The sequence below is a fragment of the Hippopotamus amphibius genome, chromosome 5, assembly GCF_030028045.1.
Source record: "Hippopotamus amphibius kiboko isolate mHipAmp2 chromosome 5, mHipAmp2.hap2, whole genome shotgun sequence".
In the NCBI taxonomy this organism is placed as follows: Eukaryota; Metazoa; Chordata; class Mammalia; order Artiodactyla; family Hippopotamidae; genus Hippopotamus; species Hippopotamus amphibius.
The window spans coordinates 113498455-113642633 of NC_080190.1; the positions used below are offsets into that span (position 1 = coordinate 113498455).

The 144179-nt window shown below is 39.5% G+C and overlaps 1 protein-coding gene across 2 annotated transcripts; it reads left to right on the forward strand.

The window, feature by feature from the left end:
* Positions 1 to 11523: 11523 nt before the first annotated feature.
* On the forward strand, positions 11524 to 61888 carry TRPA1 (transient receptor potential cation channel subfamily A member 1). 2 transcript variants are annotated; one of them, XR_009053894.1, is made up of 28 exons: positions 11524 to 11853; positions 18065 to 18224; positions 20351 to 20526; positions 25614 to 25721; positions 28647 to 28755; positions 28941 to 29086; positions 29553 to 29689; positions 32858 to 32906; positions 34833 to 34932; positions 35512 to 35612; positions 36609 to 36778; positions 36865 to 37029; positions 38852 to 38966; positions 39921 to 40087; positions 42724 to 42817; positions 45809 to 45868; positions 46391 to 46489; positions 48280 to 48350; positions 48899 to 49061; positions 49832 to 49921; positions 50189 to 50358; positions 51115 to 51244; positions 51676 to 51858; positions 55033 to 55101; positions 58705 to 58818; positions 59580 to 59653; positions 60291 to 60391; positions 61034 to 61220. XR_009053894.1 is itself a non-coding variant. In XM_057736316.1 (27 exons), the coding sequence occupies exons 1-27, from the start codon at positions 11746 to 11748 to the stop codon at positions 61230 to 61232; spliced, it is 3354 nt and encodes a 1117-aa protein (XP_057592299.1). In that variant the 5' UTR covers positions 11524 to 11745; the 3' UTR covers positions 61233 to 61888. The 2 variants fall into 2 exon arrangements, 1 of the variants encoding a protein (XP_057592299.1); XM_057736316.1 differs by lacking the exon at positions 59580 to 59653 and having other exon boundaries at positions 61034 to 61888.
* The last annotated feature ends 82291 nt before the right edge of the window (positions 61889 to 144179 follow it).

Genomic DNA, 144179 nt, shown 5'->3' on the forward strand with positions numbered 1-144179 from the left:
ATCTCCCAAAACACATGGAGTGTAAAGCCCTACAATATGAACAACCCCATTACCAAAGCATCCATGGTCCTTCACACTCTCCTTTCCTTCTCTTCTCTCATGAGAACCCATGTGCTTGCAATGCCTTCGTTCCACCATCTTCTCTCACTTCTGTGATTTGCACTTGCACCTCCTTCTGTCTACAATGATCTTGTTCCCATGCATCTTCCTTCCTCACCCCAATTTTCTCCTCATTAGCTGCCACTCATCAAAGAAGAAGGGCTTTGCTCCTTCAGAGAGCCTGCCCTGAGCAACCTCCCACCCATAGCTGTGGTCCCACGGCACCTGTGAAGGGACTATTAACAAGAGCATTTCTTCTTTCTCTTAGGCACTACATCTCCCAGACTCCCTTCAGTTATCATGGTCACGTGGCCATAATGGGCCTGGCCCAAAACAGTGCCCCTAGAGTTGCTCCATGCTTTCTCTTCTTGCATGGTTCTGTGCAAATAAACAAGGCAACAAGGGAAGGTGCTAGATGAAGATGGCAAAGTCACCGTACAGCAGGATCCCTGGGTATGAACCACGACTTGAAGAGAAGTTTCTAGCTGATTAGGAATACCTGTTTTGGACTTTGCATGATTGAGGTTCCAACTCTTATTCCTGCAGTTTGCCTATGTTAACACATTCTGTACACTCTACACAAATATCTACTTCTCTTTCTTTCTCATTAAACTGGCAGCGCTTGGGGAGACCTTAATGTACTACCTAGTATATATTTACTGCTCAATAAATGTTTCTGAATTAAAAATTGAATGCATGAATAAAAATGCATTAGGGACAGAAAACAGAGAACACATTAGATGGGGTGTCTCCAAACAAGTTGTCATACTTGATGTCCAAAGCTAGCTTAACTTAAAAGACTTTACAGCTTTCACAAAGTATCGTGTTAATTATTCTCTTTGGAAATTTATTTTTCCTCAAATCATATCTCTGCTAGACTCAAACATATGCTTATGATATGAGGCATTTGTCATATTTTATTTTGGATAAATTTCTCTTGGATAACAGTTTTGTTCCTGATTTACTGGTATATAACACATTTTAATAGGTAAATGACAATGCTGCAATCCTTTATATACTTTTCTTGGTGATCTGTTTTTTATTCAGTAGAAGGATGGCAATTGCTTTCCCACAGAAGCTAGATAATTTTCCTAAGGCTACCACTTTTAACTAGTTTGATTTGTGATATTACATTATAAGAGGCCGTGGTAGATGAGGTAAACTTATAAGCAATAATTAAATTAGATAACTCCTTTTCAGTAGCCAGTAATCAAATTTCAAAGCTCACATTATGAAAACTTTGTGTTCGCTCATCATTTATATAAGGTAATCTAATAAAAAGGCGTAATATTGACTTCTAGAATGAACCACCCCTTGTATAATTATATGGGATTATAAAAGTGGGTGCAACCTACTGACTGTGTGAGAAAAGGAACAGCTCTCTACCTGGATATCTATGCCTGGATAACATCAGAAACAGGATGCCAATTTCCGTGAATAAAGGTAAGCATAATGTTTATTCGCTATCTGTACCTTTCATATTTTAAAGGATAACACATACATTTCGGATGTTAGGTGAGTCAAGGTTTTCTGATACAAGAAATTAAAAAAATAATAATAATATATCTGAAAGGCTAGTTTGTGTTTCAACTCTAAGAAATGTAAGTTCTCGTTTTATATTTGAAGTTACTTAATTTCAGTCTGGCCTAGTTCTTATCATGAATTGGATGAAATAAAAACTTTATTTTTATATATAATTCTATTTGAATTGTTTGAGCTATGGTTGTCCAGAATTCAGTGAGAGTTTTAAGATTTAGGAACCTAAAAAGTTTTTCTCTTCACAGACTAGGGTAAACTAACGTATACTTGAAACAATAAAACAAGAATATTTCTATATACTGAAGAGAGACTTTGAACTATAGATATTATTTGTACTAACTATTTAGGATAAATTCAATAAAACATTTTCATATATTAATTTAAAATACCTTTGTGCTCAAACGGTTTCATATATAATAAAGTTATTCAGGTGAATAGCAAAGGTGTTTTCTTTGGTACTTTTACTGCCCCAGTATAAATTAATTAAATGTACAGCAGGTAAATCTGCACCATAGAGGCTTTTTAGAATCAGCAGGGAGCTTCTGTCGTACTTTCAAATCCCATAAAGTAATACTGCTACTATGAGAAATCTACCATTATCTCATTCATGTGCAGATATCATGGAAACATACTTTAAATTTTGATTGCTGCTTCAGGTTAAATAGTTAGAAATAAAAATTCACAGCATAAAGATTAATTCCATCATCTGACTACATTATGGAATAAAATTTTTAAGAACTGAATACAAATAGAATAAATTTATATATCTTACTTTATTCTAAACTTTGAAATACTATTTGCCATGACACAATGGACTCTTAGCAAGGTTTTCTATGTCTAGGGAGCCAACTTAATTAGCTTTTTAAATATCTCACATTTGAAATAATCTTATCAGATTTGCCTTTTTATTAATTGCTCCAATAATCTCTCTAGTCTACAGTTGCCAAGGGCCCTGGAAGGAGTGCTGGTTTGGGTAATTCGTGTCTATCAGTTCTTTTGAGAGGCAGACAGGGCAGAATCTGCTTAGGCTTCTCTGTATCAAAGTACACTGAGTTTCTCTGATTCCTTGTATTAAAGAACATTTCATAGGTAATATGTGTATGTGTGTGTGTCTCTGTGCCTGTGTGCATGTATGTGTGTAACTTACCTATTTATCTATATTAAGCAGAATTTTCCATCTGGGACTCCCTTATCACCAAACTAACAACATGGCCTAGGGAGTAGTAGAATCTCATGAACATTAATTTCTTCTCTTCCACCCAGACCCAGCTCTTTTCTAATGTAACTTAATCAAGATGTGCTATACAAAAAAATTTCTCTTTTCCACAAAAGTTGGCAGAAACATGATAGAATTTTTTTAAATTACAGAGAAAATAAGAGAAAGCAATAGATTAAGACAGTTGTCTAAGCACACGTCTACCTTCTTTCCCATCTGAAAACCTATGAAATAACAAAAATGTGTTTTTAATAAAGAATAAATCCAAACCAAGGTAGGAAAACAAACAAACAAACAAACAAACAAAATGTGTCCAACAGTTTAGACATCTTAAAGAATTCTAGAAAGATGGGAGGCCAAAGGTATGTCATGAAATTTTGTAGAGCTGGTAGAAAATTCAGTGATCATATCAATGGTCATGGACTTGGAAGAGTGGGAGCCTTCAAATAAGTAGAGAAATTTCTCTTTCTTGATGAGAAAAGAGATAAAAGGAAAGAGAAAAATAGCTTTCATGACATTAAGTCCCAGATCACTCTGCGTCTTACCCTAGTACTACATTATCACAGGCCTTTTCAGTTCTATGAGCCAATAAATTCAACTGTTGGTTTCAGTTTTGGTTGTGTCTTTCTGCTATATGCCATAAAAAGATACCTAACCTTGTAGATATAAATGATGACATTGAATAAAACGGAAGACAGTTTCCCAGAGCCAAAGAAAAGCATTAGATTAGAAGTAACCACAGAGTTCAGAACAAGGCAAACAATAGAAATCCCTCACTGAGTTGCATATAGGTGAAATTTCATAACACCTAGAATAAGATAAAAACCATAAAAGATTCTGGAGAGAAAATAAAATAAATTACCAAGAAAGGATTGAGAAACAGATTGATAAAAGACAATTTATCTGTAAAAATGGAAGATGAAAGGGAAAAATAAAGTCTTCAGATTTCTCAGGGAAAATGACTTTGAAAGAGTTTTGTATCTATTTCAACTATCATCCAATAGGAAGTCAAAATAAGGACAGTTTTGGAGAAGCAAAAGAGCCTAGAATTTTTTACCACCAATTTCTTTTCAACAAATTCTTCTTCCCTAGAAGAATTACTTATATATGGAATCCAGAAAAATTCATATGAATCTAAGGAAAAGAATGATAAAGATTGTGAGAAACAGTGATATAAAATATAACAACAATACAATTCACAATTGTCTATTTTTATAAAGTTTAATTTTAAAAAATCTGAAACTAAAACACTCGATATATTAATATGGATGATAGGGACAATTGGGAAGAAAGAAATGTAAGCATGCTAAGCTTATTAAATTGTAAATGGGAAGATACAGACAATCATTAACTTTTGAGATTGACAGAAATCTGAAGTACAGAACAACAATAAGATATTTTGATGATTTCCCATCAGAAACAATGGAGGTCAGAAGACAGTGTAATAACATTCCAAGTACTTTAAAATAACTGTTGAATAAAAGTTCTGCATCCAGCAAAAGTATCCCTTAATATTTTTTTTTCAAGCAGAACTGCCTTACAAGAAATTCTAAAGGAAGTTCTTCAGACTGAAAGGAAATGATACCAGACAATAACTCAAATCTACAGGAAGAAATGATGAGCACTGGATATGGTAAATATTATAACACTGTATTTTGAAGTGTCTAACATACATAAATATAGTGTATATCTATAAATGTATTATATGTGACAATAATACTATAAAGGTGGGAGAGGAAATGGAGGTATATTGGAGCAAAGTTGTTATAGTTTACTGGAATTAAATAAGTATTAACCTGAAGTAGAAAGTTGAAGATGAACACCGTAATCACTACACACACAAAATAACTCATTAAAAAATCTAACAATGAATTAAAATCGTTTGCTAAAAGGATTGTTGAACACAAAAGAAGTCAGTAAAGGAGGAATAGAATGGGAAAAAAAGATATGAGACATAGAAAACAAATATCAAAATGGTAATGCCATAGAAACAATTATATTAAATGTCAATGACTAAACATTGTAATTAAAAGGCAGAGACTGTGGAGTTGGATAAAAGAGAAAGATTCAACTCTATGCTATGTATAAGAAATACTTTAAATATATATATAGATTAAAAGTAAAATGATGGAAGAAGATCTACTATGTAAACAATAAACACAGGTGATCTGGACTAGCTATCGCAAACAAAATAGACTTTAACACAAGAAATAGTACTAAAGACAAAGAAAGAAATTTCATAATAACCAAAGGGAAAATACAACATAATAGCAATAATTACAAATATGCATACATTTAAGAGCACACAGCTACCCAAAATGAAGTAAATCCTCAACAAAACTGAGAGAATAAATTGACAATTTAACAGTTATAATTGGAGATTTTAATGCTCTTCTCTCAGCAACTGATAGAAGAATAGAGAGAAAATCACTAAGAATATAGAAGACTTGAACAATGCTATTAACCAAATGGACTTTAAAATATCCAGAAACTTTACCAAATGATAGTGGAATACACATTCTTTTGAAGTGTACATGAAACAATTTCCAGGGAAGACCACGTGCCATCCATAAAACAAGTCTCAGTAAGTATACATTTGAATTTAGATCCATTAAAATCATACAAAGTATGTTCTCTGATCACAACCAGATTGTCAAATCAACAGAAAGAAATCTGGGGAAACCCCAAGTACTTGGAAATCAAACACACACTTCCAAAACAGAACTTGTAATTAATGAAGAAACCACAAATGTAAGCACAACAAATCAAAGTTTATGGGATGCAGCTAATACAATGCTTAGATTGGCTTTAAATAGTCTTTAAATGCTTTAAATGCTTATATTAGAAAGACCTAAAATCAATAACCTCAAGGTTACATATCGAGGAGGTAGAGAAAGAAGGGCAAATCAAATCCAAAGTGATTAGAAAGATAAAGAGAAAAAAATGTTGAAAACAGTGAAACCCAAAGTAGTAAACCAATAGAGAAAAACCAATAGAATCAAAAGTTGGTTTTTTGAAAAGATCAAGAAAAATGAGAAACTATTTGCTAGACAAAACAGATGACACAAATTACCAAAATCAGGAAGGAAAGAGGGGATGTTATTATGGACCCTGAAAGAATCAAAAGGATTGTGAGATTATATGAACAATTTTACGGCAAGAAATAGGAAACTTAGACGGACAAATTTCTCTAAAGACACAATTCACCAAAGTTTACTCAAGCAAAAAATATTTTAAAAATCTATAAAAGATGATAGAAGTGAATTGGTAATTAAATATGTTCCCAGGAAGAAAAGAAAAAGCCCAGACAGATCTGAAGAGCTGTAGTGGTGAATTCTATCAAACATGAAATAAATAATACCAATATTATACAAACCACTTAGAAAAATAGAAGGGCACATTACTGAACTCCTTCAGAGGGGCCACTATTATACTGATATCAAAGCCACACAGAGACATCACAAAATAAAAAAACTATACACTGTTATTATTTGTAAACATAAACACAAAACCATATGTTTTGTGTTTAAACATAAACACAAAAATCTTTAACAAAATATTAACAAATTAAATCCAGCAACATATAGAAAGTTGATTTGATATTAAAAAATCAACCAATATAAAATAATAGAATAAATGAAGAAAAGCACACAATCACCTCAGTAGTTATAGAGAAAGCTTCGGACAAAATTTAACACTCAATAATGATTTTAAAAAAACTATTAATCAAGTAAGCGTAGAGGAGATGTTCCTCAACCTGATAATATGCACCTGTGAAAATCCTGCTATTAATATCGTAGTCTATGGTGAAAGAAAATATTTTCCCCCTAAGATTGGGAACAAGGCAAGGATGTCCACTCTCTGGACTTCTATTCAACAATGTCCTGGAGCTTCTAACCAATGCATTAAAATGGAAAAATAGAAGTTAAAGGTATACAGTTGGGAAAGGGAGAAGCAAACTGTTTTTATAGCACAAGGCATGATCTTATATGTATAATTTTCTAAGGAATCTAGAAAAAAAAAACTATTAAAGTTAATGACCAAGATTAACAAGTTTGTGGGAACAGGAGCAATATGAAAAATCAATTGTATTTCTATATATTAACAACAATCTGAAAATGAAATTAAGAAAACAATTCCATTCAAAATATCTTAAAACTAATAAAATACTTAGGAATACATTAAACAAGAAAGGTATATGACCTGTACATGGAAAACTGTAAAACAGGGCTGACGGAAATCAAGAAAGAGCTATATAAATGCAGAAAAATACTGCATTTATAGATTAGAAGACAATATTAAGATGGCACATCTCACCAAAATGACCTATAAACTCAGTGCAATTCCTGTCAAAATTCTACCAAACTTTTCCATGTAAATTGACAAGATGATCCTAAAATTTATAGTGCAAAGGACTTAGAATAGCCAAAACAATTTAGAAAAAAAAGAACAAAATTTGGAGGACTTACACAATCTGAGTTCAAAATTGACCATGAAGCTACAAAATCAAAACTGTATGATAGTGGCTTAAACACAAATATGAAGGTGAGTCAAAAACTATCCACACTCCAGTTATATTAAAACTTCAGTTAAAACTACAGCCAGAGTGCGGATAATTTTTGACTCACCCATGCATATCTATCAGTGGAATAGAATAGGGAGTCCAGAAACAAACCCATATATTTATGGTCAATTGACTTTTGACAATGGTTCCAAGGCAAATCTATGACGAAAATATAGGTTTTTTTCAATAAATGGTAATAATTGGATATCTGTATGAAATAAAAAGAAACTTAGAACTCTACCTCACACCATACACAAAAATTAATTCAGAATGAATCTTTGTAAAAGCTACAACCATAAACCTCTACAAGAAAATATTGAAGAGAATCTTTTTTAATTTTAGCAGGGAAAAATTTCTACATATGACACACACAGCACAGTCCATAAAATGGACAAATTAGATTTTTATCAAAATTTTAAAATTCTGCTCTTCGATAGCATTAAGAAAATAAAAAGCTACAAAGTTTAAGACAATATTTGCAAACAACTTATCTGATAAAAGCCTTGTATCCAGAATAAAGAACTCTTACAGTTCAATAATGACAAACAATTCAATTATAAAAGAGGCAAAGAATTTAATAAACATTTCATTAAAAAGGCATATAAATGGTTAATAAGGAATGAAAATATAGACAATAACATTAACCAGTAGGGAAATGCTAATTAAAACCACAATGAGATAGCACCAAATACCCACTAGAACGCCTACGATCAAAAAGATCGCTGACAGTAACTTTTCGTAAGAATATGAGGAAACTGGAATTCTCATACGGCGCTTACGGGCATGTAAAACAGCACAGCCACTTTGGAAAACAGTCTGGCAGTTTCATACAAAGCTAAACACATGTCTACCATATGACTCAGCAATTCACTACAAAGTATTTAACCAAGAGAAATGAAAATACGTGTCCACAGAAAGATGTGTATAAAAAAGTTCATAGTAGCATGATTTACAATAGACAAATAAGAAATTTGGGATTGGTTGAATCCAGGGATGCTGAATGCCTGGATATTCAGGGCTGTGAATTTATATAACAGAATACTACTGAACAATAAGAAGAAAGAAAATACTGATACACACTCCAACATGGATTATCCTGAAGTGCATTATGCGAAGCAAAGGAAGCCAGATACGAAAGACCATATGACTCCATCTGAAATTTCTAGGAAAGGCCAAACTATAAAGACAGAAAACAGATCAAAGGTTGCTTAGGGCTGAGGGTAGGAGAGGGGTTGACTGCCTTTGGGCACGAGGAAATTTTTTGAATGATGGAAGTATTATAAAACTGGATTTGGAAATAGTTGTAAAAGTGTATAAATGTACGAACAATCATCAAGCTGCACACTTAGCTTGAGTGAATTTTATGAAAAATTTTTACAAAGACGCAATACAATTTTTTTGTTCCTTGGTGGGTTAATTGGACCCCTTTTCATTATATTATTGAGTTAAGCCACTTAAGGTAAGGTAACCAAACAGTTTTACCTTCAGTTATAGGTTCTACTAATAATATATTTGGATTAATAATATTTTTTTTAAAAAATTCGAATTAATTTGTGAACAGATACACAGAAAAGATTTTTAAATGAAAGAAAACATGACTAAAGATAAATTTTGATAATCTAGATTTTTTGTAAAAAGTTACTGAGCTGATATATGTATACAACTATATTTTCCCTGAGAATTTAAGTAAAATCCTCTTTATTATTATTTTTCATTTTCTTAAAGTCCTGTGAAATATCAAAAAGGAATTTGATAACAAAAATTACCTCCTGGAAATTTATATAAAAGTTTATTTTCTCTAATGATTATCCCTATTTTGAAATTAAAATTGGTATAAAAATACTGCATTTCATTACTAAACATCAATAATTAAACTTCAAAGGGAATGGGATCTTGATTATAAATGGCTAGATACCATCTTGTTCCTGTCTACATCATGCACATTAAAACCAGCATTTGTAGAAACTTTTTTTTTAAACGGAAGCCTCGCCTGAGAAAAGGATGCTTTTAATAGGTAGGAAATAATTTAACAATTAATAAGAAACACTTATGGGAATGAGAGGTCTTGGGAGGACACTGCCTGAAAAGTGCCTGAAATGGACACATCCAGCCAAAGATAAAAGGAAAAATTAAATAATACTTCCATCCCTGTTTTCATAAGCAGAAAGCAGGCGGAAAATAAAATCAGATCTCTAACACCAGCTATCTTTATTGTTCAGTGTTAAAACACTAGAGGACAATCTAAAAGAATACGTGATTTGGGGGATAAAAATGGGGCACAGAAGCAAGAACGCAGAAGGTATCATTCTGGAGAGATGCTGAGCCAGCAGCAAAAGCCAGTGACTATTACAAAGAGGGGGTGTTGCCCTCCTGTCAGCCTTCTGCCAGCATCCCCACTCATGCTGGAGTTCCCTGGGCCCCCCTTCCTCTCTAAGGCCAGCACAGCCAACTGATGCTTACCACCATGACAAGCCCTCTGCCCAGCTTCCAAAATGACCCCTGAAACACCTTCCTCTTAATTTTCTTTTTGTCTTAGTGACCCTTTCCATCTAGGAGTCAGGAGAAAAGCAATTGATCAATGTAACTGACATTCACAAATAAAGTCTTAATATTCCTATGAGCCATTTCCTTTTAAAAATGATGGCTTGATGTATATAAAATGCCAGGCAGACAGCAGTGACTCAGGGTAATTCTCCTTCCCTGTTTTTCTCATTCTTTTCTTTATTGGTTTTCCCAAATACATTACCACCTTCAACTGAATGGTAGTAAGGTATGGAGCTGATCTCAGTTCTCCCTTAATACAGATGCTGATGGGAAAACTGTGCAGGTGGTGAAGTTGAATGCTGTATCCTTCACCAGTCTTTCAAAAGTCCGCATTCATGCATTCACGGGTCAATGACCAGTGATAACTTCTTCAGTGTTACCCTCCCAAGGAATTCCATTCAAAGGGTGGAAGTGACAGCAACCTGCCATCACGTTTGGAAGATTTGGGGGGAAGCTTGCCATAGTTTTACAATATCATTATGCTACTTTACCTGCTCTTAAGTTCAGCCCAGTGTAGCCCATAGGGCAGGCAGTCTACAACCTTTATTCAGTGCCTGTTCTCTGCCAGGTCCTGGATCCACGGCGTTCCTGTGTCAGATGCTGGGGATTACAGGTGACTATGACAAGCCAAAGCCTTAAAAGAGCACACAGTCTGTCAAAAGATTATCAACGCTAAATTCGAGCCTGTGCAAAGTAGTCAGCTTTGGAAGGATGGTTTTTGCTTTCTAGTCTTGTGGCAGAAACATAGTGGCAACAGTTTCAGAGGCTCTGTTATCTGTAAGGTAGATGTGAAACTAACCTCTCTCACCTTCTCCTCCACAATTACACCAATGCTGTTGATTAATAAACTCAGCACTGGCCCATGAAGATAAGTCTTTCAAACACAGCGTAGGGTAAACAAGCAGACACCAGTCATTATGACTTTTTGTTTAATCTAACAGTCATTTTATTAGCCATACTGAAACACCAATTCCTGAGGGTATTAGTATTGTTACACACAGGAAATGGGTCCAGAGGTTCAAAGGGACTTCATCTAATAATCTCTCAACCCAGTGCTAAGATTTAATCACTCTCCCTGTTCTTTTGGAAAGATAAGTTTTTCTAAAAACCTTATCTCCAAATCCAAGAGCCTTCTACAATGATGCAGACACGGGAAACTGAGGCACAGTGGCTTTTAGCTGGAAAAAAAATTTTTTTTAATAAAAATCTTCCTAGTGTACCCAGTCATTCTCTGTCATTCTCTCCCTTGCCCCCCTGCCTTTCTCTATGATTGCGGAGCAGGACGAGGACTTTTAGGATTTTATTACAAAAGATTGTAGATTCGCTGGACCCACCGTGATCTGACCCCTCGACTCAGGGGTCTCAGAGGTGCGCTGCTGCAGCCTGGACCGGCAAGTCGCGCTTTCTGCCTAAAGCAGCGAGCCCGGGACACACGTGGCCCGGCCGCCCCCTGGCCGCGCGTGGACACGATGGCCGCGTCCCCACCCCTCTCTGCGCCCCTCCCGCTTCCTGCCCTACAAGTAGCCTAAGCTGGACAACTCCTGCGAGAAGTTCTCCCGCCCTCACGCAAATCAAGCGTCCTTCCTCCCGGGGACCGCCGGGTGCGGAAGAGCTCGGAGCTCGGGCGCGTAGCGGGATCGGCCCCGGCCTCGGACCCCCGCGGCGCGCGTGCCCCTACCGCCCCGCCGCGCCCCGCGCCCGCTCACCACCCCCGCGCTCTCTCGCCCCAGGTGCCCGCGCCCGTGGGGAGCAGCTGCCGCAGGTGGTGTCAGGGGTGGGGTCAATGAGGCGCAGCCTGAGGAAGATGCTGCGTCCGGGGGAGAAGAAGGAGCCCCGGGAAGTTGTCTACCGGGGCGTGGAGGACCACATGGACGACTCCGAGGACTTTAAGGTACCCGCGCCGTCGCGGTCGGGCGCGCTCAGAAATCCGGTCGGGGGTCGGCTCTTCCTAACTTTGCCTTCCTCGACTGGAGGTTTCCCAGCCGGCAGCCCCGGGATGGGAGGACCGGGCAAGGTGAGAGCTGCCTGCTTCGGGCTGTGTGTGCTGTCCAAGACGGGACCTTCTCAAGATGTGGGGAGCCCGAGGAACCGCGTTATTAAAAGGCGCCCCTCCGGTGCCTCCTTTGTCCTTTCTGTTTGCTTGTTCACCCAGGTCTTGCTCGTGATGGGCAGCTGCTGTCTGGGGACACCTACCCCAAAAGTATCCTTGGCATTCGGCAGCATCAGGCAACCGCCTAAAATTAGGACAATTTTGGAGCGTGTGCTGTTCCGCTTGGGCTTTTTACAGATTTTATTTAGAACCAAACAGCTAGATGGCTGTATCTGGTTGTCAGATAGCTAGCTATTCAAGAGGTGTTTTGGGGTTCGGAAGCATGCTTACCTCATGGAGTGAAACAGAGAAACCAGCACCTACCAGTGAAGTGTTGCAGGGGAAGGCGGGATCCGCGGAATCCTACCGGGGATGGGAGAGTCGGAAGGGACTTTGCGGCGGAGACCCTGCGAAGCTGCTGGATTGGCGGTCTTTCGGAGGTCCCAAGGGCTAGGTTGGGGCTTCTGTTTCTTTTGCGGTTCCGGGTCGCTAGGACCAAAAGGCGGCACCAGCTCCCCCTGCAGCCCTGATGGCGCGATCTGAGGGCGGAGGTTGTTAGAGGCTCAGAAAACTCGCCACTAGATTTACACACGTTGTCAGCAGGAGGAAGGATCTCTTTTTAAATGTTAAAATAGGATTAAAAGTTCTCTCCAACCCCTACCACAAATCTCCTTAAACGGTGGAACCATGTTAACGTTTCCTTATGTATTTTCCAGGAGGGGAAAAATACGCATACGTTGCTACATCTTTTTTATTTACAACGTATGAAGTCAAAGAAATTTGCACTTTGATTTACTCATGGAATATATTTCAGAACACTTTTAAAATCAGGATCTGGAGATGTACCTCACTCTTTTTAGTAGCTTTATAATATTCCCTTGTATGGATGTGTCATGCTTTATTTTACCAGTCCTGCGCGTGGGTACTTAAGTGGTGCTTGTTTTGTTTTGTTTTGCTATTACACATGTGATTGTCTGTGAGTGTAGGTGTGGCTTCCTCTGTCTGTCTATAGTACCTTAGTGAGTATGTTAACATCCTAGTAGGATCAAGAGTTATGAACAGCTTTAATTTTGGTAGAAATGGCCAGATTGCCCTCTAAATAGGTTATAGTAATCGACAGTGTTTTTAATTGTGTCAGGCATGTGCAGTAAATCACATAAAACAACAAACCAGGCCTCCCAAAGTGAGTCTGTTTGCACATCCAGATTAAACACTGACCTTTTTTTCTCCTCAATATATTAGTATATTAGTATGTTAATATTAGTATATTAACTATGGTCTTTGGGCTTAATAAAAAGAACTGAGGTTATAAGTGAATATCAAGCAGTAGGATAGCGTCTTTGGAATTCATATTAAGGGACAGGAAGAAATTTTTAAATTTTGAAAATCACACCAGAAATACTTTCTTTTCTTACTGATGCTGTTTTTGTTTTCTGGAGATATTAGTGAAAGAATTCTGCAACACAAAGTCTCAAACTTATGTTTCTTCATGTTTTTGTTTGCCTTTATTTAATTTTCTTGACTAAGTGCTGTAGAGGCATTTATGTTATTTAAGGCTTTTAGAAACTACAGTCAAGATTGTAGATTGAGGGATTTATATATTTTATTTTATCACCTAACTCCAGATCATCCAGTAGAAATCTCAGCGGTGAGACTAATTACAAATCAATACATATAACAGTCTGGAGAGTTCTTAACTCTAAGGATTTCCTCATTAAGAAGATATGGTGTATAATATTTTCTCCAGCACACACACAATATCTCAGGAATACTGACAAAATCAATGCGTGGCAGAAAGCTTACAAGATTAGAAATGTGGAAAATGAACCATCTGACTGATGCCTTTAACCTTTTCCAATGACTTTCTTTCAAGGGATTTAATACTTTAGCATTTGGTCTTTCATTTGCTATAATTTCTTATAGCTATAATCTCTCTTTTGTTAAAATCTCTCGTTGCAATATGTAGGTAGTTTCCCTCCTTTTTGCCCCATTACTGCTTATATATATTTCATTAAAGCAACCTAAAACAGGTGTATTTAATATCTCCAATTTAAAGGACTCAGAATTAGCTTCTTTAAACGCAATCTAGTCTATGTTCTGTATCTAGCCATATAGTTCAGAATCCGAAAGAATCTGAAGTGACCCTGTGAGAGTAGAAAACTCTATTGACTGAATATATAACTTGTCTAAATGACATCTTTGACTTACTTTCAGAACTTTCTTTAAAGAAATCTTTTTAAAGCCTAGCTTAAACATGTCATGAACTGAATTCAGACTGCTGAGCACATCTGATGAGCTTGTATAAAATATTTAGATGCTCTGTTGTCATTGTGAACTCAGCAGTGCCGCGCGAGCCTCTGAACCCAGTCCTTGCTGTCAGTAGTGTGCAATTGGGTTTGTGTTGATAGCAGATCACTGAGCAGACCTGTAAATTGCTCTTTCTGGCACTGTGCGGTACACAATAGAGTCCCTTTTTTATCTCTGGAAGAACATATCAAATTCAAGTACTACAGTACTTCCAAATGAATTTAGGTAAACACTTTCTTTGGGTGAGACATTAAGAAAGAGCCTCTTTCTGTGAGAAGCTCATTTTTAATTTATTACTGAATATACGTAAATTTGGAAATGGTTGGTTACTCACTGTTGTAGCCTGTATTCACTGAAGCTGTATGTAGCTTATATACAGTTTTGTGGTTGAAAAGTGACGCATCTCTATTTAAGGGACTATCATTGCAGAGTGACTTCTTAGGTACTGTTCTGTGATAATAGAGCAAAATCCAGTGTTTAAAACTTTAAGAGATTTATGTTTTATTTCAACTTGATATTTACTGAATGAATTCTAATATGCTCACTTCTTTATTAGCTATTTTAAAACACATTAAGTACTTTAAGACTTCGTTTTATTTCATGATAGCTTTTGATTTTAATAGCAAGAAACATCCTGATTATCTTTAAAATAAGAAGTTAGGGTTTTGGACACATATTTTGTCATGTATCAAATGTGACCAGTGCCAGTCAAAGGCACAGCTAAAGCAAGAACCTGGATCATTTGTTTGGGGAGGTTTTTACATTCTCAGAAAGAAGTCATTTTTCAGTGGGTTCTATGAAAAGCTACTGTCTTGTGTAACATTTGCTTTTGGTCCATGTGATGAGATATTTGCCAAGAAATAGCTTTGGAAAAAATTCAGACAAATGTATTATTTGGTCACATTTTTATAAAGCTGGAAGGAACACTGAGAAATAATTTTAATGTATATATTACCAGAGGACTGGAATGAAGTTCCATTAATTTTTCCCAGTGATTTTTAAATAAGTAGTTCAGGGAAGGTCTAGTGTGTATAGGTCGATATGGCCTCACCTGCTGCTCTGTAAGAGCTCTGGGTCCCCCTTCCTTCCCTCCTTCCTTCCTTCCCTCCCTCCCTCTCTCCCTCCCTTCCAGCCTTCCTTCCTTCCTTCCATCTCTCTTTCTGGAAAACTTATTTACGTACATGAGAGTATCATGTAAAATAAGTATACAAATGTCTAGTGTACATTTAGCATAGACAGATTGAGGAAAACACTAGAGAGGGTTTTTCAAACTTTTTTGGTCTCAGGACGCCTTTAAACTTAAACAATCTTGAGGATTCCAAGGACTCCTTGTTTATGTGGTCAGAGTTACCAGTATTTACGATATTAGAAATTAAAGTGGGGAAACATTTTAAAACATGGGACTACATGACACACATTCCAGTGACTGTCAGTGCTGTGATGTCACCACACATCTTGTGGCCTCTGGAAAACTCCGCTCTGCACCAGTGAGTGAATAAGAGGCTGGGGTACAGGATGGCATGAACTGCTCTCATGAAGGCCTGGAGGAGGCAGGAGGGTTGAAGGGGGCTGTAGGTAGATGGGAAGCAAGGAAGGAGATGAGGATGCACTTCATCCAGGTGGAAGCCCTGGAGAAGCTCAGGCTAAGCTGATGGGAACCAGGCAGCACAGCCTGGTGCCGGGAGAGCCAGACACTGGTGTGCAATCCAGGGACAGACCGAGTTTGGCCTCAGTTTGAGACCAAAGTCTGCAAATCAGCTTTGGCTTTGTCTTTGGCAACCAAATATCAAAATACCTCATTCGATGCCATTTTTGGCATCTCTGAACTGGCATGTGAGCAATGATACCATCATATCTAAACAATGTGAATTGGTGATAAAATAAGGTTTGTTATTTATATTTACTGCTAATACCTAAATATTCACTTTCAAATATAGGCAGGACTTCTATAAGCAACTTTGAATAAGAATTGCATCAGTCAATTGAAGTATAATTAAATGTGACTATAATTAATGATTTTGAAAATTCTTAATTTTCTATGTAAAACAGGTATTGAAAATTTTCAAGTAGTTGAATAAGGAACTAGATTGTCAGTTAAGGTACATATTAAGAGAGGATGCATTATTAATCTTAGGAAAAACAGAACACACTTTTTGATTCAAAACATTTATAAAAGTGTAATAATAATGCAAGGTAAGATAATAGAAGCAAGTTTTTGACATGAAGGCTTTTATATTTTTTTTCCTATAGTAACATTGATAACATTAAATAAAATGGTGTTTAAAGATTTATTTGATTTTTGGTGGGTTATTCTATTATGTGATGAGCTTTTCAATAAGAAGTCCTATTTGGGAAGGTTTTGTATCTAGTAAGAATGAGTCAAAAGCAGAAGGTCAATACTTCAGAATTTCACAGGGAAGAAACATAATGTCACCCATGATAAATCACCTTCATTGCAGATATGATAAAGAATATAACAAATATGAAGAAAAAAACCTTAGAGAAAAATAAGACATTCTAGGCTCTTGCTCCTCCCTGGACATCTATTTGGAATTACACTTTTATAGGCCAGTGACAACAGCCAGCTATGCCCAAAACTTACGGAGCCTCTGCTCTGCGAAGTCCATCCTTATGCTCTGCAACCTTATTCTAACACACAGTTCGTTCTAGGATGGGGTTTTGCCCTCAGCTTCAGTTTCTACTCTATGTTGGGTTTTTGACGTTCATCAGTCAGCCAAAATATGTATTCTGTGCGCCTCCTGTTCAAATTATGACTTTGCCCCTTACTGTGTGCCTTTGGGCAAACAATGTAACCTCTCAGTGTCCTGATCTCTGGTGCTAAGTGCACAGTAATGCTATCCCTTCCTGCATGTAGAGGACAATGGAAGTGAACCTGACCAGACTTGGCCGGTTGCAGGTTCCCAGTGGTCAAAAGAGGAAGGATTATTCCTTCCCAGAGGAGACTGGGTGGCTGTGCTAGATTACCGACCAAGTGACTTACATGATAATTCTTTAATATGATTCTAGCTCTGTTATCATATGGGATTGGAACTGACTGTCAGCAGGAAGGCCAAAGAGAGGACAATAATTTAGCTTCCTGCACTCAATCCTTGCATTCATGAAAATCTTTTTATCTAACCAGAATCCCTCATGCTGTAGTTTCAGTACATTTTGTATCTGGTAAAGAAAAAACGCCTGTTCATTTTCACTCTACTGAGTTTTTCTCAGCACCCATCCCTTACACTTCCTTCCAAACTCCTCTCGAGGCCTTTATTTCTACAACATATACAGGTATAGGGTCAGACAAATCGAATTATTTATTTAATGTACTTATCAATGTGTAAACATTTGCTGTCACTTTCTATATGTCTAAGCATTTTGTGTTCTCCAGAAAAATATAATTTACTTTATCATAAGCATGAGAACTAGTTTTGGATGATCTTTTTTGTTTTTTAAATTTTTATTTTACATTGGGATATAGTTGATTTACAATATTGTGTGCGTTTCAGGTGTACAGCAAAGTGATACAGTTATACATGTGCATGTATCTGTCCTTTTTCAAATTCTTTTCCCTTCAGGTTATTAAAATGTATTGCACAGAGTTCCCTGTGCTATACAGTAGGTTGGGTGATCATCTTTTAAAGATTAACTTATATTAAGTTTTACATATGCTTACTTAAGGTAACAATTTTGTATATACTTCTAGGTGGTTTTCGAGGGAAGTACATGTGGTTTACAAAACTCTGCGAAGAAAGAAAAGAAATTAAAAAAATATGATGATGTGAACGCCTCCCCTTTGCACCGTGCTGCAGAGGAAGGTCAAGTGGGGCTGATGGAGGTGATCATCAATGAATCCTCTTGTGAAGGTAACAGAATGTTACCATGAGTACTCATAAATCCATCATCCCATTAGACTCATTTGCAAGAGCAGAATGAAGTGATTCTGAAGGGCAGATTAGTTTCAGATTTTAAAGGGCCTGAATATCTCACTCAGGAGTACGCTTTTCCCTCTGGACCAGTGTCTCTCACTCTTTTCCACTGAAATACTGCAGAGGACAGAGCAGAGATATGGGACAGCCCACTGCAAGTGCAGATTTTCTTTGCATTTTGTTGATAGGTCATAAAAATTCATGTATATTTCACATATTCTTGTGTACCATTTCCAGTGAGGTCATCGTATGCTTAAATTACTTACCATGGAATAAAGTTGAGACTCCAAGAAGATGTAACATCCTCCCCAGCCTTGTACCCCCCCAGCCTTGTTTGAGAAACTCAACTGTAGTTGATAAGGAAGGGGAATGCCACAGAGATCCAAGCAGTGAGGTGGTGTGATAAGACCTTTATTATTTTAGGTAATTCTGTCAATATTATGGAAGATGGATTAGAAGTAAAAGCTCAGTTAAAGAGCTGTTTTAGTAGTAAAGAGCAGATGAGTGTCCACTGGGGTTTTGAGATTAGAATAAGGAGAAAGGATGAGGTTCAGGAGCTATTTTGCTTGAGTGGACAGTGCTTGATAAAGATTGAATGTGAGGAGTAAGTGGCAAGGAGTTGGACTGACTTTGAGATTCTTAATTTAGGAATTAGGTTAATAGTCTAGCCATCCAGAAAAAGAAGGCATATAAGAAAACAGAAGAAAAGTAAAAAACGAAAGTGTGAGGGTGTGAGGAGATAATTTAGGCTTTGATCATACTGAGTTTAAAAGGCCCAGGGGACACCCACTTGGAAATATCCAGTAGACTCATAGCCTAATATCTTGTATCTAGTAGACCAGAAATACAGAAGGAAAGGAGTCACACCACACGGCCATTGTTGCATAGAAAGTAGATAAGACTGTGAAAATGCATGAAAATCCTTTAGGAGACCATAAAATTGCCAGCAAGGGTGCTTAAAGGTAGAACATAACCTTCAGGATCAGAGGGCAGAAGAATGATGGTGAAGACAGTGATGGATAAGAGATGGAGGAACACAACCTAAGGGAGGAGTAAGTTATGTATCAATAGATGGTCCCTAAGTCATATTTATGAATGAGCACTTTTCTCCCTTCTTCAGACATAAAAATATGCTACCACCAATGACAATGGTTGATAAGGTGGACAGTCATGTCTATTTTAGAATAGATATTAAAAAAAAACCTTCAGTATCAAAGGGCATGCAGTGATCACAGGCTAAATAGTACAATATATTGTATTGTAGAAATATGTAGAAACCACATGTGGCATCAACGGGCCCAAGCTCTAATTCCAGTCTTGTGTTTATTAGTGCTGTGTCTTTTTTCTCATTAACATTTTTTGAACCATTGCCTATGGGCCAGACACCCCACTAAGATCGTTAAGGACATGATTTGATATTCTCCTCTCAAGAACATTGCAAGGAATACATATCTTTTTCCCTCCTTTCCTTCTTCCCTCCCTGCTTCCCTCCCTCCTGCCCTCCCTTCCTTCTTTCCATCCTTCCTTTCTTCTACCAAATTTAAATATGAGAAAACTGAGGTTCAAAGAGGTAAGTCAACTTATGGAGCTCCTTACTAGCTGTGTAATGTTGGCAGGATTTTGAACCTTTCTAGGCCTCACTTTCTGAAAAATGATCATGGTCCCTTGTGGGTGGTTGGAGGATTGAATGAAATATTGGTTGCGTGGAACTTAGTACAGTGCCTGGCATAGAGGTATTGCTCTTTTATAAGCTCAATGCTTTATAACCAGTCCCAAATTCACACCACAGGTAAAAACGTGTAGTGTTAGGAAGACCTGTTTCTTAGGGAGCCTGTAGATCAACAGCTAACACATTTGACAAAGTCAGTGCTGTACGTATGTGCATTTCCAAAGGGGTCCATTAGATGGTTTTGAGAACTGAAGCTATGTTTTTTTATTTTTCCTAAAGAAGGTGAAGCCTGCTACAATGGCACTTGGCACTGAGCTTTGCAGTGAAAGGTGTGCAGTAGGCATTGCGTACAGTCCAAGCAAAATCTAGCCCACATTTTGGTGTCTTTTTCTAGTACTGAACGTGATGGATGATTATGGAAATACTCCTCTGCACTGGGCCGCCAAGAAAAACCAGGTGGAAAGTGTTAAGTTTCTTCTTCGCAAAGGTGCCAACCCAAACCTCCGAAACTGCACCATGATGGCCCCGCTGCACGTGGCTGTGCAGGGCTTATACAATGACGTGGTGAAGGTAAGGCTGCCGGTGGCTCCCCAGGTGCCGACCATTGTAGCGTGGGCCGGGACCCACGTCCAGCTGTGTCTGCCTGGTCCAGAAGGCCGACCTCAGCCGCCAGGGCCAATGGGATGTCATGATTTTAACCCTGGCTTTTCTTCGGACCAACTGATGCTGATAGTGATGATGGTGGTGACGGCGAGAGAATAATAATAGCAGTCTTACCTTGATTGACCAGTTCTTGTTTATCAGCTACCAGTGTTTCTCTGTGTTGAAGAACTTCCTGTGTTTTATTTTGTTAAATCCTCATTTAAGAAAGAATCTATCGGACTTCCTAGGTGGCGTAGTGGGTAAGAATCCACCTGCCAATGCAGGGGACACGGGTTCGAGCCTTGCCCTGGGAAGATACCACATGCCACGGAGCAACTAAGCCCGTGCGCCACAACTATTGAGCCCGCACTCTAGAGTCCGTGAGCCACAACTAATGAGACCATGTGCTGTAACTACTGAAGCCCACGCACCTATAGCCCATGCTCTGCAATAAGAGAGGCCACCACAATGAGAAGCCTGTGCACCACAAGGAGGAGTAGCCCCCACTCACCTCAACTAGAGAAAGCCAGTGTGCAACAACGAAGACCCAACACAGCCAATAAAATAAATAAATAAATAAATTTATTAAAAAAAAAAGAATCTATCAAGTAAGACTATTATCATCCTCATTTCATAGCTGAGGAGACTGAGGTAGAGAGAGAATTAAATAACTTGCCTAATTAGCACGTAAGAGTTGGGTGGTGAAAGCAAGAATTAGGAATTTTGTTCTCATCTTTATGTTTTGCATGTGAAGGCTTCACTGCTTTTACCTGGCTGATTTCATGGTTAAAAAGAAGGTGATGAGTGCCTCGGTGAAGACAGAAAGCATCATTATGGTTTACTGTTTTTGTGAGAGCGAATGGCATGCCTTAGCGGATGGCATGTCTTAGCAGAAGACATCATAATACTATTTGGAAATTTCTTATTATTTTTTCAAGAGAGTAGACTGGGTCAAATAGAGGAAACCTTGGTAAATGCTTAAAGGGTATGGTTTAGGTCATGACTTTTAAACTACATAGAGTCTCACAGGCACACTAGATAACACACATGCTGACTTAAAGAGGAATGCAATTTACAAACAAATCATGTTCCAGAAATTCATTTCTGAGGCAGGCAGTTTGGACCTTACAGTAAGTTTTCCTGTAGAAACAGTGCTGTGAATGCTGACTTGGATGTTGTGCTCAGCCACCTGTCTTAGTCAGTCTGGGCTGCTCTCACAGAGAAGTAGAGGCTGGGCAGCTTAAACAACAGGTACTTTTCCCAGTTGTAGAAGCTGCACTGTCCAAGATCAAGGCACTGGCAGATGTGGTGTCTTCTGAGGGCCTGATTCCTGGTGCATAGATGGCCTCTGTCTCTCTGTGTCCTCATGTCATGGGAGGGGCAAGAGAGTTTTATGGGGTTTCTTTTACAAGGACACTAATCCCATTTGTGAGTGGTCTGCTCTCCCGACCTTATCACCTCCCAAATACCTGCCTCTCTTAGTATCACATTGGGGATTAGGATTTCAAGATAAGAATTTTGAGGGACAAAATGTTTGGTTTATCACGCCACACCCTACTTTGCTTATAAATCACCAATGAGGTCTCAGGGGTGTCCATGAACTCCATGCTGTCTTAGTCCAGACACCTTCCTCTAAGCCCCTTGAGTCCTTGGCTCCTTTAAGCCAGGCATAGAGGGTGAGAGGGGAGCCCCCTTTCCACTCTCCCCTCGTGCCTTCTATGTAGCTTTGCCATAATTCTTAGCACAGGGTATGGTAATCAAATGTTCACATGCTTTTCTCCCCCTCTGTCTGGTTATCCTGGAAGGAAGGACCGTGTGTGACTAATCTAACATCTCCAGTCCTCAGCACTGCCGGTAATGATGACTTTTGAATGAATAAATGACTAACTAGGCGTTTGGGCTGAAGGAGAAGGGGGAACCTTAGGTATTAGTGACTAAGAAGATGTGTGAGGGCAGCCCCTTGCAGAGATGATTGGAAAGGCCTTTGTCGATAGGCTGTCTGCCAAGACCAGCTCGGTGACTTGAGGTGAGTGATGGGTGCCGCAAGCTTAAAGAAAACACTGACACAGATTGAAGGGAAAGATGGGACCGGGGGACTCAAGACCTCTAGGATCAAGAGCCTTGCTGATTGATCCCACGTTGCTTTTATTGAGTTCTTGGCATAGCCTAAGGGTCTAACACTCCCAGTTTAGTCCCACAAACAAGGTTATCTTTGAAATAAACAAACAAAGGCCTCACATGACTGGGGCAATGATCTTTGTTTGCCTCCTGGGTCCGATCTGAGCAGGGTGTGGATCTGAGCTGGGCGTGGATTTGAGCTGGGCGTGGATTTGAGCTGGGCGTGGAGAGCAAAGCAGCCCTGGGGGCAGGAGACCTCTCTCAGAAGGATTAAGGGTCTGTGCCCCACCCCTGTTGGCCCCTCTGCGACTGTGCCTGTCTTAGGTTGTTCCTCCCCTGAGGAATCTCTGGCTAACCAGCCATCCTCCAGGGCCAAACAGGGTGATATGAGGTGTGCAAGTGAGAAAGGGGCTGCACCCCCAGAGAGGGTCAATATTCTGTTTCCACAGTAGCCTATGCCCCCATGGCCTCCACGCCCAGCACCCTTAGTTCCTCCAATGCTCAAGCAGGACATTCTGCATCCAGTCACTCGGCCCACATACTTTAATTACTTTTAGTAACATTTACAAGGTTTCAGAAAGACTTCTGAATGTCTTCCCACAGCTGTCTGTTCTTGCCAATATCTACATTATTCACGAGCTAGATGCTACTTCTGTTATTGTCTGTGTTGGGCCACTGGTGACTGCAGGACCCCCCAGAGATGCCACATGTTTCCCCAACGAACTCTTGTGTTTCTTCTGAAGGCTCTTTTCAGAAACAAATGGCCATTGACTTAATTAATCTTGGCTCTGAAAGTGTGATTTGGGAATTCAAAGGCAGGTAACAGTTGAAAGGCTATTGTTAATTAGAAATCAGAAATCTTCAGGCTAACAAATACAGAAAGATAGACATCACATTGAAATAGAGAAGAAAGTCTCGAAATAAACCCATAACTGATTTATAATCTAGATGGTGGGTATAATAGGTTTTCCTGGGTGACACCAGAACAAGAAAAAAAAAATGGGGTTATAAGGGAATTGAAATTAGTCGTCTCTCCTTTGCTTGGGCTTACCAACCATCACTTCATTGAAAAGTGTCTTCAAACCCTTCTGCTTCACCAGAGAAGAAAGAGGAGGAATTCAGGAGTGTCTCTCTGTGTGCTTGCAAACAGCAGTCCTCGGGGCCTGCCTCTCCCTGTTACACCCAGGGGTCAGGCGTGTCCCCCCACCAGCTCTTGCCAATTTTAATCTCCAGTGTCCAACCTTCCCCCATACCTTCCACCAGCGCCTTGTGGTTGTAAAGTAAAAAATTATTACCCATGTGTGACCTCGAGTTCTTACACAAATACCAGTGGTGTACATAGCGTTCCCTGGGGCACACTGGACGGGGGGTCTGGGGCTGGCCTTTCTTCTCAATAGCCTGCAGGCCTTATTTCTTGGGGCTTAAGTTCAAAGTATCCAGTTCGAGCCTCCCATGAGACTTCATGGATTCTCATCACAGGGGCCTCCAGAGGCCACACCTGCCAGCTTCCAGACTTGCCTGGTCATGACTGAACTTGAACTGGGTGCACAGTTTAGGTGCTCTCTCTGGGACCCCTGCCACATACAATGTAACAGCTTTAGGAAAGATTGTGCTAACAGCGGTGAGCAGAAACACCCTAAGAGATGCTCCAAATCTATGATCCATGATTCTAAGAGGGCAAAGAGATAAAAAACTCTCCTTGTAGAGTTGGGTGGATTATTTCACATGTGAATAATCTTTTTAAGAACAGAATGCGATGCCTCAGGTCCATTAACTGAACTGTGTTCTCATTTCCTTCATTGATAATCTCCCTGTGTGTTCTTATGGCCTAAAATTTCCGTGTAATTTTCCTTTATGAGCAGAGCTAATTAGTAAGACTGATTCATTTGCTGACACATTAGGAAACATTCTATTAACAAAGGGCTCTGTGTGCCTTTTTTTTTTGTAAGTCAAGGTTTTTAGGAAACAGCTTGTTTAATAAATTATTTCCTAAACAATTTAATTGCAAGCACATGCTATAATTTTATCAGAGACTTGCTGCAAAAGAAAAGGCCGCTAGTAGGCCAATTCAGGATTTCTTTTTTGAGAGAGACATTTATGTAAGATAATATTTGTTAGATTTAACATAAAATGAAGACAGGTTCAAGATCTATAGATTCTTGGCCAATAATCAGCCAGAAGTCTACCAGGTGAGGGGATAACAGGTCTTCAATTAAATTCCATCAGAAAAATTACTTAACTATTTTATCAGGAATGCTCATTTTTTACATCAGAGGAAAAGTTTCTTTTCCAGACTAAGTGTGAACTGATTGAGTTAAGCTATACCTGTGTTACATGAGACTCTTCTTATTTCTACTGGAGAGAATGGAGTTTTAATGGACATTTCCCCAAATACTTGCAATCTGGGTAAAAGAAAAATGACTAGTTGGGAAAAGGAAACCATCCCCTCTTTGCCTCTCCCTCCCTCCCTCTTCTCTCTCTCTCTCTTTCTCTCCTTTCTTTACATCCCTCTTTCTTCACCACCTGCACATTCCAAATGGCTCCACCAGTTTATTTTTTGGTAGATATTAGTTAATATATGTCACTTAATACAAGCGAGAAGTTTTCAGTGAGCAATGTTAACTAGTATCTACAATTCTTAGTCTATAGCCAGTTCTGCAACTCCATGTTGCCTTAATTAATGTTATAGAAAGCACCATTATTTCATCTATTTGTAAAATCTACATAGTACCCACTGTGTACAAGGTTTCATGCCAGACTCCGTGGGAGAGTGATGGAAAAGATGAATAAGGACGTGGCCCCTGGTATCTGACAGCTTAAAATCCAGTGGAAGACAAATACCTTATTTGCAAACCTGCACGTTAACTTGTTAACAACGATTCCCCTCTTTTATGTAGGTCTTGATTGAACACAGCAGTACCGATGTGAATCTGGAAGGAGAAAATGGAAGCACAGCTCTCATAATTGCATGTTTCACAGATAATAGTGAAGCAGTGCAGCTTTTGGTTTGTATTTTAATCACATTTTTTCTATTTTCTTTATCCTTTAGTACAACACGATTTTTGTTATTTACAGCAGCTTTCAGTTTCTCTTCGTAGTAAAATACAAAATGTAGAAAATATGTCAGAGAAAAATAGTTCTGTGTGTTTGGGTATATGGTCACACCCCTTCAGTCTTAAGAGATCGCTTATTGAAGACGAATAGGAAAGCATTACAGAAAATGTGAGAAGATCAAAGTGAAAAGAAAACATCAATATGAAAATTTAAGGTGAAGCTGGTGTTCAGGCTAGAATACAAAATGTAAAGTATAATGGCCTGTATGTTCGTAAAGGTAGATCATACTTTCAACTCTGAGCTTCTGAATAGCCAAAGGAAAGATGAATATAGTCATTTGCAAGCTTATTGTTGGGTCCTGAAATAAAAGCTAAGAGAAACACAGCCATATCTGCCCCCAAGATGGGAAGAAATTGCTGACATGGGTTCTCAGAAAGGGAGCCTTGAATGATATGATGACTGAGGTCCTTAGCCACAGCCCTAAAAGCAGAGCCTGCCTTCTCTCCGGTGAGACTTCCTGGGGCGGTCCAGTCAGACTCTGGAGATACCCATCACCGTGGCCAAGTCCTGCTCCACACAGTGCCCTTTCTGAGTGTGGGACTAGAGTCCCATCAAAATAGCTTTCTTTTAAATATGCCTCAATCACTCATACCTTATTCAGCCCAGGTTCTATATTTTTAGCACGTGACTTTCCCGCTCCACCATCCCAGAGATTAAATAAAAAGAAATAAAAGAATTTCAGGATATCTGTGGGATATTTCAATTTACAAATATGTCCTAACATATTTACTAGGTATACTTGGAGAAAAGTACGTACTCATAAGCTGTCATGATTGGACCAAAAAGAGAATAAAAAATAAAATAACTAATACTCAAATAAAGAATTTAGAGAAAGGGCCCCAAATAAACCAAAAGAAAATTGGAATAAAGGAATAGTAAAGTTGAAAACAGAAAATAATAATTTTGGAATTATTTGATAAATCGAGTTATTTTCTTTGAAAAAGATAATAAAATAAACGTCGTATTGGGAGGTCTAACCACAATGGCAAAAGCTAAAGCACAAATCAACAAGTTTAGAAATAGCAAAGGGATTTATCTGAATACGATGGGGAATTTTAAAACAGCAAAAGATCAGTATGTAATCCTATCCTAAAAATTTGAAAATGCTTTTTTAAGGGATAAATAGCTGAAAGTAATTAACGTGTGAAAATTGACTAAAAAAATTAAAGATCTGTAGGGAACCATTAAATGTATTTTTTAAAAACAGCATTGTTAAAGTCTAGAACCAGCTAATATTACATGCTTTTATAGATTTTACAAGTTCTTTCAAACTTTCAAGGAAAAACTTTCCATTTCAAATAACCTACCTGTAGCATAAGAAAAGAGTGAAACCATGCAGGTTAATTTTATGAAGCAGACGTAATAATAATTCCAAAACTTGAGAGCTTCCCCCCCAAAAAATGTAGATAAATTTCACATATAAATAAACATAGATGCAAAGTCTTAAAAACACTAGCAATTAATTCATTGAAATCATTAAAACTAACATGTAATATCATGTTGACCTCATCCAGGGAATGTATGGAGAGTTCAGTATTAGATAGATTATAACCCATCGATTGACCCAGGTCAACAAAGCATATGATTATATCGAGCTATTTATCTTTAAATGGATATAAAATTATCTGTAAAGTATCCTTACAGATCTATAAGGAAAAGACAGCACTCCATAGAAGATTGGCAAGGGACACATAAAGTTTATTTAATTTCTCTAGTAATCAAAGAGAAACATGTTAAAGCAGTGACATATTTTTTTTAATCTCTTAAATTGGAAGGATGGAAAATCGTTATTGATTTACAGTATTAGAGAAATTTTAATGAGTCGGGGAATTTCATTCACTGTTGGTGCAAATACATTTTGACTTACCAATTCCAATTCTTGGAATACATCTCAGGGAGATAATGAAAGGTATCACTGATATAACAGCAGTGTTATGTATTTCAGAGAAAACTGAGAAAAAATTGAAATTCAATAATAAGGATTCATTATATAAAGTTTTGTTTACCCCCAAATGGAATATGAACTTGATAAAATCATGTAATTTAAGAATATTCAGTAAAATACTTTTTAAAACAGCGAGATGACATAGTATACACATGAACATTACTTTTGCAAAGAAGACGAAAAAAAATATTGTCTTCTAAAGTGTAGAACAATGCTGTCCCTAGAAAGTGAGATTATGGGTGGAATTGGCTTCTTCACACTTTTTTGCTTTTTCAAAACCTTTTGTTTTGTAATAATAAAAGGTACTTAAAACAAAACTGAAATCCAGTGATCTATAGAAAATGATTGTTGAAAATGGTTGATTTAGAAGTCAAGGTAATATACTATTCAGTTCCTTTTAACAACTTTTTAGTAGAGAACATTCATTAGTGGAAATGTCTGATTTTCATAATTTAGCACGAGTGCTGGTCTAATCATTTGTTAATTGCACAAATGAAAGGAAAATAATCTGGGAAATATTATCACTTTGTTTGTATAATGAATTGAGAATGGTTGTAGGAGGAATCATGATAATGTCTTTAAAAATCTCTATGATTTCAATGAAAAATGTGTTCACTTTAGTTTGGTGGAGGATCAAGTTGATATTTGTATCATTAGAAAATATGAAGTGTCTGTAGTTCAGAATCTTAGCCTAGTTCCCAAATTACCTTCTTGCCTAGCTTTCATATCATACAAAACTTTTCTGTGTTGTTTTACATAGGCACAGAGTAGTGAAAAGGTCTGGGAGAGGCACATAAATTCTTGCCCATCCTTGTGATCTGGGGTTTCACTTGTGTTATTTGACTTCTTTTGTTTTTTTCTTTTCTTCCAGTTAAATAAAGGGGCTAAGCCATGTAAAGCAAATAAGTGGGGATGCTTCCCTATTCACCAGGCTGCATTTTCAGGTGCCAAAAAATGCATGGAAATAATATTAAAGTTTGGTGAGTAAAGGTTTTCCTCCATTATGTACTATAAAGAAGCCTATTCTAGTTGATGCTATTAATTTGAGAAATAGTTAATATAACTTATACCTGGGCTTTTATCTAAGTCTAAAAGTCCTTTTTTAAAAAATCCTTTTATTTATTTGTAATATTTGTTATCTTGAATTTTTAATTTTCTCCTAAAGGTGAGGAACATGGGTATAGCAGACTGTCTCACATTAACTTTTTGAACAAAGGGAAAGCTAGCCCTCTCCACATGGCAGTTCAAAGTGGTGACTTGGAAATGATTAAAATGTGCCTGGACAATGGTGCACAGTTGAACCTGATGGAGGTAATTTTTCATATTCCACCTGATACTTTTATTGCAGAATTGTCGTGAATTATTTGCCAAAGTGCTTTACAGCTCTTTTACAGTTAATTTAGTTAGATATTATTTCCTTCTATTCATGTAGAAGCTGAATAAGAGACTCTCCCAAATTTTAAACTATCAAAAGAATTTTGAGAGCTACCAAAAACAACTGCAAACACAAATACAGATATAGTATAGACAGTGACCCTGATGATAGGAGAAGTACTGTCAGAGCTGTCAAACACTGTCAGATTGCAAGGAAATAAAATTGCCAGCTATGATCTTTATACTGATGCTTTCCAGTAGGTTAAACTGATCACTATTCACCATCTCAGATTCCATATTCCTTGATTTTGTTGGCCTGGGGAGAAAAAAACAATTGAATTTAGGTTTTATCCTTAAATTGGGATGCAGCATTGATTGATTCTGATATTGAAATTCTTTACAGAAAGGGAAATGCACAGCCCTTCATTTTGCTGCCACCCAGGGAGCCACTGAGATTGTGAAACTGATGATATCTTCCTATGCGGGCAGCAGCGATATCGTTAATGAGGTGGATGGAAATCATGAGACACTGCTTCACAGGCAAGTTCCCCACCTGCCCTTCTGCATACAGATTTTTGGTCTTCATGTGTTTAATTATACGCTGCAAGACAAAGTTAGCACTTATGGTAGCAGAGATTCTATAGTTCATAAGAAAAGAGCAGAGATAACAAAGATCCTGTGGTTTAACTGGAATCTCTGTGTTCCTCTGGAATCGAAGTAGAAAGTTAAATAGATTTTCATAGGCTAAAATCTCCAGTGGAATCTTCTGCATCAATTCTTAGTCCAGTGGCTGTAGGCTCAAGATTCATTTCCTATGTGCTGAGGAGGTCAACATACATGGCTTTTCAAGCCCTTTCTAATCTGTTTCAGTTCCTCATGTGTGTCTTATCTCTTTCTCAGTGGAGATAATGGAGCAGATATATATGGAGGGTCCACTTTTCCCACCCTATTTCCCTTTCCACCTAGCCCCACAGTTACACATAAAAGCTCTCAAAACATATATGTAGTTTTAGGGGATGATAGCCAAGCTCCAAAGAAGATAAATATTTCTGTTGACTTTATTTTTTTTTTTCTTATAGGAACATTAGCTTTTAATTTGTTTAAAACCTGTTATCAAACATTCCATTTTTAACATTAGTCTTCCAACACTATTACAAATTCCCTAACAGGCCATTTGAATTCATGTGTGTTAATAACCCTGTCATGTAGGCGAAGCAGTTCTAAGCAAGCCACACAAAAAGCACATGTAACACATAGCATAAAACTGATCTACTCTGCAGTGAATTTTATTGACTTCAAAGGGGACATTCCTCTATGAAAAATAAAAAACTCAGGGTGCACAAGCGTGCATTGAGACAAACCAGTGTTGAGGCCTGCTTAGACCAAACCAGAGCAGACACCAGTTCATACAACAGCCTACATGAAGGTGTTTTTATTCAATACAAACAGACAGCAACAGTGGCAACAGAATGAGACCATACATGCACTGGAATATCTTGTGAGTTCTAGATAGGCTCTGACGAACCTATCATTCTTTTCTTTCCAGCCAGGTAAACAACAGAACTCATCCACTAATGTAGAAACTTTAAAGCTCTTAATTCAGTTGGAATCTGCTAGGTCAGGAAGCAGGCAGTGTAGACTGTCAGTTCAATTCCTTGGGAAGACAAGGACTGAAAGCTCCCTAAATGAGTGAAAGAGGTAACTGAGATGAGCCTTTGCTGTCTCTCTGTCTCTGTTTCTATCTCTGTCTCTCTCTGTCTCTCTCTCTTTCACACACACACACACACACACACACACATACACACAGCTGGAAACCTGGAATGGTAGAAAAAGGCTGAGATATTCTCAATAGGTGACTGGACCAAGAAACCTACAATATCCCACGGCGGGAAAACAAAAACTCTAGCTACCAACATAAGATCTGGTTGTAAACTGGGGAGATGGGGGGTGGTGAATGTACACATTGGCAAAATCACCAGGCACAATGAACTATGCATGAATAGAAGGGAACTCTGAGGAACTTCCACGTAGGATGAGTTTGCAAACAAAATTTCGTCACATAAAGGAAAACTTATAAAATTATGACAATGAAATCGACAAAAGGCTAATTTACTTCCAAAGAGATAGAATAATAGGGCAATTTACAAATAATTTTAAAATAAGGATGTTTAAAACTTTCAGAAATTTAAAGGAAGAAATGGTCAGTTATGTAAAAGTAAGTATACTAAGATAATGGGTTATGGAAAACAAATTGGCATTTATGAATCAAAGATTGGTGTTGTGAAAAATATCCAGCTGGAAACCCAAGAAATGCAAAAAATAAATATTGAAATAAAACAAAAATTCAGTAGATGGATTAACTTCTAGACCAGAGATTTCTCAAACTACTGGACATTAGAATCATGTGAGGAGTTTATAAAATCCCAATGTCAGTTCATATCCCATATTACATCAGAATTCCTGATGGGTGTCAGGAAGTTTTAAAAACTCTTTGTGATTCTAATGTTTAGCCAATTTAGAAACCTAGGGATGTGGGTATAGTTAAAACATGTACATTTAGAACAGAGCTTTAGTATACAAATGTGCATAAGAAGGAATTATTTTAAGAAGGACCCATCTCCCTGACCAAAAAATATACTTAGCCTGGTGACTAGCTGAACACATTCAACTTGGATTGGCTGAAGATTTCTTGGAACCAGTTCAGTCCAATTCTGATAAATCTAATACTGATCTGTGATCTTAGAATGTCCTTCTAATAGCCAGTGACATATGGAGTTTATCTTGAACTTCAAAGGAAGGTTTACTCTTTGGGCTACAATTCCTTTTGTTACTGTAGTGCAAAGATCTCAGAGGTCTGCAGGCCACACTTTGGGTACCAAAGCTCTAGACTGGGAAGATACAGAACGAATCGAATGATGCCTTAATGTTATTATTTATTTCCTAAAATTACTAAATACGTCTAATATCATTTATAATGCAACCTCTTGTGAATTTGGGGTGAAAATAGGCAAGCTGATTCTAAGATTTATACACAGAAGGTTAAGAATAGCTGAGATAATCTTGAGTAGGAACAAAGAAGTAAGATTTGCATTAGGAAACATAGACTTTTAAATCATTAATATTAACGTTTGTTATGGTGATGCTTTAATATGGATTAAAATTTTTTATTTGCTTTCTTAATTAACATTCTTATGGCTTGTTATGAGATGATACCAAATGACCTCAATTCTATCCATCATTTTTTTGACTTCATAAAACTTTAGGAAAGTTAACACTGCCTTGTTAACTTTAGCCAAAGAGGGGGCATTTTGAACCCTGCAGATAAATTTTAGGTGCACCTTGCATGCAACTGTTGTTATCTCTCATGATCACCATGGTAATAGCCAGTTTTTTTGTCTTTTATTTTAAACTCTTAGGACAGATTTTAGTATTCACTTCAAAACATCTTAATGATGATTTTACAAGGAGAAAATAGGTTTACAGAAAGATGAAGAAAATCTTGTGATGTATTTGATCTTTCTCTATCACTCTTACTTTGAAAAGTTACCCTAATCAGAATCCAGTTACAGATTTTGAAAGGTTGTTAATTCTCTAATGTTTTATCATGTTGTTAAATGATCCTTTAAATTCACTTTCTGAGTATGGTAGCTTTATTGTGTATACTTATATCAATAGTTCCTTAATATGCATATAATTCTCTTTTTGCAGAGCCTCCTTATTTGATCACCATGACCTAGCAGACTACTTAATTTCAGTGGTAACTATTCCATTGACAGGTTTATTTTTTATTACCATTTTCGGTTGAAAAAAATCATATAATTACATACTATAAATCTTCAAAAATAAACCAAATTTTGATTTCTTGCCTGTCAGAAAAAAAGTTTACAAAAAGATGATTGATATATTTGCAAAAAATTTTGAAAATTTTTTCTCTTTCTTTAATTGTGTATTTCTGAGATGATGGATGTTCACTTAACTTCTTGTGATAATCATTACATGATATCTGTAAGTCAAATTTTTATGCTGTACACCTTAAACTTATACAGTGCTGTATGTCAATTATATCTCAATAAAACTGCAAGAAAAAAAAGATGCTTGATACATTCACAAATAGAGTACGTTGTGTATGAATACATAATGGCCAAACCTCATTGCCAGGAAGCTGGAAGTACCAGAGTGTACTTTTGACACCCATATCAATGCTTTTAGTGTGGGGAGTTGGTAGGTCCACAGCAAGGAAAGCTCTCCTGTGTACTGGTCCTGGGAGAGCATCAGGCTTGGTGACTCTGTCAATCCTTCGGCCCAGGTGTCTTTCAGGTTGAGGTGGGATGGGAAGCACATGTGACCTTCACCTTCCATGGTAATCTTCTACCCCAGCTACCTCAGTGTCAGCTTTCCAACAATGAAAAAGTGAAGAATTAAAAATATTGTCCAAGCTTTATTACAAGTGAAAGCACAAGATCTTTTCCATTCTAAAAAGTGGGATCAGTCAGCTTTTGAGTTCAATTTTTGTAAGCCGTTTATACAGATGAGTCTATGATGTATTTATTTAAGCCCCACCATATCAGTAATGAATGTAGTCCTGCTTGTAGTATTTACCATGTGTTTGTTGTCAACAGCAACTATTGAAGTTGTGATATTTACATGGAAGAATCCTGGGAGGACTCATTATATACCATAGTTTTGTCATGCACGGTTTCCGGCAAATGCAGCCATCTCTTCACCTGCCAAGACTGTGGCAGAACCTCACTGGTCGCTATCGTGCTTTCATGGGGATACTGCTGCCACAGTTATCTGTGTTCAGTGGCTTCCAAAAGAACACGGTCATAGCCCCAGTTGGAGTTTAAGCTATTTTTATTACCCTGTGCAAAACATAGAATTCTTTCCATGAACTTTTAAAAAGCTTTTGTTTCTTGTCACATCAAATGTTACAGCCATGACATGTAATGGTAAATATTGACTTATTCATTAAAATATATATATATATGAGATATGATTTTGAAATGCATATTTTCTCAAATATTTGACTAAAATTTTACTTGAGGATTTGAATGATTTCAATCCAGTTATTTCAGTTCATCTATTTCAGATGAAGTTGAGTTTTTAAAAAGTGAACAACTTTTTTTCTTGAGTTATAATTGACGTATAGCATTAGGTTAGTTTCAGGTGTACAGCATAATGATAAAATGTTTGTATATATTGAAAAGTAACCACCACCGCAAGTCCAGCTACCATCTGTCACCATAGAAAATTACAAAATTTGTTTCTCCTTGTGATGAAAGCTCCCAGGATCCATTTTCTTTGCAATAAAAGTGAATAATTTCTTATGAATGCTTTTAAAATCACAGATGCAATAAGCAGAATTTTTTTTATTATGGACATTTAACAATCTTTTCTTACAGTGGATTTTATGATTTCGGCAGGAAGATAGGTCTATTGCCAGATGTCAGTCAAAAGACTAATGTGAGAAGAATTTTTGTTGTTGAAGTTATAAAAGAATGCCTTCATTTTCCCTATGATTCATACAACATAGGAATTATAGGGAAATGTCAAGCAGTCTTCTGCATGAGTGCTAGCTATATTTTGGACACGCTATCCTGATAAATGAATATTATTTACAGATTGCAGTGTAAGCTGATTTGTCTGTTCATGAGCTGTTGTTGAATGACTTGTTTTATTTTAGGGAGCAGATATTGATATCACTGATTCTGAAGGACGTTCTCCGCTTATATTAGCAACTGCTTCTGCATCCTGGAATACTGTAAATTTGCTCCTCTCTAAAGGTACTAAGAGGCACTGAGCCAAGCCTTTAAAACTACTACTCAGTTTGGTTAAACATTTAGTATCCATTTATTGTGTGCCAGGCTCTGGGCCAGGTGCTGAGAACACAAAGATAAATGGGATACTTCCCATGTCTAGAATAATTTTCAGTCCAGTTGGGAGCAATGCTTGAAAAGATAATTTAAGAACAATAGTAGATAACCTTTATAAGGGAATTATTACATCCCAGGCATTTTGATAAACACTTTATCTACATTCTCTCAGTGAATCAATCCTACCCTATGTAGGTACTATAACTGTTCCCATTTTAGATATTAACCCGGTACGATAACAAAGGAAAGATATCTTCCCTTCTTCTCTCTTGATCACATATTTTCTACTTGCTTGTACACACACACACACACTGTAAGGTAAATACCTTTTAAACCACATTTAGTTTTCTTACCTAAATAAAGTTTTCTGAAACTGAAACGTTGGCCAAGTTTTAAGTCAAAAATCTTTTATTTTCTTACACTGAAAATCCATCAAAGGCCATGCTTTAAACAAATGAGTAGAAGTTTTATTTATATTGTGCTTTTTAGGTGCCCGTGTAGACATAAAAGATAATCTTGGACGTAATTTTTTGCATTTGACTGTGCAACAACCTTATGGATTAAGAAATTTGCAACCTGAGTTTTTGCAGGTAATACATATGTGTGGATTTCCATCAACATATATGAGTTGGGTTCAACAGAGAGTAAAGGGGTTTATTTATTTATTGTGATTTTTATTACTTTGAAAGCTGATTCTGGAATTTAAATTTTATTTTTAAATAAAGATGTCACATTTGAGTACTTATTTACAACATAGTAATGATGATTATGGTAATGGTAATAAATTACATTGGGATTGTTTTCCAAGTTATAGAGGGTTTCCATATATCCTCATCAATAATAAATTGACTTTCCGTCACTCTTTGACCATTAACGAATTGCATATCAATGGAAAAGCCAAGTACATGAGTGAATTGGCAACACTTCCTCATCAGTGAAGAAAAACTACTCAACATGCTTGTTGACAGGTTGCAAACATTATCTCCAAATTTATATTCACCAATATACTGATTGAGTGACTATTAGGTGCATTTTGAGTGCATCATATTTTTGCAATAAATAGATTTTAATATAATCAATATCTTAAAGAATCAAAAATATATATTTGAATATTTAAAAAAATAAAATGTTTCTGAATCAATTTAAGCTGCTCATTTGCCATTTGCTTTTTATTTAATATACATATAAGAGATGAAGTGACCCTAATTGTAACGTCTCATCCCTTTTGCCTAACAGAGCACATTAGCATTAAGCTATTGTGTTTTTGGGGGGGTGGTGAAGGGAGAGATGAGAGGGGTGGTTCATGGTCAAATACATTTGGAAAATGTGGGTTTAAAATGTTAAATACATTTCCTACTCTTAGGATTTCTCAGGACCTTTAATAAAGACTGTACTTTATAGGGAGACAGAGCATGCATCGTCATCCACATTTATTGTACTCTAGTACCCTTGAGGTTATTTATATTTTTGCCCTTGAAGTGTACATATTGGCCCTTGTTGGAAAATAGCATCCTACAGAATAGGTTGAAAAACACTATGTTAGCATCATAGCAGAGTTATACTCAGAATATCAATTTTTCCCATAGATGCAGCATATTAAAGAGCTGGTAATGGATGAAGACAATGATGGGTGCACTCCTCTACATTATGCATGTAGACAGGGGGTCCCTGTCTCTGTAAATAACCTACTTGACTTTAATGTGTCCATTCATTCCAAAAGCAAAGATAAGAAATCACCCCTGCATTTTGCAGCCAGGTAAGGGTCAGTTTAAGTGACATACAAGTGTCTTCTTTCTGTTTAATATTTACTTTGAAAATATCCAGTATATTTTTTTTTTCAAGTTACGGGCGTATCAATACCTGTCAGAGGCTCCTGCAAGACATAAGTGACACGAGGCTTTTGAATGAAGGTGACCTTCATGGAATGACTCCTCTCCACCTGGCTGCAAAAAATGGGCATGATAAAGTAGTTCAGCTCCTTCTGAAAAAAGGTGCATTATTTCTCAGGTGAGGATGAATGATTGGAATATCTAAATATTCTTTTTTAATTGTTAGGCACTTTCAGGCTGTTTCTTTCTATTTTAGTTTAGATTATGATATCTAACTTTCAATCTCACTAAGTACGTTTACCCATCTTACTTAATCTCCAAGGCATATGTGGCTTCTCAAATATTGAAAGGGACATCAGCATTATTCCCAATTGACAAATGAAAACATTGAGGTTTATAGAACTGAAGGCTTTGTTCAAGGTCACATAATAAGTGGCTTTGTGTAGCGTAGTTTCCAGAATCTTCAAAATACGGCTCCTCATGTTTTCCTTCATCCTGCTACCACCCATTTATGCGTATACAAAACTGTGTCTGGTGCACACACTGTACAAACCAAAGACTTGTCTTCTCATTCAATCTGACGAATGCTGGACATAAAAAGCTCCCTTTAAGCTACAGCGTGAGACATAAAAATTTCCTGAATTTCATTATACTTAAAGGAAATCTAACACAAGGAACAAAACCGGATTAAAATAATTAAGCATCATAAAAAGGTGGCATCGTTAAATGACATCTTTGTAAAAAGAAAAGGAAAACCCAGAAGAGTTTTATAGAGGTATGATGAGCTAATTTCTAATTCCACCAAGGTGGTAGCAAAGAGCTCATTAGGCTAATGTTCAAAAACACATTTCTTTATCAAAGTACCAATCCCAGCAAAGTAGTGATGCAGCTGAGAAATGAAAGTGCTACGCAGTTCCTTCCTGCTTCCAAGGGAACATGAGGCAGCAGACTTGCAAAGGGGACCCCAGGTGAACCCAGGAGACAAGAGTGGTTGCTTAGTTGTGTCAGAACTGAAATAGCCAGGTGGCTTGTGCACCTAAAACAGTTGCTCGCTGGCCCTGAAATTAAATTGTGTCAGGATCTCACACTTTTTTTCCTGTGTCTAATTTGGAAAAAAGCAAGCCTTCATTGTATTCACATCTTGAATTTCTGAGAGAAAGGACAGACATTTCCCAAAGGGATTGAGTAAGTATCTTTGAGAGCACAAGAGGAAAGATCTCTTTAGACTCGAACTCTTAGAAAAATATGTGGCACTAAGCTGAGCGTCTTCTAGCCATGTTCTGTGAGGTGATATTATTCTTGTCCTCATTATTATTAGTCATAACTAGTGGCCACAAAAACTAATACCACATCATGGAAATATTTTGATACAATATTCAATGAAAGACTAAAGCAAGATTTAAAATAGTGTGTATAAGTATACTACAGCCTTGAAAAAAATATGTATGACACAGAATGCTAACTCTAGTTTCACCCACCCCAAATATTTGATAATGTTTATATACTTTATTTATTTTCCTTCCAATTTTATTGAGATATAATTGACACTGTGTAAGTTTAAGGTGTGCAGCATTTACCTGATTTTACATGCATCTGAAAGGATTACCTCAGTACGTTTAGTGAACATCCTAATCGCAGACAGATACAAAAAAAAAAAAGGAAAAAAAATTTTTCCTTGCGATCAGAACTGGTAAGATTTAATCTGTTAACAACTTCATAACATACAGCAGTGTTAACTATATTTATCATGTTGTACAGTACATCCCTAGTACTTATTTACCTTATAACTAGGAGTTTGTACCTTTTAACTACCTTCATCCAATTAGGCTTGCAATTAGGTCATTAACAAATACGTAATACATATTTAGTTGCTAGAACACAGATATCTTAGATATGCTTTGTTTTTCTTGATCATCAGACCCAGCTTCAAATGGGTGGCATCCCTTCCCAACTTTTAAATGTAAAGTAAATGCACACGTTTTTTCTTACCTCTTTAACAGTGACCACAATGGCTGGACTGCTTTGCATCATGCTTCCTTGGGTGGGTACACGCAGACCATGAAGGTCATTCTTGACACTAACATGAAGTGCACAGATCGGCTGGATGAAGAAGGGGTATGTACTGTGTTCCTCATACCTACCCCAAATCTTGCCATAGAAGAAACTTCTAGCCTTGCAAGGGAGCTATGTTTTAGCCACCCTCTTCCTTTCCTTGCCCCATTCATAGCCTTTTATTGGGTTCTTACTGTGCAGACCCTTGGCGAGTCAAAGGGGGACAGAATAATGAGATAATACCAAGGGGTGGGTGCATGTAGAGCACACCTGGTGAGTCTTGCAGAGGCCTGCCCATGACCGATGTGGGTGGATGATAAAATTTCACCACTCCCTGGTGAACCGAGGGAAGTGGAGAGGCCAGGGGTAAGTGTTCCCTAAAATTAAGTGTATTTGATTTGAAAGACTGGCCTTTATTCCACTATGCTGTTCTTCCTCCTTTTTTGGAGAGTATTGAAATGTACATTCTTTCATGAAATCACAGAGCTAGAGGATTGTCATTGCTTTTTAAAATGTCTTTATGTGGCAGAACTAAAGACTGGCAACCTTATATCAATCTCTGATTTAAAGATAATTTTTACAAGCCTGTGCAAACCTAAAATCTGGAAATCACTGCTATACTAGATGATAAATTTCCCAGAAGTATTTTCTTCTGTGTTCAACATCCATATCCTGCACACTCGTCCTTGGTCCTTGTGGAATCATCCCCCTGCAAAAAAGAAGCAAAACAAACCGCTTGGAATTCACATATGCACACAGACACTCCCAGCCTCACCCTTCACACACACACACACACACACACACACACACACACACACACACACACACACACAGTACTATGAACTCATTATTTTGAAGCTTGATTCTGAAGGCCAGTTTTAAATTTTATTTATTTGGTATTAAATAGTTTTCTTCATAATTTTTTAAAGCAATTCAACAATGAAACTAAGCAATAAAACAGCCAAAGCCTGAGTAGCCATTGTCACTGGATTTTCTGTGTTCTGTTTTCTCTGAAAGAACACTGCGCTTCACTTTGCGGCAAGGGAGGGCCACGCCAAAGCTGTTGCACTGCTCTTGAGGCACGATGCCGACATCATCCTGAACAAGCAGCAGGCCTCCTTCCTGCACATTGCAATCCACAATAAGAGAAAGGAGGTGGTCCTCACGACCATCAGGAACAAAAGGTATGATGCCATCCTGTCCACCATCGTTTAGTGTCCTCTGGCATCAGGGATTATTCACAATATGAGAGGAAGCAGGAGAAGAAGGATAAAACTCAGCTGTCAGTTAATATTTTTATTTAGTTATTTTTCCTTTCTTCTATTGAGGTATAGTTGATGTACAATTTTATATAAGTTTCAGGTGTACAACATAGTGATTCATAATTTTTAAAGTTTATATTCCATTTATAGTTATTATAATATTGGCTATATTCCCTGTGTTGTATAATATATCCTTGTAGCTTATTTATTTGATACATAGTAGTTTGTACATCTTAATCCCCTATGCTTGTCTTGCCCCTCCCCTCTTTCCTCTCCCCACTAGCAACCACTAGTTTATTCTCTATATCTGTGAGTCTCTTTCTTTTTTGTTATAGTCATTGTTTGTTTTATTTTTTAGATTCCACATATAATTGGTATTATTCAGTATTTGTCTTTCTGTCTGATATTTCATTTAGCATAATACCTTCCAAGTCCATCCATGTTGTTGCACATGGCAAAATTCATTCTTTTTATGGCTGAGTAGTACTCCATTGTGTGAGTGTGTGTGTTTGTGTGTGTATATACACACACATATAGATATACATGTGTGTATATATATACATATATATATATATGCCACATTTTTTTATCCGTTAATCTGGTGACGGACACTTAGGTTGCTTCTGTATCTTAGCAACTGTAAATAATACTGCTGTGAACATTGGGGTGCATGTATCTTTTTGAGTTAGTGTTTCTGTTTTCTTCTGATATATACCCAGGAGTGGAATTTCTGTGTCATATGGTAGTTCTATTTTTAGTTTTTTAAGGAACCTCCACACTGCTTTCCATAGTGGCTGCACCAATTTACATTCCCACCAACAATGTACAAAGGTTCCCTTTTCTCCATATCCTTGCCAACATTTGTAATTTGTGTTCTTTTTAATGGTAGTCATTCTGACAGGTGTGAGGTGATATCTTATTTGGTTTTAACTTGCATTTCTCTGATGATTAGCGATGTTGAGCATCTTTTCATGTGCCTGTTGGCCATCTGTATGTCTTCTTTGGAAAAATGTGTTTTCAGGTCTCCTGCCCACTTTTAATCAGGTTGCTTTTTTATAAGTTGAGTTATATGAGCTGTTATATATTTTGGATATTAACCCCTTATCAGTCATATTATTTGCAAATATTTTCTCCCATTCAGTAGATTGTTTTTTTGTTTTGTCAGTGGTTTCTTTTGCTGTGCAAACACTTTTAACTGTAATTAGGTCCCATTTGTTTATTTTTGCTTTTATTTCCTTTGCTTTAGGAGACAGATCCAAAAAGTCAATCAACATTTTAAAATGTCAGTTGTTTACATAAAAATTTTAATAAACTCTTTGGGTAACAACAGATATGTTGCTTAACCTCTCTGATCTTCAGTTTCCATTTCCAAATCATGGGAGCATAGACCACTTTCACAGCACTCTTGTGAAGATCACAGGGTTCAGGCGTGTGTGTGTCTGGCCCCATGGTCCATATCAGGCAAACTATGTCCTGCCCCACCTGAACCTGCCTGATGCTCTCCTGCCAACGGAAACCCCACAGCTGGATGTTGGTAAAAATATTCTCCATGGTAAATCTGTGTTGTTACCAGTGCCATCAAAGGGAATTTCCTTTAACGCATGATCTTTATCTTTTAGGAACCATAGTCTAAAGAGTTTTAACGAGGAAACTGGAGGGTAGTAAGTCCCATGTCTCAAACATAAACCGTTCTATATAATCACAGATAGATATACACAAGGGCCCAGTGTCATCCAGTAGTGGAGACAGAGGTGAATAATCTCATATTTAAGGCAGACCACGCCTGTGTTCTGGAGCAAGGGCAGTTCCCAGATCCCTCTGCTGATCCTACCTTTGAAACACTATTCAATGCAAGTGAGCAACCCAAAGTTTTCTGTTGATTATACAGATATCCTAGATGGAGTTTACCGATAAGGTTAACAGAAAACCTGTCTGGGTAGTTTTTAGAACTAGCCTCCTATTACAGAGATAAGATCTTGAAGATAAATGGGCTCTTTTTACTTCCTATTGTAGACTTATTTCATTCTTGGTATCTTAAACATCTTATCCTGTCCAACTGGATGGCAATAAAGAAAGGGGCAAATCTGTAATGTTCTGACAGAACCAGTGTTTATTAATGTACTTGATACATGTTATTTTGTAGTTTAATTAGTTTAATTCAATACATGATATACACCTGGATTAAATATAAAGTGTCATGTGCTATGTTGCTGTTGTATGTATGTGAATGTGGGTACCTCTCTATCTGGCATGACCAGCTCTGAAAGTACATACCATTTCATGACTTCGGGAGGAAAGCAAGGCAGAAACTTGCCTTTTTGAGAAGGCATCTGGATAAAGAGACAGAACAGTAACAACCATCCTGGAATTTGCCCACATTTCTAATTTCCGTTGATGGACAAGGACTCTATTGGATTAATCTTGGTTCACATATTGATTCTGCTGGAACCAATTCAGTTTCTCCTAAAGATAATAATCTTGAACGTCAACTGGTAGCTTTGTTGTTGTACACAACAGAAGGATTCAGAACTGTGTTTGTTTTATTATCTTTTTTACAGATGGGAAGAATGTTTTAAGGTTTTTAGTCATTATTCTCCAAGCAATAGATGTCCAATCGTGGAAATGGTAGAATACCTCCCTGAATGCATGAAAGTAAGCTTTCAAAACAAAACTCCTTCTGGGTATATGCTTGGCATATAATAAAATGTGAGGATTTATTGTTGTAATCACAACCTAAACATAGTAATTTCCATATGTGAAGTTAAGTTTCTAGTGTTATATTGGCTATAAGGGAATCTAGCCAAGTATTTGAGAAGGACCTACTTGGATTAAAAAATTCTATTAGTGGTTATGTGCAATATAGGAAAATACGTTAAACAGATTTTTTATTCAAACAACCCAAGTCTAGAGCAGAGACTAGTGGTGGTTGCTGGCTGAAGAAAGCCTCTTAGATGTGGGGTTTTCTTGGCATACGTTTTATTGTGTCAAATTTGCATTCATTAGTTGTGAACATCTAAAACCAGGATGTTTTCCTTAAAGATCCAGGTATTTAGCTTTCTCTAAAAATCAGAAGATATGATGATTGAGCCTACCTCTTCACGAGGCAGGAATCACGGGCTGAGTAGCAGTGGCTTCCTTCCGTTGGGGCTGCTCTCTTGCATTTGACAGACTCCACTTCTTCCTTTTGGATACTCAGCCCTCATGCCTAGTGTTGGTTACCATATTCCCATTCTTGTGCAATTGCTTTCCTTATAGGAGAGGGAGATTTCTCTATGTACACCCCACCCAGTCTCTGAAGATGAAAGCCAGCACAAGGAGAACGAACATTTCAAGAACAAAGGGAAAGAGCTCTTAGGCTGGCACAGTTCATTCATTTATACTATTTGCCTGGCCTCTGTGGGCCTCTGAATGTGTGACTCTATGCTAAATTAAACCCACACCAAGCACATGACTTGAAACCAACTACAAGTCAAAATTCACATGAACTCTTGGGCATGTGAGTATTGAAGGATGCAAATAAAAGACCTCCTGGGAAAGTTGGGATTTGAGGATCGGGATAGATATAGAATAATCAAGAAAACAGGAATGACTTCAGACGTTACTTAGAGGGAAGAATATATTCAAATACTGGAAGAGGCAGTGACACTGGGGACAGAGGGCTAGATTTGGAGCCTGGTGTCCCTGGGATTTAGTCCTGGCTCTGCCTCTTGCTCTGCTATTTTAGGTGGGTCACTTCACCTCTCTGAGCTTTCTGAACTTCATTTTTCATTTTCTTTATCTCTAAAACTGTAATGCTCATACTGATTTTGCAAAGTGATTACAAAAATTAGAGATAAAAACAATGAAAAGAAAAGAAAAAAAATAGAGATAAAATGTAAAAGCTGTTCAGGATAGTGGTCGCCGCATATGATACGTCCAACTATTTTTATAGTGTTTATGTGGTTATTAGTACTACTACTGCTACTAACACCTAGAATGTGCTAAGTGCTTCGTGTGCATTTTTTCTTTGGGATGTCTAATGGCAGTTGGAGCCAGGCCAGTTCATAGATTAGCATTTTAGGTGCATAAATCTCATCAAGGGCACATAAATATTCAGGATTGAAAATGATCTCAGACTTCCTCACTCAGTCATTCCAGTTTTTGGAAACTGTCCTAATGAATAATCAGACATATAGACGGATTTATACGCAACGATGTTTCCTGCAACGTTAAGAATAATAGTAAAAAAATACATTAGAAATATTCACATATGGAAAACATATAAATTATACCAAAATGTTGATAAGAATTATCACAGTTGTGAATATGATTTGGTTTTTCTTTTCTTCGTGTTACTATGTATTTCCCAGTTAGTTTTCTATAATGACTTGGTATTATTTTAGTATTATAAATATTTTTTTAACTAGGGGAAATTAAAAGTCTTTTAGTTTAGCATCACATCACACATCTGAATAACATACACAATCCCTCCCCCACTACCCTCCCCTCCCCCGGGAGCCCAGCCTTCACTTTGGCTGTGCTGGTTATTACAAAGCTCTCAAACTGTTAACAGCCAGGCTTGCCTCTGGTTCTGCCTTGCACAGCACTACTGACTGGCCTTGTCCTTCTTTTTCATGATGTCTATTATGACCCCCAGTACTGCTACCTGGTCACCAACAGAGACTACTCCCTTGAAATTTCTAAGTTGCCCTGGTGCTTGAGAACAGCCAGGATAGAGGTGCTCTCCTCTTGGGGCCCGGGTCCCTGTGTCTCCCCTTCAATGTGCTAACCCTAACCCTTGTGTCACGCAGGTGGGGTCAACCAGATGCCCCAGGAACAAGGGACACACTAACTGGGGTCACCTAGGGCCTTGTGTCCACATCTGGTTCCGGGAGGATTAGTTTGACTGGACAGAATTTCCTTCTCAGGATCGTGATTTGGGGGCCACCCTAAAGGTCCCAGCACACAGATTTGGGGTGACTCAAATTGTCTGTGTAGTAGACAGGGACCCCACAAAACATTTGTCCCCATACTTCCTAGGGGCGGATCTAATCCTTAACTTCTATTTTCTCCCTTAATTGAGCATCTAGAGGGCCTTGAACTGTTTCTCATTATAGTATCCGTGCCCGCCATCCTGTCCACACCACTCCGGATGCGCGCTTTGTCAGTGTTGCTTAGTAAGCTAGGTTAAGAAGCAAACACAGTGCTCCAGGCTCGAGCGATACAGAAGAGCGGACCTAGACCATGGGAAGACCCCAGTGCTCGGCTGAAAGGTCTCGATTAGGGACAGTAAGTTATTACTAGAAGATGCTGAGCAAAGGTATCCTCAATCATCTGTATATTTTCTAGAAACCCAGATAAACGTCTAGTCTTAGGCAAAACCAATGGAATATTTCTTACATAAATTTTAATAAAAGCAATTTCATTCTCAAGTGCATGATATTTTTCTGAATCACTTGGTATTTCTGAGGCAGCAGTGGTACATGTAACACTTTGTGTTTTTAGACTTTGTTCCTGAGTGACTTAGATTATAGTTTATCTTTGAGGTGCAAGAAGCAAAAGAAGGGGAAGGGAATATCTTGGGTATTATTTTAGAAATGGGATCAATTCCATCTCATACCAAGTCTCCTGCCCAATATCTTAGCTGGTTTTTCTCTCTTAAAGGTACTTTTAGATTTCTGCATGATGCCTTCCACAGAAGACAAGTCCTCCCAAGACTACCACGTAAGTTTATTTTATTACAACTTAAAGTTTATTCCATTATAATTGTTTAAGGAATATTAAAAATAATGTTACTAGAGTTCCAGAATCTTCAAGGATGGTAATTGTCTTCATTTCTCACATTCTATCATCTACTTACAAGATAATTTTTTTTCCTTAGACCTCCAGTTTTCTCCCGGTATTTTAATTGTTTCTAAAAACATTATTTAGGAGTGTTTCTAGTCTTTATATTTTCTTGGGTACTATTGCCTGAAGAATGAAATTCTAAAAGAGCTAGGTGGTCTTTCAAGAAGTCATCTTCTTCCATGACTATGAGTTAGAAAACAATCAAATAGCCTGCTAGGACATTTATTTTTTGAAACTAATACAGAATAACTTAATTTACTTTTCTTCAGGTGAAATGACTCAACTTTATTTGAATCACTTAATTTTCAGCAGAATTATAGTCTTACATATTTGATGTGTTAAGAACTACCTTGGGGGCCTATGCTAGACTGTAATTTTTAAAAATTGTATCTTCTACAGATCGAGTATAATTTCAGATATCTTCAGTGTCCACTAGAATTCACCAAAAAAGTAGCACCTGTACAGGATGTTACATACGAGCCTCTTTTAACCCTCAATGTAAGTCCGGTGTTTTCCTTATCTGCATAGTTTCTACACTGGCTCTGTAATGCTTTGGTATGATAGTTCCAGGAAGGAGCCTGGAGAGAATTCCAGATTTATAGTTTGATGTCTGCGTCTGCCATGTGGCCTAACTCTTGATTTTTTACTAAAGAAAGCAGTCATTTTCTACAATTGCTAAAATTTGGTGCCCTTAAAATTCCATACTCTTGATCACTTTAGTTCTAATGGTCACGTTAAACCTGCCCCAACCCAGAATCCAATAAACCATGGACAACATAGGCTGACCGTCTGCGTCTGCGTCCACCTCTATCCACTCCAGTATAGACATACATATTAAGAGTTTGCAACAGTCTTAACCACAGGAAAATGCAGGGGGTGATATTTTACAGTCATAGATTTCAAATTCAGCCAACCACTGGGCTCCAGGGTAAACTCTGACCTCTCAGAATCTCTTAGATTCTTCTGGAAGAGTGAACCCAATCTGAAAGCAGGCCCCAAATGCACAGTTTGGACCTAAATTTCCCAAGAGATTGACTCCAAACCGGCTCTTATTCTAAAGAGTGCTTTTACGTTTCTAGCAGATGAAGCAATGAAAGCCATGCAGGTGACCTACTTCAGTGTAAACCAGGGGTCTCAAACTCAAACAGCTGCAGGGGAAACAGGTACAAGATGAGTGGGCTCCTGGTCTGAAAGGACAACAGCTACTCGTTTCAACAAATTTTTGCCATGTGGAATGGCAGCCCAGGCTTGTGTAAATATCAGCAACACGTAAACGTGTGTGCACACAAAAGAAAACATATTTGAAGGTTGGATTGACACATTGTGCTAAAGTGAGCAAGGATCTAGATCTGTTCTCTCTAATACAGTAATGAAGCCACATGTGACTACTTAAAGTAAAATTAATTAAAATTAACGCAGTAGCCACACTTCAAGCGCACAGGAGCCGGTGTGGTTTGTAGCTCTCGTGCTGAACAGCACAGATATAGACATTTCCATCACTGCAGGAAGTTCTATTGGACAGCACTGGTCTTAGACCAATTAGGAACTTTCAGTTTAAGTGAGTTCATCTCCCTACGTGGAAGCCTCTGGTATAGATCATGGTACCAGCCATCACCTAAAGTGGAATCTAGAAGGCTTACTGAGGACTCAGAGTGTGGAAGGAAGCAGAGGCATGTGGATTTTATGCACATAAGGCTGGCGGTGGCAACTGACTCTCACATTTATTCCAGGAAAAGCACTTCAGCATTTGTATAAAATGGTTCTCTCTAGCGTATGTGTATTTTTTTTTTGAAGAAATATGTTTTTTTAATATAAATTTGTTTATTTATTGATTGATTGTATTGGGTCTTTGTTGCTGTGTGGGCTTTCTCTAGTTGCGGAGAGCAGGGGCTACTCTTCATTATGGTGCAAGGGCTTCTCATTGCGGTGCCTTCTCTTGTTGCAGAGCATGGGCTCTAGGTGCACGGCTTCTGTGGCGCAGAGCTCAGTAGTTGTGGCTTGCGGGCTCTAGAGCACAGGCTCAGTAGTTGTGGCACATGGGCTTAGTTACTTCACAGCATGTGGGATCTTCCCGGACCAGGGATCGAATCCATGTACCCTGCATTGGCAGGCAGATTCTTAACCACTGTGCCACCAGGGAAGGCTCAGAAATATATTCTTGACATAAAATATGCAAGTGTTGTTTTGATATATCAAAATAAAATTATAAAACCAGCAAACAAAAAGCTGAGTTTATACTCAAGAGTTTAATGTGATTGTATTTTTATTGATCTTTCCTTATTTCTCAGACAATGGTACAACATAACCGCATAGAGCTTCTCAACCACCCTGTGTGTAAAGAATATTTACTTATGAAATGGTAGGTATTAAGTAGTGTTTCTTTTTAATGATACCCTCATTAAATTTATTAAAAGTCTAAATAATTATCTTTAATGGTATCTTAATATTTTATATTTTATTACTTTAATGTTTTACACCTTTAAAAAGAAATATGTCAAAGCAGATGGTATTAAAAATGTTGATATTATTTATCTTTGGCATTAAATGAAATATTTGGGGGGGGATCATTATATAAAACATGAAGAAGCATTCCTGGGCCCTGCAGTTTAGCAGACAATGAAGTAACAAGTGTGTTCCTGGGAAGAGCATTCAGCCTGGAGTCGGAAGATATGAGCTGAAGTTCCTTCCATTAACTGGTGAGAGATTTTAAGGAAGTCATGATTTCCTAGGAAGCTGTGATTCCTTTTCTGAAAATGAAAAAGGTGAATTCCAAGATCTTCTTAGTTCTAAAGTTCAGTGAATTTATCAAATACATTTCCAGGAGAGACTATAACTCCTCTTTGTGCAGGTATCTTAAGTAAATATTTGTGGTTGAAATTACTCAGTTATGGTTTGCTTGTTTTGTAGGTTGGCTTATGGGTTTAGAGCCCATGTTATGAACCTAGGATCTTACTGTCTGGGTCTGCTGCCTATGACCTTTCTTGTTGTCAGTATCAGACCAGGTATGGCTTTCAACTCAACTGGAATCATCAATGAAACTAGTGACCATTCAGAAATATTAGACACCAAGGTATTTTCAATTGGTTTTTATATTTCAACTTTTTAAAATCAAGGATTCTCAACAGTGTGGGTTTTTTTCTTTAGAAATACTAACCTTATAGTAAATCTGAAATTTCAAGACTTTGGTTAATACAAATAGCCTGTAGAATTTATGTATGTGGCAATTCCTCCTAAAATCCTTTGTAGAATGAAAGGGAATATAAATAAATAGGTGAATAAATGAGCTCATAAACCAGCTTAAAAGGAATTGACATGTATGAGAGGCTAGCTTGGATGCTGAGGGATAAAGCTTTACAATAGGTAAACAAGAAAGCAGGTTTCTGGCTGCCAGGGGTCCTGGGGAGAGGGGAGTGATGCTCAGTGGGGACAGGGTTTCCCTTTGGGGGTGATGAAACACTTATGGAACTAGATAACAGTGATAATTGCATAACACTGTGAATGTACTTAATGCCACAGAATTGTACACTTTAAAATGTAAAATTTTTTAAATGGCAAATTTTACGTTACCCGTATTTTACCACAGTTAAAAAAATGATATAGATCTACAGGTTCATATTCCTTTAGAATTCAATTGGCAACCTCTCTTAATGAAGACATGAAATGAGTATGTTGTGTTTATATTGGCATCACAGTGATTTTCTGTTTAAAGCAAAAGCGGACAGTAAATAGAAATGAAACCAAAGAAAAACAAACATTTAATAGTGAAAATTTTGAAGAAAAGTGTCATTTTATTTTATATCCTTCATACCTGTTTGTCTTTCACCTTTATTTTTGTTTCAGAATTCCTATAGTATAAATATCTGTATGATTTTAGTTTTGTTATCAAGTATATTTGGATATTTCAAGGAAGTGGCCCAAATTTTCCAGCAGGTACGTGATACATTTTATTACATCTTTAAAGTTGCAGATATTTTAGTGTGCAGAACATAAATTAATTGCTAAACTATCATTGAAACAATATGTGTCAGAATAAAATCACGTAACTCGATGACTGTATAGATCAGAAATACTAAGCGTAAACTTCTCTCCAGCTGCAATGCCAGAAAATGCTGTTATTGCTTACATATATATAATCATTCATAAGATGGCATGTCTCTGTCTCGACAAGTGGTAACTCTTCATTCTTTTCAACCCCAGAAAAGGAATTACTTTTTGGATGGTAACAATGCAGTTGAGTGGATTATCTACACAACAAGCATCATTTTTGTGTCACCCTTGTTCATCAGGATACCGGCTTATGTGCAGTGGCAATGTGGAGCAATTGCTATATACCTCTATTGGATGAACTTCTTATTGTATCTTCAGAGGTAAAACCAGCTTGAATGACTTCTACATCCTTTAGGCAGCTTTAATATCGAAACAAGAACTATTATAAGTATCATAAGTTTATCACTGGCTTATTTCTTTTCCAATTGTTTTAGACTGTGAGGATATCTTTTATATACTGTTAAGGAAAAGGGGAGGGAGGTTTGGAGCTCAGAGTGTAGACCAGGGTTTCTCACCTTGGCGCTACTGAAATATGGGGCCAGATAATTCTTTGTTGTGGGGGGTCTGTCCCGTGCATTGTAGAATGTTTAGCAGCATCCCTGGCCTCTACCCTCCTAGATACCAGTAGCAACACCCTTTCCCCCACGTGACAGCAAAAAATGTCTCCACGGATATTACCAAACATCCTCTGGGCCACAGAATCACCCTGGATCAGGAACCACTGGTCTAGACAGATGTCGATTAAATGTGGGGAGGAAAGGGGAGTAAAAGTATTGGTTATTCTTGTTTTACTTGGTAGTTGGGTAAGCATTTATTTCAGATAAAACAATCAAAATGAAGTGATAGGCATGGGGAATAATAATCACATGAGAAAACAAAAGAAATAAAGCAGTTTGACAGTTCGGAAATAAAGACCTGACTGTTCACGAATTCTCGTGTCTCTTTTTGAAAGTAACTGGCCTCAGTGATCTCATCTGTGAAACCTAGTACCTGGTGCCTGATGACTATTGACACTGAATGAAATACAGTTTGAGCAGGAAAATGAATAAATATTGTAATTTTTAAAATGTCCCTAGATTTGAAAATTGTGGAATTTTTATTGTGATGTTGGAGGTAATCATGAAAACGCTGTTGAAATCTACAGTTGTGTTTATCTTCCTGCTTGTGGCTTTTGGACTCAGCTTTTACGTCCTCCTGAGTATACAGGTGAGGTATTTGCATGAGCCATTGATTTTGTTGCTGTGCATATCGGGAATACATATTTATACTTAAATTTTCAAGGTGTAGGAAATTCATAATAACCTAACAATATCTGAATTTTTTAATCTGATATAATAGCATTCACATGATTTTTATTACAGGAAAAAGTATAGTCTTAGTCAATGACTTTATTTCCATTGTCAAAGAGTTTATGTCTAGTGCATGATGATTTGTTATATGGGCAGAAAAGAGCTTTTCGATGACTTTACCACCAGTTTATTAGTAGCTCTTATCGCTGTATTTTAGTAGCTGTATTCTTATGACTTAAAAAAAAAAAAAGGATTTTAAATGTGGTTTTTACCATTTCACTCTCCAGGAAACATTTTTTTCATTATACGCATTTTGCATTTCATTTTCACCTTACCATCTTTTCTCAGGATGCTTTCAGCTCTCCATGGCTTTCTATAATGCAGACCTTCAGCATGATGCTTGGAGACATTAGTTATCACGATGCCTTCCTAGAACCGTATCTGAGAAGTGAATTGGCGTATCCAGTTCTGTCCTTTGCACTCCTCATTGTGTTCACCATGTTCGTTCCAATTGTCCTTATGAATTTACTTGTAAGTAATTTATCCTTGTATTTTCTGTTGGTTGATCATTTGGGGCGTTTAACAATGATAATGTTTAGTAGGCTCTTTAGTCTCCCTTCATGAAGGGAAAATGGGGACTACTATAACATTCATTCATTCAACACTCATTTAGTGCCTGCTGTGTGCCAGGCAGTGTGAGGCCAAGGGAGGCAAAGATGGATTCACTTGGCAAATATTTATCAAGACCCTACAAAACACTTGACACTGATCCAGGTATAACAGTGGTGAACAAAACAGACCAGTACCCGGTCCTGACATGATTATAAACTCGTCATAAAGTTGAATAGTAAACCAGCAAATACGTAGCATGATGCCATGGGGGTGTTAAAGGCCATGAAGAGGTACCAGGTAGAATAAGGAAGTCATGATGAATGGTATGTGCTGGTTTGGGGTTGGGCTGGGGGTCAGAGATAAGGCAGAGACCTTCATGGAGTGAAAGATTAAGACCTCGTCTCTGCCCTTGAGTTTCTCATGGAGCCTCCAGAGATTCAGGTGGGGAAGAGTCGCTCATGCAGAGGGCACCTGCAGCATTCAGCTGCCACCTCTGAGCCAGGCAGATGCTGAATGCCCTCAGCAGACACGAGCATTCGCTTCCACAGACAGCCTGCTCTGGCCCCGGGCGTTTTGGCCGACAGAAGTACATCCCAACTCCAGGTCCAAGGGAGCCTTTGTCAGCAGAAATGTACTGAGTGTGTGCCTATCCTTAGAAATAAATACTTATGGATAAATAAATAAATATGTAAATGGACAAGCACACACTCAGTACATTTTTTCTGAATCTGACTATGCAGCAGAGACTGTGCTAGGCAGTGTTGATGGAAAGGAAAAAAATAATACAGACGACTTAACGTTTTGATTGACATACTTGATACAACTTCAGAGTTTTGGTGACCTAGAAAAATAAAGGATGGCACTAAGAATAATAAAGTATGATATAAAGCCCACGTTGTCTCTTATGTTTGGGAGATAATTATCTAGAAGAGAATTTGGCCCAGCAGGAGTACAGGTTGGTGCCAAATTCAAGCCAGTAAACCCAACACCCGCGGAGCAGCTCTACCTGCATGTCCCAGAGAAAAACCAAACCCGGCAGAGCCAAGATTGACAGTGTTTATCCTTCAAACTCTGCTACTGCCTCACAGTAGCATCTCCCAGTCTTCTGAGTCAAATCATTGGAAGATGTTCTAAATCACCCCCTCCCCCCGCACCCTTTCCTCAGTTCTTCCGGTAAGTGTTGCCTCTCACGCCTACTTTTTGGGCCTGCAGCCTCCTGGTACCTCATCCGCGTTGCTGCAAGAGACTGAAAAGTCTTTCTATCTCATCTCACTTCTCTGTCTATTTCTTCCTGCAAATTGTCGCCATAGCGATGTTCTCATAATGAAAAGCTGGGCTCATCGGTGTCTCTTTCAAAATTTTTTTCTATAAGTCTCCAAAAACTCAATCCAGTCTAAACCCATCATTATAATTTTTAAAGTTTATGTATTTATGTATTTACTTATTTTTGACTGTGTTGGGTCTTTGTTGCTGTGCGCGGGCTTTCTCTAGTTGTGGTGAGCAGGGGCTACTCTTCGTTGCGGTGTGTGGGCTTCTCATTGCCGTGGCTTCTCTGGTTGCGGAGCACAGGCTTTAGGTGCGTGGGCTTCAGTAATTGTGGCATGCAGGCTTCTGTAGTTGTGGCTTGTGGGATCTAGAGTGCAGACTCAGTAGTTGTAGCGCACGGGCTTAGTTGCTCCTCAACATGTGGGATCTTTCCAGACCAGGGTTCAAACCCGTGTCTCCTGCATTGGCAGGTGGATTCCTAACCACTGAGCCACCAGAGAAGTCCCTAAATCCATCATTATAGCATGCACGGGTTCTCATAATCTGGATCTTACCCAGACCTTCCCACTGTGAGCAGGATTTACCCAGATGAGCACACTCACTGAGGGTGCCGGGTTTTCCTTCCTGCCTCCTGGGCTCTGCACGGGCTATTCTTTTTCCTGGAGAGCCCCCACCACCACCTTGGGTTAACTTTTCCTAAGCTTTCATCACTCAACTCAAGCATCATCTTTCCTGGGCAGACTTGCTTAAGCAACTCCCCCACCCTACATCACCCTTAGTCTGAATTGGGTGCCCCTTCTTTGTGTTTTCATAGTTTTGAGGACACAATTCAGAGAAAGATAATAATAAAACCTACTTCCGAGGTTGTTGTGAGGATGAAATGACCTACAGCAAAACACCTAAAACAGTGCTTGGCACATAAAAAGCATCCAGTAAATGTTAACTATGATTAAACATTAATAACCGGCCCGTGCTATGCCTCACGAGCTCAGATATTCCCTGAGCCCAGGCAACTATCTTAAATGTGTGAAGCAGCAGTTCTGAGAGTGCAGTGTGCCTGCACTGTTCTAAGCATTGGGTGTACAGTGGTGCCCTGGACAGACAGAGCACTTTTCTCTTGGAGTTTACTTGACTTTGAGCTCCTTGAGAGCAGGGACTGGCTTTTTCTCTCTGGCTGCAGTATATAGGAGGCTGGTTCGGCATGGCAGATACCAAGTTCCCGACAAGTTATGAGAGACAGTGAGTGTAGCTGATACAATTCGGATTCAGTAGACCTGAGCTGACAGATTCCCGCACCTAATTCTACCCAGCCATGGATTTCTAGAGGGAGATTTTACTAGAGCTTCACCCACCCTTAAAGTGTACCTTTTCCTCCCAAATATATGGAAGATATAAATTCCTTCCATTACCTCAGTTTAATGTTTTAGCTTTTCCATGTTGTCAGGTCATTCTTGTTTACCTTGGGTGCTAAACTCCTGGAGTTTGCGACCATACTGAATGGCTACACCAATCCCATTTGATATCACATCACCCCATTCTCTTCAAAAACAGCATCTTTTTATTTTAAGTTAATATGAAGTGCATATTAATTTGTGTGTCTTCACTTTTCATGATAACATTTACCATTACCGGACCCACTGATGAGCCCACCACTGTTACAAAGGTCTATAGGCTTTGCAGTTCTCTGTAAGGTGTGTAAGCACAGTGTTTTGAGCCCACTGCAAGTAAATGTGATGCCCACTCCCTGTCTGTAGCCAGAGAGACTGCAAGTGCATTTTTAGGTGAGCCGTTAAACCAATAGTGATTCGCTGCCCTGTTGTCCTTCAGATTGGTTTGGCAGTCGGTGACATTGCCGAGGTCCAGAAGCACGCGCTGTTGAAGAGAATCGCCATGCAGGTAAGTGTTATATTTAATAATGACTTACTGAACTTAGCACCATCCTAATTAGTCATATAAAAATTGCCGATTTCTGAGAACACAGCTCTTTAATCCACGTACTGTCTTAGTCCTGAGAGGCACCACACTGTGCCAGTCCTGCTTGTTCGCTAGTGTCCCTGCTGTGGTCCAAGAATGAATGATCATGAAAAGGATTTCCTCTGACAATCTCAGCAGAAAAATTAGGAAATTGCCTGAGCCTCTTTTTATATCCACATGTGGCCAACCAGGTAGTTAGAGGCTGGACCAAGAACATCACAGGTGTTCTGTCTCCTCACAGCCAAACTGTTCAAAGGAGCGTTTGATAGTCTGAGCACAGAATCACAGGGTCCCCACAGGGCGCGTGATGTTGAAGTGTTACTTGCATCCATGCGATTTGGTTCCTTAGAAATCATCTTTCTAGACAATTTGATGTAAAATTTGGTAAAGTCAAAGGTTTTTGGATAGATCCTTGGCTACTGAGTCCTGTGAGGCAATTTCTTGTTACAGGACACAAAGCTATTTCTATGGTCTTATTCGCATTGCCTTTAAATTTCTAATTTGAATGGGAATATTTGATGCTTCAGAAATATCTAAATATTTCTAAATTAAATCTACACATTCAGAAACTTAGGCCAGCTCAAGAGGAAGAAGAATTCATGCTCAGATATAACTTTCTCCTCACTCTTTTCTTCACTTTTCTTTGTCACAATGCTCTCTTCTATATATTCAGCTATACATTAGCACATATTTATTTCAAAAAATTGCTCCAGTACATGGGATGTACAAAGCACAGTAAAACTTAGCATAAGAACCTGGAGCAATTAAACGGATGTGATCTTTGACTTTAATAAGCAAAATAGTCTAGTCTGCACACCAACTAAACATTCAGAGTGTAGAATATCAAAATCAACTTAGAACCATCCTTAAACTCTACCCTCGATGACTAAGCTGTGTATTATACAGAGAGCTTGGAACATTAAAGAACAAAAATACATGATTAAAATGGTTAAAGTGTCAGTTACAGAAAATAAATGTAAAAATTATTAAGGAAATGCTGCGTGGAAGAATTGGGATGTGAGCTGGGCATTGAAAGATGGTGGGATTTAGAAGGGCAGTGAGGCTGGTCCAGAGAGTTGGGACCCAGCAGGAGCAAAGGGCCAAAGGCAGAACAAGGAGAAATGACCAAGGAGGTGTGATGGGGCCTCCTGGCTTGGAAGGATGGCTCCTTAGAGGGTGATGAGTTTGCTCCAGATGATAGAGTGCTTTACTCAAAAACAGCATACAAAAACCTTAGCTTGGAAAGAAAGGGCAGTAAATAATGAAGTGCTTCAAGTTATTTTGCTAGTGACTGGAAAGGTATTATCAAACCTTCCAAAGAATGGGAACAAAATGAAAGTGCCTTTTAAAAGGGTCTTTTATTATCTTGGTTTAGTGGAGAAAGACTGGAGGAAGGAAGAGCTACTGACTGGTTATTACCATAACAAAGATGGAGTAAAGGATTCCAGGTAGGTGGACAGGAGAGGAGAAGGGATATTTAAGCTCTTGGCTGGCATGTCAGCAGTATTTCATAACTGATGACTCTTGAAAATACCAGGGGAAATAAATAAAAAGAACAGTATAAGCGAGCATGCTAAACAGACTGTCTGGGGGAAGCCTGCAAAGCTACAGTGTCAGTGCAGGTGATTTTAAAAGCACCACCCTATATGAGATTTGATCTGCTCCCTGAAACCAAACAGCTCAAAGATCTCCCAGGGAAGCAAGCAAAGCAAGTACTCCTGTGTTATGTGTTTCTTGTTTTGGGTCAATAATAGTATTGACTAGAAAACCAGGAAGCCATTCTCCTTTTTCCCCTGAGTTGTTTTTTAAGCAACTCTCTATCCAGGTACAACTCTCTACATCAGACTTAACAAGCGAAGTCTGAGCCCACATCAGAACCGGGGGCATAAGAGGATGCGCAGCAGTGCATTTCCTACAGGGACATTTAGACTTCCCACAAAATCATCTCAAACACAAGACAGTTCCCTGGACAGTGCTGCTGGGGGACGTATGCATTAAGTGAAGAGTCAGTTCCTCAAGGACTGGAGTTGTGAGCATCTTGAGGGGCTTGGAGCTGTTTGGTTAGTTTTTAACACTGGTTTCCCCATTTCCCAGAGCAGGCTGGCGACGGTAGACACTCTGCAAGTGTTTAAATACATGCTGCAAATTACAAAAGGAAAACCACGGAGTACTTCTTACCCTCCAACATGGAAAACCCACTAGTTAGAGGAGGTACAGATGCTCCTTTAGCCCAGAGGGGCTCTCCTGGGTGCATCCCACGGGACCCACCAAGATTGGACTTGGGGCTCTGTCTGCCATCCCCCCAGGACCATATTTGGGAGAGGTAGTCTGGCAGCTCTTGTATAGAGAATGAACAAGGTTAAGACACACCATGTGCTTTATCTGTTGGCAAACACGAGGGTTGAGTAAATCCTTCTCAATCGAGTTGGAGTAAGTGCATGCGACCTCTGAAAAATGCGTGTGGCAAGGAAAAGGAATATTGTCTACAAGACCCAGGGGAAAAGGGAACTCTGAAAATTATGTATTATATTACTCAAAACATCTAATTGGAATTGTTAATAAGATATAAGACAATATAGCTTTTCTTGAAACTGGAACTAATACGTAGTATGTTAAGTGGCGACAGTGCTATAAAAATGTCAGGGAAGCGAGTTAGGGAGTGTGTTACGTGGGAGAGGGGACTGCAGTTTTACAAAGCATGGTCAGGAACGTTCTTACCATCACACCATTTAGGAATGGCAACCGCCTAGATGCCGATATGTTAAAAAAGTATTGGTCTTAGATTAGGAAGCAACATCTCACTTACATGGTGATTATATTAAATGTAGCTACACAGTGGATACAAAGGGCTCTAAGAAAAGAATCAAAGATATATTTGGCAAATGCAAACAAAAAGAAAAGTTGAAAATATGAGAATTAAACTCAATAATAAGTCAAGGTGAAAACATTAAACAAAAGTTTGTATCTCTGAAACCAGAAATTATCCTCAAGATACATCACGGATGAACCATTTGGCACCTGACACGTGTGAAAGGTTTACGAAGTCCTCTTGGATATGCTTAGATTCTCATTCCTCCCCAGCTGACCTTTGTATCCCTCCGTTTCAGCACTCCGCCCTCTGCCCTGTCCTAGGTGCACATCCGTCCCACCCACACTTCCCAGCGGTGCACGTTGTGCAGTGTGATGCCCCAAGGGTATGGATTAAGTTTTCTTCTTGACATGCCCAGTGTTGGTCACGGTCCCTGAACAGTAAACATCTGCTGACTTGAATCCCTTCTTTAAACATCTGGCCCCAGAGGGCAGATGGCTGCCCCGTCTTGTGGGTGGATGAGGTAAGAGGTAGGGACAGGTGACAGCGAGCTCGAGCTCGGGGTGAAGGAAACTGGGGCAGCCCGGCTGCTCATGCGCAAACCAGGACACGGGAGTCAGTCTCCAGGGCGCTGTGCTAGCGACTGCTTCCGTGCAGTGTACGAATTCCAGGCGCTTATCAGGGATTCCTTTCAATTAATCCCAAATGCACTTTAGGTGGAACTTCATACCAGCCTGGAGAAGAAGCTGCCGCTCTGGTTCCTATACAAAGTTGATCAGAAATCCATCGTCGTGTATCCCAACAGACCCAGATACGGTGAAGGGCTGTTAGTAAGTACCTGTGACAAATGTCGACATAAGTCATGTGACAGTGCTTGACATTCACTCATCTTGTTATCCCCAAGTGCCTGGTAATGAGCGGTGGTGAGAAGACATGTACTCCCTGTCTTCCAAGGCTCATCCACAGCCTCTGTGTAAAATAGACACCACACACCTGTGAGAGCAGATGGGTGGGTGGACCAGCCATATCCTTAAGTGTCTTTTCTTACAGGGTAGGTATACTTCATTCGTTTTGCCTAGTCACATGTCACTTACATATGTGTGCAGATACATGTGTACATATCTAGAACACACATGTACACAGATATGTAGAGACACACACAGAGTATACATTATAGAAAACATACAAAGTGTCAAAGACTATGCAAGGTCGTTGCATTACAGTGGAAACGGAACTGTACTAAGAGTTGAAAGCACTGGGTGCTAATTCTTTCTGAGTTCTTCATAGGTTAATTTTCCATTGTGTAGTCATAAAATGACAAAGTCAATCTCAGTATGAGTGTAGCTTTCTTCTACTCTACACGATCTCCCTATTTGATTCCACTCATACCCACTGTTGCAGTCACTAAGGAAACACAGAAAGCTCAGTAGGCGATTCTTAGCCTAGAGCTCGCGGAGTTCCAGGCCCCTGTATCCAGCTGTCCACTTGACATCTTCCTTGGTATGTCTCAAGGTACCTCACATTCCACTGTTCAAAGCACACTCATGAGCTCCACTTCTCCTGCCTCACTCCCTCCCGACTTCCCCTACAGGGGGAGAGTGAAGCACCCCATCCTCCTCCAGACTTTCTTATTTCATTGAAGGTCAGCCCCATTCGCCTGCCTGGGTAAGACATCGTCCTCGTCTTTTCCCTTTTCTCACCCCTCACACTCAGTCAGTCCCATGTTTAGTCCATTTGACTTCCCGGGTGGCTTGTGCAAGTGGCCATCTTCTCTCACCTGCATGGCTAGGACTTCCTTGTTCCTAGTCATGTCACACCTGCCCTTGACCCTCTCCAGTCCGCTGATGGTTTAAAAGACACTAAATTTAAATTTAAATTTAAATTGCATTTCAGAACTGTCCCCATGTGAAATTCAGGTGTGTCGGATAATGGTGCAGAGCAGTTTCAGAGAAATAACAACTAATCCTGTGTGGAGTACCACCACTCATGATGGATGTTTTTCATGAGAAAATATAAAATGGTTCTGCTACACCTTTTCCTAAACAATCCCCCATTCCAGTTTACTGCTTCTTCTGTATTACTTACATGTCTTTCCTCTATTATACTATTATAACATATATGACTTCATTGTATAGCTCTTTACATTTGTCTATTTCTATTAAGAGGCTGTGAGCTCCTTGAGGGTCATGTCTGAACATTTGTGCAAGCAGGCCGGCCTCAGTAGCTGAATCACGGCACACGTTCAAGAAATAGTTCCTGAACTGAGTTCTATGTGCATAACTATCAATCTTTTATCCCATAGCGTGGTGTATTTCATTATTTATTTTGCACCCAAGAAGTGAGACAAGAAATACCAAATGCCGATACCTCTTTAGAAACAGAAATAATGAAGCAAAAGTACCGGTATGTATTTTTCCTTTTACCTGTATTTGAAAAATGTAAAACTCTTAATAATGATGCACAGTGTACATTTATATTGTTACTTGTGTTTATTTCTCTATATTGCCGTGCTTTAAGTGACTGATGTGGCTATTATATTGAGAATCTTGAGACATTTTTAAGACCCAACAACTGATTTGCTGCTATTGACAAATCAGTTTGCCAATCAGTATCTTAAACTGCATTCTTCTTCAGCCATCTGAATTCTTACATCAAAACTCTGGGAGCTTTGAGATTCCCTGGAGAAGCTATGAAGTGTACAGTGGTCAGACCTGAGGGCTTTCGGGTTAATTTACCTGCATTCAAAGACCCACTCAACTGTTTACGAACTGCTTGACCCTGGACAAGCTGTTTAACCTTTCTATGCAACAGTGTTTTAATCTTTAAATTGGGAACAAAAATTAACTAGCCATGAATGAACAGTGTAAGCTTGGGAAAATCACTTAAACTTTAAAAATATGTATTCCTTAAGAAGATTACGACTACCAGGAGGGTGCAACCTGGGCACAGTTAATCCAATCCAGAACACTGAGTACATAGGCCTTTCTGCACTCAAGGGCTGAAAGGATAATTGAAAAGAAACTCATGAAATGTGTGTCCTTTTAGGCTGAAGGATGTCAGTTCTCTTCTGGAAAAACAGCATGAGCTTATTAAACTCATTATTCAGAAGATGGAAATCATCTCTGAGACAGAGGATGAAGATTACCACAGTTCTTTTCAAGACAGGTTTAAGAAACGACAGTTAGAACAAAGGAATAGCAAATGGAATTCTGTATTGAGAGCAGTAAAGGCACACAGCCCTTAGCATTAGTTATCAAGCCTGCAAGAGGGTTCCCGATGGGGGGTAGGGGGTCATGTGACTTACTGGGTCTAAATTCCATTTTGGAAAGAGGGAGGAAAAAGCAGAAATATGATTCTGATTTCCCTATATGTGAAATCATACTTCCTGTATTCTATATAAAAGGTAGACTCTCTTTTTCTATCTCTTCATCTTTTCTGCTAGTCACTACGTATAGGGAATATCCTTGCTAATAAGTTCAGGCTGGACTTTACCTCACAGTACTTGAATGGTAGAACACTAATTTGCTAGAACACACATTTGTAATGATAAGGAATAATATATGTAATTATTAAGCTAGAATAAAAATGTCACTACTGGATTCCTGCTTAATATTTATACAATAGGGAAATGCATTCCACAGTGAAGTATTGTATTAGATCCTAGCACTTGGTATACTTTTTTGTGTTGGAAGACTCCGTGGGTGGAACCCTGTGTGCTCTGTTCCCACCAGAATAAATCCTCCCACCTTCCTGCTGCTCCTAACACACCTGAGGTCACTTTGAGATGAAGCCCAAATGAATAGACCTTATGTGATGCGTGAATTTTACTATATAGAGCGTCTGTTATTTCTGTATTTTTGTTCGCTGCTGATGATAATAAATGTAAAATCTATATAGTCACCCTTGTGATTGTTGTGTGAGCCTTTTATTACATTTATTTTTGAGATTTGCAAAAATGCCTCCATCGCATATGCCCTTTTTCTTTTCTTTTTTTAATTTATTTATTATTTTTGGGGAGTACACCAAGTTCAATCAACTGTTTTTATACACAAATGCCCTTTTTCTTTTGATGTCCCGTACAAAGTGTGAATCAATTAAACGCACACCTCATCTTAGATCTTTCCAAGGTCCCTCTCTTGTTTTATTTTCCTCTTCACCCCAAGTCTCATGTTACTACCCCCAGGAAAACCCTGTCTAATGAATGTCTTTGGCCAGTTATGTGTTTCTGTGTTTCGTTGAACAGTGTTGTTTGGGGTGTGTTTTTATTTGCATAGGTGTGTTGCAGTGCTATGACTCTTGTTCTCTTTCTTACTTCTTTCCACTGGACATTATGTCTACAGCTGAGGTGCCCCCTGTCCAGTTGGTAAGAACTCCTGACGGCCACCCACTGTCATTGTGTCACCCCCACAATGGACTCACCGCTGCTCCAGAGATGGACACATTGGTGGCCTCCCCTCCCGCTATCACGCACGTTTTCAAACACACTCGCACTCGTACAAGCAGGCCTAGTGCTGAGTGACAATATGTAATATGAATCAGACAGCCATTTTTACATTTGTGGTCCAACAGAACCGATGGCCTAGAAGCTGTGTTGTATGTGCCTTAATCTTTGATATGAAGATGAAGAGCTTTGGCCTTTGTTTTCCTAGAAAAGAGAGACTGGAAGTTCATAGTACAGGAGCAATAACCAGGATGTCCTGGTCCTTTCACAGTCTTCACACTTCTCAAACTTTGTGTAGCTTGAACAATACAGATCTTCATTCAGTGTTTATCGAACACCAAGAATGTGTGAAACACTGTACCACACCCATTGTGGGGAATATTGAAATAAATAGGTTATCACACTTGCTCTTAAAAGGTTTACAATTTAATGAGTCTCCTTTACTTTCCGAAATTCTCTCTTCTTTTGACCCCCAAGCACTGCATTCTCCTGCCTCTTCTATTATTTTTCTGACTGCTTCTCCTTTGCTTCTCCTCTTACTGGCTTCTCTCTCCTGCCTGCTAACTAGATGTTTATGCCCCTGAGGTCTGCCCTTGATCCTCTGCCCTCACACACTCCTTTGTAATCACCATACCACAACTTCACTTAGGTTTGTATCTGAAAACTGAATGTATCTTCTGCCCCTTCTCCCAAAGTCCAGTTCTGCATTTCCATAGTTGTTTAAATTAAATACATATAAATATGAATGGGGAGCGGCGGTGGTTTAACCAGTTCCTCCTGATTTCATATTTCTATCAATCGTACCACCGTTCTCTCACACTCCTAGACTTGAAACTGACATACTGTGTTGATTACTCTTCCTAAAGCACAGCTCTAAGCCTTCATATTCATGCTAAAAAGCTTTAAAGACTTTCCTTTTCCTTTATAAGCAACCTAATCTATTAGCCTATCTCCTCGATCTGATTTAATTTTATCTTCCAGTATTCTAGCCTTGATCCAAATCAAAAGATCACTGATCCATCAAAACACGCCGTGATTTCTCATCTCTGTACCTCTTACTGTCTCTCTTCCACCCAGAATGTCCTCTCTCGAACTCTTTTCAAGCTCAGTTTAAATGGTCTCTCCACCTTGAAGTCTTTCCTAATGATGATGCTCCCTGCCTTCTCCGAACTGAGGACTCTGCATTTTCTTTCTTTCTTTCTTTCTTTCTTTCTTTCTTTCTTTCTTTCTTTCTTTCTTTCTTTCTTTCTTTCTTTCTTTCTTTCTTTCTTTCTTTCTTTCTTTTTCTTTCTTTCTTTCTTTCTTTCTTTTTGTTTTTGTTTTGTTTTTTATTTTTTTAAGCTCTTTATTGGAATATAATTGCTTTACACTCTTGTACCAGTTTTTGAGGTATAACAAAATGAATCCCCGTATCCCCTCCCTCCTGCAACTCCCTCCCACCCTCCCTGTCCTGGCCCTCTAAGGCATCATCCATCATCGTGTTGATCTCCCTTTGTTAAATAGCAACTTCCCACTAGCTATCTCTTTTACAGTTGGTAGTGTATATATGTCTGTGCTACTCTCTCATTTCATCGCAGCTTCCCCTTCACCCCACCCCCAACCCCATGTCCTCCAGTCCATTCTCTGCATCTGCATCATTATTCTTAACATGTCACTGGGTTCATCAGTACCATTTTTTTAGATTCCATATATATGAGTTAGCATATGGTATTTGTTTTTCTCTTTCTGGCTTACTTTGCTCCATTTGACAGTCTCTAGGTCTATCCATCTCATTACATATAGTTCAATTCATTCCTTTTTGTGGCTGAGTAATATTCCATTGTATATATATGCCCCATCTTCTTTATCCATTCATCTGTTGATGGGCATTTAGGTTGCTTCCATGTCCTGGCTATTGTAAATAGTGCTGCAATGAACATTGTGGTACATGTTTCTTTTGGGATTGTGGTTTTCTCTGGGTATATGCCCAGGAGTGGGATTACTGGATCATATGGTAGTTCTGTTTTTAGTTTTTTAAGGAATCTCCAAACTGTTTTCCATAGTGGCTGTACCAACTTACAGTCCCACCAACAGTGCAAGAGGGTTCCCTTTTCTCCACACCCTCTCCAACATTTATTGTTTCTAGATTTTGTGATGATGGCCATTCTGATCGGTGTGAGGTGATACCTCATTGTGGCTTTGCCTTGCATTTCTCTAATGATTAGTGATGTTGAACAGCTTTTCATGTGTTTGTTGGCCATCTGTATGTCTTCTTTGGAGAAATGTCTATTTAGGTCTTCTGCCCATTTGTGCATTGGGTTATTTGCTTTTTTGGTATTGAGCTGCATGAGCTGCTTATATATTTTGGAGATTAATCCTTTGTCAGTTGCTTTATTGGCAAGTATTTTCTCCCATTCTGAGGGTTGTCTTCTTGTCTTGTTTATGGTTTCTTTCGCTGTGCAAGGGACTCTGCGTCTCTCCTTCACCACTTCTGCCTGCTGTGCTGACCATGACTTTCTCTCCCACTAGGGGGTAGACTTTTGAGGTCCATGATTCACCATCATCAGTAGTCCCAAGTGATCCAAAGAATTCCACCCTGTTTTTTTTTTTCATCCTGTGTATCTCCTGGCACAGGGCCTTGTGTAATAGATAATAACAGATGCTCAGTGAATACAAATACATAAATCCAATAATAAAAATATCAGGGAAAATAATACATAGTATAAGCCTGAAAGATACTGCAAGAAAATTGGTCCAGTCTGCCTCAGAAAAGCAGTTTAGTGTCTCTACTGTTGACCCTTGTCCTAGAGAAGCTGAATGAGTTTCCTCTACCAGGTGGAAGAGACGTTGAAACACCACTTTTCTGTCTTTTTTTTCACTGTTTTATGGTTTTTTACCTATGGTGAGCATGGGCAATGCAATGTGTGCTTAGCAATAAGACGACTTGAACTTTAATACTGACATTCACTCCTCTTGGTTGAGTGACTGGATGTTCCCACATCTCTTCAAGTGATGATGAGTGCATATATCCCTGTGGTGTTCTAGGGATGCACACCATCGTGCATACAGCATGTCTACTTCAATAAATGCTATTGCAGTGAGTGTAAGAGATCTGACTTACCTGAGGTAAAGGGGTCATAAAACACTGCAGTTTTCATACTGTACCAATTTCATATCATGGAATTTTCTCAGAAGTTAGTAATTGGCAGCCTGATACAAGCTGAAGCTCCCAGGAACTTCTAGATCTCATTAGCCAAGCAAATCCTGAAATGTATGTACTACAATAAAAACCCCATATTCAGAGAAAACTGAGTAACTATTATAGCACTTTTTTATCTTTATTTTTGCCTCAGATTCAAATCACTAAACATCAACAGAGCACCAACTCTCTGCTAGTTAGAATAAATCACCGTTGAATGGCCTAGAGATGATCATACTAAGTGAAGTAAGTCAGAGAGACAAAGACAACTACATATGGTATCACTTATATGTGGGATCTTTAAAAATGATACAAATGAACTTATTTACAAGACAGAAATAGACTCACAGACATAGAAAACACACTTATGGTTACAAAGGGGAAAGGAGTGGAGGAGGGATAAATTAGGAGTTTGGGATTAACAGATACACACCACTCACTATATGTAAAATAGACAAGCAACAAGGACCTACTGCACGGCACAGGGAACTATATTCAATATTTTGCATAATGGAAACGAATCTGAAAAAGAATACATTGATTCTTACACACACGTAACTATATCGCTTTGCTGTACACCTGAAACTAACACGACATTGTAAATCAATTATACTTCAATTACAAAAAAGAATAAATCACTGTCGTTGTGTATTTTTAAACCATTCTAGATATTTTGATCTGAATAGATGAAATAGGAATAATAAGAAAAAGGCTTATGAAGTATTTCTCTGTGTCAGGCACTGATCCAAGTATTATCTTACTTGATTCTCAAAACAACCATATGGGGTGGGTACTGTTATCATCAGCATCCTTGTTTTATGAAAGAAGTCATGACACTTCTAGGTGGTGTGACTTGTTTAAAGACACACTGCTGAGATGTGAACTCAGCGTCTGCTTTCTGATCCTGTGTTCTTATCATGACTCTATACTGTCATTTTTATAAGGTCATTTTTTCCTCAGGGACTTTTCACCTGAAAGATTACTGAGTGGATATTTGTCATGTAACAGTCACAGGCAAGTGCATTTAAAGGCTGGGAGACAGGGGACACCAGAGACATCATGAAAATAAGTGTGTAGCCTGTGCAGTCAGGCTGCCTGAGGCATTTCCAAATCAAGCTATTGATACTTCCTAGCTGTGTGGTCCTGAATGAGACATGGACTTAAACTCGCTGCTAAAGGGGGATATTCAGAGCACGTACCTCAGAGATTGTGCTGAGGATTAAATGAGTTAATGCAGGTAAAATGCTTGGAATGGAGAATTGGCAATATTCTCAGTATAAGCACTCAAGAAATATTAGCCATTGTGGAAGAGTAAATCATTTACAAAGATCTGGAAGAACACCATTTTATGTAAATCATTTTCCCCTTTATATCCAAACTGAGAAATGTAAGAACTGTATATGGACTGTCTTAAAAATTCAGCTATTATATCACATTTCAGATTTTTCCCAGTCTGTTTCCAAAATTTCTCAAATATAGTTTAATTCATGCGCTTGATATGACTTCACTATCTTACTAGATCACAAGCGATATTCTGTAAGTTGTAAAAACTCAAATGAGCAAATTGCTTCTTTTAATATGACTAAAATAGACAATGGATACCTAAATAGTCCTTTTACTAGTCTGGAATCTATTTTCAAATGATGGTGATTTATAAGAAGATGGTAAAAATAAAATGTATCACTTGACGACTAGGTATAAATACCAGTACATATTAGAATTTTCCAGGCTCTTTTTCTATCTGCTACATGTGTTTAGGCTGCAGATATATTTTAGAGGCTGATTTTTTAAAGGGTGCTGAGATTTAAAAGGCAGCTTGGAAATAAGCTGCATCCTTCCAAAACAAATATCATTGACTACAGTAGGATCAGAGTTTTTTTAGACCTGTCAAAATATAGTGGACCCTTGAACAACACAGGTTTGAACTGCAAGGGTCTACTTATATGTGGAGTTTTTTCAATAGTAAATACTGTAGTACCACACCATTGGAGACTGATAGAATCCAAGAATGCAGAACCACAGACATGGAGGAACTGCTGCACGTAGAGGGGCAACTATGCTTTTTACTGGGATTTTGGACGGCAGGTTCCTAATCCTGCTCCCTCCCCAAGTTGCTCAAAGGTCGACTGTACATCTAAGAGACGTTAACTCTAAAAACCACTTAGCTTAGATGCGGAATCTAAAAAATAAAACAAATGAATGCATATAACTAAAACAGACTCACAGGGATAGAGAACACATTAGTGGTTGCCAGTGGGGAGAGAGAAGGGGGGAGGGGCAAGATAGGGGGAAGAGACTCAGAGTATTAATATTTATAAAATACATAAGCAACAGATATACTTACAGAACAACAAAATATAGTCATTATTTTGTAGTAACTTTAAATGGAGTGTAATCTATAAAAATATTGTCAGTTTGTTGTACACTTGAAACTAATATAATATTGTAAATCAGCTATACCTCAATTAAAAATAAATCCCTTGGGGCTTCCCTGGTGGCGCAGTGGTTAAGAATCCGCCTGCGGATGCAGGGGACACAGGTTCAATCCCTGGTCTGGGAAGATCCCACATGCCGCAGAGCAGTTAAGCCTGTGTGCCACAACTACTGAAGCCCGCATGCCTAGAGCCCGCGCTCCGCAACAAGAGAAGCCACTGCAGTGAGAAGCCCGTGCACCACAATGAAGAGTAGCCCCTGCTCCCCGCAACCAGAGAAAGCCCTTGCACAGCAACAAAGACCCAACACAGCCAATAAATAAATAAATATAAATCAATCAATCAATCAATCTCTCAGCCAGTATATGCGGGACATGTGGGCCGAGTCTGAGAGAGGGGCCAGTAACCCTGTAACCCAGGATCCCAGGTGTCAAGCCAGCCACCTACTTGGCTGCAAGATGCGGAGTACCATTAAGGGGAAATTGCAGGAATCGCAAGCTGGGAAACCTAACGACCTTATGGAAATAATGCCTAAAAAGCAATCAGAGACAGCTGACAGAGGATCTGCCTTTGATTCTAGGGATTGTCACAGTTCCATTTACTCTGTGGCTTCCTGATGGGCTAAACTTAGTCTGAAGTCTCTGCTAGCAACATCTTTGATACTAACATGCCTTCAAACAAGAGCAGTTTCAGAGGGGAGAGGAGAGAAGACAGGAAGCTGCGGGCTACTGCTTGCAATTTCCAACTGTACGCTCCCCAAAAAAGCAGATTCGAGCATTTCCACAAGTTCTTAGGATGCAAAAGAAGACAAGCTGAGCTGCAACTCCAATGTCAACAGTGAAACTAGGCGCCCTCTAGAGGTGAGATGGATGCTGAGCCGGAAGAAAAGGTTTCATTGATGGAAACCCTTATTTCGTGTAGGAGGATGCTTTAGCTCAGGAGAAGCTGCAGTGGTTCTGCTCATTCTTTATTGAAATTTATTGGTCACTTGCAAGGGCAAATGTAGTTGGTGGTATTAATGTAAAGATGCCTCAGTTGCAATTGCAACATCACAGTAGTTAATCTTCTGATAAATGGATATGCAGAACAGCTAGGTGTATAAAATGGTACTTTCACATGAATCAAAAGCACTTAGCAGCTTAAAGGACATAAAATCCCCTCTCTAGAACCAAAATTGGAAAAGGTGAGTATTGAGGAAGAAACTCTCAGAAGAGAAAGTTCAGTGGTAACTTTAGTTGTTGTTCAGTTGTTTTTAAACATTGATGGAGAAGGGAAGGGGACAGGGGGTGATTATGGCTCCTCGACAGGAAGGACAGTATGTCAGTACCAGCAAAACCTGGAGGGAGGGTCTCACCAGCACCTTCTAAACAAACTGGCAAAAATCTAATTTTGAAGCAATATTGAAGCTCGGGAATCTGTGAGAATAGCAACCAACTCTTCTATAGCCCCACAGTTGTTCTGAGAACTCAAATTCCTCATCTTCCTGCCACAGATGTGGTCCAGGGGCAAAGCAGGATCCTCAGTTTAATCCCCACTTAGGGACTTAAAAAGCAGAAAATATGGGGGGAAAATCAAGTGGCTCAAAGGCAGTTGTTTTCCTGCTTATAAATTGACTCAGTAAAGGCAAAACTCCTACGGCTCAGTCAAGAACCACATTCTGTGCAGACACAGAGCGTTGATTCTGGAGAAACCGAAGTTGTCTGAGGAAACCATAATGCAAACAAACCCAGAGTTGGGGTTGAAGAGTACAGACATCTTTACTTTCAGAGCATCTTAGGCAGACACAGAAGCTTTTACAACCAGATAAATCTGCAAGTCCCAAGTTTACTATGATGCTTGGTGGTGTCTCCAGCCACTGAGATACAGGTTAGGTCCTGTAAAGGAAGGAAACCAGTAAACCAACTGCACTCTTCAGCTAGGGACTCAAAGTCTCTTCCACCCCAGCAGAGACAGTGGGTCCTCAGGCAGCCTCATGGCCTGGAGAGTTTTGCCTTTCAAATACCGAGTGTGCCACAGAAACCAGGCAAGTCCCGAGAACTACAACACTGAAATGCCTGTAAAAATGCGTGCAATTTGCAGTCACTTCAAAAACTTTACTAAATATAAACTTGCTAAAAAAATGTATTCTTCCAAATTTAAATAACATGGAAAATGTATTAATCCAAACTGTCCCTCTACTCACATGAGTAGAACCCCAGTTCTGCGGCAATTAGAGCACTGCCTGGCATCTAGTGGTCAACCCTGCCCTTCCTTCTCAGTTCTTAAAGAATGAAGGGGCTCTTTTCATCCAAACCACTGCAGTCTTACCACTCAGCACACAAGCTCTGTTTGCACATTTTGCCTTCCTGCAATCGCTGTGCTGCCTTATCATGCCTTGAAATGGATTTGACCCAAGCTGGTAAATGACACTGCCAAAAAATGGCAGAAGATCAGGGATTTTGAAAGTTTCCGTACACTGGTGAATGACAATCTACAGAACTTTGAAACGTGGAATATGTTAATTTCCTAATATGAAGTATAGAAGTGTACTGCCTATGTGACAGGTCTAATTTTTCAAAATGATAAGTTTTTTAAGTAGCTTCAATTTAAGTAGTTTTTAAGGCAGTATCTTTTTCTAACTCTGAAGAAAAGCCAGTGAGAAAAAAAGCTAAAATCTGTGAAAATATTTTGACGTATGTTTGATACTGCCCTTTTAAGTCCTAGCATTTATAATAAGAAACATCAAAATGCGGCAACTTCCTTGTTATGAATGCAATACCCAGTGCTTCATTGATGTTCTTTGCACGTGGAGATTCAGCAAGAGAAATATCTGTGAAAAGCTGAATTCTTGCTTCTGGTTTTCCCCAAGATTGGTACGCAACTACCTAAACCCACTTTGAAACAGAATAAAATAGGGCCAAAAAAGCACAGAGTTGCTTAATGAGACATTCTGTTCAATTTTTAGTTTTTAAGGTTGTTTATAATTGAAAAGCATGTAACTAGAGCATAAAAACATGGGGAAGGCCTTCCTGGTTGGGCACAGCTCTGCTGCTTGGGTAAAATGTTTCCTAAGATTCAGTTTCTTACGTGCTGGGAAAGGATGAGTGGGAAAAAGTTGGGGAAAAGTCAGTATGGGTGTTTTGATTAAATCATACATTTAGAATGGCAGTTGCAAAAATAAGTACAATTTTAAATGTTTTTGCTTGTTAATATTTTCTTTTCAATAAATATTTTAAGAAACTATTATAGAAAAATATTACACGTATATATACACAGTATCAGAAAAAGTAATTGGCTGCAGAATTTAAGCTCACATTCATATTTTGAAAAATGACATTCTAAGAACTATTCACCAGTGAACATGTTGAGTTACTACTGAAGATAATTTGTGAAATATAAAATCAGATTTAAACAGTACATTTCAAATGATACAGAGCAAATGGATAAATAGCTAACTGTGACTATACATTGGGGCTCTTGTGTTAATATGCAGAACTTTATATGTGTAACTTAAAACTTTTTATTAAGATGAGACGTATCAGAATTAAACAAAGGATGTATCAGTGATAACAAAATAACTATTTAGTCATTGAGCAGCTATCATAACCTTCAAAGAATATTTAAGGCAACACAAACAAAGATACACTTCTAGCTTCACTTTACCATGTAAATATTCTAGAGTCAGCCCCAGACAGGGGTTTCAACTCTGCACAGCTAATGACACTTGTGACCCACAGAATTCCCAGCTGGATTTAGCCTGTCTGCACTGCACTTTAAAAACAAGTCAGAAAGAGGCAAACTCTCTGTTCTTCTGGTGCCATGTGTATATATTTTGGCTATTTCAGGATATAAGGTAATGGGAAAAAAGCACCTTTTGTTTCATTTTTCACCATAATGAGGAGCACATTTGACATGTGTGACAATTTCACTAGATAAGACAGGAACAATAAAACACAGGGCTGAAACACAAAGAAAAGAATGTTTCCTAAGGTCCTAGTGGGCCTGGATAGTTGTTTTGTGATGTTTTAAAACTCATTTTTAACTGACCATGCGTGAGCCCAAACTTTGGAACGAGGGACACCTATGAATTCTCACTAATCAACAAATGTTCCAAGAGATCAGGAACACCATAGCATGGATGCATATGACAGAGGACACAGACGTCTATGGGAAGAAAATAAACAAGACAAACAATATAAGAAAAGCTTTATAAAAAAAGGGAAACATCAAGATCCACAAAAATCCAAAATCATAAACAACAGAAAAAAAACCTATCAATTCGGACAACAAACATAAACATCAGTAAAAGACAAAAATACTCTATTTAGGTTAAGAAATTTAATTACTAGAGAATTATCTAAACTAGCATTATAGAAAGGTGAGCAAAGGTAAATGTAAAAATGTAAACAACAGGAGTGACAAAATGAACAGCACAAAGAACTCAAGGGGAAAATGGTAAAATGAGAAAAAAATTACTGTTTTATACTGATAAAAGTTTTGATCTATTAGGAAGTCATGAGTTATTAACCTTTTTGTTTCAAGTAAGTTATCAAAATGTGTCAAGCTATAACTGGTAGTAATGAATCATTGGTAGAAATATTGTGGGAGAATCTTATCACACGTCCATTAGGCTAATCCCAGCTCTACGTTTATGAATTGTGTGACCCACAAAGGTTATTAAAACATAGTTGCCAAGGAATCCGTAGAGAAGAGTCTGCTAGAGCATGGCAGCCAGCAGAGAGTAGCAGCGGCTGGGGTAGCACCGGTGCCAAAATTAGGTTCCCAGACTGGAACAGGACCTGGTCAGAAACATGGGTCTTTGGAAATAGGAAATTTTAGGAAGCCTTTAAAGTATCTGATTATATTTTTAGGATTACCTTGCTACTTGACCCAAGGTTAACCTCTTTTGATCCCAGGCTACTTTTCCCCCCTCCAATTTCTGACATTAAAATCCCATTTTTAATAATGAAGAGTTTTTAAAAATTCATAGCCCAGGGAACTTGAATTTGAGAAAAATTGTAGAGACAGAAAATAATAACTAAATCTGAACCATTATTGGGTCTGGCTTTCTTCCCCTCTTACCTGATTTTTATTGACAAAATTGAAGCTGCTTTAGTCGATATGTCAATTACAAGGGTATTTAACCCTCCCTGTGTCCCTTCCCCGACTAACTTACCACCTAAACTTTAGCTGAATGACAGCTGCCCTACTTATGCTACTAAAATTTAGTCTTGCCCTCTGCTCCCTCCAAAACTTGCCCTTCACATGGGTCTGTCCCATATTCTCTCAGCCCCTCTAAACAGGATACTTGCTTCAACAGTTGGTTCTCATGGTGAATAGGATATACTTCAGGGGTGTCATCTACCTTTCACTGAGATGCCAAATGACTCTTGATTCTGGTATGTTCCAGTACCTTGCTGTTCAAAGTGTGACCTGTGGACTGCAGCATGGCCAACCCCTGGGAGCTTGTTAGAAATGCAGAAACTCAGGCCCCACCTTAGACCCACTGAATCAGAATCTGCATTTTAACAAGGTCCCTGGTGATTCAGATTATAGACTGAGCAGCACTTCTCTAGTGACTGTTTCACACTAATATCGCCGGATACATGATTTAAAAAAAATCTACAGTCAAATATGGGAAATGCTCATACTTCAACCACTCCCACTCCAGGTTCACAATGAATACTGACTTAATAAAGGCTCTGATGAAACCTGTAGTAAGTAAACATATATATACATATATATATATTTTACTTTATTAATTTTGAAACTTATTATCTATGAATCCCCTATCACATGATAACTATTAACATCCATAAGAATTCACAATCTATGGGACATTTGGGAAATGCTGAGCCAATGGACATAGTGTGATGAAAGAAAGCAAATCACCAATTAGGCACTTCTTTGGATTTCAGTTTTCTCACCTATGCAATGGAGATAAATCTTGATGGCCAAGAAAAAGATGAAATAGATGTGACAGCCTTTTGAAAATTTAATTCATTTATTTACTCATTTAACAAATATTTATGAGTGCCTTCTCTGTTAGTAGGTGTGGGGGCTACAGAAATGAGAAAAGCAGACATAGTTCCTACTTTCATGGAGCCAAAAAATCAGTTTCAAGTGAATTAAGGATTAAGCTCTATAGACCACAAATGTATGCAGTGATTCCCCTGAGGTAATCAACTGCTAAAGGAATCCCATTGTGTTAGTTTAACTCACTTAGCAGATTGCCTTCTCAGACCCACAAGGGAGTAGGAGTACCTACTGGGTAATAATAATGATGTTAACATTTATATAGAACTTACTGGTCAATGGCGTGCTGGCAAGCCAGCCCCTGATGTATAGTATTTGCCAGTTTCCATGGTGTAAATACTCTCACCAAGGCCAATTAATTGCAAGCTACTGACACGACATCACTGAATACAGGGATGAGAAGATCTGTAGATTCAGAAAAGATGTACACTATCAGTCCTTGTGAGCCAGTACAAACCAGCTGCAGCACATCATGGCATTCTAAGTAACTCACATAAAATAAGTCATAACCACTCTGTAAGAAAATTACTATTATATTCCCCCATTTTACAGATGGGGAGATGGAGGCATAGAAAGATGACAAAACTTTTCCCAGATCATACAACTAGTAAATGAAAGAGATGGGATTTGAATCGAAGGACATATGACTCTGGATGCCCTACCTTTAGACAATATAGCCAGTACTTAGTGGAAAGGTCTGATGTAACTCCTTTGGTTAGTGTCAGTCAACTCCACCTCATTCATTCATGTATTCATTCTATAGGAATAGTCAAGGATGGGGAATATACTTTGGCTCATATGCTGATAGTTGCTCCCCTGGAATGAAAGTATTCTATGTGGGGACTAAAATAAACCAACATGTGGCTATGGCTAACACCCCTGGTGATAGGCTTGTACTTTCATGGGAAAGCCACCAGATTCCCTTGGTTTGACATTCCAGATAAACTGAGATTTGGCCAAAACTGTTCTTTAGTAACTGTGCTAAGTGATTATGATAGATGTTCAGGTGGGCACATGGATAGTGTAGTACCTGTTGTCTGAATGGTAAGAATATGTCCTGGATTAAGCTAAGGTTATTCTATCCAGGCTTTAATTGGTTAGGATAGTATATTAGTTTGCTAGGGCTGCCATAACAAAGTGCCACAAACTGGGTGGCTTCAACAAGAGAAAGTTATTCTCTCACAGTTCTGGAGGCTAGAAATCCAAGATCCAGGTGTCAGTGGAGTTCATTCTCCGAGGGCTATAAGAGAGGATCTGTCCCATGCCTTTCTCCTAGTTTCTGGTGATTGGCATTCTTTGGCTTGTAGAAGCATCACCCTGATCTGTGTCTTCATTTTCACACGGCATTCTCCCTGTGCACATGTCTGTGTCCAAATTTCCCCTTTTTATAAGGACACCAGTCATATTGGATTAGAGCCCACCTAATGACCTCATCTTAACTAGTTACATCTGAATGACCCTATTCCAAATAAGGTCACATTCTGAGGTACTGGGGGTAAGTGCTTCAACATATGAATTTCAGGGGGGATACAATTCAGCCCATAACAGACAGATCTGTTTACAAGAGCAAAATTCAAAATTACGTGACTATAAATGAAAAGTTTAAAGTTACAATGGTGTAAGCTAAAGGTTTATTTCTCTGTGACATCACAGTCTAGAGGTGAGGAGTACAGAGCTAATATGGCAACCCTGCTCCCCAGAAGCTTACTATCCAAGCATGTGCCCTTGACTGCAAGGTCCAATATGTTGGCATCCAAGGCTCTGGGCTGTGGATTAAAGGAAGGGACAGGAAAAAGGACTGCACCAGTTGTCTCTTAAAGAAGGTTCCTAGGATCTGTACATATTACTTTGCATGTATGCTATTATATTTGGATTTAGTAAAATGACTACACTTTGGTTTAAGAGAGGTTGAGAAATATAGTTCTTATTGCATGCAGCTGTGTGCTCAGCAAAACTTGCTATTATTTGAAAGGATAAGCCAACACATGTTGGCAGTCAACCAGGAATCTCTACCACAGATTATAAGAGAAAATTCCAAAATTCCAAAATTCTGTTAGGAGAGAGCAGGCTCTGAAGTGTTGAACCATTTCTAATGCCAGGTACCTCATGTGGGGAAGACATGAATCCTAGAGCAGAAGCATTCTCTGGGAGGCTGAGTCTTAGCTAAAAGGCAGAGAGGACTTTGCTCAACCAGGTCTTTGAAATGGCATGAGGGTATGCAAGAGTTTTGGTGTTAAATAGAAAAGCAGTCTTAAGGAAGTACAATGGAAACTAGTTAATATCATATTCCAGGAAGGGCCTTCTTTTTCTTGCTGGAGGTCTGTGGGGGATGGGATAACAGCTGAAAGCCCCCAGGGAGCAGCACTTTTTTTTTTTTTGCAACCCAAATTTATTTAGTTTTATGACACGCTGTGTGTTTATTTCTCTTTTTACTCAAGAATTTACTATAGTTTATTTTCCATCATTTCATTCCTGTTTCAGCAGTGAGCCAGTTATTGAATCAAGGGATTCTGCTCACACTTAGGTTAGAATGTTTAAATGTTTAAAGTAGAGCCCACCTAGGGCCCTATGGTAGAGGTAACAGCAATTTCTCTGCTTGCAGATGTGATACAGCGTGGTCTGTCACTTGGTCCTTTCCTTCTAGCAGAACTTTCTCTAGAGCGAACTTTGGAAGTTTGGAGTGTGTGTGTTTTATTAAAGAAGGCTACTTTACCACACTCTGCGTTAAGATCTTCCACAGCCTAGTGCATCCACTCCTAGAGTTTTCTCTCCTTTTCTCCCCTAAGCTATTGTAGGGGTACTTAGACCACCGATTATCTGCTCATTCCCTGAGTTCAGTACCTGCTGGTCCATGGCCACCAATATGCTGAACGAAAAAAGGACTAGTTAGTAACTTTCTTCCTGCTCTGATAACCTCAGGAGTCAATAGCAAGGGCGGGGGGCAGGGGGGAACAGAGAGAGACGTGCAAAATTCCTGAAAATTTGACCTTGGCCTTTCAAGCCCTTATGGAAAGGTCTAATAAATCACTGACTCTTGAACTAATGGATGACATTACAGAGACGAGTTGCTCTAGATTTGAGAAGTTGCATCAAAATCAATCAGTCTCAAGTGGCTTCACCCAAAATAGCCTTATGAGTATGTCAGAACAATGAAGAATAGCTGAAAGGAGCCATAAAAGAGGGTTCCAATGAAAATCTCCATCTTCAGGAAAGCATAAAACTGCTTTACCAAAAGGAAACTGAAACAGGGAACAAGAGAGTGAATGAACTAAGTGAACAGAACAAGGGATTTTCCTGTTCCAACACATCTTCTGCTCACAATATAAAATGTTTCCACCAAACGCTGAGTTTGTTTTCCTGTCCCTGCATCCTCAGCACAGAAGGTAATTCAAGCTTCAGATAAGCTTATTTCTTTTTTTTTTCTTTTAAAATGAATTTTATTGAGATATAATTGACATAAATGAACTGCATATAAGATAAACTTACTTCCGAAGATTCGGGAACACAGAAATAATTTTTATCTCATAAAATGTGATTTTAAATTTTCTACACTTTGGTTTTATTACTATTTAGGGATTATGCAAATGACTCAGAAGGAAGCTCGACAGAACTATAATTCTTAAGATAGTGTTTTATACAGATGATTTAAATTTGAATATCATGAGTGAATTATTTTCTTTTTACTCTATTTCTAAATAATCAAAGTTTAGTATTTTGTCGATTTTGTTGTTTAAAGGAGTTCACTAAAACAACTATAATAGGACTTTTGAGCAACTGGAGACAGTTTGAAATATACTGGGGGCATTTGAACAAAGTAACTGAAGACATTTGAAATAAAGGCCATTTCTGTTCATGCCCAGAGATGTATTTACTATGGTTATAAGACAAACATGAAAGCAACTTGATGTTTGCTTAAATAACTTTTAGTCAGTTTTTAGAAAATATTTCAGAGACTTTGGAACTCAAGTATTTAAGATAAGGTTAAGAGGCTTCTCTTGATTTGGAGTTTTATTGAAGTGAAAGTTTAAACTCACTTGCAAAAATGATTACTTTTCTTAGTCATCTTCTCAATTTATTTTTGTGAGTTATAGACTTTCTCTTTCTGCTACAAATGTTCTGCCCAGCAATTAATGCATCTAGTCCTATGAGATGATGGCATCTGAAGGAAAAGTCCATGGAAAGAAGCTGGAACCAATGTTGGAGGCCCAGGGAAGATGAAGAGAAAATAAGCTGAGCCTCTGAGCCACAGGGTGTGCCTGGATGGGGGTGGGAAAGCCTGCAGGGAGAAACACAGGGGTTTTCAGGACATAGACATCACAGCACAAGACATACACATCCCAGCACAAGATGTTCAGGAGAGATGGTTTGCACGCTCTACTTTAATCTGAATACTCAGGGCTGAGAAAGGAATTTAGGAAAAACAATATGGAAAAAAATGTATTCATCTGGTTAACACTAGATGGCAGTGAATGATAGTACTTATTAGAAAATAGAACTCGGGTGTCATTAATAATGGTATTATGAGTATATTTAGACTGCCTTGAGTCTTGACACAGAACAACAACAAGAACAAAAATCACCTGATCACTCTTGCCTTGTTTCCTATTCTAGCTATAAACCAAATGGTATATGAAAGACATTATTTTTTCCCTTCTCCAAAGGCAGCTATGGTTTTTGTCTCAGTCTTCTGTATTATATTCAGTTCCTCTGTTCTTCATTTTGGTGCTGCCTTGTGTTGTGATCTTTTACATTTATATGCCTTAATGTAAATTTTTTTTCAAAAAGGAGTGTGTGTATGAGCTCTTTGGTATCAAGGGACACAGTTCATCCTTTTATTTATTTGCTGTTGTCATCCACTCCTAGCCAAATGCTTTCAATGCTTTGCACTTTTCAATGCTTTGCACTCTTAATAAATACTGAATCTTTTAAATACATATTTTATTAGTTTTTGTTTTGCCATTTATGAAACAAGCCTGTGGCACTTGTTTTCTCCTTGTTAGTCTTCTTGCCTGTAAGTATATAATACTCCTAAAGGAAGAGATTATGTTATATTTTCATATCCTCAGGAAGTAGAATATTAGCATCTTGGACCATGAGAGCTGAAAAGGACCTTAATAGTCACGTGGTCCAACTTCATCCATTTTCAGGCAAAGTAACTAAGGGTCAGAGCAGTTTAGTAACTTGCCTAAGGTCCCTGAGCAGCCTTTTGGTGAGGGCGTGGGAAACAGAACCAAGCACGTTTTAAGCTCCCAGGCCAGAGGTGCTGAATGGAAGAAGCAGGTTCTTTCCAGGCTGGAGTCCGGGGTTGGGGGAAGCTTCCTGACTACGCTCTCAGCAGGCTTACGGGGCTTTGAAGCCCAGGGCGATGGCACAGGAACCCCGCGCAGGCTCTGCAGGACCAGCAGGGCAGACAGATGGGATACAAGGATAGTTTCCCCTTTAGCCACTGAAACAATCCCCCTCAGTGCCCTGAAGATCTCTGCTTCCCTGGAGGAATGAGGTGTCCCCAATCCTAAACTTAAAGGGGATGAGAAATTTGGGACTCGGTCGGTGAAGCTCCGCACACCCCAGCCTGTCCACCACCCACGTCCGGGGCCGACTATGGCCGCGGGTGGCCTCGCAGGTGGCCGGGGAGGCAGCGCTGGGGGACGAGGGTCCTGCGCCCACGCCCTCCGCCCGCCTGCGCTGCGCCCGAGCCGCCTCCTGGTCCCCGCGGGACTCCCGCCCAGCGCTCCCTCCCGAGCAGGATGGATGCCCCGCCGCGCCCAGCGCATCCCGGCAGCCCCCACCCCGCGGTGGTGGCGCAGGCAGGAATGTCCCCAGCTGTCAGCGGGGTAGGGCCGCCAATCCGGACTCCCTTGACTCTCCGAGACAACTTGTAAGAGCGGAGAGTTGTAGGACACTAAGCAGGAGGGAGGGTGGGTGGCTTGGAGACTGCGCTTACTGGCGAGAACGTCGGGCTGCGGGAGGCGGGAGCCCTTGAACCAGGGAAGTCTTGACTTGGTCTGCGCTGATTTTCCTTCCAGCCCCAGCTCATCTCGGGCGTACAGGAATATCCACTAGTTCTCTGAAACTGTGGAGTCACGCTGTTCTGTTGCTCAAAGAAAAAGATATGTATATATTTTTAAGTTAAGAAACAAAAACAAAGCGTCCCTGAGCTTTAGAAATCTGCAAGATTTAAGGAACTGGGGACTTTGTGGGAGCTTCTTTTGACCTCATATAGTCCACCAATAAGCATTAGCCAAGGAGTATCTGTGGGGCATCTGCTAGGTGTCAGGACTGCACTGGGCAAGGGGTTACCATAGTGAATAAGACAGATGTGATTTCTTCTCTCCTGAAGCTTAAAGTTTAGAAGAAAAGACAGACCTGGGGGAGAAAACGTAGTTCCATAATGGAACGCTTCCATGGGAGATGACTTACAGTGATGTGCACTGGAGCCTCTGGTATTGGCTCCCCCAGGCAATGGTCAAATCTTCAGGAATTTCATCAGCCCTGTGTTAAACACAACCATGCCTGAAATCACCTAAGGTGAAGTACTCAGACCACTGAAATCAGCCAGTGTCACAAACCAGTCCTTCCCCCAGAGCCACAGTTGTTAACCATGTACCTGCACACCATTGGGGATGAGTTCTGTGTCTCTCGGGAAGGAGGTCCACTGCCACTGAACAGGATTCTGTGAGTATATCCTACTACCAGCTGGGCAGGGAGCCAAGGAAGGGGGCCAAGGCAGTTGACAAAGGTACTATAGCCACCAGTGGATGGTGTTTCCTTCTCTCCATTAGTAATCTGATGCAGGAAGGAGTATTTCCTAGGCCACCTGTGCTAATCAGATGGCTAAGTAGTGGTGGTGGGGTACCCACAAGTGGTGTAGCATCATTTTGGAGCAGAAACATTTGGATAATGGAGGTTTGATGGGTCCAGGTAACTGTCCTAAAGTGCTCTCCCAAACTTTAGACATACATAAGCCTTCCACCATCAGGGTTTTACCTGACCTACATACCTCCTATTTCATTCATAACTTTACATTTTCTTTAAATTTACTTGCTTTATCCATATAAATAAATATTATTTTAAAGGCAATTTTAACCACTGCCATTAATAAAAATCAATATTTTTTGTAATAAATAGAAAGTGATCATAAAAGTAAATGCAATGAAAACAGAACAATGCTATAAAATTTGAGCTCTGAGCTTGAGGTCTGCTAGAAGATTAAACATCAATAGGTGTACAAGATATACTAGTACCACTCGGCAACATTCCTGGAGATCATCAGAATAATTGAAATCAAGTTAAAAAGGAAACAACATCATTGATGTGTGATTTGACATTATTTAATGTCTTATCTGAATACCACTTAAAATTATCTTGTTATCATGACATCACCATCATTGTCATTCTGACATTTACTGAACACTTCATATATTCCAGGCACTGTTCTAAGTAACTACTGATTTTCTGTAGTAATTGGACGTTAATGGAGCTTTTCTTTGTCCAGCTTCTGCCAGTTCTGTTGCCATTCTCCTTTGGTCTTTACTCATTATGCTTCAACTGATTTTAGTTCTACAGGGCCTGAAGTCAAACACAATTCACTACTGAAATAATTATCTTCTAATGAGCACACAATTAATCCCTCTGTTTAACTAACAGACATAACTTTACAACATATCTTCATCCTGTGACTGTTACGAATACAACAAAAGTTTCCCCGGAAATAAAAATAAAATAAAATTAAGCTTTCTTGGCTGAATGATTCATTCATTCAACAGATATTTATTGAATGCCTATTCCATGGGGCAGCACGTGGACACAGAGGATGAACTTCCCTGGCTGATGGACAAATCAGAGCCCCTGAAGACATTGTCTCTCCCAGAATGTGGACACAATGAATAATATCAGTTATCTGAAAGAGTTTGCTTAAGAGCAGAAGGAGGGTAGAAACTGAAGTTCATGACTGAGAGACTAGACTTCCAAAGGGGGGAGATAAATAAAAAGAAGTAACAAGGAAGCAGATACAGAGAATGGACTGGAGAACTCGAGGTTTGGGAGGGGGCGGGGGGTGAAGGGGAAGCTGAGACGAAGCGAGAGAGTAGCACAGACATATATATACTACCAACTGTAAAACAGATAGTCAGTGGGAAGTTGTTGTATAACAAAGGGAGTCCAACTCGAGGATGGAAGATGCCTTAGAGGACTGGAGCGGGGAGGGTGGGGGGGACTCGAGGGTGGGGAGTCAAGGAAGGGAGGGGATACGGGGATATGTGTATAAAAACAGTTGATTGAACTTGGTGTACCCCCCAAAAAATAATAAATAAATAAATAAAATTTAAAAAAAACCTATAAAAAAAAAAAAAGTAGGTGTGGTGCTTATAGTTCATAATACTGTATCCTGTATTTGAATGTTGCTAAAGACTAGAGAGAGGGGGTGTGTGGGGCAGGGGCGGTGCGCGCACATGTGTACATGTGCATCCTTGGGCAGTTTTCTTTTAAATTTCATTTCACTTTAATTTTTGAATAGCTAATGCATTCAAAACCCCAAAGACCTAAATATATACCTAGTGAAACGTTCTCACACCACCTCTTTCCCTCATCTGCCAGTCTAAGAGCATAGATCTTAAATGTTCTCACCGCAAAAAGACATGGTAACTCTGTAACAGAGCGAAGGCAAAATCTGCTAGTGACTCATTGGGCAGGATGAGTTCATTCATCATCTACACTCAGAGGCCCTGCCCTACCTTCTCGTGCAGGCCGAGGCTGGGGTACGGGGTAGGGGCTGGTCTGAGGATAAAGCAGGCCTAGCCTGCCTCAGAGCCAGAAAGAAGAAAGTGGCAACGAGGATGGTAATAGACAGAGACCCCACGGCAGCCCCAGACCAGACCCAGGTCCACTGGAACCCCAAATACCACCAATAAATGAACTGACTACAATAATGATGTTTCCCTCCACTTAGAAATTTTTCATTTTACCCAATTCAAGATGTCTTCAAGTGTTTTCCTGACAGATAGCCATCAATCACCAGCAGTGCTGCAATCTTAGAGGGTCCATATTTTCACTTTATACATGCTTCTTCTAACCCCTGCCCTAGCTAGCCTTCTTGGTTAACATATAACTTCCTTTTCAATTTTATACATTGAAAGGTGAATAGTGTGGGTTCTATTTTCCCATTCTTTCTCTTCTCTTTATGCACAGCTCATTTCCCCCAATATTTTTTGACGAAATATTCTATCTAGACCGATCCACCCCTTGGTTGTCTTCCTGTGGCTACAGTTTCACTTATTACTGTGTCCTTTAAAAGGCTTGGATGCAGCAGGAGCTTTGTGGCTGTATCCTCACTGCATCTAGAGAAGAGAGTGGCCAGTGATGTATCTCATCGCTGTAGGATACAAGAGGAAGACATTCGTGAAAATGTGAGAAGCAAGAACTTAATACCCGGGAAAGTCAACTGTTTATGGGAGAGGAGGCCAAGAGAGGCTGGAGCTGGCATGACCTGCAGGCCATCTGTGAACAGGAGCCAATATTTTTCTTCTTTAGGGCATTTTATCTTCCTATTGAATGTCAGTTCCATTTCAAGTTTGGAAACTTAAATGCAGAATGTGTGTTGTTTTCAATTTGTTTGAAGACCTCAAAGATGGGAATATACCTATTATGGTCTTGAATACTTGGTAAACAACGGGCTGAAAAGCAATTTTAAGTCTGACCAACTCACCCTGAGGACTTACTTCTCTTCACCCATTGGCGAAAAACTTCCAATCACTTTTAGGTAATAAAAGATAACAAAAGTTCAGTCTGAAAACAAAAGGTTCTCACCTAACTTCACATGCTTTCCCTGTCCCAGCCTGGTTTTCCTTAGAAGCCTGTGGTGTGGAGAGGTTGTGTCATACTTGGCCCCTCCTCTCTTTCCTCACTGGCCCCTCCTCCCACATTCAGTATGCTGCCTCTGCCTCCCATAGGAAGGGGAAAAAAAGAGGAGAAGTCTTCACTGATCAGTGCAGCTCTAATCTAACATTGGTACCCCTTGGGTATGGCAGGCATCCAAAGTGAACTCTCTCATGAGATGCTGCTGTGAGTTCTTGAGGGTCTTCTGCTGGGGATCTCTAACTGCAGCTCCCTGGTGTGGGTTTTGTCTCTGCTAGTCCCTTTTGCCTTCCCATCCCTTACCTTCAGTGTCATATATCCAGCCTTTTGTGGCTTAGGTGCTTCTTCCCTGGCTGGAAGCTCTCTAGGGGTGGGTCCTTTACAAGATGGGGAGCGGTGGACTCCCTTCTACAGGGTCTGTATATGGCCCATAGGAAGTACCTACCTTTACCCACTTCATGGAGGTGCAGCTTGCTCCCTATTCTGCCTTCTGGGACTTTGAGTGTATAGGATTACAGCAGTGATACTCAACAGGGGGCAGAGAATGGAAGACAGGGACATTTTGGTTGTCATAATTGGGGTGGGGGAATGCTACTTGCATCTAATGAGTATGTCCTACAATGTACAGGACAGTTTCCACAACAAAGAGTTAGACCCAAAATTCAATAGGCCAAGGTTGACAAACACCTTGGATTAGAGGAGCAATATTCAGGACACTATAAAAGTCTGTAATACCTTACAAGAGTTAAGACGGAATCAGAACAGAAACAGAAACTGAGAAGGGTCATCACTTAACTGTTCTTTAGAATTTCCAGAAGAGCTGGCCTATTTATCTCCTATCACTGTGCATGGGCTCATGCTTAGATCTAGTTATAAGCTTATAAGCTACTCTCAAAATGTGTTCTAGCTACCCACGTGGATGTCCCTCGATGCCGGATCAATTTCTCATTAAGAGACTTTTGCTAATTCTTAAACTACCTCCTTACTTTGCATTTCTGTAAGTCCACTCAGCACCACATCTGAAAATAGGAAGATTAGTCAGCATTGCTTCTGAAAATAGGAAGATTAGTCAGAAGCCAAAAATGAACATTTCTTAGGTACTTGTTTTGAAGGCAGAGAGGGCTTAATCACTAATCACAGTTGCATTCTGAAAGGCATTATAGCAAGAAGGGCAGCGATGCAGGGGCCCCTAACTGGCCAAAAATGATGAAGGCACTAAGGACAGGCAAAGCTCAGCATCATTGGACAAGCTGCTCACCCTTTAGCTGGGGAGACCGACATTTCTTTCAATTTATCAATAATTAAACTTAGAGATGATGGAATGCATTGCATTTCATAAGGCTGGGGCTGCAGAGAATTGTCCTATTTATTTTAGAAATCAAATCACTGTCAACTTCATGTTTATTTCAGATGTTACTAGGTAACCAACAGGCAATGAACAGCAGGAGAATAGATCTGGCAGTGCCATAAGGTAGCAGTTGCCGGATGTGATATAGGAGGAAAAGGTGTTACATTATAGTGGAAAGAAATCACAATATGTGCAGCTGCTATCATAGGGTTTTGGAAGAAATATGTAAATAGAGCAATGGAGCATAAACATAGCAAGGAAATGGGCAGGTCTAAACCCTGTAGAAGTTAGAGTAAACACAGCTTGTTTAAAAACAGAGATGGTCCTTGTAACTTCAGCTCTCATAGGTGCAAACGGCTTATGTCTGATTCCAGTCTGTGGTAGCAAGACCCTTCTTTACCTTGAATAAACAGGAAATTACAACCGAAGAACGCACGGTAAGTCAGAGTAAAGCTATCTGTATCATTCTGCGAGTGGGATTGCAGTGCTCCTGGATTTATATATATAAACACTTCAGAGCTTTAAATGGTAAAACGCTAGATCTGTTTATCTCTGCATTGTGTACTTGGGAATTAAGAGAAAATTAAGGAAAAAACCTACTGTAACAGTAAAAGCCCCGAGTGCAAAGTTTAGAATATAAAATTCCTTTCCTTAGAAAATGTGGGGAACTATGTTGCAGGAACTTTTAAAATAGCACACAGAACAGAACGTTCTTCCACAGATGAAAAACTAAGTGCACCCTGTCCTTCCCCGTCACCTGTGGCTTGGTAATGTCTTGTCAAGCAAGCCAGTTTAAACCGAAGGGGAGAGACTTCTCTAAGGCTCTCCATGCCTGGATTTTATCCGAGATTCACTTTTTGTCCCTCATGAAGAATTTGCCTTCATTCAGAAATGGGCTCATCAAATATCTGCCCTGCACTTCTGTTCTGAGCCTTTGTCCTGGAGGCTGTAGACCCCCTCATTAGAGAATGCCTGGGGCACCATCCATTGGCTCAGGGCTGAGCAGACAGGAAGTGACCAGGACAGCACAAGCACCCTGGGCTTCTGATTCTAGGTCAATGTTGTGTCTGTTCCTCCTGAAAATGCCTGTGGTCCCAGACATCTGTACAGCCGGGCTCACAGACCCACATCAGTCTGCTGGGTTCTCTCCAGTCAGTCTAGCAATTGAGACCCATTTGCATGTGGCAACGAAGCCTAAGGATAATTGACCTAAAGGAAAGAATGAAAGTTACTCCACATGTACTCATTTTCTGGAACCGCAGGAGCTGGCCCAAGTTCTCCCAAATGTACCCTTCAAAGCAGCTGAATCTCACTTTAGCATTTAGTATTTGAGTATCTTGTACAAAGAAAATATGTTGCTTGTTATAGAAGCACAAACAGCACTAAGACCAACTAAAGTATAATTTAAAAAACCCCTACAGTCATCCTATGTTTGCATTTAGCTTTTCCATTTACTATCAGTGTAACTTCAGGCTGTTATTTCACCTTTATGTGACTCAGTTACTTCTTCTGTGAGAGGGACAGAATTAGCCCCTTCCTTGCTGAAATGCTGAGTCCCTCCCTTAGGGATCCAGTAGTTGGGGGTGTGGCCCAGGATCTTGCATTGTTTGGAAAGCTCTAAACATGATTTTGAAGAACAGCTAGACATTGGAACAACTGGTTGCAATAATTCCAAGAACATAAAACTACTATCTCAGGGAAATAAAAGACATTTATTTATTTATTTTTTGGCCACACGGCGAAGCATGCGGGATCTTAGTTCCCTTACCAGGGATCGAACCCATGCCCCCTGCAGTAGAAGCACAGAGTCTTAACCACTCAACCACCAGGGAATATCCCAAAAGATATTTATATGTGATGTTAACCTAAACCAGGCATTAACCTGGGAGAATACTATTCCAGTTCATGAAATATTTAAATTTGGCATATATAATTTTATAGACAGATTAAGGGGGAAAAAAAGCAGCCAGCTCTTTGGTTGCTGGCAGGATTTTTTCAGCTAATTTGTATAAAGTACTTAGAAGAGTGCTGGGTACATAGTAAATGCTCAAAAGAGGGTAGCAATTACTTTCAATATTGAGGAGAAATTCTATTGCTTAGTTTAGGAAAATTGTAAGTAATCTTTAAAGAGGTGAGTAATCAGTTCTAAGTGAGCGAAGTGTCTTTTAGAAATTACATATAAATATCCATGCACATTAAAACTTTATCTAACATGCTAACTTCTTACATTTTCCCACCAAGAAATTTTGGATCGTTCTCTTCTTAATCTCACTTTACATTTTCTGTTTTAAAACTGATATTGGTAATCTTTTTAGCCTTCTGAAAAACACATACCAAAAATTACCTGGAAAAGGCATATGTTCTCAATCAGAGAAACTGAACCTGGAAAAATTCTTTAGTCCATCATTGGGACAAATGTTAAAGAGTATTTTGAAATGCATACCAACTGAACACATATATTTATAATAAAATTCCAAAAACTTTTCCTGCCTTGTATGTGTTTATAGTACAAGATGTCTCTGAAACAGACATAGTGGTTTGAAGGTAGAAGACGTTTGGATTTGGTCAATTCATTTCCCTAAGTGAGTTTCAGGAGCATCCTTTTCCTTCCTCCACAAGCCTCTTGCACCTTGCAGGCATCAGCTCACTTGTCCCTGTTCTTGGGACAGGGGGACACTTCTTAGCAGGTACAAAATGACTAAGTAACTTTTAGTAATGTCAATCGCGTGCTGGGTCATTAATGCTAGACCACTTTGTGACCCTGCTCAATTCTTTTAACCCTTTCTTCTCCCCAAGGTGTCCCTTAGCTGAAGCACCAGCCACTATTAAAACATGATCATAAATCATGGTTCTTTGCCCACTGACCCTTCTTACGATACCAAAAAGAAAAAAAAAGAAAAAGAAAAAGAAAAAGAAAAAAAGAGGCTCCGGCCTCATTTGGACAGCATCTCTGTGCTTGATGAATCGTTATGGAACCTTATCTTATATTTTTAACAGCAAAGCCTAGGCTCTGTTTTACTGAAGCTGTTTATATATCTAATCAGAGTGGATCAGGAAATGTGGTTGACAGCGTAGGGCTGCCTGAGAAACATAATATTTGCTGGCCAGCATTAAGGCCACCTTTCAGCTCGAAGGCGTGATCAATGGAGTGTGTCTGAGGCTCTGTTTAGATTAAGGGAAATAACGCACTGGTGGCCACATTCATCCCAAGCAAATCGTTTTCCCTCGTGCGGGCTGCGGTGAAAAGCTTTCCAATAAAGCGATGACAGGATTAAACACAACCAGCTCCTCCTGCGCCCCTCATGGGGTTGTTGGCCGCAGGCTGGGAGCAACATGTGCTCTAGTTTGACTGGGAGGACGGCCCTGCAAGAGAGAGCAGCCCACACTGCCCTGCCGCTACCTAGCTGTGTGGCCTGTGGCAAATGACTGTATCTGTCGAAGACTTTGTTTCATCCTTTGAAAAAGGGAGATGTATTAGTCAGGGTTCTCCAGAGAACTCTCTCTCTATCTAGATCTACTATACAGTATACATACATATATACACACGCATATACTGTAATAGACATAGATATAGATAGACATATGATATCTATCCATTTATTTATATGAAGATTTATTTTAAAGAATTGGTGCATATGAGTGTGGGGGGCTGGCGAGTGTGAAATCTGCAGGGCAGGCCTAAGGCTGGAGACCACACAAGGGCTGTTGCTGCAGCCTGAATCTAAAACCAGTCTGGAGGCAGAATTCCCTCTTCCTCAGGGGAAGTCAGTTTTCTTTTCTTAAGGCCTTCAACCAATGAGAAGAGCTCACTCACATTATAGAAGGTAAATTGTGTTACTCAACGTCTATGGATTTAAATGTTAATCTCTTCTAAAACATACCTTTAGAGCGACATCTAGCCTGGTATTTGGCCCCAAACTGGGTACCATGGGTACCACGGTCAAGCCAGTTGACACATAAAATTAATCATCACAGGGGATCGTAATACTTTGTTCAGAGGGACTTGGGGAAAGCTAAGTGTTAATGCCCAAAACACACTTTGCATAGGACCTGATAACAGACTCTGTGTCTCAAGATTTTAAGGCAACTTTGACTCATGATTTAAGACTAAGTTTTAACACATTAAAGAAAGATGAATTACCATCGGGTAGAATTCAGCATGACCCCGTGACAGCATCTGCTTCAGACTCCTTCTCAGCCACATTGATGAGCCTCTAGCTACAAGCTTTGGAGTCCCTGGAAATTGAGGGGTGACACATTTGTAGCAAAGGCACCATTTATAGGCTCATAGAGTTTTGTTTTGTTTTGTTTTTAATTAATTAATTTATTTATTATTTTTGGGGGGTACACCAAGTTCAATCATCTGTTTTCACACACATATCCCCGTATTCCCTCCCTTCCTTGACTCCCCCGCCTTCGAGTCCCCCCCACCCTCCCCGCCCCAGTCCTCCAAGGCATCCTCCATCCTCAAGTTGGACTCCCTTTGTTATACAACAACTTCCCACTGACTATTTTACAGTTGGTAGTATAGGCTCATAGAGTTTTTAAAAACTTACCTTCTGCTCTTGAAAAACAATCAAGAACCTTTGTGATACAGTCAGTTTTTTTTGTGCGTGTTTTCATAGCCTGTGGCCTCAATAATTTGGAAGGTGGAGGAGTACGTTAAGAGCTCATTTAACACTCTTACCTAGTGCTTGCCCCGGAGTTGGAAAAAGGCACATAAGAATGTGGCTTCCATGTGCATCTTTCTCTTTGTGGTATGAAATATGGCCTCAAAGAAAACTTCATTGTTTCCATTTCAAGGTCCTTTTGTGAGTGGGGAAACTGGGGCCGTTACTGGTGGAATGCTACCTTTCCAAGATTTATGAGGAGTTGCAGAGGGCTCAGTAAACTCGGAAGGTAGCGTTTGTATCCTGCAGCACTCAAGACTGATTTAATTTCATGTCAGTCCTGGAACAGCAACCACAATATGAACTGCAAGTTTATAAATTGCTCCTTGGAGCAGCTGACCTTGCAGGTGGGGGAGTCAAATGGAGCGGAAAAGTAGAGGAAGCTGGCAGATTGAGAACCTTGGTACACCAAGCGAGCAGATCCATTTCACCAAAACTGGAGTTCTCATCTGCCCCCCACTTTCACCCCCAGACCCCTTCTTTCCTTTGAGTTCGTCTCTTGCCCAAAATACTCATTTTTTTTCCCCAGCAGATGTCAGATGGGCTAGTGAGGGAGAAACTGGATTATGCTACCATGGTATTAGGGTCTTCTGGATTTTCAAAGATCATTTCATGAAAATTCTGCTCCTGAGCTACTCAGAATAAGCAATATAAAGCCTAATTTATACCTCCTCTTACAATAGAATCCCTGATGGGGATGTTAAAACAAACTGATGTCAACAAGAAAACAAAGCTAATACTCAAAAGCACTGGATTCTTACAGGAGCTAAAAATGTGGTTTAGATTCACAGCACCAATTCTCAGGCCTTAAAATCACATTATTGGAAGGAAAGCATACACATCAGGATAAATTTCCCAACAATCTGTTCATCCCATGGCCGTGGAGAGCTGTTTCCACGGGTGGTGGCAGCCTCTATTCACTTTTGTCACTTGGAATTATTGAGCACTTGTGGACAGTGTGGAAACAGTCTCACCTTGGTGACAGGATGGTCACAGTAGTTTGAGAGGTGTTTCCATGCCCTCAGAATGTGTATTTGCAGTTAATTCTAAAAAAAAAAAAAATTAAAAGAATACATTTCTTTCGTTTTTAGTGTATAGGAATGCAAGAGATTTCTGTACATTAATTTTGTATCCTGCTACTTAGGTTCCTTAAAAAACTAAAAACAGAACTACCGTATGACCCAGCAATCCCACTCCTGGGCATATACCCCAAGAAAACCATAATCCGAAAAGAAACATGTACCACAATGTTCACTGCAGCACTATTTACAACAGCCAGGACATGGAAGCAACCTAAATGTCCATCAACAGATGAATGGATAAAGAAGATGTGGCACATATATACAATATATACAAAGAATACATTTCTTACAGCAGACATGTAACCTAAAATGCAGCTGTGTCAGTGACCCAGAAGAGTTAAGAAGTCATCCCTGCTCTCAGGCAGCTTAGTCTCGTGCGGGGAGTGGGGAGAGGAGGCTGTAGTTAAAAATCAACTATACTATAATATGCTGTGTGCTGTAAAAGACATGCTGTTGGAGCCCAGAAGAGTCAGTCAGGGAAGGCTTCATAGAGGTGGTGGCATTTGAGATGAACATTGACGGGTGAGTAGTTATTTGTTTTTTGTTTTTTATGGCTCAGTGGAATTAAAATAGAGCCAGGGATGTCCCTGGTGGTCCAGTGGTTAAGACTCCAAGCTTCCACTGCAGGGGGCACGGATTCGATTCCCTGGTCAGGGAACTAAGATCCCATATGCCATGCTGCCCGGACAAAGGGGAAAAAAAAACAGAGTCAGCAAAAGAAAATCACAGAGTGATGAAAGGGCCAGAAATGTTCCAGGAAAGGGGAGAACTCAACGTGTCTGAAGCAAAAGACATGTGATCAGTGACTCAGGAGATGAGGGAGAGAGAGCTTAGAAGCAGCCTTGTAACAGCCTAAGAGTGGAAATGTGGTGCCTAGAGACTGCAGGAAACAGCTATAAGTTGGAGAAGGACAGAATTTGGGAGGTATTCTTGATCAATAGAGTGTGGGGGCTGTAAGTGAGAGAGAAGGCTAAGGACACACAAACTTCCAGCTCGGACGTCTAGGCAGGAGGTCACCCTGCTGAACAAAGTCATGGCCAAAGCAATGGGAAAGAGCTGCAACAGCACATCCAAGTGCGGTGGCAACTTGAATGGGAGACAGATGGGGGGTGGGAGGCTGGAAAGCTTTCCCCGAGACCCTTTAAAATCTCCTTTCAAATTAATGACAACTGTGCCGGTTCAAGAAGTCACCCCAACAACATGGAAAAGAATTTGTGTCAAACTCCACAAGCAGAGTTAATTTCAAAGGAGAATCTTGATAATAGCGATCCACTATTTTCCATATTCAATTACATAATTTGCATTTAAATTACAGAAAAATTTCAATCTTTGACCCCAAATAAGCTCATGTTCAATTAAACTTTAGAATAGGCAAGTTCATTTTAGTCTCATGAAGACTTATTTTATTTGACAAGAACCTAAGAAAAGACCAATCTGTTCAAAGTTAAAATAGCACAGAACATTCATCTAAGAAATTCTTTATAGGAGGTACTACTGTTTTTTCCTGGAATACTTTTCCTTTATCAGAGCTAATGGATCATATGTGCAATAAATTACATCTTTCAAAGTGAAATTCCATCTGGATCAGGTTACACTCTTTCTGTGTGGGCACGCATGTACCTGTGCAGACGCCCAGCATCGCCACAGCCAATACCTGATATTTTGTCAGCATCGTAAACCTCACTGTCACCAATTTTAAACAGCAAGAGGCAAATTTCATATAAAGTAACTTCCATTTGGCTTTTCTTTGGTGTTAACTTTTAGTAATACTTCTTTTGTAAGAATCTCATTTTCAAAGTGGGGAGAAAAACAGTCGTGCTACGTAGAACCGCAAATGAACTGAATCTAACTTAATGTGGTCGATACGAACTAGCGTAAGTTAAATACCTTTGTGTGTGAACTATGCAATAAATAATCCCATTTAAGGGTTAGAAAAATATACTAGTTGTGAAAATAACTAAGTGAAAGTATTTGCATTTTAAAAATCAACCTGAATATTATAAAAATTAGGAAATTACTTATAATAGCATTGAGAAAAAGAAATCTCTCCTATTGTAAATGCAATTGCAAGTTTAAGACATTTAATCATACTGTATTTTATGTAGTCATTAATAGAATGGCTCCTAAATAACAAGGAGAGGATCCCTATTTAAGTATGACCGGCTGAGTTAAAGTCAGAATATTTGGACATTTGAAAACAGATTTGAAATATACCCCAATTTCCAGTTATACATGGTTCTTAACTATGCATATATATTGAAAGGGAAAGTATAACACTGGCAAAACTCCAGTCTAACAAATGAAGTAAGTTGGAAACTCAGTTTTCATTTTTTAGGAAGTCAATATGTCTAAACAGAAGTTAAATTTCATTATTTTAGGCATTACTTAGGTGACCTTCTTGTAAATGAAAAGGAAGAAAAATAGAGTGCCCAGTGAAGAATGCAAATCGAATGGAAACTTTTCATATACCCATCAGCTGTTTTGGAATGCTACTGAGAGAATTTAGGGTTAAATACATAAAATAAGACAGAATAATAAATCCAGACAATATATTTGGAAACAATCTGAGTCACCGTGCTTTGAAGCCTTCCAGAAAAAGAGCTTTCATAGTTTCTTTGATAACAATTTAGACATTAATGTCATTGCAATCATGTTTTTTGGATATATTGAACAATTTCTGATAATATACTTTCCCCAATTTAGACATTAATGTTGTTGCAATCATGTTTTTTGGATTTACTGAACAATAGCTGATAATATACTTTCCCCAAAATATGTTATTTTTAAGGTCTGAAGGTTAACTTTGAAAATATATTAACGTACTAGTAAAGAATAAAAACTTATCTTAATTCAATTCCATAAATGTCATAACGAATCACAAATCAAATATTTTTTAAAGTGACACTATAATAAGAACAAATTATGTTGTTTATCGTACAAAAATTGGAAGCTTATATCAGGTGCTATTTAATACCAGATACCAACTAAAAGTAAGGTTTCATTGTTACAGTAATATATAAATTACACGTGTGTGTATATAAGTTTTAAAAATTCTATGAGCATTTATTGAGCTTTCCTTATATGCCTACTGAGATAGAGGGAAAGAAAAACTACCTTTAATTGAGCTTATACTCTGTGATAGGACTTTACATCTATATTCTCATTGAAAGATGAAAAACGATATGAGGTAGCTATTTTTACTCTCTGACTCACATAGCTGTTAAGGCTAGATATTATCTTTAAAAATAAGATCTGCTAAACAGTTAAAGAAGAATTAATGCCAAGCTTTCTCTAACACTTCTCAAAAACTGACGAGGAAAGGACATTTCAAACTCATGAGGCCAGCATTACCATGATACCAAAACCAAACAAAAGCACCACAAAAAGGGAAAGCTACAGACCAATATCCTTGATGAACATAGATGCAAAAATCCTTAAGAAAATGCTAGCAAACTGACTTCAACAGCACATTAAAAGGATTATATACCATGACCAAGTGGCATTTATCCCTAGGATGCAAGGATGAATCAACATACAAAAAATCAATTAATGAGATACACAATATTAAGAGAAAAAAAGATAAAAATCACATGATCATCTCAATACACACAGAAAAAGCATTCATCAAAATTCAATACCCTTTAATGATAAAAACTAAGAATAGAAGGAAAAACCTAACAAAATAAAGGTATTTATGAAAAGCCCAGAGCTAACCTCATACTCTATGGTGAAAAACTAAAAGCTTCCTTCTAAAATCAGGAACAAGGCAAGGACACACCCTCTTGCTATTTGTATTCAAGATAGTACTGGAAGTCCTAACCAGAGCAATTAGGCAAGGAAAAGAAATAAAATGTATCCAAACTGGAAAGAAAGAAAACTGTCCCTGCTTGCAGATGTCATGCTTTTACATACAAAGACTCCTAAAGACTTCATGAAAAAACTGTTATAACTAATTTTTAAAATTCAGTAAAATTTTAGGATACAAAATTAACATGCAAAAACTTTTTGAGTCCACTGTTTTTCCCTCCATTTCCTAGGGCCATGTTAAGTTCCTCTTGGTTGAGTTCCACTCTTTTTGCGTTCAAGCTCCCAAGCTAATTGGCTTTCCTTTACAGGGCAGGTCAGCTTGAGCTAATCCAGGATTCTGTCTGGAGCCCGATTGAGCTGGCAGACAGTTCTGCCCAGAGCCAAGCCCCTAGCCTTTCAGGCCACAATTCCCAGGATGCAGTAATATCTTTTGGTTATTGCCAATAGTGGAAAACCCCAGCCCTTGATTCTGTTCCCAGATTCCATGTTGGGAACTGCTGATGGTTTAGGCTGCAATTCCCTATTTGTTTGGAATCCTTCCCCAGGTTCCATGTAGGGAACTGTTAAAGGCCAGGATGCAGTAACATCTCTAGGTTACTGTTGACATATTAAGGTGCACATGTTTGCCTTGTTTTGCGTAGAAACTTGTTTTGAGAGCTTGGCTTTGTTGCCATCAGGTTGGGGGCTCCAAAATATGGTCGAATAGAAATGTGAGTTGCACCCCATTTGCAGCTAGACATGGCTGAATAGAAATGTGAGTTAAACTCTATTTGTGACCAAGAACCTACCAAACTGTGATCAGCCCTCAAGGGAATTACAATGGTCCTATGGGGAACATTCCAAACAGATAAATCATCTAAAAAGCACACTTAAAAGCCAAGCCTATGCAAAAGCTTGCAAAAGATAACAAAATTCCAAAATATCAATAGCTTTATTGAAAGACTTAGTGCAAAAACCTGATACAAAATTAAAGATACAACAGAGACCTAAAACAAAAAGATTACTGACATGGCTCCTACTGCTTCCTTCTTTCCTTTTTCACCTAAGAGCACATTCATGTTTTACTAATTCTATCTGAACTGCCTTTCCACGCTGAAGAGACTATTAGACAGTTACAATTTATAATAAAACTACCTGACGTTACAGATGAACCTCCTCATGTAGAGTAAAAGAATTTCCTAAACCTAGGGAGGAACCCCAAATGTTTTTGAAGAATTTAGAATTATTTTCAGGACCTATGACCCTGGGCGGCCAGATCTGTATCAGCTTGTACACATGTTGGTAGTGAAATGGAGCAGGCCCCCATGGGAGCCTTTCTGTCCCTTTTCTTGTTTGTAGGGAAGACTCCAGCCTCCAGGACCTTCCCTGAATTCTAAAAGGCATATTGGAACCTTTGCCAATCAAAGGAGGAGCAGCCAAGAAACCACCAGAGTCAAGATTAAAGGGACCAGAGAAGCTCATCAAGATTACCTGAGAGCAGATTAGAGGAGTGCAGGTTCTGCTCACACCCTCATCTTGTCAGCAATCCCACGCTTGAACTATTGCTATAAATCCTCCCAGCATGGGACACATAGTTTTCAAGAGCAGGAGCCCTGCTGTGTCCCCCTTTGCCTGGCAAAGCGATAAAGCTATGCTCTTCTTCACCCAAAACTGTCTCTGAGATTTGATTCGGCACCAGTGCACAGAGGCTAAGCTTTCAGCATCCGTAGGACCCGGGAAAGCCCAAAATTAGATGCAGGAAGCAAGAGGGCAAAACCCCAAGGATGATATTCCAGATCTACAACCGTAAAGGGCTCACAAAATAGCAACTGATCTTTTACAAGGCATTATAAACAGGCAGAAAATAAGATGGGTGCCACAAACCTGACTGAAGTCGTGACTGTAGCTGAACATTTTGAAAGGATCCTGGAGCTGGATCACAAATAGAAATCTGCCAAGTTAATAGCTTTACAGCTACAACAGCTCCAGGACCAGAGATCCAAAACCATACCTAGGCCTCCCCCATTACACACTCCGAGAGGCCCATTATCAAAACACTGGCCCAGAAATCAATGTCTCAATTATAATCACCTGGGGCACTGGAAAAGAGGATCCTCAAAGGCCCTGTGCAGATTCTTCAGCGTCAGCTTGTGTCTCTGTATGGGCTGCTTCCAAAGTGTACAGGATTCTGAGGGATTTCCTGGTAAACTGCTATGTTATTCCCTTAAACAGCCAAGGGGAAACTAAAATTAAAATTAATGGGGTCATTTAATATTGCTACAAATATTTATTGTTTGTTGTGGCTAAAACCTGACAAGATATTTGAAAGAATTTAATAACTTTATGATCAGAAAATTGGCCAAATTGGAAGCTGATATTCAGAGCCTGATTTTTTAGGGCTTCTCCCCTAAGCTAAATGTACTTAGAAGGAAAGGAACATTCCAACACTAGGTGGATGGGTGTGTCAGTCCTTAGATACCAGTTAAGTGGCAACCCAATTCTTTGAGGTATTAAAAATAGCTGTTCTTGTTTTACAAAGTCTTTATAGGACCAGAGATATGGCTTCAGAAACAACTCGAAATCCACCAATCTCTTCTGCCATCCTCAAACCTCTGCTGTTTATCTCAAAAGCTTGTTCCTGTGCCTTTGAAATATAAATGTTAACTCCAATCCAGGTAATCTCATTAAAGTGCAAACTACTGGGAGGTAATTATTATCAGAAGGTAAACAAAAAGTAAGGAAAAGGTTATTTGAAATTTAGGGAATTAAATTGTCTTCTAGGAACACCTGTTTGCATATATGTGTTTCCAAATATATGTGTTGTAGAACTATGATATTTTTCTACCTCTGGATGATATTGACAAAATTAATTTGTAAAAAAGCTCTATATAGTTGGTTTGAAGACAAAGTTCTCAAAAATATAACAGAAACTAACCTTAATATTTTCAAGTTCATAAGATCTAAGATAATTAGTAAATAAAAGCTAGTTTAAATTTGTTGGTTTAATTAAAACAGACATGTCTTTAGAATTATCAGCATTAAATATAATACCTTTATTATACTTAGGCTTACAAATTTGTTAGCAAGAAAAATAACTTGGTATGATAAAATTTTCATAAGTAATCTAAACATAATTGTTAAGAGCAAGTAAATTAAGTAAATAAAAGTAAGATAAAAATGTTTAGGTAAACTTTTCAAATAAGTTTCCCAAATCTTTTTGGTAACCTGAAACCTTAAACTTTTGCTAAAATTAAGTTAAATGATAAAAATTCATTGACTATCTAGCTCATACCCAAATTAAAAGAAAAAAGGTACCGAAACATAAATTACTGAGCATAGGTTTATCCATTTTTGGCTTCTTATTGTAGAGAAACTAAAGACAGATTTGGATATATTAGTAAATATGTTTGGTGCTACACTGAGAAACTGTCTGTGAAAGTATATGTTTCTAGTGTTAATAAAGCCACAGAATGCTAATATAAAAGACTGTGTATAACTATTTACTTCTTAGTTTTCCCTAGAAACTAAAGTTTCTAAAGGTAAGTAATTCTAATTAATATATGCAATTAAAACTGCTGGAAATATTAAGAGAAGCAACTCCGTGTGTGTTTTTCAGTTAAGAAAAGGTATAAGGAATGAAGATGCATTTTTGTCAAGGGAAGTGAGAGTAATTTTGTCCAAAAAAGAACTCATGGGTATGAAGGACAAACTAAAGGTATTCAAAAGGCTGAAGAGAGAAAGAGGATTTTACCTTGTATAATCAAGCTGGCTAAAATTGAATTATTATTATGTTTTTTTAAATTAAGCTTTAATATCAACACTGTACTTATGTAAAACTACAACTTAATTTTCTTTCATCTGCTAAACAGACAATTAAGTATTGTTTCATATTGTTCTGTGATCCTATTTAGTTAACTGTCCAAAATTTTTGACATTTTGACAAACTTTCCAAAATTAAATTATAAAAATGAGGTCTTTTTGACCTCAGAGAAACTTTGAGATTCTTCCAGAGGATCTCTGGAATATTCCAAAAGATTTGTTAAACTGATTATTCTCACTTGATATGTTAAATAACATGAGAAACACTGTCAAATAAGAAGTAACATTAAGCCTGCTTTATGTTGTTTCTGTATAGGTGGATAAGTGTTTCAGAAATTATGTAAAATTCCCACAAGTCTGATATGTCCTGGTATAAAATGCTGTCTGTAATTAAAATTGAGGCTCACATTAAAAGGACTGAATCTGAGTATCAGAGAAACGCCCTTCCGGACTCTCGTGCAAGGCAGGAGCAATAGAATCTGTAAAGGTTGTGGCACATGTGGTTGAAGTTGATTCGTTTCTGCAAAAAATGACCCCTCATGGCCAGGCTTTTGTCATCTTGATGTCCTTGAAACATGACAACAGTCTGCTCCTGAGTCAGAGAAATTAAGATGGGTACACAATGGCTGCTGAGGAACCGAAGATGGCTTTTTGGTTCTTCCTGGCTCCCTGGTAAACTCCACTTTTCTTTTCCCATTTGAATTCCTTTACTCACCTAGTGCATTAAAAACACACACACACACACACACAAAACTATTTTTGTCCCTAGAGAGAGGCCTCAGACCTCCTCCCTCTGGACACTTGAACACCTGCAGCTGGCCTCCACTCAACAGCCACTTAGTGTGGGCTGTCAGTATGTTCCTGCAATGTATATATGTTCTCTGGCTGTGCTGAAGCATTCCCTTCCTATAAGGCTGATGCCCTTACAGTGACAAAGAAACTGTTAGACAGTGTGTGTTCCTCATATGTGGAATACCTTCCACCATTTCCAGTGACCGAGGCACCCACTTCACTGGGCAAACCATATGAGCCTTAACCAAAACCTTGCAAACTTCTGAGAATTCTCACTGTCCCTATCACCCTTGATCATTAGGCAAGATTGAGAGAAAGAATGGACAAACTGGATTCAAGTAGAACAAGAATTAATAACATGAGACTAAATGAACTAATAAGGATGATTATAATTTTTCTGACTTTGTGTTTAAAATATTGCTGGTTCTTAAAATGCCTTTTCCACATGTAAAGAAATCTTTTCTCTTAAGCTATTGACCATTTGGTAAGATATACCTTTGTGAACAACAATGGAACATTTACTTTTTCCCCTACCTGATATTCCCAGAATTCAGAAACTCAGTGAGCATTCTTATTTTCATACTGATTGTTGAACAAATTAGTTTTACTCTAATTTTCTTTGGTTAAAAAAAAAAAGTTGGGAATATCGTAAGGAGAAAAATTATGTTTGCACTTTTGTAGAAATTAGATTCTAGTCCTATTAATTATCTTTGAGGTCTTGTTATATCAGTAGACTGAACTGGATCCTGAATTCTTTTAGTTTCCTCAAATATTTGGCCATGACTCTCCAACTAATACTTCCAATTTTCTCCCATCCTTTGGATTTGGAATCACTTAGAATAAAGACGGCCCTTAAATCTCCTTGGAAGGGACTGTACCAGGTTCTCCTCAGCATGCGGACGGCAATCAAACTTCAGAAATTTGAGTCTTGGGTACACAGCTCACAGCTGACGAAGGCTCCACCTGACACCTGGTCCTGTACAAACACTGGAGATCTCCTAATCGACTTGACAATGAGGAGAAGTAGCTGACATCAACGCAGAATGTTTCCACCCAAAACAATGGATCAAGCCTTCATTTATTAACTAAGAACCCTCTTTAATTTTTCCTTTACTCTGGCATTGACCTGGAAAGATAACACAAACATCCGTATGTCTCAGGCCACTGCTAAGAGCAGGGGTGCACAAGGGGTTACCGCTAGAATTTAGGATGACTCTATTTCAGACTTGGAGGAAATCTATAACTGACCCCTAGCTTAAATGAGTAAACACAGCAATCCCTGTGAATAAATCCCTTCCCTGATTAGGAATAGATACAAATGGGAATCTGATCAGAAACATCTCCTTAATTCTTGAAGACATTGCAGATTCTGTTGTTAAGGTATTAGTTGCCCAGCAAAGGTCCTTAGAATCTCTGGCCAAGGTTGTTCTTGATAATAGGATATACCTTAATTACCTTTTAGATGAGTACTTGCATGATACAACCCTTGCCTGTCTCTCCCCACCCAAAGGAAGATGTCCTGGTCTAAAAATACTCCTTTCTTTCCTTTTGCTAATAGCTTCCCTCTTCCTATAAAAACTTTCTACTTTGTACAGCGTCACAGAGCACTCTTCTATTTGCTAGACGGAATGCTGCTCGATTCATGAATTACTGAACAAAGGCAATTAGATCTTCAAATTTACTTGAATTTCATATTTTTTACACCCTCATGATATCATCTAAGCATAATTACCTTTCAAAGGTCCCACTTCCAAAGACCATCACATTGGGGGTTAGGGCTTCAACCCATGAATTTTGTGGGGCCATAAACATCAGTCTCTAACACCTGCCAATGATTAACTCCGGAGGTCTTAACCTTCAAAAAGCTAGCAAGATCAGTTTTTGATTTCAACAAACTCTCGGACTGTTGGTTGTTCAACATTTAAGGTTCCTATTTGCACTAAATTTTCTCTTAATTCTTGCTCCCTTTTCTAATTTATAAGTTTACTCCTTCTTAACTAACTGTTCAATTCTGCCTTATTGTGGTCCCTTCATCCATGAGAACTGTCATTTATTTCCACCACCTCTTACCGTTGGCCTGCAAAATTAAGAACCATTCTCTTTCAACAAATGAAAACCAATTATTAGGCTATACTTACTTACACAGCCTTTATGTATAAATATAATACAAAACATCATTTTAAGACAAATCACAACATATTTAACTAAACCTGGATTTCTCAACACAAGCCCATCAAAGAGTAGAACTACCTTCTTAAGGTTTCAAGTGCTGTCCAGGAGGAGTCCTCAACTTTTTCTTGGTGAGGAAGTGCTCCCAATTGATCCACTGTCTTGTGGATCAGCGTAATGGAGGAGGCTGTGGAGGTGTGACAAGGCCTAGGGTAGTGGGTACAGAGTCTTGACTGCCAACTTGAAAGTCTCTCAGGTAAAGCCTGGGGACTGCTGCCTATCTGTTGGGGTTCCAGCTATAGATTGAATGTTTGTATTCCCCTCAAGTTCATACGTTGAAATCCTAGTCTTCAGTGTTATGGTATTCGGAGGTGGCATTTGGGAGGTGATTAGGTTATGAGGGTGGAGCCTTCATGAATGGGTTATTAGCGCCCTTATAAAAGAGATCCCAAAGATCACATGTGAGGACACAGCGAGAACCTAGCCCTCTATGAACAGGAAGAGGGCACACCATAGATACCACATCTGCCAGGTGCTTTGATCTTAGACTTTCCAGTCTCCAAAACCCTGAGAAATAATATTTGTTGTATATAAGTCACCCAGTTTATGGTATTTTGTTATAGCAGCCTGAATGGACTAAAACATAAAATTGGTACTGGGATGTGAAGGTACTGATGTAACAAATACCTACAAATGTGGAACCAGCTTTGGACCTGGGTAATGAGTAGAGGCTGGTTGCCTTTTGAGGTGCATGCTAGAAAAAGCCTACATTGCCATGAATGGACCACTAAAGGCATTTCTGATGAAAGCTCAGAAAGAAAAGAGGAGAGCTGTAGAGAAAGCCTCAGTTTTCTTAGAGCAAAGCTAGTCCTGAAAGGATTTTTGGTAGGCATATGGAAAGTGAAGGCCGCTGTGATGAGGTCCAGATGGAAATGAGGGTCATGTTATTGGACAATGGAGGAAAGACCATCCTTGTTATAAAGCGGCAAAGAACTTGGCTGGATTATGCTTGTGTTCTCGTGTTTCGTAGAAAGTAGAACTTGTGAGTTATAAAATTGGATATTTAGCTGAGGAAATTTCCAGGCCCAGTGTGAAGGTGTGGCTTGGCTTCTCTTAACTGCTTTCAGTAAAATGAGAGATGAGAGAAACGACTTAACGATGGATTGTTAATGGGAAGGGAAACAGAATTTTAAAATTTGGAAAAATTCTCAGCCCAACCCTGTTTGCAAAATGAGAAAAACTGTTCAGGAGCGAACATGAAAGGTGTGGTCAAATGAGCTCAGGTTAGTAGAAGGGATTGTCCAGGTCAGAAGTCCTGTGTTATTCATCAAGACAATGAGATTAGTCAGTCACCTAAACACAAGGCAGAACCTATTAAGACAATGGGAGAATGACCCTGAGGGTGTTTCAGAGACCCTCAAGGCCACCCCTCCCATCACAGGCCAGAGTGCCAGGGCCTGTAAAGCAGAACAATTTCAAAGGAGCCACTGCTGCCCAGTGTACCACGTAGCCTCACTTCGTGGTCCCTGCTCCCCACGTGTCCCTGTGCTCCCAGGCAGCCCTACATGCATGTGGCGGGCCCCCATGCAGTGAGTATATACCCACAAAGCTGTGAGGATGTGGCTCTTTCCACCTAGATTTCCAAGGATGGAGCTTCTGAGTCCCTGAGACCCAGACAGAGGGTGACCTCGGGGTGGACCCATGCGGGCTGAGCTGTCCTCAAAACTCTAGGCTGGTAAAGTCATCAGCTTTCTGTTCCAGCCCTGGAGAGCTGCAGTGTGGGCTGCACCCAGAAAAGCCAAGGGGGCCCAACCCCTTCCAGTGTGTCTGGAAGGTGGGAACTCGGTCCCAGGGGCTTGGAGGGAAGAGATTTCAATCCGAGATTATTCTTGAGCATTAAGGTTCTGGACTTGCTGGGGACCTGTTACTCTTTTCTTCTTTCCTATTTTTCCCTTTTTGGGTGGGAATGTGTTTCTTATGCCTGTCACACAATCATATTTTGGAAGCAGATAACTTATTTGATTTCACAGGTTCCCACAGCTGGAGAGGAATCTGTCTCAGGATGAACCATACCTCGACTCTCACATATATCTGATTCAGATGATATTTAGATGGGACTTTGGACTTAGACTTTTGAGTCGACATGTGAGAAGAACATGATTTTTGGGGAGCCAGGGGTGGAATGCTATAGACTGAATGTTTCTGTCCCCCCTCCTCAATTCATGTGTTGAAACCCTCATCCCCAATGTGATGGTATTAGGGGATGGGGCCTTTAGGAGGTAATTAAGTCACAGGGGGGAAGTCCTCGTGAGTGGGATTAGTGCCCTTACAAAAGAAACCCTGGAAAGATCCCTCTTGTCTCTTCCATCTTGTATACTTACAGCAAGAAGGTCTTGTAGGAAGAGGTGGTTCACGTCAGACAGAATCTTCCAGCGCCATGATCTTGGACTTCCAGCCTCCAACCTGTGAGAAATAAATAAATGTCTATTGTTTATAAGCCACCCAGTCTATGGTAGTTTGCTGTAGCAGCCCGAAAGGACTAAGACAGCACCCGATAAGTATGTTAAGCTTTTACATATTTTCAAGATTCCAAGAGAAAAATCCACAGCATTTGTCTGCAGAATAATTAAGTATAGGAGGGGAATGAAAAAGTGTGTATGGAGGGGAAACCTAAAGGAGATTCAGCCCTGATCTCTTTAGTAATTGTGATTTTTCCCACTCTTTCTTATACATTAACAGTCTCGTGCTCTGTAAGGACACATCTGTTTTTCATGCGAAGCTTCAATTCACAGGTACAAAACGACATTTGTGTATACAGATGAGATAAGGGCCACAAAATCTCCAACATCCATGTGTACCCAGGTGTCAAGGTTTTAATGGAGAGTCACTGAAGAGCACACTTAAAATGTCACATTTCATAAAACTCTCCCCCATCCAGAGACATAAAAACTTGGCTGGATTTATTTGTAAAAGTGAAATTACTCTCAAAGAGACTTAGCTCACCTTCCCATGGCAACCACAACAAATTTGGAATTTAAAGGATACGAAAGTGCAGGTCACGTTTTAAAAAATATCCTACTAATGCTGACAGAAGTATCAGAAACCAGGACATTCTCATCAACATTAGTTTTGCAAAGGTTGCCTCCAAATTCAGTTTGGTATCAAATTCTTCCGAATGTGGGCTCAGAGCAGAAAGAGTTTTTCATGCAGCTACTAGCAATGCCTCTTTCTGACCAAGTGGGAAAAGCTGTCAGGAGTCCCATGGCAAGGTATTTCACACCCAATGTTTGCCATAAATTTGGAAGTAGAGAAAGGGTGAGGGACCTTCTTCAGAGGATTTGCTTCTCCTAGACCCTCACTCACAGGACAATCCTATCATCCTTGTCACATCTCATTTGGAAAAATCTCTTCGTAGAGACGCTGCGTTCACATCGCCTATAAAACAAAATCATTGTGCAGTAAACTCCACCAAGGCCCTTCATGTGTCAGCGTGGCTGCTCAGATGTCATTAACACAATCAAATCCATCCCCACACCTTGGGTCACTGCTTGGGTTTCCCTGCTAATGCATTCCTGCAGTGCCTGCCTTTCATGTTGATTTTGCTCAGAATAAAAATGGCTGGGTGTCCCCACTCTGTATATTCTGAAACAAAAAAGAATCAATTAGACCAGCCATATTTCCATCAGGGGGGCTACTGCTGTTCCCCAAACAGCTTAAGCTGTCTTCTCATAGTTTATGATGTCAGCAGGATCTCCTGACTGAAATACAGCCTTGAAATCTCACCCCACCCCCCTCTCTGGCCCTCTGTCTGCAGTATATATTATTCTTGTAGTTTTCAGAGACAGCTGTGTGAATTAATGAACTGATGTGAGAATCAGAGTTGGCCTGGAGCCCCATTTAAAAGTCATGTCGATGACCTCATAAAAACAGCAAAGAATGCTTCCAGCTTGCTTGTAAAATAAATCCATTTCTTAATAACTTGGAATGCCCACCTAATTCAGCACATATTTTAACCCCAAATGATTATTTCATAAGAGAATGAAAATTTCCCATGAAAAAGACATTTAGCCAACCCAGGCAACTATAAACCTTAATTGATATTTCACAGTATGTACTGGTTTGCCCTCTAGGGAGTGTAGAATATCATTCTTGCACCTGCATTTTAACGCCAGAGTTATAGTATTTCAACCATTAAACATTTTTTCATTAAAGCACTTCATATAGAATTAGTCTAATCTGATTTTAACAAAAGTATTCTATATTTAGTTTTTCACACTGTATTAGTCCAAACCGTTAGAACTAGAAAGGCTGGGCTTTTGTTCACTGGAGGAAGCCAAAGGGTGGCCTGCACCCACTGACTTCAAAGGTGGCCCTTTCTGTGTCTGCCGTCCTTTGAAACAAACACAGCGTTTCTCAACTGAGTCACTCCCGGGCTAATTGTGGGCCCAGGAGAACTCAAGACACAGGGTCTCAGGGCGTAGCTGGCCTGCAGGATCTTCTCCTTTTCCCGTGAACAGTCATAAAACCCCACCGAGCAGCTCTTGGGAAGCAGGGAAGGATGAATATTTTTGCTAGGCTAGAATGGGGAAAATACGCAAACACTTGCATCTTACGGTTTGAGTTTTATAGCTGTTATCTTGCTGGCAACCTTGGGCGAACAGCTGCAGGATTTTAGGACCTGTGACTTGATCAACAAGGAAAAGGGCCTTTCTAAATGCTGCAAGTCAGACTCGGAGAGGAGCAGCATAGGGGCTCGCGTGGAATCAAAGGCTAAACAACATTTCAGGAGCATTAGCTCCTTCAGAGAGTTTTTTCTCCCTGAAAGCTTAAACTCTATTCTCTCTCACTCAGAACGTTAATTTCTCAGGATTGAGAACTCCTGAAGTATAAATAGGAGTAGCTCTTTTTGAACAACGGTTCTACTTTTTTTCAATTGAAGAAGTCCATGAATGCTCTTCCTGCTTAGTTTTTCTGGCTTTGCTTAATATTATTTCTTTTATTGGTGTTTCAATGTGACATGCAATCAAATTTAACGTGATATATGACAGCTTATAGGTAACGCTGCCAAACAGACGCTGCTGTGCTTGACTTTAGCAAAAAACGATCCAAGTGTGCTAAACAAACATGGGCTACAGCTACTTGCTTGTATTACAAAAGGAAATTTGAGGTGATAAAAATATTCTCATTAGGTTTATTCAAATAGTAAATCTTCTAACTCAGTTCCGGTAAAATGTACATGCAACATAAAAGCCCCAGGACACTCTTCTTGGTTTGGTAAGTGTGAGGGGCAAGGTTAAAGTACACAAACAGACCCATATTTGACCTACAAACATGATGAGTCCATACTGTCCTGTCTAGCAGTTCCACGGCCTCTGCCAGTGTCCTCTGAAGTGGGGACCAACCAGGAAGGTGAGCCTCTGGGGAGAAGGGAGGCAGTGCAGACTGAAAGCTGAAAGGAGGGGCGCATCACAGGGGTGCTAGGTTAATAGAGGCAGGGAGCAAAAGGCCACCAGAGTGGGAGACCTCCTGCCCACCCAGTAGGGAATCAACGCTACTTAACTTTAAAGAAAGAGTCTGGACACCAGACTCTTTGTTGTCAACAGAATATCTGTACATCATTGCTGTGAACCACTGTAACTGGTTCTGAAAAGTCACTTCCTGTCTGCCCCTTCTCTGGCAAAGGCAGCAGGTACAGACAGGGATGGCCTAGGTTTCTGGGTGGGTGTGGCTGTGGAGGCCCCTGGCTTGCCTCAGAGGGGCTCAAGGTCAGGAAGGAAACATTAGAACTCTGTCCTTGGATGGAAGAGAGGGTCCAAGCCAGTGATTCCTCATCTGTCAAATGGACAAATAAATCTTTGTGCTGTAGTGAGACTTACATGACAAAAAGCAGGGAAAGCACCTGGTGCAGAATAGACACTCCAGGAGTATTTTATAAACTACATTATCATTAATGGCTGCAGCAGTAGGAATAAAAGTTGAGCTCAAGCCAGTGAGTCAATCCAAGTGGCTGGCTGGGTAGATGAGAGGCAGTGCAGCGAGCTGCACGCCTGTGAGTTGCGTATTTCAAGCAGGTGAAGTGTGGGGGAGGGCTGCTGTAACCACGGCAGCCCGCTGATGAGAACCTCAGGGACTCAGTACCTGCTGCTCTCGGTTTAAAGAGTTCCAAAGCACCGTTCACCTCAGGAGAACTGGGACAAGCATGCCCCTTCTTCCCCCTTCCTCCCATCTCTCTCTCTCTCTCTCTCCACACACACACACACACACACACACGCACACAGACACGAGGAGGACTCAGAACGCAGATGTGTGGAGAATCAGCTATCGCTCCCTAATCTGACTCAGCCACTTAGCCCCTCTTCCTACAAGATTGAAGGATGCCTGATTGGTGACTGTCTCTTGTCTGAAAGTAACGGGTCCTCAGAACCGGCAAGGTCCTCACTGTGTGTGCAGAAAGGGATGGGGTCGAGATGGTGTGGCAGGGAAGTGCAGGGGACAGCCATCTGTCCAGGAACAAAGAACGAGTCCTATTGGTTTTTCTCTTCTCCTTCCCCATCCCAAATCTCTTGTTTAGTAAGTTGAGGAAGCTAGTTTCAGAAGCAGTCTCAGCTGACTGGGAGTTTAAATATTAAATGGTTTTACTTTTCTAAGATCTGCTCTCAACTGTGCTCTGTGAAACTCTCCAGGGCAGCTGGCTTTCCGTTTTCCTTGATGACACTAGTTTGAGTCCATCTTCTTATATCACTTTAATTTTTATTTTACTTTTAAAATATACTCTCGTTGTTTGGTTTTTTAAACTTCGACCTTCAAGCTTTTCTTGTCCCCTAACCAGCACAAGCTGGAGGCGCCTGGAGAGCAGGCGGGATGTGACTCCTCTCTCTTCCCTACATCTTCTCCTTTGAGGTTGATTAGGGAGGAATGAAAAGGAGACCAGATAGTGTCAGCCTGCTCCAAGTCCCCTGATGAGAATGCTGTTTTTTTCTGTCCTTTGTCACGGCTTCTCTGTGCAGCACTGGGTGGCTCCTAGTTCCATCTATGAATCAAGAATCTGATTACTGACTGGCTCAGGGCATGGAGGTACACAGCTGCCTCCTCAGCATCACTGATGATCCAGGACCAGTCCTGACACCCCTGAGAGAAGTCATCCTCAAAACCCACTCTGGATAAACTGGCTTAGTTCTGAGTTCTCCGCCTCCACTAAAACTCCACTGTCTTTGGCAAGTGGACTAGTGACTGGATTGGTTACCCTCAGCCTGGCTGATAGATGTAGTCAAATGGCAGCAAAGGCACTGGAGTCTCCATAAACCAGAGGGCAGATGGCACATGAGATCAACACCTGTGGGGAAAAAATAGTGAAATAGTCCTGTAGCCCTGTACTAAATAGAGTTGCTCCAGAGGCATGGTTCTTAAAAAGAACGCTCTAATCAACTCAGTGATGGGTGATGACTTGGAGGGCTGGGATGGGGAGGGTGGGAGGGAGTCGCGGGAGGGAGGGGATATGGAGATATATGTGTAGGTGTGGCTGATTCACTTTGTTGTACAGTGGTGACTGGCACAGAAGTGCGGAGCAATTATATTCCAATAAAGAGCTTAAAAAAACCCCTCTAGAATTGCTGCCCTGTGTTGTTTCACCATTGTAATAAAGAAACCACAGAGGGAGGGAAGAAGGGATGAACAGAGAGAGAGAAAGAAGGGGTGGGTGGGGGAGAAATTGAAGCACAGAAAATTGAAAAATAATAAAGAGACTTCTTTCACAAGGAATATATTACTGATAAATTTCCTCAGTAATGACTAAAAGGAAAAGCAAAGGAAAAAATCCCAGGAAAAGCACACCAGTGAGTTGAGTTGACCCAGAGTCCTTGCAACCTCTATACATCTGGACTGCAGATTTCAAAGAGTTTAAGATCTCATTGACTAAGAAGACAATGTGAAAGAGTGGGGAGGACACCCTGAGAATGAGCACTGTTGTACTTGTTTTGCAGGGAGCAGACACATCTTCCATCCTGGGTCTCTCTTTTCTATTCCACAATTACATTGGACACTACTTGTTTGATTCACACATACAGTTTTTTCCTTGTAATAATAGTGAATTGGATAGCTATTGCTACAATGATGCTGTGTAACAATCAAACCACAAAAATCTCAGCCGCAGACAAAGATGTACAGCGGGGCAGGCGCCAGTGGGGCTCCATGTATGTTTCATCCTCCCCCTGGGACCAGCAGGCTAGCTGAGACCAGCTTTCCCGTGGAGATGGCAGAGGGCAAACAAAACCACTGTTCAGGCCTTTGCTCATGGAGTGCTTGTTAACATTCTGTTGACCACAGCAAGTCACAGGGTGAATACAAATATAAAGGGTGGTGAAAAAAAAATGCCTTTGTATTAGAAGAGCTACAAAATCACGTGGTTAAGTGTGGAAATATAGACATAGGTGAATAATTAAGGACATTAACGCAATCCGGCAAAGATAGTAGCTGAAATTTTGAAAAAAACAGATGAGGGTAAATAGGAAGTTAAAATGTATCCCCTATTCTAGCATCCACAGATAACTAGAGTTAATAATAATGTTATCATTCTAGGATTTTTCTCCAGGGACATAAAAACATTCTTTTATCTTTTTCAAACTTGAGATCAAACTAAAAACACAGTTATGAAGGTAAAAAATCTCATCAAAGTATATTAGAAGCATCTTTCTATATCAATAAATATTCTTAATTTTTTTTTACTGTCTATATGTTAGGACAGCATAGAGATAGGCTGTATTTTATTAATTATTTCACTATTGGACATTTAGTTTGTGGATACTATTTACTTAACAAGTAGTAGTGTAAAATAAAAATAAAAATGATAAAAATGACACTTCCCTAGCCCTAGAAGCATGTGGGAACATGCCAAATGGGCAGGTTGCAGAGCAGATAGGGAATGAAAATCCAGGTCTAAAAAAAAATTGTAATATACTTCTCTGGATGTACTCTCAGGAAATCTGTTTCTTCTTCATAAGAGGAATTAGTCATCTTTCAGTTTTAGCTTTATTTTGGATATAAAGCAACAACAAAAAATCATGGTGCTGCATAAGAAAAAACACATAGTATCACATAATGTCAACATATATCAACCTAATTTTGTAGCATTTTGCTTTACATGTACTGCCCTCCTAAGCAATAGAAAAGTACTAAAGATCACTAATTTTAATGTCTGGATGAGGTTTCCAAGTGGTTTTCTAATGGACACACCATCTAATCAAGGGAAGTTTTATGCTGTTAATGGTTGGTCAGTTATTTTAAATGGTTGAGTTTTCCTTTCTCAAAAGTACATACAGACTTATGAACCCATAAAACACATCTTTAAAAAAATTGAGATATAATTGACCTATAACATTATACTGGTTTCAATTGTACAACATAATGATTTGATATATGTATATATTGTGATATTATCACCACAATAATCTAAGTAACACCCAAGATCCCTCTATTGTTAGTAGAATGTTGTCTTTCAAAATCTGAATACATCCTGGGAGGAGAATAGTTTAGGTCGATTATCAGTCATTTACAACTTAATGTGATTATCAGGTCATTTTGAAACATAGCCAATATTGAAAAGGGGAAAAGTGCAGAAAAACCTAACATTTACTGAAAGGAGATGAAGGTAGGGCTTGAAACTAATTACTGACAAATTATTCTTCATCTTCATTTGATAATAATGCTGAGGCTGGCTGAAGGGTGAGCACATGGCAGCCAGTCCCTGTGCTTTAATGGGTTCTGCTCTTTATTCTTACAGATTGTGTGCACGCAGTTACTCATGCTGGTCACTAGATGGTGCTTTTGTGCACAATAGCGCCTCGCTTTGCAACCTTTGCTCCTTCCCTCCCAAGAAGTGGCTTATTAGAAAAACAAGATATATCTCCACCTTAACTAACTAGCCTTTCATTAACAAACATTTTAACTCTAATTACATATAAAAAGTGATAAAATACTTTTATATCAAATATGTCAAAACAATCAGAAAAACATTCAAGTATGCAATCTACACAGACCTTCTCTGTAATAACACAGGATGAAAATTCTTTCCAAATAAAAAGGTAATTTGCATTCACGTTCTGCTTCTCTAAACCAACAGATCTGCTAAAAACTGCAATTTGTCTGAAAGAACAACTTAGGAAGGGTCTTGGCTGAAATGAATTAAAGTATCCAAAGTTTAGTTCTTTATATGTAAATAAAGAGTTGTGGGTTACAACCTCACAACATAACTTTTTAACTGAAAATTTGACTCATTTACTTTTCCTTTTTGCACCCAAGTTTTTGAGGCCAATTCTTTTAAGAAAATATGGGCTAGTGTTAAACATCCCCTAAGTCAGTATTTTGCTGCTCTCATAAGTTTCACCTCCTCTGCCCCTTCTTTTCAAGAACACCAACACACAATGCTTTAATTGGAAACTGAAACCACTGTTAGGCAGTCAGTAGAATGAATGGGAAGCACAGTCATTTCCTAGCAGTGTTGATATTCAACTGTAACAGTATCATGAGCACTCATGCAGCTTTCTTCTCATGGGAGCTTTCCAAGAATATATAAATTAGATGATCTTAGTGACAAAAATGACACTCCAAACACCTTGAAGCTCTGAAAAGTTTTCAATTATTCACTAATTAATTTAATAAGCCACCTCTTCAGTCGAAAGATAACTGAAATAGTAACCCAAATTAGCAAAACTCCATAGGATAGAGACAGGGCTAGCTCCGTGGGTCTCCTAAAAATCTCTGCTTCTATCCATTTCCTTTGTGCTGAAAAAAAAAATCTCTGTGGTATCTCTGTTGAGTTTATTCTCAAATTGTTAGGTTTTTCAATCTGATTCCAATCATGTATTGTCACGATGTCTGTTAATTCATGATGGTTCTTTTCACCCAGAGACCCATGAAACAGGAAAAACTACATAACACCACCAGAGGAAATTCTTTGAGAATGGAAGCGTTTGGTGAGTGAAAGTCATAAGTAATCATTGGTAATATGATACAGTTAATCAGATTTAGCACAAATAAGCTGCCAGATGAATGAATTCTTGATTATTTAAAAAGCTTTATTAGACTGAAGATACTCAAAATGAAATCAAACAATTATAATTAGAACTAAGATAAAGACAAAACCTAAACACACAAACCAAAGCAGTGTGTCATCTGGAGGATGAAGCCAGGAAACAGAGCAGATGGATAGTAATGATTAAAAGTATAAGATAAAATAAAATAAAAAGGGATAAAAAACAGCAACAGAAGAGCATAGTATAACTGGAAATATAAAATGAAAAAGAAAAAAATAGAATAGAAATGTTGAAGATAAAGATAAAGAAAGAAAAAAAGATAGGGGAGAGGAACTCAGCATTACAGAAAAGCCAGCTAGAAATAGAAATATATGAAAAGGATAAAATTAAAAATAAAAGTAAAATAGAATAAAAAATATGTTATGTTTGACATAAATCAAAGCAAGATCCTTTTTGACCCACCTCCTAGAATAATGGAAATAAAAACAAAAATAAACAAATGGGACCTAATGGAACTTAAAAGCTTTTGCACAGTGAAAGAAACCATAAACAAGACAAGAAGACAACCCTCAGAATGGGAGAAAATACTTGCTAACAAAGCAATGGACAAAGGATTAATCTCGAAAATACACAAGCAGCTCCTGCACCTCTATATCAGAAAAGCAAACGAACCAATGCACAAATGGGCAGAAGACCTAAACAGACTTTTCTCCAAAGAAGACATGCAGATGGCCAACAAACACATAGAAGATACTCAACATCACTAACCATTAGAGAAATGCAAGTCAAAGCCACAATGAGGCTCACACTGGTCAGAATGGCCATCATCAAAAAATCTAGAAACAATAAATGCTGGAGAGGGTGTGGAGAAAAGGGAACCCTCTTGCACTGTTGGTGGGAATGTAAGTTGGTACAGCCACTATGAAAAACAGTGTGGAGGTTCCTTGAAAAACTAAAAATAAAACTACCGTATGACCCAGTAATCCCACTCCTGGGCATATACCCAGAGAAAACCATAATCTACAAAGAAACATGTACCATAATGTTCATTGCAGCACTATTTACAATAGCCAGGACATGGAAGCAACCTAAAAACAGATGAATGGATAAAGAAGATGTGGCACATATATACAATGGAATATTACTCAGCCATAAAAAGGAATGAAATAGAGTTATTTGTACTGAGGTAGACAGACCTAGAGTCTGTCATACAGAGTGAAGTAAGCCATAAAGAGAAAAACAAATATCGTATGCTAATGCATATATATGGAATCTAAAAAAATGGTACTGATGAACCCAGTGACAGGGCAGGAATAAAGATGCAGATGTAGAGGACTTCAGGACCCGGTGGGGGGAGGGGTGGGGAGGGGAGGGTGGTGGGCCAAGGGGAAGCTGGGATGAAGTGAGAGAGCAGCATTGACATATATACACTACCAAATGTAAAATAGATAGCTAGTGGGAAGCTGCTGCATAACACAGGGAGATCAACTCAACAACTGGTGATGACTTAGAGGGCTGGGATAGGGAGGGTGGTAAGGAGTCGTGGGAGGGAGAGGATATGGGGATATATGTATAAATACAGCTGATTCACTTTGTTGTACAGAAGAAACTGGCACAACAGTGTAAAGCAATTATACTTCAATAAAGAGCTTAAAAAAAAGCTTTATTAAGAGTAAGTATAGCTGATGAGTCGGAGTGCAGAGAGGCTGGTCGAGGCCTGATACCACGCTTATCTGCAGACATCAGATCCCTGTGAGCAAAGCTTTATCACTCTCCTTGCTCTGACACAACCATGATTTACACTCCCTCTTCCCTCAACAAAGAATAGAGTAAAACCAGTGGCCACATCCCTACTTGTGATCCAGCCAATAAGGGGCAAATAAGGAAATTTTAGAAAGACTTCCTGATTCCCCAATGGGGTAATCTCTATACATCTTTATAGCAACATAAACATCCACAAACAAGTTACTTTTGCTGTATGAGTATAAACCTAGCTATGCTCTACCTTGGGTATTGGGTATTGGTGTGTCTTATTGGATTTCTGGGGACTTTTCTGCCTTATTTGACTGGAAGCTCCTGGCTGATACAGGAGGTGACTCTTTCCTATATGACTTTGCATTTATTCGATAACCACATGCTCAGTTACTATTGGCTAAATGAATACAAAAAAATGCTCACAGCTGCTCTTAGCGCAGTCATCAGGGGGCGATAGTCGTACTTGATTGCCTCAGCTAGAGAAAGAAGAAAACGTTTCTGGTTCCTTATTCTCTCACTGGGGTCCTGATGTCCCTCCAGGTTTTCATTGCAATCCTATGGATGGAAGCTGAAATAGATGAATGGAAGCTGAAATAGATGAGTGGAAGCTGAAATAGATTAGTGGAAGCCATCTAACATTTCTTCCAATCCTGGAATTCTATGATCCTATGAAAATTAAGTTATTATAAGAGGTAATGATACTAGGAGCTCCATTTTTATTCTTGAATCAATAAAATCAATAGACAGTAGTTACAAGTATGTTTGCGTTAAGAGGAAAGTGTCATTAAAATATGCTAAAATATCCACCAACCCAGTTAATTAGGTGAAATACAAGATTAATTCAGTAGGGTAGGGATGGAAGAAGGGGGCAACAGATCATTTAAGGGTTTCGCCACAATGTAATAGTTCTATGAAGTATTTCATGTGCTTAGGACAGGGCAGAACATATTACTTTGATGTAATTTCCTACACCGTCTATCAGTGTAAAGTAAACCTAACTTCCATGCTCTAAGGGCATACACTTCATTTAAAACCATACCTCTATCTACATTACTTGGTAATTTGTTTTTCTTTCAAATATTGATTATACCTGCAGAAACCAAAACTGATCTCATTGCCTAAAGGATAATACTTTTACTACTTTTGATCATTTCTTATGATAAAAAAAACAGTTGCACAGTTATCCATGTACATGAAAGTACATATTTAAAAATACTTATTCTAAGTGGCAATATTCAGTAAAGGCAGAACTATAATTTGCATTTTGATTAAAAAAACTGAAGCTGTTGATCTGAACTTCCTCAAAATCATTCCATCCTTCTCTTCCAACAACCCAGAGTTTCTGCCTACTCCCCTCAACTTCCACTCCCCAGGGAGGGTCCCACCTTCTCATTGTAGATGCTATTCCTTCCTTTTTTCTCCTGACCCTAGCTTCATCAGTTAGCTCCTCTCTCAGATGTATCTTCAACCTCTTCCCTCTCATTATATTTTTCCTGTTTCAAAACAATATCAAGTTTTTCTTTTATTCACAAAAATAACAATCTTTGTTAAACCTACATCCCTCTCTAGGTACTAGTCCATCTGTTTCTTCATTTTTATGGTCAAAGTTCTGAAAACAGATGGAATTCGCTGTCACATCTTTATATCTTCCACTATTTCTCTCCATCATCTGCCCTAGACTTGCACTCACATCACTGTGCTGAAACCATCCACATCAAGGCCACCAATGACCTGCTAAATCACAAATTAATTCAACTCTTCTCAGTTCTCATCTTGACCTTGTTGACAGTTCTTGAAATTTCACATCACTTGGCTTTATAGTCATCAGACTCTGCTGGTACTCACACTTCTCAGGTCACTGCTCACAAAGACACACACACACATATATGTTTTTACTTAAAAGGAGAGAATTGTTTTTTTCAAGTGTAGAACAATGTAAAGTATAATTTAACAAACTCACCTCTCAGAATTAATATCTATTAACATTGTGTGATATTTGCTATCAGACTTCTTTTTTCCCCTAATTATACCCTTAAGGAAGTTATTGATATATAAGTAATAATAATCCTATGTTATCCTTAAAAACAAAAAGGAAATATTGCATTTCAGATAAAGCTAAAGCTTCTTTAATTCATCACCCTTATTCAGCCACATTTCCTTCCCTGCCCTTCTCCTTGACCAGTATCATGAGATCAGTGCATAGCCTTCCCGTTCATTTAAAAATTTTTACTTACACACACGTCCTATGTTATTTGGTTCCATGTGTGTCTTCTAAATTTACGTAAAGGATACCATACTAAATTCTTCTCTTTCCTTGCTTTTTGGGTTCAACATTATTATTTTAAGGTCAGTCTATGTTGCTATATAAAAATCAAGTTCCTTATCACTTGATGTTAATACGTTTCTTCACGTGACTCTAAATTGTTTGATATATTCCATCCCTTAAAAATGACTTGACTGTTTCTGATTCTTTGCTATTGCAAAGAAGGCTGTAACGGATCTCTGTCTGTGTCTCTTATCCACATGTGAGGCATCTTTTCAGCTATGTATACGTAGCATTCACTCCTGGGTCTTCTCCAGTCTTGCTTCAGTTAGATGCATGCCCCACTCCACTTGCAAAGTTGTCCTTCTACAAGAAGCACCTAACAGTGTGACTTTCCTGCTTAAAATTTTCAACCGGCTCCTCCTTTACTACAAAATAAATTGCACAGTCCTTGGGCACTTATACAAGGTCTCTCCTTATGTGGCTTCTGCACACCTCTCCAGGCTCATCTCCCACGCCCTTACCCTATCCTCTAGTTCTACTGAACTACTTTCAGTGTTTCAGCGTTTCAGAACTACTTTTCTCAGTGGGACACCTTGGTCTCTCGTTTCTCCGCATTTGCACGTGCTGTGTCCTATGTTTAGAATACCTGTCCGCCTGTAATCTTTGTCTGCTAACTCCTTCTCATGTTTCAAAATCCAACTCGGATGCCAACCCCTTTGGCAAGCCCACGGTTTCTCTCCTTTTAAGATGATCTGGATATTCAAAACAAAACTGGCATCTTCTAAAAATTAACTGCCAAGATTACCAGTCAACGTTGCCTTCCTGTGTCCATGCATTAAAGAACCTACAAGGTTTTCTGCTCATGACAGGTAGCAGATCAGGCCTGAATGCCCTGGAATAAGCCCTAGGGTCATCGTCCCTCTTTCACTGAGAACACTCGGCTTGGAAGCAAACTGCACACAGCTGCTATTTGAGGTCAATGTAAAGAGTAGACGCACCCCACTATTTCAAGAGAACAAAGTTTTTTACCTTTTTCTCTGTGAAGTGACTGCACTCTGTTCTACCCTCTCACTCTCTTTTCTCACATATACAAGAATGATTTTCAAGATACAACTCAAACACTCCTTTTCTCAGTGGGGCTGCAACCACCACTGCAACACGCATGCCCTGTTTCACACAAGCTTCGTGAACAAAGGACCCCAAACACTCACTTGGGCTAAAATGATTTCACAGCTTATGGACCTCGCTGTGTCTTCCTTAGGAAAGCATTTCCTCCTGCAGATGTGAGCTGCAGTCAAAACTGATCGATTCCTCCACAGATAAGCACATTTCACACATAATCCAGAAAAATTATCATTTGAAATATGGGAATAGGGGTAGAGTCTTGATTCTCTGTAAAGGTAGTTAAACAAACTGCCCGCTAAGGATTGCATTTCCAGTCTCTGGTGAGGGGTTTCTGACCATGAGGGGAAAGGAAGAAAGGAAAAAAAACTTTTGGTTAAGAATCACAGGGAGAGAAACTTACATGTTACATAAGTAAATAAGCTTCCCTTTTTCTTACATATTACTACTCTCAATAAGAAACTTCAATGAGTGCCTACTACGTACTGGGCACTGTTCTAGGCACAACCCAGACAGAAATCAGGGGCTGGGAGGAGGACAGGGGATCACAGTCCAGGGGAGGAGAAAGTCATCAAACAGATAACTAAAGTATAATGAGCAAGTTCCGAACTGAGACTTGAGGGCCTGAGGCACAGGCAGCAAAAGGACAAAAACGCACCATCTAATGTACAAAGTGGTACAAGGGACACTGAGCAGTTCGATAAAGTAGATTTGTCCTCAGTAGCAGGCTCGTGTGTGCAAGAGCCTGTGAGAGACACAGTGACCTGGAGGGAGCTTTGGAAACAGTGCCCACCCTCGTCTACCAGTCCCCCGAGGGGCGCATCTTCTTGGCCAGAGAGCACAGTGCTGCCCAAAATGCTATCCTGGTGACGGCTGCCACCAGGGGCCAGAGTGCACAGCAGAATCGTCAGTGGACAGAGGTTCCTCCGGGGCTGGCTGGGGTTCCTTTGGGCCTTTGTGATTCCCTGAAGCTCAGCAGCTGCTTTCACAGGCCGGCTGAGTGTAACCTTGCAGAGGCACAGCCACACTTGGGTACCCACTGACCCCCGGTCTTATGGGGACAGATTCGCTAGCTTGCAGGAATGAGAGGCTCCTAAACACGCAGGTGCCCTTCCCTGAGCTGCTCCTGCTGACCCTTCTAGCTTCATCCTCTCCCGTCCCCACAGCTCTCTGTGCCCCCACCCCGCACCCAAAATCCCACTGCCCCCTGGACTTCACCCTGCTTTTCTGATGCGACATTTTGTTCCCTATGCCTCTAACGGACGGCCTTTCTTTCCTTTTGCAACTGGAGAAAACCTCTGTCTCCTTCGAAGTCCATCTGACTTACCTGCCCATCTTCAAGCAGAAAGGATCACCTCTTCTCTGTGTTCCTAACACTGAATACATCACGTGTTGCACTGTCCAATATCACTAGCTTTACATGCTGAATCCCACTCCTCACTGAAAGCTCCCTCGCCACATCAGACCCAGTATCTTCTCTTCCTTGTCTTTGCAGTCAGCACCTCCACTGACCCAAGGTATGTGAAACAGTCCCCTTTATCTGACCGCCAATGCATTACCAAACCTAATTAATTGTATCTATCTCCTAAATATCTCTTAAAATTTCTCTGCATTTGTCTTATCATTGGCCTAGATTATTATTTTTTTTCCTATAGTGTTGCTTTTGCTTTTTAACTGAGCTATTTGCTCCTTTGACGAGGTACTGTAGCCCAGTGGTTAAACACACAGACTCTCCTGCCTGCCTCCCTTGGTTCAGATTTCGGCTTTGCTACCTGCTATTTATGTGACATGGTAAATGAAGAAATGCTGGTACCCATCTCTTAGGTTGCTGTAAAAATGAAGTGTGGTGAAGTGCTTAAAATAGATCCTGGCACAAAATAAGGACTCCCCAAGTGTCAGTAGTTCTCATCGTTACTCTTCCAGCATCAGACGCTTTTGTAATTATCTTCAAGTCTGCTTTTTTGTAAGTCTGATAACAACCCTTACCTGAAAAGAAAGTTTCTGAGACTGTCTGTGGTCTTTGGAATTTAGTGGGCTTTGTAAGACCCTCCACGATCTGCTCCTAACTCCCCTTCCAGTCTTCTCTCTCCTATGTCCACAAACACCCTGTGCTTCAGACGAAGACCCTAGGCTTGCGGCTCTCTCCTACGCTTCCTTCCCTGGTGAGCTGTTTCACTTACAAGGCCCTTCCCCTTCACCCATCTGGCCATTTCCAACGTATTCATCAAAATCAGTTCATAGGCCAAGCTCACTCTCTGAGGAGCCCAACAAAACAAACAAGATAGTTTGCAAACATGCTAATAAATACTTTATGTTTGTATTTATAATTATATATAGTGTTATATATAGCTTATATTATATGATAGTTACTTAGGACTTTTTTTCCCCCTCATTGTTGCCAATATCCTGTTCAGGGTTCTTCTGAACTGACCACCAAATAGCTATATGACCTTCGCATTCCCCAACTAAAAATATCTTCTGGCTTTGAGTATTTAGAATAAGATCTTTGTTGGATGATAGATATCCAAAGCCATTCACTAAGATTATTCATACTTCAGAAACATTTTCCAGTTTCAGTAGATTTGGAGTAAGCAAGAATTTAAAAATTTGGGGGCTGTGAGACTTTCAATGATTAATCTTCCTGCAACACATATTTCACACCCTTTTTCTATCCCTGGGAGCATACAAATGTAACAGAGAAAAAAAAATCTCTGTCCTTAAGTTGCCCAGGGTAAGGAAGAGACAAGCATATTAATCAAAGGAATGATAAATGCTTCAATAAAATCCAGAGTAACATGGGAAGAGAGACAGGGAAAAAATTAGTTCTGTCTAGAAGTGAAGGTGAAACCCAGGTAGACTGAGGAAGGCTACATGGGATTTTCCACATGCATCTGTTGAAGAGAGGACTGAAGCGCAGAGCATAGGTTTGAGGCATGGAAACCACGGGCCTCACAGCACAACAAGAGGATGGAAATGCTTGGGGGCGGGAATTGACATGGGAGAGAGACATCCTGGAAAAGCATGTGGAAGCCAGAGAGTGAAGGGTCATGCATGCCATGTTCAAAAACCTAAACTTTATCCTATACACAATCATATTCCATTGAAGAGTTTTAAGAAAGCAAATTGATGCTGATGGGGTCAGGTGCTCAAAGCATCACTGTTTGAAGGCAAGGGGACCAATCAGCAGGTATTGATATAGTCCAGGCAGGAAGGGAGTTGGTGAGGCTACCACATATTAGAATGAGCTTAGTAGGGAATAAGCAAGTAATTTCACAATAGGAAAGACTCCCCTCTTTATAGAATGGTGTGTGACCATATCTGCAGATCTAAGGGAAATGGTACTATGACTTCTAATGTGTATTTCTAGAATGTTCTATGTATTTCTAGTATGTTCTATTTCTTCAATGAATTATTTCTGGGCCATATTAATTCTGAAATTAGATTGAAATATTAGATATCCTTATTTTCTATTTCAATGCTGTGTGACAGGTGTAGGGCTTGGGTTTCTGGACCAGGCACAGATAGATTGCTGGCATAAATGGACAACCTCAACTTCTAAGATTCTGATAATGGAAGAGATATTCTAGAGAGGCAGCTTCTCTGGCACTTGCTTGAGGCATAGTATGGCATGAGAAAGGGAAGACTTTGAGATACTTTCTTGGGTGGAATAGACCAGGGAGGAGTGATGACTATTGCACTGGAATCTGTGCATGAGTGTGGGTTTACCCGGAGGTTCTTGAATCTGTCAGGTCAAGTTTGTCTTTAACTGAAACTTAATGCCGTGCTGAAGAAAGACATTTTGCCTTCTCCCTAAGAACTCACCTTGCTCCCTATATTCTCAGGTGATGCCAACAAGAGGCTGCCTCTGGCCTAACCAAATATTGCTGCTTCCTGGACAACCCCCATCCCACCTTGTGGCAGCCGGGATAGGACAGACATTAGCTATGCCCTCTTGAATGCTCTGGATTGGCTTACTGACTTCCTGGGGGCCAACATTACCTTCATGTTAGTTGAGATTAGCCACAGACCCATCGCATCCCAATTTACTCCTGCTACTTGCACTGCTAGGCTCACTGTTGAGGGTTATGACTGCTACACAAAAAGGCAAAAACTAATCAGAGTCTAGATTAAATTAAGGTCATGCAAATTAACATGGAAGGGGAAAGGTGTCAGGTTGTATTGGGTGTTTATTTCTTTAAAAGCTCAAAATGTTAATTTTCTTTATGATTCAAGAACTGTTTTGATTTACACAAATCTAAGGTTGGTGAACTTCACTGGAATAGCAGTTTATAACCATTGATAAATCACAATCATTTAACAGTTGGCTTGCTAATGATTTATTGGTAATAATATGGTTCTAGAGTTTAGAAACTGCTTGTCTAATCAATTTGAGGAGTTGCAAGTTTATTTCTACAATAAGATCCTTGACTCTGAGATGCTTGTTTTGATGGAATAGAAAGGGAAGGAGTTATAACTATTGCATTAAAATCTGTGCATGGTGTGGTCAGGCTGGATGTGAAAGTCAGAGGTTACGTGCAGCACAAGGGAAAATGCTGGCAGAGGACCTCCATTGGTCATGATGCTTTGGTGAATGTCACTGAGCAACAACAAAAACCCACCTACTATGAACCTGCTCTCATGTAGGCAAACGGCAAGAGCGTTAATTATCACAATGCTGTGGTAGATACTATTAATACATTATTAGGAGAAACTGTTATTTGAAAATTCTACCACCATGTGTAAGAAGAGCCAAAAAGTAGTCGCAGGGGCTTCCTAGGTGGTGAAGTGGTTGAAAATCCGTCTGCCAATGCAGGGGACACGGGTTCGATCCTTGCTCCAGGAAGATCCCACATGCCGTGGAGCAACTAAGCCCGAGCGCCGCAACTACTGAGCCTCCGCTTTAGAGACCAAGAGCCACAACTACTGAGCTCATGTGCTGCAACTACTGAAGCCCACACGCCTAGAGCCTGTGCTCCACAACAAGAGAAGCCACAGCAATGAGGAGCCCGCGCACCACAAGGAAGAGCAGCCCCCATTCACCGCAAATAAAGAAAGCCCGCACACAGCAAAAAAGACCCAACACAGCCAATAAAATAAATAAATAAATAAATTTATATAAAAAAAAAGTCATCACAATATTCCTATTATGGTACTCCCTGCAAAAGCTTTATTAAATACTATTCTTTCTTTACTATCAAATTCCATTTGAGATCTCTGGAGCGTACCTTCCGAATTTTGTCGCAGAATAGTTCTTTCCAACTTTAAAACAGTTAGCTCATTGATTTTAAACATCAGCTACAGCTTATTCTGTACTGTGTCAAGTTGTGTGTGCATAATCTCATTTAATCTTCATAAAGCTCTATGACCTGAATACTTATATTTCCCCACCATGAAGACGAGAAAACTGAGACTTAGAGAGGTTAAGTAACTTGTTGAGGGTTATTCTGTAAGTGATGGTGAAACTAAACATTGAAGCAGTTCTGTCTAACTCTAAAGCCTGAATCTGTAACCAGGGTACTTAACCACCTCCCCTACAGCCCTATGACTTCCAGTGATGGTGGGAGGTGCTTTGCCTGCAGAAGCTGTTCTCCTCCTGGGAGTAAGGGATCCAGCTTATGCCAGCTCCAACTCAGCCTTGTAACTCTGCAAGCACTATGACATTTTCCTGAAAGGAAGAACATTTGCCATTGTAATGACTCTTGCTTGCTTAAAGGGGCTCTGCAATGACTGTGGCAGTCCCGGGCGTTACTTCATAGGAGGCCCCATGGGGCCAAACATTTCTTAGATGGAGATTATTTTGTTGGCTACACTGCAACCCCTAAAAATAGTTGGGTCACCAGAAACCTGCCACTCAATTACACACCTATTTGTTTCTTGTCCATCTCCCTAGAGACCAGAACAAGAACTCCATGAACACAGAGATTCTGATTTGTTCACTGCTTGAACAGTGCCTTCCAATGAGTAAGACATTCAGTCAATATTCAGTCAAAATGTGAATTCCTGGCTTCACCTGAGGAAAGGGAAACTTGATTCAAGTTCTTTAAATTAAATTTATAGAGTCCTTCAGCCACTTCAAGTTGCATCACCCAGGGGAGAGTGGGCGATGGATACCTGGAGGGGTCTGAGTGGAAATGTGGATTGGTGTTCAGCCTGAGAGCCAGGAGAAGGGACAGGGCGAGGCAGTGGTAGCGTGGGAGACACAGCCCAAGTGGCAGTCAGAGCCGGACTGGGCAGGCAGGGCAGGGAGGAGACCTGAGGTCTCAGAAGGCCCAACACCCATTACAGTGCCATGTTCTGAGCACCGGAAGAGAAGAAAAGTTCGCAGATTCCCTTCGGAGTTCACCTCATTCCCTGGGTATGAAAAGAAGGAGGGAGGTTACCAGAGAACTCAGTAAAATAGTATCATATGATATGATATGACATGACATAACAGTTAATATGTACATGTAGTACATGCCAGGCACTGCTCCCAAGCACTTCACAAGGACTGACTCATTTAATCCTCACACCAACAACTGATGTAAAGAGAGGCTAAGTCATCACGGTTAGCCAGCGAGAGGCAGAGCTCAGATTTGAACGTGGGCCACCTGGCTCCTGAGCTATGGCTCATCAGGACCAGGTCTCAGGACGGTGATGGCAGCTCTCCATAGAGTCCAAGAAGGGCCCCTGAATCCACTAAGATGTTGATGGTAATTTACACCGATGCTGTCCCAATAACGGGTGGTGGTTGAGAAAACAAGGATTTGGCACACACAATGAAGATAAAATTTCCCCAAAGTCGTCATACAAAGTCTCAGGGCTGTGACTACCCTTGTAGGGTTTTTGCCCTTTTTGGAACAAGACACACAGAAGCAATGACATCTGGTGTTCGGGACGCCTGCCTGGGTCAGGGGTGCGCCTTTGTTGAATACATGAGCACCCGCAGTGTAACAGGTGTAGGGGACACCCAGGTGAATAAGACTGCCAGCCCTCAAGGTGCTTTCGGGACAGTGGCGCACAGTCCTGTGCACCCCACCCCCCCACACTGACTCAGGGCAATAGACAAGCAACACATTCACAAAGACGTCACATCATCCCTAGGACGCTCCTATAGCAGAAAAAATAGAAGAAAAAAGTTAAATCAGAAACAAAAGAGTCTACCAAAACGCGCCTGAAGCGCGTTCTTCTATCTCAAATATACACGAGACCACACACAGACACACGCACACACACACACCGTCTGCATGCACAAAACCCACTTTGCCTCAGATCTATTTTATCCTGAGAAAAGAGTAGATTTAGAAATCAGATTACCTAGTGGCAAATACAAAGATTTTTCTTTTTCTAGAAAAAGGAGTTAAACTTTAAAGCCCTCTAATACAGACTCAAAATCAAAACTTCTTAGAGCCACTGTTTTTCCCTACAAGGCACTGCTCAGAAACCCCCGCCAGCTGGCTGGGGTGTGTGTGTGTGTGTGAAAACCCATAATACTTCGGGAGTTGTCGCTGCATCAGACATTTTTCTCAGCATTGCGGGCTGCTCACCCCACGCGGCCCGGGCACCTGCAGGATCAGTCCGTCTGCACAAGCAGCTTCCCAAGCAAATGACGTCGCTCCGCTTCTGTTGTTCCCAAAGCCCAACATCTGTCGGAGATCCGCATTGCATCCGCGTATTAAAGCGCTCAGTGTTCTAAGGCCCTGCACTTAATTTTCCCCTGGGTAAACAGAGCCAATAATGGATAAATAGTGGAGGCTCAAATATCCCTAAACTATTGGAAAGAGCTGTGAGTGCAGACTTTCATCCACATCAGAAGTGAGAAAAAGCAGAGAGAGGAAGAAAAAAAAAAAAAAGACAGAGGCTCTCCAAATCAGGAGTGAGGAGCCTGTGATGGAGTTCGTACCACTGGCCGTGGAATGTCTTGGGAAACATCTTGATAAATGGTGGTGGGAGAAGGGCATTTACAAGTTCTCTGGTTAAGTGTCATTAAACGTGAAATTTGGCTCGATCTGAGCAAAAAAGAGATCTTTGCTCCCTTCAGAAAAGAACAGCAGAGGGTCTTCTGCGTGCCCTCTTCCAGGCTGAGTGGACCCCACACTCGCTGTAACCGTACACTGAAAAGATGTCTACAAATGTCCTACTAATTACATTTCCAGGCCAGTCCCTGTAAGAAGGTGAACTTCGGACAGGCTGACAGTCTTGGCCTTTGAGCTCCTCAGGGAAAACACACAGCTCAAGTGTATCTTTCAAGTATAAACTTCTAAGAAGGAACATTTCAACCTCTCAGGAATTCTTGTCTAATACAGGGGCATGATATATTTCATAATTTCTACACAATTCTTTCGTTTAAGAAAAATGCTCTAACCTTTGAGATAAGCTTGTCACAAAAGATTATCCTATCCAAACTTTATCACCATATACAGCCACACTATTATTTTCTGATTTGCTTAAAAAAAAAAAAGCATTCAACATTTCAGATTAGAGTTCCTTTTCATTACTTCAAAAAATTAGAGCTGTTTTGTTACTTAAAAAAAAAGTATGTAAATCAATCTTGCCACAGACTGACACTCATCATAGCCATAGTTATATATCTTACCTAAACCATTGGCAACACTACTACACTACTACTTTTGAATTATCCATATTCAGAAACCTCAAAAGACGTTAAATGTAAAAAGAGAAAAAAAAGATAGAGATTAAATATATGGCTGATGCCTATGGTGGTAAGTTGCCACAAGAAAGCAGAAAGAGAATTTCCTAGTGAAAATGTTCCTTGGAAACCAGGCCAACGCTACCCACAGAAGAGCCACACTGAGGTCTGTGCTGGATCCTTCTCTGCCTCCAAAATTGCTGCCTCATGCAGGCAGTGCCCCACCCCCACCTTGTGCCCTTTGCAGTAGGAGCTGAGGCCTCTGTTCTTGTTCAGCCTTCGCAGAAAAGCACCTGGATAACCTTTAAAGTGGAAACAGCAAAATATCACCTGTATTTGAGAAAGAGAAGTAAGGCAGCAAACAAAGGATTCAGCCTAACACAGACTCAGGTTCCCGGCTATCTCCTCTCTAAGAGTGAGCTGTTAGTACAATTCAAAAGAAGGTGGGAAACTCGGAGAGCAGCACCTAGGAACTACATCATATTTATTTTCCAGTGGGTTAAAGAATGTTTCAGCCATGAGAAATCCGTGAGGGAATAACAACACATAGATCCTATACCTAATAAATGAGCTGGATATATAATCAACTGTGTTAAAACTGCATTAATAAAATTACCAGTAACCGAGAAGGCAGAGACAGCAAAAAATAAATAAAATCGCTGTCACTCATAAAAGCCCTTTATTCTTATTGCTTGTGTTTTTGCAAAGGGGTCCTTTCCATTGACGTAGTGAAGAAAAACAAACAGACAAGCATGCATGTTTAAGAGGCAGTAGTAATATGACTGCCATGTGTAAACCTGCTTGACAAAATTTCTCCTTTAATTGCCTGGTTCCATGTAATTTTTTATATCCTTCCTGGAAATTTTCTTTCTGTGCTTCCATCTTCTTCAGAACCAGAGATCTTCTAATCTGTTTTTGTAAATATTTTCTCGCATACTATTCACAGTCTACAAGTTGAGTATTATTATTTTAGAATGAGCAAAGCTCATTAGCAAGGCGAGGAAAAATGCCCGTGGACAGTGGGTAAGAGTTACACTTCTATCCTAGAGGTGTCTGAACCCTAAATCTAGTTTTCTTAACACATTCTGCTTTCCCTTCTAAAGAAATGGACTCTTGCCTTTTCACCACCAAGGGCCTCTTTTTAATTTTTTTAATTTCTCTCCTATTGAACCCAAGTTTTGGTAGAATTTTAACCAGCAAACGAATTATAAAAATTAAGTAATACCTAATTCTCCATTTGTAGTCATAGGAGACATTATTAAAATAACAACATCTGACCAATGTGAGATAATACTAAGCTGATATAATTTTAATCAAAGGGTTTTGAAAAGATATTCATCTATTCTACTCTTTGTTTTTAAATGTTTAATCTCTATTATTAAGGTTTTTGAAATATTAAAAAGAGCCATCCTGTGAACCTCTGGGACTCTGGGGACCACTGGACTCTAACTTGCTTTGGAAGACACCAGATTCTGTGTTTTTAAATAACAGAAGCAGGAGATGTGATTGTGCTGTTCGTGAGAAAGCATTACCTTGAGTCCGAAATCCTTTCATAGACCAATCTAAATCCCTCCGCTCTGGTGTAAACCCATTTCCTCTCCAGCCTCAGGAGAGATGGGAGCAGCTGCTGGTCGTCTTTTAACTCTCCCTTTGTGACCCAGGGCTGCCCCGTGTTTATCGTCCGCGTACCACATTGCGAGCCACGTTGGACAAATTCCTGAGAAACTGGTGGTTTGTTACCCCAACTCTCATTTCCCACCATATTTCCCAGGTTCTCTTTTGTTATGTTAGGGATTTAGGTTCCAGGGATCGGGACACAAAAACTCCAGGCTTGAGAAGTATCTCACAGGACGGCCTGTATTCTTCCTGCAGCACCAGGCTGGAGGAGAATGAAAAATCTGGTATTATGATAACTGAGACTAATATGTGTTGCTGCTATTCCAATCGCATTTAGTACTTCTGGAAATTCTTGCCTCGGGTCACAGTCCTGTTACCAGCTGGGGTCAAAATACACCAGATGAAGGATTCATATTTCCATCTAATTCATTACACTGATGGCTTTTATGAAGCATCTGGAATTGGGCCTATTAGGGGGATTCATAGAGAATTCATTTGGAAGGGTGACAAAACTGTTTTCCGTCGATCATTCACATCCTGCCCAATCATTAAATGATATTTTCAGTTCTCATTAATTCCATTTTTAATGTTCCACTAACAAATAAAAAAAATATTAAAATCACATTTAATTCCACTCTTATACAATACTAGGGATTTGACCCATTTCCCTACACTCCCAAATAACCCAAGTCCATATTTTCCAGACAAAATCTCTCACTGTGTAGCTTTGGATCTCCAAGTTTGAAGCATCAAATCAAGGTTGTAACAATATTGAGAACAATTTCAACTTTTTATCCAGCTGCTTAATGGAATCAACTTCTCAACTCTGCTCTCTCACTAAGGAAAGCAGAACACAACAAGTACTCCCCAAATGCCTAGATTCTAATTTCTAGGAAAAATAAATAAATCACCCAGATAACATCAGAGGTGTTATTTTCAGCCATCCCAGTTTCTCTTAAATTCAAGATTTCAATAAGAGCTGTGCGTATTCAAGGGCAGCTGTGAAATCAGCTGTTCTTTAAAAAGCTTTTATAACAAAGCTGCCCCTTCTCCGCAACCTTAAATTTTTATGACTTTTTTCAAATCTTTTCTTTTCTTTTCTTTTTTTGCCACTTATTATTTCCTTTTGGCTTCTGAGCCTCCAGGGAAAGTTTTCTAGAGTTGTTCTCCTTCAATTATTAGAATCTTGACTGAAAGAGATCTACTGAACACAGAAGCTAAGAGTTGGCTTTCCTAATGAAAAAATTTTTTCCTAAACACCAAGATTCAGAATGAAAATCCAGTGAATTCAAATTGCTGAATTTTCTAAACCACCCACAAACTTCCACAAACATTTTAAGGGAACAAATCACAAGTCTATTTACATTTCTAATTCCACCTAATCACAAAAGTAAGTTTATGTTGTCAGTGGTTTTATTAAAAATTAACAACCTTATTTCTGCTGCCAAGTAAAATAAAACAAGCATAACTACCTTGGTGCATATATAATTTTATGATGCTACCATGAGTTAAGTCTCAGGGACTGGGGTACTTGAAGTAGGACATCTTTCTCCTTTCACGGTTGTAGGATTGAATGGTGGCCTCCCGAAGATATATCTACGTCACATACGTGGAACCTGTGAATGTTAATTTACTTGTAAAAAGCGTCTTTACAGATATAGTTGTTAAGAGGAGGTCATCCTGCATTATATGGGTAGGCCCTAAATCCAATGACAAGTATCCTTATAAAGAGACACACAAAGGAAAGACACATGGACAGAAGAGGAGGAGGCCGTGTGAAGACAGAGGCAGAGGCTGGAGTGATGCGGCCCTAAGCCAGACACGCAGAGGCCATGACCAGTGAGGCAGAGATGCGAATGATGAGGCCACAAGCCAAGAAGCACAGGGAGCCACCATAAGTTGGCAGGAAGAGACAAGAAACGGAATCTCCCCAGAGCCTTCAGAGGAAACTCATCCCTGCTAACACTTGACTTTGGACTTCTGGCCTCCAAAACTGTGAGAGAATACATTTCTGTTGTTTTAAGTCACCAAGTTTATGGTAATTTGTTACAGCAGCCACAGGACACTAATACAATGATTTTTAAGAACTGACCATCCTAATAACCAAATTTCATTGGGCAGCCAAGTCTACACAAATCTACTGTCCACAGATCAGAGATGAGAATGGCTGAAAATAAAAGATTCAACTGAGTTTAGTCATTCATCAAACCAGTATTTACTCCACTCCTATGTGTCAGGTTCAGGGATAAAGTCGTAAGTAAAGATATAGTCTCTGCCCTCCAGGACTTTACAAGCCAGTGGGGAGACAGACATTGAGTAAATAATCACATAATCAGACTGGAGAGTATTCCTAAGGGACACCCCATTGTTGGCTTTGTCATTACTGTGGGGCTTATTGCCTCCTTGTTGCGTGACCACATACCTATTACTACCATTTGTGCATCATCTCAACTGGTAAATATTTTTCCCAGTTTTGAGCAACTGTCATACACAATAAGTGCGCAAGTTTCCTGAAAACATAGTTTCCACCCACTGTCTCCAAACTCCCCCAGCACCCTGCCGGCTGCCCCCAGCACTGCTGTCTCCACCCTCCGCAGAAGCTGCTCTGGGGCGACGTGACAGGCACCAAGCTCCACCACTGACGAAATTCTTGTGATACTGGGCATAGCACTTACTGAGTGGAATCTGTTTCCTCCTCAGTGATTTTTTTTTTTCAGGTTGCATGAATTTAGGGATATCACATATAGAAGCTACAGTTCCCAACCGTCAGCGGTAACATCGTGAATAGTCATGCTTACCTCACTTGCCACGTCTGGATCAAGGGTACAGACCAGAGTAGGTCCCTCCTTCCTTCCGGTCTCAAGGGAACCCTCCCCTTGGCCTCCTCTACTCTTTTCCATCTGCCTCCTGACTAGTTTTTCTCAGTCAATTTTAGAAGAATCTTTTCTTCTCCCCACACTTCCAACATTTGATTCTCCAGGATTGCAGTTTCCTGCTCACCTCTTCCTCCTTTATACATTCTCTTAGACTATTAGATCAATTCTGTGGTTTCAAATATGTTAAATATGTGATAGTTTGTATATATATACACATATATACATTTATAGATATGCATATACACATATATACATATGCTCACATATATCGGGTTGGCCAAAAAGTGCCTTCGGTTTTTAAGTAAAAATAAGACACATTATTCATTTTCACCAAGAATGTTACTGAACAATGTATTCACCCTTTTGTTCCACTACCTTCTGCCATTTTTCAGGCAACTTCATAATTCCATCTTCCCCAAACCTTTTATCTTTTTGAGCAAAGAACTGTTCCAGGTGCCTTTTACAGTCTTCCAAGGAATTGAAATTTTTTCCATTAAGAGAATTTTGTAAAGACCAAAATAAATGGAAATCTGAAGGTGCAATGTCTGGTGAATACGGTGGATGATTTGGAACTTCCCAGCCAAACTAATAGTTTTTGCCTAGTCATCAAAGAAACATGCAGACTTGTGTTATCCTGATGGAAGACTATGCATTTTCTGTTGACTAATTCCAGATGCTTTTTGTTGAGTGCTGCTTTCAGTTGGTCTAACTGGGAGCATTACTTGCTGGAATTAATCATTTGCCTTTCTGGAAGGAACTCATCATAGAGGACTCCCTTCCAATCCCACCATATACACAACATCACCTTCTTTGGATGAAGACCGGTCTTTGGTGTGGTTAGTGGTGGTTCATTTCGCTTGCCCCACGATCTCTTCCATTCCATATTATTGTACAGTATCCACTTTTCATTGCCCCTCACTATTTGTTTTAAAAACAGAACGCTTTTGTTATGTTTCAGTAGAGAATCGCATGTGGAAATACGGTCAAGAAGAGTTTTTTTTTGCTTAACTTATGAGGAAGCCAAACATCAAAGTGATTAACATAACCAAGCTGGTGCAAATGATTTTCAGTGCTTGATTTGGATATTTTGAGTATGTCGGCTATCTCCCGCATGGTATAACATTGATTGTTCTCAATTAATGTCTCGATTTGATCACTATCAACTTCAACTGGTCTACTCGACTGAAGAGCATTGTCCAGAGAGAAATCTCCAGCACAAAACTTCACAAACTACTTTTGACATGTTTAATCAGTCACAGTACCTTCTGCACATATTGCACAAATCTTTTTTTTTTAAGAATTTTTATTGAGATACAGTTAACAGACAATAAACAGCATATATTTAGAGTGTACAATTTGGTACCCCAATCTCCCAATTCATTCCCCCCCAACCCTCCCCACTATCCCCACTTGGTGTCCATATGTTTGTTCTCTACCTCTGTGTCTCTATTTCTGCCTTGCATTTCCTCTTGCATAGTTGTTAGCATTTGCCTTATGTATTGAGGTGCTCCTATATTGGGTGCATATATATATTTACAATTGTTATCTCCTCTTCTTGGATGGATCCCTTGATCTTTATGTAATGTCCTTTCTTGTCTCTTGTAACATTTTTTACTTTAAAGTCTATTTTATCTGATATGACTATTGCTACTCCAGCTTTCTTTTGATTTCCATTTGCATGGAATATCTTTTTCCATCCCCTTGCTTTCAGTCTATATGTGTCCTTAGGTCTGAAGTGGGCCTCTTGTAGACAGCATATATATGGGTCTTGTTTTTGTATCCATTCAGCCAGTCTGTGTCTTTTGGTTGGTGCATTTAGTCCACTTACATTCAAGGTAATTATTGATATGTATGTTCCTATTACCACTTTCTTAATTGTTTTGTTGTTTTTGTAGGTCCTTTTCTTCTCTTATGTTTCCCACTTAGAGACGTTCCTTTAGCATTTGTTGTAGGGCTGGTTTGGTGGTGCTGAATTCTCTTAGCTGTTGCTTGTCTGTAAAGGTTTTTATTTCTCTGTCGAATCTGAATGAGATCCTTGCTGGGTAGAGTATTCTTGGTTGTAGGTTCTTCACTTTCATCACTTTAAATATATCATGCCACTCCCTCTGGCTTGCAGAGTTTCTGCTGAGAAATCAGCTGTTACCCTTATGGGAGTTCCCTTGTATGTTATTTATCATTTTTCCCTTGTTGCTTTTAATAACTTTTCTCTGTCTTTAATTTTTGTCAGTTTGACTACTATATGTCTTGGTATGTTTCTCCTTGGGTTTATCCTGCCTGGGACTTTCTGCACTTCCTGGACTTGGGTAGCTATTTCCTTTCCCATGTTAGGGAAGTTTTCAACTATAAACTCTTCCAATATTTTCTCGGGTCCTTTCTCTCTCTCTCTTCTCCTTCTGGAACCCCTATAATGCGAATGTTGGTGCATTTAAAGTTGTCCCAGAGGTCTCTTAGGTTGTCTTCAGTTCTTTTCATTCTTTTTTCTTTGTTCTTTTCCACATCAGTCATTATCACCATTCTGTCTTCCAGCTCACTTATTCGCCCTTCTGCCTTAGTTAATCTGCTGTTGGTTCCTTCTAGTGTATTTTTCATTTCCGTTATTGTGTTGCATATCTCTGTTTGTTTGCTCTTTAATTCTTCTAGGTCTTTGGTAAACTTTTTGATCTTTGCATCCAGTCTTTTTTCAAAGTCCTCGACCATCTTCACCATCATTATTCTGAATTCTTTTTCTGTAAGGGTGCCTATCTCCTCTTCATTTAGTTGTTTTTCTGGGGTTTTATCCTGTCCCTTCATCTGGTATAAAGTCCTCTGCTTTTTCATTTTCTCTATCTTTCTGTGGCTGTGGTTTTCAGTTCCACAAGACAAAATACTGCTGATACTGCTTGATGCTGCTGTCTGTCCCTCTTATCTGCACAAATCTTTTTTTGCATTTCAATTGCATTTTTACCTATCTTGACATAATAAAGCATAATATGCCAAAAATGTTGCTTTTTTTTCTTCTATCTTCAATATTAAAATGGCTACACAAAAATTCACCAATTTTGAAAAGTTTTTTTTTTAAATGCATGCTGATATGACAGTTGTCACAATACAATCTAACAAAATTGTTTCAAATGAAGCTAAAGACAACTAAGCACTACCAGAGCCATCTTATGGAAAATACTGAACAAACCTTTTTGGCCAATCCAATATTATAAATCGATAATATGTTTTATATATATGAGCCCCATAAATATAAATACTGTATATGTATAACATAAATGAGGATGAATATATACATACCCCACATTTCTATCCTGAATGCAAATCCATATGTATCCCTTTGTATCCTAGATATTTCCATTGAGATATCTCACTAGCAGTTCAAACTCAATCTTTTCAAAAGCTAAACTCTTGGCCTTCTCCAAAATCTGCTTCTCCTTTTTTTTGCCTATGTAAGGAAATATGTCACTTTCAGCCTTCCATCTAGTCACCCAAGCCAGAAGCCTGAGGACCATTCTTCTCTCCTCTCTTTCTTCACATCACATCTAGTCACCAAGTCCTATTCCTTCTACTTTTAAGTTTTTCTGAAATGCATCTTACCTCCTTCTCCCTGCCCCTGTCTTTGTTCCAACTCCCACTATTTTCTCACATGGATCCCTGGAATGGTGTCCTAAGGCACCTTCCTGCTCCCAGCCTCTTCCTATAATCCCCACCTCAAGTCTATCACCCCTCCAGCCCATTTCCAACACGGCCACTAGAGTAATCTTCCACAAACGCAAATATAATCACATTATTCACCCTCATCCTCAGCTGAAATTCTCCTGGGGTTACTTGTAACCTTCATCACATACAAGGCACTTGTCACCCTTTCTTTCTCATCTCTCAGTGCTCCTCTACATCTCCATACTCATCAGCTCTACTGAACTGATTTCAGCTCTTGGATATGCCCTGTTTTCCTAGGCATCCATGTCTCTGCTCATGCCCTGCCTTCTGCTAGGATTTCCCTTCTCTCACTCCTTCTCCCCCATGTAAGCCCTTGTCTCCCAACAAGGTTCACACCCCCATCTTATGCCTGACCTTTTCTGAGCAGTCTCTATATTCTCTCTGCCCCTCCTTTGGTCAAGCCTGAGTTACATTTCCCTTCTTTGTCTTCCACAGCTTCCTGTGCTGTCATTATCTTCTGGTTTTCCTACCACATAGAAAATACTATGAGGTCAACAGCTGGCTGGTTACCAGCCTGGCAGTCAGAGGAACAGGTGAGGCAGCTCCTGAGGGTTACCTGTTGCCTCTGTGGAGTGGCCTCCTCAGTATCTTCCAGCCCAGGGAGTGCTACCTTGTTTCAGGGCCACTGCCACCAACTCTGCAATTTCAGAGTGGTTCAGCAAAGCCAAAATCCTGAGGAGTGACCACCCAGATGTGCCTAACCCGTGTTTCAGGGTACCAGGCTTTCTTAACCAAATCTCTTCGCTTAGCAGAGCATCAAACAGTTCTGGTTCTCCATGACTCTATCAGATCATCATTCTGCTGCCCAGTGGCCTCTGCTCCTCAAGTACAGGAAAGAAGGACCTTTTGGTAAGGCTAAAATTGCTTGCCAATAGTCCTTAATTTCTCATCCTCCCTCTGTGGGACACCTACACAACCTAGCAGTAACTAGCCAACTCTGCTGTCTTTGTAGATGTTCTCCTAAACACCCAAAGCATCACATCTGTAAACACTCTACTTCATCTGGACATTTGTCCAGCTCTCCATCTATGAAATCTTGAAGCAAGGGACAATCTGTACCCTACATACCACTCATGATGGCATTCTCTTCATCCGCCATGTGGTAATAGACCCAAATCTCCATATGACCCTTGTATTTTAGCACCACTCTCAGGACTACTTGTATTAGTTTAGGACTTTTGAGAAGTAGATGCCAAGATGAGATTTGATGTGCAAGAGATTTATTGAGGGAAACATCTGCAAAGGGAAGAGCTAGAGGAGGTGGGGAGAGCCTCTGGATGACAATGCAGGTGTGGCCCCTGTGAAGGAGAGAGGGAAGGAAGGAGGTTTGGGTGGGAAGAGCCACAGACTGCAGAGCAGTTCTAAAAAGGTTTAGCTAGGCTAATGGGAAGTCCTTGTCTAAAGTCGCCGATCTGGACTGGACATCTTTATCTGTGCCACATTCAATCACTGGCTAGAAGCAGCTCATGGGAAGCACAGCACCAGTGGGAACGCAGTGGTAGGTTCAGAGCTTAGCACTTGGGGCCATCCATCAAGCACTTCCCCAGCAGAGATGTGAGTGGCATATTTTTATGGTCACCATACTTACCCAGTTGTCATGCGACTGGCTTTATTCTAAAACATAGACAGGAAGTCCTCACTGTGCACTGTTCCAAAATGCATGAATTTCAGTTACCATGATTTAACTAAGTAAAACCAGTTCTCCAACAATACAGCTCAAACTTCAGTTACCATGTTACATTGACTGTGAGTAAATTGCATAAAGTACATAAGTAACAGATGCACAAAGTGATCAATGTTCAATAACGTCACTTCTTTCAACATCTGTTGGTGATTGGTCACTGTGCATCAGTTATAAAGTTCATGCACAGATAACAAAGTATGCATTTGTATTGTCTCCTTGTCGCCTAGTGACAATCCCGTATGACATTATATAAATGGATCATCAGAAGAGGGAACTGGCTAACAAATATGAAAGTGAAACAAAAAAAATCAAGAAGTGACAATGTTAGAAGTGAAGTTTGAACTGAACGTCAGTGGAGTTATAGAAGAAATAGCTGATCATGGAAATGTCGATACTGTCACTGTGAGACTCTAGCTACTCAGGCAGAAGAACGCAGTGAAGACGGAGGTACTGATATAAATGAGGAAAGTTGTGATGAAAAGGATGACGATATCCCAGAAGAACTGATGCCATTAAAAATCTTCATGTTAAATGGACTCCCCCAGATATTTCACAACACTGAAAGTGCAAAGGTTAAATGTCGGAAGCTGATCCAAACTTAGAAAGGAGTGTGATGATGAACCAAAACACAGGGAAAATGCTCACTCAGTACTGTAAGTTATATGATGAAAAGAAGGCAAGCATTGTTCAAGACAATCTTGATAAGTTTTTGCAAAGATATAACTTTAATTCTCAATGTTTCTAATGCTTTGAATTACAGTGTACTAAAGAAATTTTAGTTTCACTAGCTTTTTATTTCCCCATATATTTATAACTAACAGTAAGAGAGTTTTTAATGTTTGACAAAAAATTTTAAAGGTCACAGAAAAATCATAATTTTTTCCCACTGATTATTAACACTTGTATAGTTTCAGCTCATGCAGTCATTTTTACAGTCCTGGACAAAACAGGAATTGCTTAGATACATCACTGATTTGGGCATGCTTTCTTTTTCTTGCTAATTAAGTAACAGTCACAAATGATTTGAATGATTAGGCAACATGAAATGTGTAATAATAATTAAACATAGAAAATTTATATAATTTTCAATAGTCTAATCATATGCTATTTATCCAAATGTCAAATTACAGCATATGAAAAATTTCCTAACATTTTTAAATGATAGGAAACCAAGAATCATTATCTAGCTACTGTGGAATTCTGAAGGTTCAATAAGAACATTGAGGGCATTCCTAGTATTCTCCTTAGCTACTAAATATAAAGATACTTTCTCAATGAGTAAATGAGATCAGGCAGCATGTAAAAAGAGACCTTCCTCAGAGGTACAAGTTAGAAATTCTTTCACATCTTCTTGTTACTGTCAAGATGGTAAAGACACTGCTAGCTCCCTCCCAAAATCAAACCTGGAGAAATCACAGAGGCTAAAGAGAAGCCTGGATTTCAGGACTAGAAATATCAGCAACAGCCACGAGAAAAGACCATGATAACCTCCTGCTGAAACTGCAGGTCGTCTTAAACCGACGTGTGTGGGAGCCTGCAACTGCAGCCTGGGGCAGAAGGGAGCCTGAAGTGGCAGTGAAAGGTCAAGCTGGAAGCAATCATTTCATTTGCTTGTACTTCACCCCATGTTGGCTTGGTACAATTGTTGCCATCCATTCCCTAGAATGGGAACATAGCCCAAAGCTTACCAGTACTGGCGTCCTTTGATACCAGGGCAGTTGAAAAGCCCTGTGTGTACAAACAGTTAATGAAGGTGGTAGTGAGTGCTGATTGAGGAGTTGCTCTTGGACACTCAGTCATCCAACCCCTTTCCATCCAAACCTGCATGGCTCTCAGCAACAAATAGATCAAGTGAACAAAAATTAAGCAGAGATACTAAAGAATATGAACAATATACTTAACAAACTCAAGCTGTTAGACATATACAAAACTCTACACCAAATGGGGAATACACATGGAATATTCACAAAAGCAAACCATGCATTAGCTGTATAATAAACTCAAAATTTAGGCCTAAATAAGTCCTAAATGATAACTAATATAATTTTCTTTCTTTCTTATAATACAATACAGTTATATTAGGAATAAAATAATAGGTTAAAATTTTTTTTGAATTTAGAAACTAAAGAACGTATTTCTAAATAAGCCTTGCAACAAAATGGAAATCACATAGGAAATTAAGACTACACAGAGAGAGGTCTCTATCACTATTGGTTAGCTTTTTATATAATCCAAGACTTATTTTAAAAAGTGGAATAAACTCCAAAGCTGACCCCAAATGAATTCCTAATTCCTTGGATATATCAGACCCCTAAATATTTTACGGAATAGGTTGAAAATGCTAAAGACCATGTCAAACAGTCTCCTTTTAGCAGGCATGATGCCTGAAGGTTGCATCCTCCTACCAACCTACTCTGAAAAGATCAGACTAATTTTGTAAATAAAGACACTGGAATCTAGGTTTCCACAGGAACTTTTAGGACCTTTCCCTTTCTTTGGGGTTCTTCACAGAAATTCCTTGTTCCTGATGGTTCAACATAATATTCCAAATAAGCTATAGTGCTGCCATTTTTATATTAAACTAATAGCATGGGAAAACCAATTTTATAAAAATCAACAACAAAAACACATTCTACTTAAGAATTTGGTCATGTGTGAAACTCATGAGGACAGTTTTACTCTTTGTATAGAGACTGAAGAAGACAGAAAAGGTATGAAAAGAACATCTAGAGAGAAAGTCATAAGAGGAGAGTAAGAAGAGGAAGAAAGTGAGGGATGGAGGGTGAGCTACAAAAAGAATTCACACCTTGGAGATGGAAGAAGCCATAAGACAAGAAGTACTAAAACAACAGCACGTAGAGCATGCGAGGTAAGGAATATCATGTAATTCCTAAATATTATTTTTTAAACAAATGCTAATAGAAACCGTAAATAGAACAACCCTTTGATAAAACCCATGTTTATTCATTTGTCCTTCTTACCTTCCTTCTTTCTTACCTTTCTCTCCCTCCCCTCCTTCATGACCTCTCTTTGGACATAGGTTTATCAGGGACATTTACAGCTTCTTAGGGGGGAGATTTACCTTGAAGATCTAGTTTAAAACCATGCACTTGCCTCTGTCTGCTGCAAATCCAAAAATAGGGAGTTCATTGTGTCTTTAGTTTTCATTTGAGATTTTGGCTTCCTGAAACTGAGCCTATGGTACAGCTTACAGGTTACCAAACCGAGAAAATGAAAGGTCTTAGTTTCACTTGTATCATTAAAAGCAAAGACTGGTGTTACACATGTATAATTTCTTGAAAGGCAGTCAGTAAGCTAATTCTGTGACAGCCACATACAAGTATGAAGTAGGACCTGCTGTGATTTCCTTCTCAAATAAATACCTGCTGAGAACCATAAATCACCCATATTTTAGTTTGACCATGTATATTTTTACCAAAGACTGATAGGAGTAGCAGGAGCAGCTCAACTAGTTTCTAAAATGAACAATTAAACAATGTATCATAGAGTGCATACTGGACCCAAATATCACTAGAATTTATGAGCTTTATTAGATTCATTTCTATTTCCAAATTGTGGAGCCTCTATATCTTTACCTATAGGTGCCGTACCGTAACTATGACACCTTCCCGGTAGCTTGCAAGAGTTGATTTTTTGTAACGCTTAACAACCAGGAAGTGATTTCAGGACAGAACTGTGAGGAAAATGTGATCTAATGATACTTTAAATTACATTTAGGATGAGTGATTTCAACCATCCTCATCCATCCCATCCAAAAGAGCACTTGCATAATAGCATCTACTCCTCCAGGGTTATTTGAACCCTTTAAAAGTGATGTGAGAGAAAAGTCTTTCCCAATTTAACAAAATCATCCGTTGATGATGGTTATTTGTGACTATCTGTATAGACCATATTCTGGGCAGTGCTGGTTGGTCAAGGAAAGCAAATGATTTCTAACATTGCCCCTAGAGTGACCTAAAATTCCAAATACAAACAACCACTGTCCCCTTTTTTGGAAGTGAGGGGGTATATTTTCCCCCATCTGCCCCCCTTTCCTAAAGAAAGCTGACAGAGGGGCAGGTAGATTTGGGATGTGTGTTTAGGATTTTAGGAACCTAAGGTAAGGCAGGAGGTATGCCTTGAGTTTCTTCTCAAAAGGCCAAGCCAGTTGGGTCTCTCTCAGACACATCTACCCGGAACCCAGGAGAACTGGGATATGGAACCGTTCCTTGTCCTGATGGGAGCACAGGTAGGTAGAGCCCCTCTTAGTTCTGCCTCATCCACTAGGAAGCCACATAAATTAGTATCCCCGAACAGTCCACACTGGGGGAAAACCGTCCACCTTCCTCTCTGAATGCAATAGTGTAAGTAAAATGAACACACAAGTTGGTTCTTCTTGCTACCATAAATTAAATACTGCCTGCTCAATGAAAAGGAGCTAGTCTCAGAATGTGTTGCATGCTGCTTTCAAGTGAGAAATTTTATTGCCCTTTAAAAGAGAATCAAAAAAACATACAAATCCACCCTAGCTAGAGGATACTGAAGGTCCTAGATTACTGTACAGGCCAAGTGCATTTCCTACCCATGTGCATCAGGATGTGGTCAGTCTAATATCAATAGTTGTATATTCAGTGATTGTGAAAATGGTCTTCACACTTTCTCATGGGGGCCCATAGGAGGTCATGTCCTCCTCTAAGTACACAGGACACAATTCTCTGTCTCATTCTCTTTTGATGTAAGTTAGAAGACACAGGTGAAAGTTATGATGTACACCCCCCCCCAATGGTAATGCAGTTCACTTTCAGAATTGTATTCATTCTGCCATGACTTGCCTTAAACATCTTCCAGTCTACCTTTCTCTGACTCCCTCCTTACACTGGAGTATAAGCTGTCTTCCCCTTATCATCATTTATTACTTGCTCCCCATTTTCTCAAACCATTAAATTGTGTTAATTTCTTAACTGCTCACGAAAGCACTTGAGCCTGAAGCACTCACATCTATTTGGCATGTTAGAAAACCCCACTGAATCACCCCGGAACAAGTTACGGTGGAGTCTGGTGAAGTTTTATATTCTCAGTTGCCAACACTGCCCCGTGATTTGAAAAGGAAGTCCATAACACAATGATTTCAAAGCGAGGTCTTACATGATTAAATGAAAGGAAAGACTACATTAAGGCATTTCTCACCAAGGCCTAGTCCAGGAAGAATGGAAGTCTGCTTTAGCTTTGGAAAACCACGAGGAAAGTTTGATAGAAAAAGCCAAACCGATTGAGGGCAAGTTCCTTCTCCAAGCACAGTTGCAGGTCCTTTCATTGAAACATGGGAAAGGACAAAGGTTGTAAGCTGAAACTTTTTAATTAGCCTAATACTTTAATTGCTCAACACATTCTTTTTTATAAATTTATTTATTTATTGGCCGTGTTGGGTCTTTGTTGCTGCGTGCAGACAGGCTTTCTCTAGTTGCAGCAAGCGGGGGCTACTCTTCGTTGCGGTGCTCAGGCTTCTCTTTGCAGTGGCTTCTCTTATTGTGGAGCACAGGCTCTAGGCACTTGGGCTTCAGTAGTTGTGGCATGTGGGCTCAATAGTTGTGGCTCATGGGCTCTAGAGTGCAGGCTCAGTAGTTGTGACGCACAGGCTTAGTTACTCCCTGGCATGTGGGATCTGCCTGGACCAGTGTGCCCTGCATTGGCAGGCGGATTCTTAACCACTGCGCCACGAGGGAAGCCCTCAACACATTTTTAAAGTGACTATGAGAACAGTCTCATTTAATTCCTTGAACAGAGCAAGACAATCTAAAACAGGCTTCTGAATTTAAGGAGCTCAAATTCTCATGAACAAAAGACAAGCAGGCAAAAGAATTTAGGGTTCTTAGCTTTGGGATTTGAAACCAGCCACTTGCCTTAGTCTGTGCACTGTAGTGAAGATGGAGCTAATTTAATGGACCAGCGAACAGGTTCCGTTTGTGTGGTGTGAAGGGGATGGGTTTTCAGATACAGTTGCTCAGAGTGGAAATCAGTAGAAGGAACACCTGGCCCGACTCCCAGCCGCGCATTAGTTAGAAACTGGAGAAAGAACCACTTTTAGAACCACTAATGAGCCCCAGGTGAAAACGCTGTTAACTAGAAAGCTCCTTTTTTCAAAATTTCCAGTGTTGTGATTGATGAGCAAGTTGTTTAGGATTCCTAATTTTCCATTACATTAAAACAGAACCTTTGTTTTTCCTCCCAACTAAAACACTTTTGTCTCTGGCTACCACATATGCCTATCATCAGCTATAGGAAAGGCCAGCTTCCATTTTTGGAATCACTTGGGGAGACAGACATTCTTATGTGCCTGCAGAGTGTTTATGATCGCGTGATATCGCTTATATGTGGAATCTAAAAGGAAATGATATAAATGAATGTACTTACAAAACAGAAACAGACCCACAGACTTAGAGAATGAATTTATGGTTATGGGGGAGTGGGGGGAAGGGATAGGGAGTTTGGGATTGACATGTACACACTGCTGTATTTAAAAAGGATAACTAACAAGGACCTAACTGCCTAGCACAGGGAACTCTGCTCAGTGTTATGTGGCAGCCTGGATGGGAGGGGAGTCCGGGGGAGAATGGATACGTGGCTATGTATGGCTGAGTCGCTTTGCTGGGCACCTGAAACTATCACAACATTGTTAATCAGCTATACTCCAATATAAAATAAAACGTTTAAAAAAAAAAAGTAAAGTGGGGAACACCTGGGGGTTGAAAGTGGCTGATTAATAAGCACATACTCTGGCATTTTCTTACATTTGCAACTTGTTACATTTGACAAGATTTAGAATCTTCCCATATTTCCAAAGAAATTGCCTGCTTGCATTTGCAATTAAAATGTGTCAATGTGCAGTTAAGTCTGGGGTGCTGAGAAGCACTGGCTCTAAGGGAAAGGAATCAAAGTGAAGTTTACGGTATCATTCATTCAGCAAATATTTATCATGCCCACTGTGATGTGATCTACCAAGAAATAAAAGCATACGTGGGACAAATATTGTATGCTAACTCACATATACGGAATCTAAAAATGGTACTGATGAACTCAGTGACAAGAACAAGGATGCAGGTACAGAGAATGGACTGGAGAACTCGAGGCATGGGAGGGGGCGGGGGGTGAAGGGGAAACTGAGACGAAGCGAGAGAGTAGCACAGACATATATATACTACCAAGTGTAAAATAGTCAGTGGGAAGTTGTTGTATAACAAAGGGAGTCCAACTCGAGGATGGAAGATGCCTTAGAGGACTGGGGCGGGGAGGGTGGGGGGGACTCCGGGGGGGGGGGGAGTCAAGGAAGGGAGGGAATACGGCGATATGTGTATAAAAACAGATGATTGAACCTGGTGTACCCCCAAAAAAATTAAAAAAAAAAAAAAGCATACGTGGGAAATCAGTCACACTCCACATTTTTATTAAGACCAAAGTTTTGTACATATATGGCAACATTTTCAGATATGTTTTTAGTTTGACCATTATCTATTCAAAAAAATTATTTATTGTACACCCCTCATATACACCGGGCAACACCACAAGGAATAGGACAAATATGGTTAGTGCATTCATGGATGCATGGTGCTGATAAACACTAAACAAAGGAAAACAGGAGAGAGAAATTACGATAATTATGACTGAATAAGCCATGAGTGAAATGTCTGGGGTACAGTGAAGTAGTGTATGTAACAGAGGGACCTAATATTGACCAGAAAATTAGGACCTTCTTGAGGAAGTAACATTAAGTTAAAATCAGAAAGATGAACAGAAATTAGCCAGGTGAAGGCAGAGGCAAAAAGAACCTTACAAACCGAAGAAAAGGACCTGAGGGGAAGCAAATTCCTGGATTAGAGAAAAAGACAGGAATCTCTGTAATGGTTTGCATTTCCTTACCTTTGTAACTAAATGTGT

Bases quoted from the DNA above. Each gene is read 5' to 3' on its own strand.
- TRPA1 (XM_057736316.1), top strand. From the start codon at position 11,746: ATGAGGCGCAGCCTGAGGAAGATGCTGCGTCCGGGGGAGAAGAAGGAG. The intron at 32,907-34,832 runs GTAACTATTCCA...GTTTTATTTTAG, and splicing joins CAGACTACTTAATTTCAGTG to GGAGCAGATATTGATATCAC. The intron at 55,102-58,704 runs GTAAGTGTTATA...AATGCACTTTAG, and splicing joins TGAAGAGAATCGCCATGCAG to GTGGAACTTCATACCAGCCT.